A 144,179-nucleotide genomic window follows, 5' to 3' on the forward strand; every position below is an offset into this window, starting at 1 on the left:
CTGTGAGCTATAGGCCAAATAACTCTGACTAGCTGCCTTTAAGCTATACAGCAAACAGGAGGCTTTTTTAAGGACTGTCTATGGACTGTTCTACATTAAGTACAGTTTATAGTCTTAAGACCACTAAGTGCAATTGTGGACATATCAAGTTTGCCCCACTTAAAGCCTTTATTTTTCATTTTGATGCTGATTGTTGGAAATGATCACCTCCGAGCAATTAAAATTATCTTTAATCTTACAATTTGCATCAAAGCACATGCACAACTGTGTACCCTTTTAGGGTAAGGCCACACTGGTAGTTTTGGGGAGATTTGATTTGGTCGCCGCAAAGACGAGGCGATTAGTCGCCAAGTGACCAAATCTCCCCAAAATGCCCAGTGTGGCCTTACCCTTAGGGTCAGGGCACACAGGCAGATTCGGGGAGATTAGTCACCTGGCGACAAATCTCCTCTTCTGGGCGACTAATCTCCCCGAACTGCCTCCTCTGCCTTCCCGCAGGCTAAAATGTAAATCGCCAGTGGGATGTCACTCGGAGTGATTTGTTTTCTGAAGTTACCCGAAGTTGCCTCACGAGGAAACTTTGGGCGACTTCCCAAAATGAATCGCTCTGAGTGCCATCCCACTGACGATTTACATTTTAGCTGGCAGGGAGGCAGTTTGGGGAGATTAGTTGCCCCGAAGAAGAAGAGATTGGACATCGGGCAACTAATCTCCCCAAATCTGCCTGTGTGCCCTGAATCGAACTCATCACCGCTTTGTTTGTGCAGTTATGGTGGAGTTCTGGGGACACTGGGGAAAAACATAACTTGTGTGTGTGCACTTTGCAACCTGCACTTGCACTCGTAAATGAGCCCTTTAAGTATGTTTGCTTTAGAAATATAATTAATGTTAATTATGTTATTAAAATGGAGTCTATGGGAGACTGATGTCCCGTAATTTAGAGCTTTCTGGATAACAGGTTTCTGGATAGCAGATGCTATACATGTACCATTAAACTTTACACTTCTGCCATTGGGGCTGCCATTTTGCTTGCCTCAGCAAAAGTAAACTTTATAGGTATTATTATAACTAAAGAGATATCAGACATTATATGTTTAATGTTGGAAATCTGATGAAACTCAGAGGAGATATTTATTTCGTATTTATTTAAATATTTAGCCTTTGTGCCTTAAACCATGTGTAGTATATATTTATCAAATTAATTTTGTTATGTCAGCGTGGCCGAGTTCTGCCACTATAAAGAATAGTAATTCATTGATATTGACTTAAAACTACTACTACATACTGGATTTTCATTTAGACCCTTCTGCATTGAGTTGCAGAGAAATACTTGGGCCAAGCTGCAGCTTTCACTGGGACCTGAGAAGTTGCAGTTACTCTCTGGGGCTGCAATAGTAGTGTATTAAGTGACGAGTCAGTATATGAAGTTTTCCTGGGACTTCACACATGATGTGCCCCATCCTTTGGGACAATGCAGATGAACTGTAGCTTAGCCTTAAAACAGAAACCTTTATAATGTTATAGGAACCTTCATAATGTGTAGCCATAATTAGGCAAAAATGGCATTTAAATTGATCAAAGTTTTTGGAAAAATAGATTTTAAACAAATTTTTTTACTTGATTAAATAAAAAGCACTTTAACAAAATACATATTAAAGGGTAACTAAAGTCCTGTATCATGTATACCCGTGTCTGCGGTGCCTTTCGGCTACTGTGTTTGAGATATTGGGTAGTGATGGGCGAATAAATTCGCCTGGCACGAATTTGCGTAGTGAAAACCTTCAAATTTCACGATTTTTGAGTGAAATCCTTCAAATTTCACGATTTTTTTGTGAAAATCTTAGAATTTCATGATTTTTTAATGAAAACCGAATTTCACAATTTTTGAGTGAAAACGTCCAAATTTTAAGATTTTTTCGAGAAAACTTTAGAATTGCATGTTTTTTTTTTGGGAACTTTCATATTTCACGATTTTTGCAAATTTTTCGCCGTTTCGTGAATTTTGCGGGAAATCCGCAAATTTTTCGGCAAAACGGGACAAATTCGCCCATCACTAATATTGGGCTTATTTGTTTCCCGGAAATATCAAAAGGTTTATTGCACACCTTTTGTGAGCTAAATAGGACAAATACGTTTTGAATACTAAAGAAGAAAAAAAAAAAGCAAAGATTACCTCATGCGCAAGCCATATCTATATTCATTGTAATAGCAATTACAGACATTGCATATTCAACATTAGCTTTAAAGTATGATATGTTTAATTTACATTTCAACTTGTTTTTTTACTAGCTGAAAAGAGATGCATGATTATATATACTGTATATTTTAGACTAGAAAAATCCAGGACCAAACCAGACAATTCTTATTAAAGGAAAACTTTACCCCCAAAATTAATACTTAAGCAGCAGATGATATTAAAGAATCTTACCAAACGTTAATATATTTAAATAAATATTGCATTTTACATCTTTTTCCTTGAACCACCATTTTGTGATAGTCTGTGTGCATCAGAGATCACCTGACCAGAAATACTGCAGCTTTAACTGTAACAGGAAGAAGTGTGGAAACAAAAGACAGAACTCTGTCTGTTAATTGGCTCATGTGACCTTACATGTATGGTTTGTTTGTGTGCACCTTAAATCGTTTGTGTGCACCATAAATTGTAGGATCCCAGGGCACGGCCCTTACATTTCTATTTATGATTACCCTTTAGCATGTACTTCTAAAAAGTAGATTATTATTAAAATGAATTATTTACGTAAAGCAGGGTTTTTACATATGAGTTCAATATATTATATATATATATATATATATATATATATATATATAATATAGTTTTCCTTTAAGAGCATAGTTTACATTGAATGTGCTGGACTTAATTCAGAATTAAACTGATGCGAGCAATTCTGGAATTTATGTACGTTATGGCTGTTATTATTGATACCTACTCTTATATTATTTGCATTTTTTAATACCTCATCTTTTGAAATCATTGTCTTCACATGACTAATATATTTTATATGAAGCAATATATTATATATAAAAGATATTTTATGTAATTATATATATATATATGTGTATATGTACTGATTTTTTTCTAATTTTTTTAAGCTTACAATGCAGTATTCTTGTGCAAAGTGTCATAAAAATGTAGAACCAAGACCAAAGTCTCTTTTAATTTCAGCAATGGTAAAATGCATCCCTTGAGTGCCACAAGCAAGCCACCTTTTAAAATGACAGAAATGGATACATGTAATTATTAAGGTGATACCTGTGATCATTAATGCAGTCTGTGGTTAGGATGTTGTTTTATGTAGTCCTCAATTTATGAGGTAACAGATGGAGCACCAGGACAATGAAATGTTATCTAGAATAGCTCTGCAAGCTCTATCATTCCTTGTGAACAGTGTGCAATGGCCTATAGGGCAATCTCCGGGTAACACTAAAAGGTACATGGTGGTGCTGGTTAGTTTACAGATCCCTGCGGTCAGCCATGATAACATTTATAACATTTATATCTAAAGTTAATCCAGCTCCACATACTGTAGCGCCTTTGCTGCTTGTATGTAAAATTTCAGTCACAAAACAATGGCCCCAAAGGTGGTGAGACAGTTACTAGTGCTCCCTGGCTAAGCTATATCATATACAGGTATGGGACCTGTTATCCAGAGCAGTGTCAGACTGGGACACAAGGGGCCCACCCAAAGACCTTAGACCAGGGGCCCACTCTCAGTACTATTATTCTTCCTCTCCTCACTCAACCTCAAATCTCTTTTCTTTACATATTATAATCTATTAATCCATCTATTTATCTTCTTTGTTCTCACAGAAATTGGTAATGGCCATGAAATAGGCCAAATGTTTAGAAGCAGGAAGCCCACTGACACCTTGGCCCACCGGCAGTTTCCCTGGTATCCCGGTGGGCCAGTCCGACACTGATCCAGAATGCTGAGGACCTGGATTTTTTGCTAAATAACTTCTCTTTTCGTTATTTGGATCTTCATACCTTAATGGACAGATTTATCAAGGGTTGTATTGCGAAGTACAAAAAACGTCAAAATTCGATCATCGAATTAAAAAACTTTGAATTCGAATATCGAATTCGAAGTTTTTTCAACAAATTTGGCAATCCTGCGGGTCGAATACAAATCGTTTGATCGAACGATTTGAACGATTTTTAGGGATCGATCGAAGGATTTCTATTCAACCAAAAAAAAGTGCTCTGGGAGGTCCCCATAGGCTAACATTGCACTTAGGTAGCTTTAAAGTTTAAAGTTTTTTTTAAAGAGACAGTACTTAGATTATTGAATGGTTGAATAGTTGAACGATTTTTACTTCGAATCGTTCGAATAGAAGTCGAATGGTCGAATATAGCCTATTCGATGGTCAAAGTACCCAAAAATTTACTTCGAAATTCGAACTTTTTCAAATTCGAACCATTCACTCGAGTTTAGTAAATCTGCACCCAAGTGTATAATCTGGGTGCTAATCCAATCAAAAATAGAATAAAGATGCAAAAGCGACAGCACTCCAAGGAATTTAACAAAATATTTGTGAAACAAAAAAAAATGGTTTATTCAAATCCAAATATATATATATATATATAGTAGAAGTCCCTTTGTCCTGAGCCAATCCTCTACTCAGGCATGAAACATGATTTTTGCTGTTTTCTGGACAGGTTTTCCTATTAACACCCTTCTTTTCTCAGCATGCATTGACGCTGTATTACTTGTGAAATGGATTCAGGAGTTATCCTGGACTAGATAGTGTGAATGGTGATAACATTCAAGTCAATATTCATTCAAAATCCTTTTTTATTTTATTTTTATTTTTATTTAAATCTTATTCTATCTATCATATAATACAGGATCAGGTGTTTTCTGAGCTCCATTTCTTATGACATGAAATATGGCTACTTTAATAGTATGGACTCACATACATAGAATTTGGAAAGGGATATTTCCTCCATTATGTTTTACATCATTCTTGTTTAGGTGTTGAATCTGTAACTACACCTTCTGTAAAAAAGGAAGAAGCTAGTTATGGAAACTTAAGAAAATATATCACATTGTGGATTTCACACATATATGTGATTCATTTCAACCAAACCACGTTAGTAACATTTTAAAGAGCATATTGGAAAAATCTCAAAAAATACTGAGACAAGTGAAAAGTCAAGGGATATTATTCTACAACAGTTGATAGCAGTGGAGACCAATCTTTTACCCTCCCACGAGTTTTTTTTTTTTATCTCCCAAGAACCATTTAACAATATAGATGGATAAGTTATAATTTCTCAGCTAGTTTACTTGTGAGGATACTCTAAAAAGTTTCTCTTTATTAGGGTGCCTGAGGGTAGGCTTGGGAACTTTTGCCACAAATTTTGCTGTCCAGTGGAGTATTCTATACAGATTGTATAGACCACAAACTGTTCCATAAGTGTAAGTTATTTAAGATAATGCAGATATGCTGCTATGTTACTGGAAAAAATCTCATAAATAAAACTGTGCTTCACATTATATAAGAACTAAAACTTTTTATGTTGTACAGGCAGTTTCAGACTAGGGTGTCAGTGGGGCTGCCGCCCAGGGGCCCCCAACTCCTAAAACTCCTATCCCCCACCACCACATAATGCTTATCTGTTGTGGCCACAATAGGGGGTGAGGAGAGCAATAGAGCACACAGATCAGAAAGGGGGGCAGGCTGGGTCGGCAGGGGCTGCGGGGCCCACAAGGGCTGGGGCCAACTGGGTTTTTTTCCCAGTCCTGCCCAGTAAATAGTCAGAAATCATTCTATAAATACTTTAAGGCTTGCTGTTGGCACTCATGCAGTTTAATTTACAACTGAAGGGATGCACTTTATGAACATTGCTTTAAACCTCAAGGTTTGATGTATAATTTTCAGTGAATACCACCAAACATGGACCTGGTCCCTGGTGATTGAATGCATTCTGCAAGGCTGAAATAGACACTTGTGTCCTGCATCCAACATAATAATAAAGGTCTCATCAAGCAACCGAATAAATTCACAGGGTTAAACGTATTGGTTGCAGCAGCTTTTAAAAAAAACGACAAATGGCACATCCTCACTGATGCTGCACACAAGGTGTATTAAATAAAACCAAAACAATGCAAACGTAGTACATGCAATATGTCGTTTGAGGGAAAATGTTTACATTGTACAATGTTATCATGTTTTCCTAAATGCTGATTGTCTTTTATATCTATTATTTCTAACTTGAAAAATGCACTTTTTGTCTCATGTAAAATGTTATGGTACATTACCAGTTGCACTTTTTCACAGACAAAATAAACTGAGAAATAAACAAAGGTATTTGTGTTCCTTTATCTGACCTGTTGAAGTCACACATATATCTGTTAAAGTATCTTGTAACCATATGGAATTCTGGATTTGATAAGAAAGAAACATTAAGAACTGCTTCCACTATATGATAAAAATATGGTGATTATTTTCTACAGCAGTGCTCTCCAACTGGAGATTTGTAGGGCTCAAGACTATTTAAACGCTACATTTAGGGGCAGATTTATCAAAGGTCGAATTTCGAAGTAGAAAAAGCTTTGAAATTCGACCATCGAATTGGAATACTTCGACTTCAAATATCGAAGTCGAAGTTTTTTAACATCGAATTAGGCCATTTGCGGTCGAAGAAAAATCGTTCGATCGAACGATGAAATCCTTCGGATCGAACGATTCGAAGTATTCCATCGTTTGATCGAACGATTTTCAAAAAACTTAGAAAACTGCTCTAGAAGGTCCCCATAGGCTAACATAGCACTTCGGCAGGTTTAATTTTAAAGTTTAAGTATTGAAGTCAAAGTTTTTTTAAAGAGACAGTACTTATTCGAACGATTTTACTTCGAATCGAATTCGAAGTCGAAGTCGTAGTATCCTATTCGATGGTCGAAGTATCCAAAAAAATTACTTAGAATTTCACATACTTCACATACTGTAGCTGTAGGCACTATAGTCTTACTGGTCTCACCATGGCTTCAGAGTAACAGTACATTATATTTAAATATATATATATACTGTATATATATTTAGCGCTATAGTAAATTGAGTGCGCCATTTTCTATCTATAAGCTTCACCCCAATATGTTGCTCTGGATGAGACCTTAATTATCAGGGGGCAAGCCCTGGCAAACGGTGTGGAGGCAGGGTGTAGTATAATGTGGGTTGGCTGAATAAATGGCCAGATTTGAGTATCCCCCAGTATTAAAGGATAACACTTTTGCATGCCTTCCATGCCATTGTTGTCGAATAAAGTAACGAAATGTTGCCCCCTCTGATATCACCAGTTTGCATTCCTTATGTTTGGGGGGTAAGTAATGAATTTGTATGTGTATCAGATCTACTGTACCTGCTGGCAGAGGCACATCTTACACAATATAGGTGATGTGTATTATCTGGAACCCAGTATCCAGAATGCTACTGTCAATGTCCTCAGCCAGTACCTCTTGTGTAAAAAGTCAGGTCTTTATTCCTCTGTAATAGTAACACAATTCCTTAACTAATGCTAACTAACCCAGAACGCATACACACTGATGGTGTAACAACTGTATGGGGCCTATTTTAATGACAGTGCAACCCCTCTTCCAGAAACCCCAGGTCCCTGACACCCCAGATAATAGATCCCATACCTGTTCCCATGATCAGGGCTCGGCATACAGTTTAGTGCTTAGAGTTATACTGACAGATCAGTACCAAATGTCTGACTGATACAAAAGTGCCAATATCCTGGGGGTGGCACTAAAGGACACATTTATCATCATCCAAAAATCTTTTTCTCACTGCATTTAGAAAAAGTTCCATTCAGATAGAAGCTGATGTGCTCATTGGTTTGAATGGAGCAGGTTTTTGACTTTTAAGTCTGAAGAATTATGACAAGCAGAAGAAAATAAAAGATTCAATGTACCTTTGCCATTTAATAAATTAAACCTTAGGTTGTATTAAAACTGCTGTATTTTCAAAGTTTGGAGAAATCTAAAATATAGTCCCTGCAAAGCACTTGAGGCAGTCGGTTGCTGGGGGCTCCCATAGGGAACAGAGCATAAAAATGGCTTCCGGTGTTCTGTAACCAGTCTGACCTGTACTCTGGGCTGTCGGAAATTCAACAACTGCATCTGAACTAAATGCCATGCAGGCCTGGAATTGTGTGCAGTGTATGTAATAAAACTTTTTAATGAAAATGTTGTTATGTTTGCTCCAAAAGTTGAGGCCACCTTCAAGGAGCTGTTGAAGCTCCGCAATGCGCATTTAACATTTGCAATGTAATAAAAGTCTAAGAAGGGATATTACATTGCGACATGCACATTTTTATTGTTTTTTGTCTGCAAATTTGTTCTCTTTTGAATGTCAGACTCAGTCTTGCTGATCATTTTCCCCCCCTTTAGACTGTGGATACACCTTGGCCTCTGCTAGAAACTTTTCCTGTTCAAACCTATTATCAACTTGTTTGACATCAAATATAGAAGAAAAAAATCATCTAACAATTACAATACAAGTTCTCAGGAGAAAACCGGTTACAGTGCAGAAAACAAAGATGAAGCCAAAGTTTCTGGATTTTTTTCAAAGCTCTGTTGTTTTAAGAATCAAAACATAAAAGCAAAAAATCAAAAGAAAAGGAACAGATAATTGAGCTCCCCACCCTCTGGTTAGAAGAGGCAAACACTGAAAAGGCAACAAATGGGGAACCTGAAGAAATAATAGAATCCTACAGCAAAGAAGAAATAGCAAAGGATTTGACATCTGACAGCATAAAGGAAGAGAAAAACGAGGCTTCTAGTAAATCAGCATCAAATTCTTGCAAAGTAAAGCAAGATAGTGACAATGATTTCACTCCTTGGGGCAAATTCACTAAAGGACGAAGCATCTAACGCTAGCGTTAATTTGCATTTTCGTTAAGGCAGAGTATGGCACCCCCAAGGACAGGGCCGTGCCAGGACCGATGGGCGCCTCAGGCAACCTGGCCAGCCCTGGCGCCCATCCACCGCTAGTGCAGGAAGAGTGCGCGCATGCGTGCTGACCGGCTGCGTGAACCCCCTTCCGGAACACTCTCCTCCCTCCCCTCATGTGTGCCGCACATGCGCACACGCACAAATAGGTGGAAGCGCGGAACTCACTCACTCGGACTAGGGGTAGGCAGCAGTGACAGATACGTGCCTGGTGCCCCCCAAGCTTTGCGCCCTAGGCACGTGTCTACTCTGCCTACCCCTAGTTCCGGCCCTGCCCAAGGAGCATACGGCAGACAGAGTATGGCACACCCAGGAAGCATAGGGTGGGATAGAGTATGGCACACCCAGGGAGCATGGGGCAGGCAGAACAGAGCAGGAGACAGGGAAAACTCAGGACCACTCTAATATATACTACATACAGTAACACACACGCTTGTGCCCCTTCAGCAGTTTGTATGAGTGTGAACAGGTGGACAATGTGGGCAGATTCAGTCAGGGACTGAAGTGTGAACAGTACAGGGCTTTATGGTGTGAACAATAGAGGTATCAGGTGTGAATACAACAGGAAATTACAGTGATACCTTTTAGGGAGGTGGCAGACAGGGAGATAAATTACCCAGTGACAAATCTCCTCTACTGCAGGGGACTAATCTCCCTGTACTGCCTTGTGAGGCAACTTTGGGTGACTTCAGAAATGCAAAGCGATCCCACCGGCGATTCGTATTCTAGCCAGTGGGAAGGCAGTATGGGGAGATTAGTTGCAGTAAAGGAGAAACAAACCCTTTACCAACAAAACACTTATCCCCCACCCCACGTAGACCCCCTCCCTCCTCCCCCCAGCCTAGCTGGCCCACTGGGGAAATTCCCCTAACATTTGACCTATCAGAGCAGAGTCACACCATCGGAGATCACCGCAGCTATCTTCCGGGTCTTTGTGTCTTCTTCCCGCGCTTCAGCAATTTCCGCATGCGCAGTTGTCACTGAATTGCTCCAACTGAGCGTGCTCGATGGAGTAGAAGCTGGATAGGTCATTGCAACTTTGCTCTTGACACAGTATTCTTCAGTATTATACAAACATATACTGTAAATGACCATACCTAAATGGCAGACATTCTTAAATGGGAATGGTGAGTGATATTCTTTATTGCACTTGCAGAATTCTGCACTGTACCTACCAGAGGGGAAAAAACTGCAAGTAAAAGTATGCATATATCACGCTTTTATTAATTGTAATGTTCAAATGAAAAGAGCACAACTTTAAAAACCACTTGCGCCATCTTTATAGACAACTACAATGTGCATATTGATTGCTAGCAAATATTGAAAGTGACACATCAAGCGAAAACAGAAACATCAATGTGTACATTGAAAAGCAGATATAAAGAAAACAGTGCTCCCTTGTAGGTAAATTAAAGCATAAGCATTCATGTGACAGTGTCTCCTCTGGCTAGTATGCCAGCTCAATGTTGTTTCTGAACTGCACAATATTAGGCCAAATCTCATAGCAACATGTTTTTATATAAGCAAGTCCTCATTATGCATATATGTGTATATATATATATATATATATATATATATATATATATATATATATGGGACCTGTTTTCCAGAATGCTTGGGACTTGGGGCTTTCTGGATAAGGGGTCCTAGCTTAATTCTAAAAAAAATAAACTTAATCCTTAATTAAACCAAATAAGGATTAATTATATATTAGTTCGGGTCATATGCAAGGTGCTAGCTTTTTATTACAGCGACAAAGGAAACAACTTTTAAAAATTTGAATTATTTGATTAAAATAGAGTATATGGGAGATGGCCTCCCGGTAATTCAGAGCTTTCTGGATAATGGGTTTCCAGATAATAGATCCCATATATATATATATGTATATATATATATATATATATATATATATATATATATATATATATATATATATATATATATATATATATTTATATATATCCATGTAGAAAGCTGAAGCACACTGGGATTTGTCAAGATAAAACTTATTTTATTAGATCAATGTTTTGGTCCTCACAGGGACCTTTATCAAGATATATATATATATATATATATATATATAAACACACACATACAGATTCGCGAATTTTGACGCCGGCGTTTCGCGAATTTATTAGCTGGCGGCGAATCGCGCAAATTCACCGCAAATTTGCGCCTGGCGAATAAATTCGCCCATCACTAGTGGTTTCATAATGCAAAACAGATTTAATGTTACTTATAAATATGAGAAGCTGATCTTGGCAAAAATGGTGTAAACTTAATACAAGGTTAAACAGGATTCATCTTGGATTGTACCGGACTGAAAATATTTTCATTTTACCTGCTCTTGAAGTCTGAACACAGGGAAATCTGATATAAAGACAGCAGCTCTAATGCTCTTCTGGTTATATCTAAATTACAGTCTTAAAGTTATTTAGTCTCATTTTACCATTTTATCCACTAGCTATATGAAATACAAACTGTTTTACTTTATGTTTATCTGAAATCCAAGGTTATCCTCCTGCACATAACAACATCAAGAACTGCCTGGGCTTGCCTTGTGTATAATAACAATGTGCCGCTCTTTGAGAAACAATCACTTCATTAGGCAGCTACAGATCACACTATTATTATTACTGCTTGACAACGGCTCAGTGAGTAAACCATACCATTTCCTTCTGCTGAACATGAAACACTGTGTTTGGGTTGATGTTGCAGCAGGTTATAATTCTATCACCATCATGTGAACACAAACAGCTTCTGTTTTGTCTATCAAGCTTTGTTTGAATGATGCCAAGAGTTCTGTCTCTACCTATGCTATATTTGACATATTCATGGAAATACGTTTCATATTCTATATGAAAAATATGTGTCTATTTTTTATAGCACTGCTATGAACGTATCACATTGCATTTGTAGAATACATTAATAGGGGGTCAAACACTGTAATAAATAAAAATAAAGAGGGACAAAGATGAAGTGGTGTTTGTAAAGGGCTCTTACACGCAAACATTTCTTCCTTTGTTAATGCAGGAGCGAACACAACCCTGGATTGCAAGATTGCACACGGTAGTGCTCGTTCTGGGAGCATTTGTACCCCTCTTTGTGCTGCCCTTTGCATTGAGCACCAGATGAAAAATCCAGGGTCGGTAAAGAGAGCAGCATCTGGATGTGCAGTGTCCTACTGCTCCCTACCTTGAGTATTTGAATGAAACACAAGGTAGGGGTTGTGCAAGATGATGCCTCTCTTGGATCCTGCACTCAGGACCTGCAGCACTTGCTTCATAGGCTTGCTTCTGGTCTCTGCTCTCTGAAATGCGTCCATTTGCAGAGAGACAAACGCAGTGTACAATGTGTAAAAAACTGCCCGATTGTGGCCTTATTTTGCACTTTGCATGCTGTGTTCAGCTTTGCTGCTGATGCCTCTGGACTTTGTAACATCAGGGGGTGGCTTCTTGCTTGGGGCAGTAAATAGTTATATCATGACGTATTGTATAACAGTTGTTAGATATTTTTAAGTATATGCATGAGGGATTTCCAATCTGCAGAGATCCAGCTGTTGTCACTCTGCAACTTCTAAGCAACAGCCAAAGGCTAACCGAGAGGTTCTGGCAGATGTAGTTCAGTAATAGCTGGAGTGCTACAGCTCAGACATTCCTGAGATTTCGTCCAATGCCAAAGCCCAATTATTTCCCTAAGTTTGGCCCTGAATTCATCAGTTCCCAAGCCAGTCACATGTACTTAACAATACTGCAAATCACAGGAGAAATTGTGGCACTAAATTATAACCATGGAGGCTGCTGGCTAGACATTAGTTAAAAGGCAAACTGTAGATGCAACTCAACTAAAGGAGTCATATTTTTTATTTAATAATATATGGTGCGGGTTACACTTTGGGTTACAAATATCCCCTGTATCCCCTATAGATCAGCTAGAGTTATTGTCTGTCTTTCAAATGAGGGATGGGCATGATCTAATGGCCCCTGCCATAAACACAGTAGGAGAGGAATAGCCAATCACAGCCCTGCACACAAGTAAAGACAGGCTTTAGTTCCCTATCAAGTCAGCCTAGCTGCTTAGTCCATATTCTACAGTGCTAAGTACAGCCGGCTCCCCTGCACAGCCTGGGAAAGGAGGCAGCAGGAAGTGGAACAGATGAGTGGGACTAGTAGGGTTTTTGCAGAACTTTTCAATAAATCAGACAGAAACCCCACCTTTTTTTTAAACACATTCCTTCTATATTTTAAATAGTATAATGCACTGGTACAGTACATTCTTGTTTTTAATAAAACATGTTATTTAATAGTAAGTGAGGCACAAATATACAAATTGCTTCAAATGAATTCACGCTGCATAGCTTTGCATAATATGTGAAGCTGAAGCAGAAGATCATGCAGATCCTAAGATGCCAATGAACTTGGATAAAGAGACGCTGCGAAACACTGCTTCTAAATACATGAGGAAAACAACCATTAAAGAATGCAGTCTACAGTGTAGTCACAAATCAGTTCATCATCGGCTCAGGTTTTCATTCAACATATATAACAGATAGGGGGCAGTGTGGGACCTTTCAGTTAAGTAGCACCTCCAATATGTCTCTAAAGTTATGTCCTGCAACAATCAAACTTTAGGGGGCAGATTTATCAAGGGTCGAAGTGAATTCGAGGGAATTTTTTTTAAAAAAAATTGAAATTCGAAATAATTTTTTGGATACTTCCAGCGCCGATTCTTACCTAAGGGCCGCCTGAGGCGGTTCCTGCAATGCCGCCCCCCCTCGCTGACTTACCTGTAGGGAGGGGAGGCAGGAACACTAATGCAGAGAGCACAATTGCGCTCTCTCGCATTAGAAAAGCCGGATTTCCGGTTTAAAAACTGGAAATTCAGCTCTTAAAGGTGCAGGAGCCGGCTTTTTGCCGCCCCTGGAAACCTCTCCGGCGTTGCCTCCTGAGGCGAGCGTCTCAGCTCGCCTCATTAGCGGCGCCCCTAGATACTTCGACCATCAAATAGGATACTACAACTTTGAATTTACTTCGAATTCGATTAGAAAAATAGTTTGAATATTCGACCATTCGATAATCGAAGTACTGTCTCTTTAAAAAAACTTCGACTTCAATACTATGTTTGCCTATGGGGACCTTCTACAACCATTTTCTAAGTCTTTACACATCTAAATAAAATCGTTCGATCGTACGCTAATATCGTTCGATGGCCAAATTCGGTAAAAAATATTTTGATATTCAAGTCGAAGTATTTCAATTCGATGGTCGAATTCCGACATATTTTACACTTTGAAATTCGACCCTTGATAAATCTGCCCCTAGATTATTATTATACTGAGAAAGGTCACCCCATCATTTCACCTTTCAAGCTGTAAACCCAGCCCAGACCACCTGCAGTACCATATTATAGAAGATTTAGCACAAATATGCCTGCCTTGCCTTCTATGGAAACCCCTGATTTTACTCCCTTAGCAGATTATTTGACTCCCAAAGAGATATAGGTGTTAAAGGGGTTGTTCACCTTTAAATTAATGTTTAGTATGATGTAGAGAGTGAAATTCGGAGACAATTTGCAATTGGTTTTCATTTTTTATTATGTGTGGTTTTTGAAATTTTATTCAGCAGCTCTCCAGTTTGTAATTTCCGCAATCTGGTTGTTAGGGTTCAAATTGCCCTAGCAACCATGCACTGATTTGAATAAGAGACTGGAATAGGAACAGCAGAGGCCTGCATAGAAAGATGTGTAATAAAAAGTAGCAATAACAATAAATCTCTAGCTTTACAGAGCTTTTGTTTTTATAAGGGGTCAGTGACCCCCATCTGAAAGCTAGAAAGAGTCAAATAATTCAAAAACTATGAAAAAGATAAACAAGGAAGACCAATTGAAAAGTTGCTTTGAATTGGTCGTTCTATAACATACTAAAAGTTAACTTAAAGGTCAATAACCCCTTTAAAGGACTATCTATTCCCAATGTAATAGCATAATTGTAAATATTTGGGGGCCGATTCACTAAGCTCGAGTGAAGGATTCGAATTAAAAAAATTCGAATTTCGAAGTATTTTTTGGGTACTTCGACCATCGAATTGGTTAAATTCGTTCGAATTCGAACGAAATCGAACGATTCGAACGAAAAATCGTTCGACTATTCGACCATTCGATAGTCGAAGTACTTTCCCTTTAAAAAAAACTTCGACCCCCTACTTCGGCAGCTAAAAGCTACCGAAGTCAATGTTAGCCTATGGGGAAGGTCCCCATAGGCTTGCTAACCTTTTTTTGATCGAAGGATTTTCCTTCGATCGTTGGATTAAAATCCTTCGAATCGTTCGATTCGAAGGATTTAATCGTTCGATCGAACGAAAAATCCTTCGATCGATCGAACGTAGGATTAGCGCTAAATCGTTCGACTTCGATATTCGAAGTCGAACGATTTTAGTTCCCAGTCGAATATCGAGGGTTAATTAACCCTCGATATTCGACTATTGATGAATCGGCCCCTTAAAGTGCCTTTCCATCAACCCCCATCCCCTGCATTTTTCTTGTTTGTACTGTACATGTATGTACAGTATGTATGTATTTTCATTTTACTTCATATCCTTGATACTCTGCTGATGATGATGAATGACACTGACCTACAGCCTGTGCTTCCAGACTATAAAACGCACACTTGTCCAAAGAAAGTTACATTTGATTGAAACTTGGTTACAGAGGAGAGCACAGCAGCACCTGTTCCCCCAAAAGCACCAACCTAAACAAACAATGAATCTAATCCAAATAAAAACCCATTCGTCTATGTAACCACACTATAATCGATTTTGCTTGCTATCATTGCACCTTCTACACAGAAACCATTGAGTAAGCAATTCAAAAGTATTCATTCTCCTTCTGCAAATATAAACACAGTAATATCTGAATTCCATTCCATTCAGAGATAAGAAAGATTAATATATATGTTAAAAGTCAGTCGGGAGCTTATTTACAAAACCCCAAATGCAAAAATAAAAATAATTATAAATTTGGACACATAAGTCAATGGGAGAAGTCCCAATGATTGTTTGGTGTGTACTAGGTTTCGTGCAATACCCTGAAGTTTTCGGGGGAAAATTCAGAAAAAATCGTTAAAATCGGATGAAAAATCTGAAAAAATCGTGAAATTCTGATAAAAAATCTGAAAAAATCGTGAAAATCAGATTTTTTCCCACAAAGCAAATTTTAGATAAATTCGGACTTTGATATATAACCCCCTTAGAGTAGTTGTTTTCAAAATGTTTCTGCACAAAATCTAGAGATCATCATTTTATCTGCGCCCGTTAGCTTAAAACAAGTTTGCAGATATATATGTTGTATAAATATATTCTACCCAAACTGTTCTCCAACCGTCTTTTGTACTGGACTTTTTTTAGCAGTATCTTTAGCAGGAACAAACAATCCTTATCCAGGCCTGCATTTGTGGGAAGGCAACAAAGGCCCGGGCCTAGGGGGGCAGCGATTTAGGGGTGGCATGCTACCCATCCACATCTGAAATGGTTTAAACCACTGGAGAAGCACAGGAGATTTGATAATTTTTTGGATATCTTGCCAATTTCCAGTGTTCAGGACCTAACGAGAGAATCTTGTACATGCATGCGTGAAAGGGAAGGTGGTAGGTAGGGTGACGAGTGGTGACTGGAGCGTAGGGGCGCCCACTATATAAATCTATATCCCCATATTCCCCAAATCCCACTGGTCCTGGCTGGTCCCCCACCACTTCTTCAAGCTCCTAATAGGGGGTCATAGAATACATGCAGTGTATGAAGTGGCTCTGAATCGTAACCCTGTAAGTTTTTTGCATGAATTGTTCATATAGATAGATAATTAAATAAAACATACAAAGTGCACCATATATTTCTGTGCTATTTAACTTTAATCAAAAATAAATCATTAAAGGGCATTTCAAGTCTAAAATAGAATAAGGCTGTAAATGCTGTATTTTGTATACTAAATATAAACATGAACTTACTGCACCATAAGCCTAATCAAACAAATAATTTATGCTTTCAAAGTTGGCAACAGGGGGTCACCTTTGTTAAACATCTTTGCAAGACTAAGACTGTGCACATGCTCAGTGTTGTCTGGGCTGCTTAGGGATCGTCATAAACAAAGCTGCTTGAGTTCTGCATGGCTGGGATGTAAGGCGGGGGCTCCCCCTGCTGTTCATAAGTATGATTGTTTCCCTGCTCAGCAGTTAGGGACCGTCTGACAATTCCTATCCACAGCAGTAAATGAAGGGAGAATTTCACTGCATACAGTCAGGTTTCTTATAAAAACGGTACACATTTTTTTAAATAAAGTATATTGGAGATAGGTTTCTTTTTCATTAAAGAAAGTAAAAATGGGATTTTATTTTTTTGCCTTTACATGCCCTTTAATCTATGATGTGGAAAGCTTCTCCGGGCAAGAAGTCTTTGGATCCCCATATATTAAGTTTGCTAAAAAAACTATTATAAATCTAGAAAACACCACTGGATTTTTTGCCACAAACATTTAGGCATTTATTTATACATCTTAACTATCATGAAGTAAAATGTAGTGTTTTATTGTTACAAAGAAAAATGAAATCCTATAAATGTAAGATTTGTTTGCTTAAAGTGAACGTGCACTCTGCACCGAGTGGTGGGTTAAAATTTTGTTTAGCACACTGCGTTCTGGAAGGTAATGGACCCCTTCCGTATTAGGGAACTTTCTTGGAAATGGGTTCCCGGTCCCAGATAAATTAGGTTATGGCAAGCTAAAAACTATACACAGCAGTAATTCTGCATTTGATTCATCAGTTGAACTCCATGAAAGACACTTGACTTAAAAATAACCAGTTGTGCCCTGTATAGCTGCAATGATCACAGTTTGTGGAAAGTTTTGTGGAAAGGAGGAGGACAGGCCAGGATGATCTGATGATAGTTATCCACATGGATGTGGCCAGTGAGGGGGTGTTTATAGCATTACGCCAGGATTAACAAGATATGTGATCAGACCGCTAACATCAGTTTAAGCAGCTGTTTCTGCAGAAGATACCTAATTACAATTCCAAGCCTTTTAATCAATGAAGGCAGCTAAAAATGAGGAGTACCACTTAAATTCTGCTGTGCCGTGCAATGTGCCAACGAAGTAAAAAGTCATCAAGAGCCTGCTGAAAAATATTTAATTAGAATTAGCTTAGAGAACACCTTGAAATCATCAATAGTTGGATATAGAACAATTACTGGTAATAATATGAAAAATGATGCGATAAACATCGGAGCTCACCCAGTATCGCTGTGTCTTCCTGGTCGCGGCCCGTGTGAGACGCCGGCTACTTCCCGCCGGCATTCAATGTAGAGCAGTAGTTAGTCTCATCAAATTCGGCGCTGTCCCAGGACACGAAAAGCAGACTACAGCTTCGGTGCAAAAGGTAGGCTTTATTTCAACACACACATGGTCAGGGTGTACAGCGGTGGGTGTGCAGGGCTGTTAGACTTACGCGTTTCTTGCCGGATCTCCCGGCACTTCCTCAGACTCTGAGGAAGTGCCGGGAGATCCGGCAAGAAACGCGTAAGTCTAACAGCCCTGCACACCCACCGCTGTACACCCTGACCATGTGTGTGTTGAAATAAAGCCTACCTTTTGCACCGAAGCTGTAGTCTGCTTTTCGTGTCCTGGGACAGCGCCGAATTTGATGAGACTAACTACTATAGAACAATTACTATTCACTATTAAAGCTGGTCATCAACAGAAGTGCAGGATCCCATGAGTGTGAGCCTGTTACCAATACCCCAAGTTATTATAACTCCCTCAAATCATGCCTGTATTTCAACCTATCTTGTAAAGTGCTTTTTTATATAAAAGTATAGGTATGGGACCTGCTATCCAGAATGATTGGGACCTGGGGTTTTTTCGAATAACGGATTTTCTTTAATTTGGATATTCATACCTTTTGTCTACAAGAAAATCATGTAAATATTAAATAAACCCAATAAGCTGGTTTTGCTTCCAATAAGAATTAATTATATCTTATTTGGGATCAAGTAAGCATTTATAAAGCAAGTAAGAGGTGCTATTGTCCACCAAAAATTAAATAGAAACAATCATGAGTAAAAGTAAATGAAGCACAAAGCATAAAAAGCAGCGTGTGGTTTTTGAAAAAAAAAGCAGTAATCACTGTTTTATATGCAAATGTACAAATTTTTTTCATGCAAAGCAAGAGTTTTCTTTTCTGATGACAAAAATAGGCAGGAAAATATAGATATTTGTTTTTACCTTATCAGTTTTGTACATTGGCCAGAAGATGTCACTATACAGCTGTTACGCATAACCTGCACCTACCTGCTCTGCATAAAAATTGGCTAGATTTAAAGTGATACTGACACTAAAAAAAATACTTTTTAAGATATGAATGTACATTAAAAGTTACCTATAGGTCATGTTGAGTAAGTAGTTGTTAGTTAAAGTTCCTAAACCTGACTGTTTTGTCAACCTGACTGTCCAATCTTAGCCTGTCAGTTAAAGTTTCGGACTCCTGCTGCACAAATATGGCAGCCCCCTCATAGATCAACACAGGGAGTCAGACGGGTAATGGAAAAGCATCAGACCAATACTTTATAGAAAAATTATAAGTAGCCAATTATTGGTAGATTTATAGCAAGGTTAATTTTATGGTAGATGCAAAAAAGGTTTAATTTCTGGTGTCAGTATCTCTTTATGTAGAAGAATCTGAATATTGGCAAACTGTCTCTAGAGGAAAAAAGAGAAGCAACCCAGAATGGAGGAAATCCAAATAATTCAGAAACATTTAAAAAAATGCAGTTTGGATCCAGATAATAACAGCTGTTTTGTTAGGATTGTGTTCTACTTTGGTAACAAAAGATAGAAGCTACTGGCTTGGTTTCTCACTAACGTTAAGCTTACATAATGAAATTTGTGGGGGCCGCAGTGTGTCAGGAATGCTTGGGGGCCACAGAGTATCATTAAATGCTCTGGGGCTACAGTGAGTCAAGAAATGCTTGATGACCAGCTTATGCCATGAAAATACTATGAAATGCTGGGGGCACAATATGTCATGAAATGTGAGGGTATTTGTTATCTTTACTTCTGATGCCTCCATTCCATCCATGTAAGAAGGGTGTGGCTTTGTGTATTGAGAGAGGTATTTTTGGGCTGTGGCTATTAAATGGGTGTGACCAAATGCTTGTCTTTGGCGTGTTGGGGCATGTTGACCTGATCTGGAGGGGAGAAAAAATATATTTCCCAAATTAATTGTCTCACAGTTCCTCACATGTAAAATCGATTGTCAGTCTACAATCCACTCAGACCTGACATTGTGGACTCCACAAAGGCCCAACTTTATAGACAGCATAGGCCATTAGAAGCTCTGGTAAAGGCTTTTATCAATACTGCGCCACTTCAAGTATCTTAGCTGCTTCCTTAAAGGGGTTGTTCACCTTTTAATTAATGTTTAGTATGATGTAGAGAGTGCTATTCTGAGACAATTTGCAATTGGTTTTCATTTTTTATTATGTGTGGTTTTTGAGTTATTTAGCTTTTTATTCAGCAGCTCTCCAGTTTGCCACAATCTGATTGCTAGGGTCCAAATTACTCTAGCAACCATGCACTGATTTGAATAAGAGACTGGAATAGGAACAGGAGAGGTCTGAATAGAAAGATTATTAATAAAAATTAGCAATGACAATAAATCTGTAGCTTTTCAGAGCTGTTGTTTTTATAAGGGGTCAGTGACCCCCATTTGAAAGCTAGAAAGTGTCAGAAAAAGAAGGCAAATAATTCAAAAACTATAAAATAATAAATAAGGAAGACCAATTGAAAAGTTGCTTTGAATTGGTCAGCCTATAACATACTAAAAGTTAACTTAAAGGTTAACAACCCCTTTAATTCCAACTCTCACCCAAAGTTGGTCAGTGCTGCAAAATATCTAAAAGAGAAAAGAGGAAGGAAGCGCACATAGGGCAATACTGTTTTATGTTGTCTGATAAGGGCAATCCAGCCACAATAGGGTTAAAAGGTGTTCAGAAAAAAAAAAGGTTAATTGGATCTACCCAAGGTGCACACACGAATCAGGCTTCCCTTTTGGGCATGTACTTACAAACAGTCAATGTTCAGCTTGCATGTCATATTTGTTTTGTGTTCCGCAGTTGATTCATTACGTCATACATGAAGTAGAGATAATAATAATAATTTAGTTTAATAAATATTTTAAAAGTAATCACAGAACGACAATTGCCTACTCACAAATAGTTCAGCATCAAAAGCACATCACGTTCCAAGGTAAAAGTCCGGATTCCTCAGAAGGATCTGCTGGTTGGAGATATGGTGGTGTTCAGGGAGTAGCAATTGGTGCCACACTGTCCTTTCCTACGCGTTTCACAGCCTGGACAACATGTAGCCCATGTACAGTATATGATAATCTAAACATTGTACCTTATATAATCAAATTATAAGACAATGGACTTTTCACTTCTTTTATTTATTATTTTATAGGTTATAGGTATGTTGAAAATACTTGCCTGTAGTGATGTGCAGGTTGTGCACGGTGGCAAACTATTGCTGGTTAGGGTTGGGTGCAGGTCAGGCTGGTGATGTACACTCCTCCTCTGCTCCTGAAGATTCAATAACTTGGAACCAATGCCGTACACAGAAGAAGTGTACTAAGCTAGAAGACGTGGATACAGGTTGGACTGGGGTCCTACAATGGTAATGTTTCATGGTTTAGGGTCGGTTGTGGGTTGAGATTTTGCAGATAGGGTCGGTGTGTGTTGAGTTTTTCCTGACCCGCATATTGCTACTTGCTAAAATTGTAACCCCTTGTTGTTCCACCTAAGTCTATCACCACTCCTCTTCTATGCACCCAAGTCATGCCTACACACCAAATCTAATATGCTTTGTCCATTCACAACACACAGCCTTTTCCAATGAACTCACAACTCCACCACTGAAAGTTCACAATCCCACCTCTGCACTGTCATAACTTTGCCCCTTTTTTTGTCCCACTCCAGCCCCCTTACAACATTGGATGGTACAGCCAGAAATAAAAAGCAGCCCTAGGCAGCATAGCGGTGCAGTATTTGCCACTGCTGCTCAGAGGTAATCTTACACATTAATGAAGAATATTTCCTGATAGGATTATACTACGTGGACAAAAATATGCAAACACTCATCTAATTACTAGAATTGTCGACACATGTACCTTATCATACTATTACCTTATTGACAAGTCCATGCTTCCTCTTTGTGACAAGAGTTTGGACAAGTCACTTTCATGTTTCAGCACAATAATGCCGCCATGACTAGGGAAAAGCACCATTTTTTCCCATTATACTTAGTGCAAAGTGCGGCACTTTTGATTCTGACCATTAAAGGTCTTTAGCATATTGTAACTAGAACTATAGGTTAATGTGATTTTACTTCCTTTAGTTAACTGTGACTTTAAAGGGGTAATTCACCTTAAATATAACTTATACTGTGATGCAGATAACTAATTTATTTTCCTTTCTAGCTGTTTTTTATTTGTTTTGCATGTTTGTTTTGTAATATTTTGCCTTTGCATTTCTGCTCTATAGTTTTTTACTGAAATGTAAAATGGTATCTAGTAGAGATGAGCAGGTCAACAAAAAGCCAACCCACACAGCTAACTCTATCCTCCCCTCTCCCAACTCTAAACCAACCCATTCTGGCAAATCACAGTTTATTGAGTACCTGCACCCATCCTGCCCATCTCTGATGTGAAATCAGAGGGAAACCCAGTTTTGAACTACTTTTTGAAATCAACTCCAGGATAATCAAATATAATAAAAGTGGTCCACTTGCTCACCCCCAACAGTAAGCCATGCTTGTGCACATTGATCACCAAACCAACCCTTGGTCCACTCCGAACTAACCCACTATTCAGTACATATGGCATACACAAGAGCCATGTGCCTCTGCTGTCTACTCCTAGTTATGACATGACTTCAGACCCTGATCCAGCATTCCTATTCACTGTAAAATACATAGCCCAGCATAATATTCTATTGACCATTGTGCCATCACCTTCTTTTTTTGTCCAGAGGATCACTTGTAGCTGCCATGTCCTGAAAAGGATTTTACCCTACCAACAGGTGACCATCACATTTAACTATCTTGCAAATGTTCTGTACCTATAAATATTGTGAACAGCAAAAATAAATGTTTACAAGAAAAAGACACAGAACTAGCTGCTCAAAATTGTTGTTACTTTGCATATTTTTTAGCTAGTGAGGTTCCTTGTCAAGTTTAGACCAACACAAACAGAACAGTTTTTAAAGGTGCACTAAAGCAAGTGACTTAAATTAGATGTTATTGTGCCCCACGGCAAGTCCAATTTAGTGCCACTAAACATTCGTAAGTTGACCTACTCTACAAAGATATATTGACATTGATCATTAATTAGGACCTTATTGAGCGCTTTACAATCCAGGGCCCCCCTGCTTCCTTTATAGTTGTGTACATAGTATCATCTACTTAATAACGCAAAGTGTGTACATGGTACAGTAATATACAACAGAAAAGACAATAGTCTAAATGAACAATAATTGGGTAGTGCCTTATTCCCTAAGTCTACCTGCTCATAAAAAGGGAAAAATTGTAAGGTAAAGAGACACCATATTTTACTGTTAGCTATATTCTGACATTTTCAAGATATGGGCTAGGGCAAGAATTTAGTCTGCAAGGTAAATACATTCCATTTTTGCAGTGGTTTGTAAGATACCAATCACCCTAGATTCTACCTATAAATATTTGTATGGGGGAGAAGGCTCAGCTGATAGATCATCACACAAACTGACACTGCCCATACATTTCTGGCCTAGAAGTAGCAATTCATAAGATAATAATTATAATAAAATATTAAACAATAACTGAAGTAAATGTAATATAATTAAAATAATCAAATATAATAAAAGTTCTAATGCCACCTAATTAAAAGGCTATTTAAAGCCTGTTCTTGTTAAATTTCTCATTTGACTCTACAACTATCATTATAAGTATTTTTTAAACAATGAAATCTATGCTAATTTAATTTCCTTACAGTGATCTGATTCAATACACTCATTATCAGCCTAAACTTTGTTAATGATAAATGATTTTATTTTAAATGGGTTTTTTTCAACAATTTTTAATGTGCACTAATATTTTTTTTAAATTAGAAAACAGACAGATGTTTTTATATATAACGTGTGTGCCTGTTGATAGATTGAATTTTAAATGAGCTGGAGTGGGGAAGAACGGTGATAAACGTAATGATGTTGTTTTTCCCTCATTTATGTCTTGCATCTCAGATACAAATATATAAGCCCTCAGGGACTTCAGAGCAGAGGAAAACTAAATACAAAGCGTATGCACAGTAAGTGGCGACACTGAGTCCTCAGCCGACAGATAGGCATCATTCAAAAGAAGGAAAAGAATGGACACAAGGCAGCCTTCTAATTATAGCCACAAAGCCTGAAAGTGACAAAAAAAGCAGGTACCCAAGGCCGGGCTATACAGAAGCTTCAATCTGGGAGAGAATCTCCATAACCTGTAAGGTACTGATCTGACATTCAACACACAAGTACAAATAGGCTTTCTGCTGAGAGAAAGTGTCATCATGAAAGAGGGGGAGGACCGAGCAGCCCTGTGCTGATCAGCTAAACAAGTCACGTCTTTTTTTCCCTTTTGAGGGCAAAGATGGGAGAAAGGAGCACCATGATCAGCCAAACCTGGGAACTAATGGCAGTTTGAGTGAAGATGGCGTATATACAGGTAGGTGCTACCTGCACTTGCACAGGATTAAAATACAGTGTAAATGTGTTCCATCAGCTTTAAAACTTGCACCGGCTGTGTGTATGTGGTCCAGGCACCAGTAGAACGTAGATGAGAGGTGATGCTAGAAAGTGGAAAAAAATGCAATGCGAAGGGTATTTTCCCAAAGGGATAACAAATTTGGTTATTAAATAATGTCTAGAATTTACAATTAAAGGAAAACCCCACTCAGATAAACAGGGCAGGCAAAACTAAGATTGCAGTCATTATTTATGTCTGTTCATACTAGGGTCTGAATGTGCAACAGTTAACCTCAGCTGACAGGTGCAACCAAGTTTTCTAGGGTGAAAACATGTGTAAGAAATATTATAAACGTTTTAATAATAAGGTATAAATAGTTTGTTACTGAACTAGGCTTTTTTTTTCAAACCATTAACCCTTTGGGGTTTCAGTAGCTTTAGACATACAAAGAGTTAAGTCTCTTGACATTTTAGGCAATTACTTGTTAAATATGATCATATCTTAATAAATCTAAGATCTATGCACCCAGCTGTGTTGAGTGTACATTAACAACATAAAACACTTTACTAATTAGACTGATGCAGGCTCAAGGCAAACCTATTACGTCTTATGTCTGACTAAAGCTACTTTAGTTTTAAACTGGGTGGAGCAGAACATTTGATTGGAAGTCATGTTTTGATATCAAGTCAGTTTAGACTGGAGGCAGAGGGGCAGTTACTGTGGAAGGAGGGGTAAGATGTGCCTGTGTCTTCATTATAACTAGATAAACTGTTAGAATAATATACTCTTCATGTAGCACAACTGTTGAACATGAATATTCGTCATGGATATAATTTGATTTTGGAACTCTACGAACTGCATGTGTATGAGGGTGCACATAAATATGAATATAGAAATATGTCATTGGGGCAAGAAGCTCAAGGTTAATGCATGGTCTTTAATTTAGTGGCTACTGGATGGAATAGGCAACAAAAGGCCTCAGTGATTTTAAATTAATGCACAAAACCTCTTGTGCATCAGCACACCTTGGTATCTCCTGTATCTTTAGCTCATCACATATTTGCATTTGGCTGTTCACACATCAGGACATCATCTGTTAGGGACTGGGAATCAGGATAAATACAGCAGATTATTATTATTAGTTATTATTAATATAGTGCTAACACATTTTTGCAGCACTATGCAGAGACTGTTCATCAATCATATCAGTTTCTGCCCAAGTGTCACTAAGGTCAATTACAGGAGCCAGACAAAGGAAAAACACACACACTTACTGCAAATAGTGTGCAGGCAATTCAACTCAGAACCCCAATGATGAAAGGCAAAACTAAGCCATGACATTGCCCTTGGTTAAATCCCTTACCTCAGAGGTAACCTTTTAGCGTGATACAAGTATCAGTTATGCCTGACAATTTGCAATTTACCTTTTGTGTATTTTTTTTCAATGCACCTGCTTTGCTTCACCACTCACAGGCTTGGAATTTCAACTGCTGTCTGGTTGTTAATGTTTATAACCCTAGCAACAAAGCCCAAATGAAGGTCAGCTAGGAGGGCCTAAAAAGAAAGATAATTAAAAATAAGGATTACAATAAAAAATAAAAAGGAAGAGGGTGCACATAAACATGAATATAGAAATATATGTCATTGGGGCAAGAGGCTCAAGGTTTATGAATGGGCATTTGGCTAGTTTTAAAAATTAGTGGTGGGTTTTAAAAGCCCAAACCCGAACCAATGTACGGATTTGGGCTAGTTTTTAAAGTTGCCGTGAGTTTGGACTTTCAAAACCCGCACAATTTTTTACTGCAAATTAAGCATGCAAGCCTATATATATGTGAATAAATATAGAAATCTGTCGCAACTTACAGGGAAATTGTAAAAATGTCCTCTTTAATATAGAAAATTTGATGGAAAATTCCAGACACTTAATTGATTTGATAACCTTATTGTTTTACTTTATACACTAATGCCCTTTTTTCAGTGTACAAATTGGGCTATTTTTGAGCTACTTTAAAAATGGCTTTTGGCTAGTTTTTTATATAACCTTTGGCTGGTTTTGAAATATAAACCTGGCTGCCCAAGGAAATAGCTGCTCTGTTTAGTGTAGCAGTTGTGCTAATTATTTTTTTTTTTTTTAAATATTTGATTTACTGTATTTACTAAGCTTTAGTATTTTAAAATACTTTCCGCCGGTAGCCCGCAAATTCTGTATGTATTACTGTGCACTGTACTTCAGTCTTGTGTAGAAGGCACATCTCTATTGGCTAGGAATGGGTAATATGAAGTGGCCCAGATGCTGTCAATCTGAGGTTGAACAATGTTGTCTTCCATGAACTTCAACAGCTAGCCCACCCACTTAATGTTAAACTAGGACTCCCAGCACCATCTGATATCCTAAATGAATAGGGTAAGGTTTAAGGTGAATAATTAATCGCTCCCCTAGATTGTCCCAGAACCCCATGCTGATCATCAGTTAGGTTGAGACTGGTTCTAAAAGGGAATTTGAACCCACATAGTCTGAAAACCACTGCTGTAAATTAACCATCCATGAGGATGTAAATTAGCCTTCCAGATAAGGGTTACTAAACCTGCTGTTTTCCCCTACTATCTGAATAAGCATGATGGGGGAGGGGGTGAAGGCATACCAGTAATAATGTTAGTGTAGCACGACCATGGGTGGGCATGAGAATATTGTTTATCGTGTGTAACTTGCTGAGAGTGTTCCCCAGATACCCTTAGACTGTGGGCAACACAGGCCCTCTAAGCACCTTGCCCTCAGGTAAATCCTTCTTACCTTCTGGTGCACAGATTTACCAGGTTGAAATGAAATACAGGCGTATCGCTTCTTCAAATAGTGAACTGGTTTATTGAACAGGGCAGTAAATCTTGAACACAGTATTCAGGCAGTATATGTCCTTAAATACATGCAAAGTAAACAGTGGAAATCATTCACACTTTACAATGCTGCAAGTAGATCCCTATTAGGGGGTGGTGCAGACTGTCTTGGTGATTTTCCCCAGCACTAAGGATCCCAGAGGGTATCTTAATCCTTGGCACTGTCCCTGCTCCTGAGCGCCAAAAAATTAACCCCCAACTACTCTTCTTGCAGAGCTGTCAACTCCCTCGTTTTATCTGGAGTTACCAGATTTTTGCCTCTATCCCCATGTCTTCCATCACTCTAATGCATTTCCCCAATCTCTGACAATTTGTAATGATCTATGGCAAAAATACAGTATGCAAATGCACAGAATTTAAGTGACATCAGTGAAGTGTAGTGCGCATGCCCAGCGCAGTTGCGGTGGCTTCAGGAGAGGTTTTGCGCATGAGCATGATGTAACTTCCGTTGACGTCACTTAACTTCCTCTGATGTCACTTCTCCTGATGTCACAAACCCCCAAATGTTTCCTGTCCTGCCACTAACTTTTGATCCTATAGCGACTATAACTAACACTTTTACCACTAAATAAACTTTTCCTAATTTGGGGCCTGACACTGTTCAGACCCAGTCCTGTACCCACCTCCCTGCAAGGTGGGGTCCAAAAAAAAAAAGCCCTGAGCACTCTCCCCTTTATACAAAATGATACTGCCACATACTGGCCAACCCTGAACTAGCTCAAATTACAATAGACCCAGGAAAAAGGACAATAGCTGCCTGGGTTAATTGAAGGTTAAAGAAAATACGGACACACAATAATTTTTCATCTTAAAACAATGTTAAAATATCAGACATCTCTAGAGAATGCATAATCTATACCAGACACATTCAATTTGTAGCTCTCCAGTTGTAGATTAAAACTCCTATCATTCCAGTGAAGGGCTACTGCAGAGTTGTAGCTTGCTAAGGGCTCTTACACATGAGCGTTTTTACCTGCGCTCCCCTGCGTTCCGTTTTTCGGCGTTCAGCCGCAGGGGAGCGCAGGGGAGCGCAGGAATAGACGCATTTAATTATTTCAAATGGGGCTGTACTCACACAGGCGCGTGTAGGCGCCGAACGCAGGAAAAATGCAGCATGTTGCGTCTCAACCTGCGTTCGGCGCCTACACGCGCCTGTGTGAGTACAGCCCCATTTGAAATAATTAAATGCGTCTATTCCTGCGCTCCCCTGCAGCTGAATGCAGAAAAACGGAACGCAGGGGAGCGCAGGTAAAAACGCTCATGTGTAAGAGCCCTAAAGCTGGAGACTGATAGCCTGAAAGTCCTAAATAGTTCTGTAATAATATGCAGTTCCCACACTTGCATGTTAATTCATGGTATGATCTTGGAACAAACCACAGTTAGTCATCAGCATGCAACTCTCTGCCCATAATGTAATGTAATACATCATTATGCCTGCAATATCCGAGCATCTCAGAGAGAATCTGCCTTCTCCTGATTGCCTGACACTATGATTGTAAGTATTCCTTCTCCAGCTGATAAACATGTGTTTAATACTGACACTCTTATTTCTATTATTCCACTTTAATCCTTGTTTTATGAAATTATGTGAATGTGAGTATTTTCTGTTATGTACAGTGCATTACCTGTATAAATGTAAATGTATTTGTGGAACAGCACTGATGGATATTTGACATAACAGAGAAACATTGTTATTGCAGATTTTAATATGACTCCACTGGAAAATAACATTATTTTGACTTGCACAGACTGCTATTTACAGACTGCTTCTTATCATATTGTTGCACTAGGAAGCGGTCTGCTATTTAAACTTAAAGCTAAAATGATGTGGGCGGTTAATAATATGTCCAAGCTACTAAGAATGCTTTAAAGTCGAGTAAGAGAAGGTTATTGATAGGATTTAAAAGGATATCGCCTGGAACTATAACTCCCACTGATCACTGTTGAAGTATGCTATGAACTGTAAATCAGCTACAGTTGTGGATGCCAGGTTGTACATCTGGGATGTGCAACCTGTTGTCGTCCAGCAGCAGTTGAACTACAGCCCCCCAGATTGCCAGCAGATGGTTTTTTGGAGGGAGAGTGGTGGTGATGTTTCAACAACAGCCAGGCAGAGGCATCCTAGATCCACGAAGGGGATTCCAATATATTTTATAATGCTCTGGAGAGATTATTGAGAAAAATAATCTGTTGTTTACCATTATTCCATGTCATGCCTGGCTCTGGCAAATCTTTCTACCCAAATCTAAAGGCAAAAGTATTTGTGTCAATTAGTCTATAGAGCACATTAAAGTAAAGGGTGGCACATTAGTAGACAGTAGTTTTTCTACAACAGTACAACAACATATTAAGGGAACCACACTATATAACATGAAATCAGGGAGTTTACCCTGTTTAATTTGACCACAACTGTCTTACATAATGTTTACTTAAGGACACTGCAACTACTAATTGTATTTGGTGCATTAATAGGACTGAGCTCACTGAGCAATTAATAACCTTACTGGGACTTAGCTCACTATATGCAAACCTAACATTACTGGTTATTAAAGGGATACTGTCATGGGAAAACATGTTTTTTTCAATATGCATCCGTTAATAGTGCTGCTCCAGCAGAATTCTGCACTGAAACCCATTTTTCAAAATAGCAAACAGATTTGTTTTATATTTAATTTTGAAATCTGACATGGGGCTAGACATATTTAGAGGCAAATTCACCAAGGGTCGAATATCGAGGGTTAATTAACCCTCGATATTCGACTGGGAATTAAAATCCTTCGACTTCGAATATCGAAGTCGAAGTATTTTAGCGCAAAAACTGCGATCGAGGAATAATCGTTCGATCGAACGATTAAATCCTTCGAATCGAACGATTCGAAGGATTTTAATCCAACGATCGAAGGATTATCCTTCGACCAAAAAAATTAGGCAAGCCTATGGGGACCTTCCCCATAGGCTAACATTGGGTTCGGTAGGTTTTAGATGGCGAACTAGGGGGTCGAAGTTTTTTCTTAAAGAGACAGTACTTCGACTATCGAATGGTCGAATGATTTTTAGCTCGAATCCTTCAATTCGAAGTCGTAGTCGAAGGTCGAAGTAGCCCATTCGATGGTCGAAGTAGCCCAAAAAACACTTCAAAATTCGAAGTTTTTTTATTTGGAATCCTTCACTCGAGCTTGGTGAATTGGCCCCTTACAGTTTCCCAGCTGACAATATGGGATTTTAATATTGATCTCTGAAAACTAAGTTTTGAAGGTTGCAATTATTATAGTATTGTATTTTGTGAGCTCTGTCCAACAAAGACTAGAGGGGTATATTTATCAAGGAGTGAAGTTAGAGATCGCCACAGTCTGCTAGAGTGAAATTCCACCACTCTCCATTCACTTCTATGGGATTTTGAAAGGCGTATTTATCAAAGGATGAACGTTCACTTTGAACCATTGATAAATACTCTTTTAAAAATCCCATAGAAATGAATGGAGAGTGGAGGAATTTCACTCTAGCAGACTGTGGCGATCTCTTACTTCACTCTTTGATAAATATACCCCTATGTGAATCTAGTCCAACATGTGTTTTTAGTAAGAACATTTCTGCAGTGCAGCATAAATACCAAATGACCACTAAGTAGGAAAATAATACTAAGGGGCAGATGTATGAAGGGTCGAATATCGAGGGTTAATTAACCCTCGATATTCCACTAGGAACTAAAATCGTTCGACTTCGAATATCGAAGTCGAACGATTTAGCGCAAATCCTGCGATCGAACGATCGAAGGATTATTCGTTCGATCGAACGATTAAATCCTTCGAATCGAACGATTCGAAGGATTTTAATACAACGATCGAAGGAATATCCTTCGATCAAAAAATCCCAGGCAAGCCTATGGGGACCTTCCCCATAGGCTAACATTGACTTCGGTAGCTTTTAGCTGCCGAAGTAGGGGGTCGAAGTTTTTCTTAAAGAGACAGTACTTCGATTATCGAATGGTCGAATAGTCGAACGATTTTTAGTTCGAATCGTTCGATTCGAAGTCGAAGTAGTAGTTGAAGGTCGAAGTAGCCCATTCGATGGTCGAAGTAGCCCAAAAAACAGTTTTTTTAATTCGAATCCTTCACTCGAGCTTTGTAAATGTGCCCCTAAGCATTAATACTTTCAGGCATAAATACTGAGCTAGTAGAATGGAGCATAAATAGTGAATATATACAGTTTGGCAGTAATTTTGTAGCCGAACACTGCACACTGATATTTTGCTTTTTCTTTACAGAGACAAATTACAGTAATTACAGTTTTAATCCCACAGTAGTTTAATGGAAACGGAGTAAGTAAGGGGTATCGAGAGAGAGCCATCGGATATGTAAAAAGACTCTCTGAATGTTAAATGATCTGATCAGATGAAATAGTCATGCATAATAGGAAGGATCTGGAAAGCCACTGGTCACAAATAGACTAATTATGTTTCATTGTACCCATTAGTGATGACCTTCATTTCCCCTTAATAATATGTAATTTAACCAGTGCACATTGGCGAATTAGCAGTTTGACCTGGAAGGAGGAATCACAGACCACAACTAGTATGCTGTCTATTCTATTACAGTCTTACTAACCACAGCATTTTCTTTTTAGATATGCCAATGGCCGCTATCTAATAGCACCACTTCCACGCACCCTATATTTTAATAGGAATGCTTTTCGGGAATAGGGATCTTTCTGTGATTTGTTACCTTAAGTCTGCTTAAATAATTTACACAATATGATTGTTTTACCACCAGTATGGATTCATGCAGCTTAGGACAAGAATCAAGTACAAGGTACTGTTTTATTATTACAGAGAAAAGGGAAATAATTATTTGCTTAACATGAACTGCATGGGAGATGGCCTTCCCGTAATTCGGTTTCTGGATAAGGGATCATATACCTGTACTTGTATTCTTATAAATTTTCTATGATTCCCCAGCAGGTCTATATTTTGTTTTTTTACCATGTTTTTTTTATTGTCAAGAACATTTTACTCACATTTTCCTGTTTGGCTGCTTTGAATACATTTCTGCTCAATGGGGTGTTAAGAGCTCAGCAGCAGTTCTGAGCTCTAGAACCCTTCTGAATTACCAGGAGTTCGACATTTCAAAAATGTTTTCATCAAGAAATGCCCAATATAAAAATCAACCCCTTACTGTAGAATAAGTGAGCTTTAAGAAACTAACACTAATTCACTTTACTTTCAGCCAGAATGAATCTTGCTCATGCATAGACATATCAGTGTATGGAATATAAGTTATCCTATACTGAGCACTGTTTTTTGAGATCAAGTCACTTACAAGGATGAGGTTCATTTGCAATTGCTCTTCATTTTTCACCCTTGGAAATTAACTAAGTAGAATTAAATGTTGATGGCTGAGGAATAAACATGAAGCAATGTAAGAGACTGCCTGTGTGTAGGTCAGGCTATGTTGTTACTTGTACAGATACAATGGAGCTTCTCATAAACATTGCCTTCTTTTATGAAATCGGCTTTCCAGCATTCGGCATGTCAAGACTTTCCAACAACCTTGGTAGACAACATGTCATGAATCTTTTTTAGTAGCAGCCAGCAGTAGTTGAGCGAGTGGATTTATAGGACATTAGTTTCATCCCCACCAGCTGTAGGCAAGATTTTATAAAACTCAGTACACAAACACATGCGGAGGAGTGGCCCATTCTACTTGTTGGATGCTGAGGGCACATGGGAAAATTCATCTATTCTGTCTGATTTTTCCATCTCCCAGGAGAGGTGAGAGGGTCTGCAGCCTTACTATCCTTTTCAGATGTTTCTATGGTTACAATTTCCAGGCTAAGGTCTATCCTCTAAAGCTCAGCCTGCACAATACACAAATGCCCCACTCCCTCCCCTCTCCGTCTAATAGTTTACTAGCAAGCCTCGGCTCTCATCAGAAGGGCAAGGGTCACAACGATCATTTCCCCAGACTGCAGGAAACATGGTTTCTCAGACTTTTTTAAAATATATTACATGGCAGTAACTCCTATGTAAACGTTCACCATATGTTCGTTTTATTCGTTTTTGTGCCACTCTCTTGCTTTTCCTAAAGAGCAAAATGACATTGCTTGTGTTCATTGGTTTTGTCAAATTGTAGAATTTCTGAGACACATACATTATACTTAGGGGTACAGTTAATTGGGGGCCGATTCACTAAGGGTCGAATATCGAGGGTTAATTAACCCTCGATATTCGACTAGGAATTAAAATCCTTCAACTTCGAATATCGCAGATAGTTCAATCGAACGATCGATGGATAATTCCTTCGATCGAACGATTAAATCCTTCGAATCGAACGATTCGAAGGATTTAAATCCAACGATCGAAGGAATATCCTTTGATCAAAAAAAGTTAGCCAAGCCTATGGGGACCTTCCCCATAGGCTAACATTGACTTCGGTAGCTTTTAGATGGCGAACTAGGGGGTCGAAGTTTTTTTTAAAGAGACAGTACTTCGACTATCGAATGGTCGAATAGTCGAACGATTTTTAGTTCGAATCCTTCGATTCGTAGGCGTAGTCGAAGGTCGAAGTAGCCCATTCGATGGTTGAAGTATCCCAAAAAAAACTTCGAAATTCGAAGTTTTTTAACTTCGAATCCTTCACTCGAAGTTAGTGAATCGGCACCTAAGGGGCCGATTCATCAATAGTCGAATATCGAGGGTTAATTAACCCTCGATATTCGACTGGGAACTAAAATCGTTCGACTTCGAATATCGAAGTCGAACGATTTTGCGCAAATCCTGAACGATTAAATCCTTCGAATCGAACGATTCGAAGGATTTGAATCCAACGATCGAAGGAAAATCCTTCGAACAAAAAAATCACAGGCAAGCCTATGGGGACCTTCCCCATAGGCTAACATTGACTTCGGTAGGTTTTATCTACCGAAGTAGGTGGTCGAAGTATTTTTTAAAGAGACAGTACTTCGATTATCGAATGGTCGAATAGTCGAACGATTTTTACTTCGAATCGTTCGAATTTGAACGAATTTAACCAGTTCGATGGTCGAAGTACCCAAAAAATACTTCGAAATTCGAAGTTTTTTACATTCGAATTCTTCACTCGAATTTTGTAAATCTGCCCCTATGTGTCGAATATCGAGGGTTAATTAACCCTCGATATTCGACCCTCGAAGTAAAATCCTTTGACTTCGAATATCGAAGTTGAAGGATTTACCGATCGAAGGAAAAATTAAATCCTTCGAATCGAACGATTCGAAGGATTTTAATCCATCGATCGAACGATTTTCCTTTGATCACAAATTGCCTAGAAAGCCTATGGGGACCCTCGATATTCGAACCACAGTAAATGTGCCCCCTAGAGAGATTCTGGCCTTTTCAGAGCTACCACTATAATAAAATGATTCTCTTGCTATGTTATAAAGCACTGTAGGGACACAGCCATCATCCCAAAGGAATGAAAATACAAGGGGAAGAAGAGGAGAGTTTGTGCAGGAGGACTGTGTCACAAGGAAAGGGGATCCTATCTTACAATAAAAGAATGGAGAATATTAATTTATTTAGTTAAGAGAAATGGTTAGTGGAATAGAATGTTCCAGGCAGCAGATTGAAGGACAGAATCTTGGCAGCAACAGCAGACACAATGGCCTGGCATAACAAATGTACTTGCATGTGATTTCTCTTTGTTGGGCATTACACAAAATATTCTCTTGGTAGTACAGGTTTAGGATCACTTATCCAGAAACTCATTATCTAAAAAGCTCCAAATTACCTCACATAGACGCCATTAGCAGCAAATATTTCTAATTTATTCTAATGATTTATTTTAATGGTTTCATTTTTCTCTGTAATAATAAAACAGTACCTTGTACTTGATAGTATCTAAGCTGCATGGATCCACATTGGTGATATAACATACTATTGTTTTTTTTTTAACATTTAAATGTTTTTTTTAACAGACCTAAGGTACAGTAATCCAAAATAAGAAAAGATCCCTTATCTGGAAAACCATAGGTCTCAAGTATTGTGAATAATAGATCCTATCCCTGTACAGAAAGAGCTGAACTGTGGAACATATACAGTACTTTATGTTGTTCTGTATAACTTTATATTGTAAACCTGTGGCATTTACTGTATGTTTGATCTTGGTCACCCAAACTGGGGCTAATTTATAACCCTCTGAAAGCCATTAGAGATTCAACTTCCAGTTCCTGGAGAAATAGTAATAATAACTATACCAATATGGGACCTGTTATCCAGAATGCTCGGGACCTGGGGTTTTCCGGATAATGGATATTTCCGTAATTTGGCTAGAAAATCATCTAAACATTAAATAAACCCTATAGTCTGGTTCTGCTTCTAATAAAGATGAATTATATATTATCTTGGATCAAGAACAAGATACTGTTTTATTATTACAGAGAAAAAGTGAATCCTTTTTGAATTTTTGGATTATTTGATTATAATGGAGTCTCTATGGGAGATGTTCATTCCTTAAGTCAGAATTTTCTGGATAACAGGTTTCTGGATAACTGATCCTATACCTGTATTACAAATCACCTACAGTAAACCCATTTTGGCGTCATACAAAACAGCATGTTATATGATCTATACAATGTAAAGCTGTAATTAAGTGAAACAGGCCCTGACCTACTAAGACCCAATCTCGTCTAAATTAAAGCAGAGTTCAAGATGGCAATCTATGATTTTATTTGGTATGAGTCTCTTTAATGGCACCATGGCAACCGAATCCCCAGACACCCTTGTAACAAGCCTTTGATTTAAAACCCTCACATCTTGGGCTAGCGTAAGACACAATGCAGTTCTTTGGGTGGGTTATTTGAGTAGTTATTTATACTACTTTTGTATACGTATAAGCCGAGTTTATCAGCATCCAAAATGTGCTGAAAAAGTCTACTTCGGCTTATACTCGGGTCAGCGGTACCCGACCCGATTAGCTGAGATTGCGGTCACTTTTAATCATTCCTATACCAACAGTTCACTTGGGTAGAGACTGCAATATCCCACAATGCCCTCTGTTGGTTATATGAAAGAATAACAGTGCGCCCTCTGTTGGTTATATGAAAGAATAACAGTGACTGCAATATCACACAGCGCCATCTGTTGGTTATATGAAACAATAACAGTGACTGCAATATCACACAGCGCCATCTGTTGGTTATATGAAAGAATAACAGTGACTGCAATATCACACAGCGCCATCTGTTGGTTATATGAAAGAATAACAGTGACTGCAATATCACACAGCGCCATCTGTTGGTTATATGAAAGAATAACAGTGCGCCCTCTGTTGGTTATATGAAAGAATAACAGTGACTGCAATATCACACAGCACCCTCTGTTGGTTATATGAAAGAATAACAGTGCGCCCTCTGTTGGTTATATGAAAGAATAACAGTGACTGCAATATCACACAGCGCCATCTGTTGGTTATATGAAACAATAACAGTGACTGCAATATCACACAGCGCCATCTGTTGGTTATATGAAAGAATAACAGTGCGCCCTCTGTTGGTTATATGAAAGATTAACAGTGACTGCAATATCACACAGCACCCTCTGTTGGTTATATTAAAGAATAACAGTGACTGCAATATCACACAGCACCCTTTGTTGGTTATATGAAAGAATAACAGTGCGCTCTCTGTTGGTTATATGAAAGAATAACAGTGACTGCAAAATCACACAGCACCATCTGTTGGTTGTATGAAAGAATAACAGTGCGCCCTCTGTTGGTTATATGAAAGATTAACAGTGACTGCAATATCACACAGCGCCCTCTGTTGGTTATATTAAAGAATAACAGTGACTGCAATATCACACAGCACCCTCTGTTGGTTATATGAAAGAATAACAGTGCGCCCTCTGTTGGTTATATGAAAGATTAACAGTGACTGCAATATCACACAGCGCCCTCTGTTGGTTATATGAAAGATTAACAGTGACTGCAATATCACACAGCGCCCTCTGTTGGTTATATGAAAGATTAACAGTGACTGCAATATCACACAGTGCCCTCTGTTGGTTATATGAAAGAATAACAGTGACTGCAATATCACACAGCGCCCTCTGTTGGTTATACGAAAGATTAACAGTGATGGCAATATCAAACAGCACCCTCTGCACATGGTAGTGGGACAGTGGGACAATGCACACAGTAATCCGTTTGGCAATTCTCTGTCACCATCAACTTTGCAAAGAAGTCCGGTTGATCGCTGGGGGGGTCGCTTTGGCAGAATGTGCGCTGCTGGGAGACAGGGCTGTAGTTGTGTCTAGGCTTATACTAGAGTCAATCAGGGGAATGTAATAAAAGTCACAAAGAGCAAAACAATTCGCACCAATAAGACTAAAAATCCACATCTTGCAATGTAACATTGTTCCTTAAACTGTTATTACATTGCGAATTTTAATTGCGCATTGCGAATTTTAATTGCGCATTGCAAATTTTAATTGCACACTCATAAGAAGTACTTGAAGGTGTCATAATCTTTTGGAGCAAACATAACGACTTTTTCAGTAAGAAGTTTTATTACATTGACTGCGCATTGGCGCAAACTATAAAATTTGCAAACGGTCTTTCACTGTCGGAAGTGGTCGCTAAACAGTTTCTGGGCTCGCAAAAGCTATATTAAATTCGCACAAAGCAAAATTTGTTCGCGCAAAGGCATAACTTTTTGCATTGCGAATAGTTTTTCCGTTAGCGATTTTTATTACATTCCCCCGAATAAGTTTTCCCAGTTTTCGTAGGTAAAATTAGGTACCTCGGCTTATACTCGGGTCGGCTTATACTCGAGTATTGTTACTAGAGGGTGGTACAGTAAGGCAAGTTCTTCTTTGGTGTTGCAAGGGACAGGATACTCTTGCTCATCAAAAAACAGATTTAATATATAAGGGTTCTGTTGTACTACTGCAGAACGTACAGAACAAGGAAATCTTTTCCATAGCCTGCTGAAATATAGCACCAATAATTTCACATCTTTATCAAGTGCTATCAAGCTATGGCATTTGTGTCTATATATTTTGTACATTTTCCATCATTTGATTTATGACCACAAGCTCAGTGTTATATGAGAGTTTATTTAAAGGAGAAGGAAAGTCGTTTACCACTCGGGGGTGCCAAATGTTAGGCACCCCCAAGTGAATGTATTTACTTACGGTGCTCCTATCAGCAGAAAACTTCACCGGTCCGGGGTTGTTTCAGGGAGCACAACGGAGCAATCCTCTTCCAGCTTCTTCTTTCTTCAAATTTCCCGGGGCAGACACGTGCATAGTAGAGCGAAATAGCCAACTTTTGTTGTCAGACTTCGGCTTCTCACTGCATATGGGCAGCCGCGAGAAGAAAGAAGAAGCCGGAAGAGAAGCTATCCATGGTGATCGCTGGAATAACCACGGCCTAGTGCAGTTTTCTGCTGATAGGAGCACCGGCCAGGGTTTCAGGTAATTAAATATATTCACTTGGAGGTGCCTAACATTTGGCACCCCCAAGTGGTACTTCTCCTTTAAGTTAGATGCAATATACATTTTTCTCTCTACACCAGTCATGCTGGGATCTGAGCAGCATGACTAATGTAGGAAATTCTTACAAATCTGCATTCCTAAAATATGCTATATTTTTTACATATTCATTTGTAAATGAACATGTTGTAAATTACCAAGAGACGTTTATTATTAGCAATGACAGCTCTGCTAGCGGCGATGTGAAACTCATTATAGGTCACATTAGCTGGTGTTACCGTTTAGCATTGCTAGTATGCCTCTGAAATCGGTTCTGGTCTTCTACCACTCCATTTAACTCCATTTAAATGAAACGGACCGAAATGCTCAACGAAAGTGGTAGCTAATGGATTTTCTGCACATATGCATCTCACTCTACATATTCCTGGTGATGTATAAAACTCATTTTTTTATGTTTTCTTTCAAAGTTGAGCATGAAGACAGAAATGTTTCAATCCACTGGGCTATACTGCTCACTGCTTAATCTTAATTCAACTTCTCTAGGCCACACCAGGGAGGTAGCGTAGGTTTAATGCTTATAGAAATGTCTTTTTTTTTTTCAACTGTAGTTTTAGCTTACTATTTGTAGGGTAATATTGGAAGAAACTCTATTCTGACCCTGCTATGTGCTTTAAATAGTTGAACTGGAAAGAGAGCAAAAGCAAAGTTTGTAAACTTGCAAAAAGAGTTGTGCGTAAAAAAAAAATGTTCAAAATCAAAAACTATTTTTGGGGAAAATAGTCTTTCTATTTTAAATTTTCGTAATTAGACCCCTAAAGGAGCAGCATACCCTCTTGTTGAATGTGAATTTAATGAACAAGGCTCATGCTGAACATAGTCTTTGGCTAATAGTTTAACCCCCTAAAATCTAAGGTTTGTGTTTTTTTTTAACAAAACTGGACAAACTGGGAAACTAAAACTACTCCATGTTTGGTTCTTGAGAGGCACATAATTATATTCCCAGTGCATGGATAAACATGGATAACAAACTCCTGCTTATCTCTAAACCAAACCAGTCACAACAAAGGGTTGAAGGGATGGTCTTATCTACTGGTAATGTAATTACCAAGGTGAAGTTGTTATAGGCATGAATAAATAGGTGAGCTTTTAAGTGATCCTAAAAATTTAGAGGTTGCAGGAGTGTCATATGGATGTAAAGTAAAGGGCAGTTGGGGAAACTTTGTCCGTTGTGGCGATCCATACTTCAGTATTAATTAGAAAAAAAAGGCTCTGGATATATTAAGATCATGCATAGCAGTTAGTTTGTTACATATTGATCATACATTCCGTAAGGCACATGATATAGGTGCAGGGAGTTGCTGGGATTAGTTAATTTTTGATGAGGTTGTGTATGGGCTTGGATTTTGTGAGATATCCCCTGCTGCCAAGGAGAAGAGATGTGAATAGGATTTAAATGTCTGGGGCTTTTGGTAATGTGGGAGCAGAGAGAAAGTGATTATACAGAAGCATCCAGTGTACCCTCCATCACTGTCCTCTAAGAAACTGGTTATCACTTAACTGAGAGCGCAACAGCTCAGCTACTTTATTAGCGATTTCATTTACAATCCCTGTTGGGTTAATTAATCAAGTAACTGGGTGTCTACTAGACTCCCAAAATATTTAGACACAGTTTCAGGGGACTTCCTATATAGGAAAGAGATTAAACTGGTCCCAGATGTATTCAAGCCACTTCTATTTCTGAGAATACTTTTTTTTGTGAAGTGAAAAATCCATGGGTGTCATTAAGTTTAAAGTTCTCGATAACCACTAGGTTTCATATGCTGTCTTCTTGATGGTTAAGTAGTGTAAAAGGTAGAAAAATATGTATAAATGAGTTAGATTGATACAGTATCTCTGCTGGAATGAGATTCTGGGAGTTGCTAAATAGTAAATGAAAGTATTCAGCTGGCTGAACCCAGAATGTAATAACAGCCTCACGTAGCTAATGTAGGTCCACAAACTGCATTAAACCCCTAAGATATTAGTTATTTACTACAATTTATTGTGCTCTAAATTATCACTAAATTGGTTTTGTCATTTGTCACTTTTTTTTATTTATTTTTTGCTTCATTCTGGATATGAAAAAGGACAGCTGGAACCTATTAATGAGGTGAGTTTATTTGACATTTTGGGTAACCTCAGTGATCATCCTGGTGGCTGAAAATTAAACTGTCTGTGTCTGTAAATTGTATTTATTGTCAGTTAGCCAAATGATTAGCATAATTAGCATGATATAATAGAGTATAAGAAAAAAAATTGACATTCCTCAAAGGCAAGTTAACACCTAAAAATACATCCCAATTTATCATTTTTTTATTAGATCGTTTTTTAGATTCCCAGTGTCTCCTTTAACTTAATGGGGCATATTCACTAAAGGGCGAATTTTCACCAGCAAACGATCCACCAAACTTTGTGCCAGTTCACCAGGCATAAATTTGTTACCACTATGCTAATTCACTAAAATGCGAAGATGCGACTCAACAGCCAAGTATCGATTGTTCGCCTTGAGCGAAAATGCGCCTGGCAATAGGGCGTTAATCTGCGTTAGCGATGGTCTCTTTCACTAGTGAATTGTCGTCTACGACTGTTAGTAAATTGGCAATGTCCCTGTGGATGAGATTTCTGGTGATTTTTCGCTAGGGGCGGCCACTTCATCCATTTTAATCTGCCCCAATGTCTTTTAAACTTGGCATTCATGTTTTTCATAAACTATGATGAGCTGAAAATTCAAAAGAAAACTTACAGTGGTGTGAAAAACTATTTGCCCCCTTCCTGATTTCTTATTCTTTTGCATGTTTGTCACACTTAAATGTTTCTGCTCATCAAAAACCGTTAACTATTAGTCAAAGATAACATAATTGAACACAAAATGCAGTTTTTAAATGAAGGTTTACGTTATTAAGGGAGAAAAAAAACTCCAAATCTACATGGGCCTGTGTGAAAAAGTGATTGCCCCCTTGTTAAAAAATAACTTAACTGTGGTTTATCACACCTGAGTTCAATTTCAAAGGTTATAAAGCCATTTCTAAAGCTTTGGGACTCCAGCGAACCACAGTGAGAGCCATTATCCACAAATGGCAAAAACATGGAACAGTGGTGAACCTTCCCAGGAGTGGCCGGCCGACCAAAATTACCCCAAGAGTGCAGAGACAACTCATCCGAGAGGCCACAAAAGACCCCAGGACAACATCTAAAGAACTGCAGGCCTCACTTGCCTCAATTAAGGTCAGTGTTCACGACTCCACCATAAGAAAGAGACTGGGCAAAAACGGCCTGCATGGCACATTTCCAAGGCGCAAACCACTTTTAAGCAAAAAGAACATTAAGGCTCGTCTCAATTTTGCTAAAAAACATCTCAATGATTGCCAAGACTTTTGGGAAAATACCTTGTGGACCGACGAGACAAAAGTTGAACTTTTTGGAAGGTGCGCGTCCCGTTACATCTGGCGTAAAAGTAACACAGCATTTCAGAAAAAGAACATCATACCAACAGTAAAATATGGTGGTGGTAGTGTGATGGTCTGGGCTTGTTTTGCTGCTTCAGGACCTGGAAGACTTGCTGTGATAGATGGAACCATGAATTCTACTGTCTACCAAAAAATCCTGAAGGAGAATGTCCGGCCATCTGTTCATCAACTCAAGCTGAAGCGATCTTGGGTGCTGCAGCAGGACAATGACCCAAAACACACCAGCAAATCCACCTCTGAATGGCTGAAGAAAAACAAAATGAAGACTTTGGAGTGGCCTAGTCAAAGTCCTGACCTGAATCCTATTGAGATGTTGTGGCATGACCTTAAAAAGGCGGTTCATGCTAGAAAACCCTCAAATAAAGCTGAATTACAACAATTCTGCAAAGATGAGTGGACCAAAATTCCTCCAGAGCACTGTAAAAGACTCGTTGCAAGTTATCGCAAACGCTTGATTGCAGTTATTGCTGCTAAGGGTGGCCCAACCAGTTATTAGGTTCAGGGGGCAATTACTTTTTCACACAGGTTTGGATTTCTTTTCTCCCTAAATAATAAAAACCCTCATTTAAAAACTGCATTTTGTGTTAACTTGTGTTATCTTTGACTAATAGTTAAATGTGTTTGATGATCAGAAACATTTTGTGTGACAAACATGCAAAAGAATAAGAAATCAGGAAGGGGCCAAATAGTTTTTCACACCACTGTAAATGCAAACCCTTTGGCTGAAATTACAAATTTGACTTAATGTGCACTGCCTGAAAGTGCCATACCAGTTACAGGTCTTGTGTGCCAACAGTGTTAGGCTTTGCCCACATTAAAGAGTAACTATTAATTAAGCATACACTAAATCCTGGATTATGTTTAGGATTTTGAATCCGAGCCTTTTTCTGCAGAAATCTGTACACAAAAAAAAAAAATTGCTGTGCATGCTTTTATCCGAACGAGAACTTAATGCACACAATGAGGGGAATGTAATATTGGTCACTAGCGCAAAAATTATTCGCAATTCATTTTCAATGCGAATAAATGTGCCTTTGTGAACACTTTGCCACTCACACAACAGTAAGATAGCGATTGTGAGTCTTATAGTTTGCAGTGAATGTAACATTCGCAGTGTATGTAATAAAATGTTGCAAACCAATTTTTGTGAAAAAATATTTAACAAAACTGCAGAGCAGGTGTTGAAGGCAGGCCTGTAACTAGGGGTAGGCAGAGTAGGAAAGTGCCTAGGGCGCAAAAGCTCAGGGGGTGCCAGGCATGTACCTCCTCTTTCGCCTACCCCATGTCTGGTCCCCTTTCTACCCATCTGTGCTATTGCTCCGTCTATTTATGCTTCCGCGCATGCGTGCTGATTTGCACATGCATGCCGCAAGCAGCATTTACCGCATGCGCACAAGAGCGGCAATTTCGCTGCCTAGGGTGTCTGGCCGGCCTGGCCTGGCCCGGCTCGGCTCTAGTTGAAGGTTCGCATGCTGTATTTAACAAGGGTTTGGATTCAGCCAAATCCTGTGTGAAGGATTCAGACAAATCCCGATTAATTGTTTTTGGTGCATCCCTACTTTTAATATTTTAAAGAATATGGGACTTCCCCACAGTGATAATCATCTAAGCTAGCATCTTTGCCATTGGGCAATTAGTACCTTTATCAAGGCACATACTGTATAGCAAGAATTAAATCCAGGTGAAATTATAGTGCTGGGCAAATTTATATGACTAATAATCTGGGTTGATATACTTATCTTTTAAATTTTAATTTAAAAGTTTTATTTCATTTTATAATTCTTATTTTAGATTAAAAAAAACAATATATTTCTACTAAGTTTATGGAAAAATGATGCTAGCAGTTTTTTTACTTGAGTACAATCAGACTAAAATCAGATCTGGAAATCACAGTACTTCAGTGCTGATGGATTACAGTTCTATATTTTATAAAACATGGCAAGCATGATAGCTAGTCAGTTATGTTGCCCAGCAGGCCTTGAAATAAATGACTTTGCTTCTCCCTGCTTCTGGAACAGGGTTTTCTCTCCAAAATCTCTGATCTGCTGCTGTGCCGATGGACGTGCAGAAATTGCTGTCAAAAGTGCTACGAATGCAGTTGCTGCCAGTCAAGTGAAGATGAAGTGGAAATACTGGGGCCTTTTCCTGCACAGACGCCACCATGGCTGTTAGTATGAAAAAGATGCAACATTCTAATTAACTAACAGAAAAATAGGGTTACATGTGGGGTAGTGAGTCCTGATGATCAGGGTTTCATAATACATTACGGACAGTATGAGGCCTGGAGGAAAATCTCCAGTCGTTAACAGTTACCTAAGGCAAATGACAGGGCCACCCTAGCACTGCTAGAAGAAGAAGGAGTGCAGTGGGGTTAAAGGATTATAGTACAGCACTAGTGTAAACGAAATACAGCAAGTATCTATTACATTTATGTTGTTTGTAGGGTAAAGACACAGTATAAGTAAGGCCAAGCAGTGGTGTAACTACCAGTGGTTCAGGGGGTGATCGCACCGGGCCCCACACCCCCTTGGGGCCCACCGGAGCCGAGATAATGGCTATCGCAGGAGGCTGGGCAGGGGGGATATTACAGCTTGCACGATTCATAGGGGGGAGAGCCCAACAGGGGGGCCCAGGTGCACATGCTGTACCAGGGCCCACCAGTGAGTAGTTAAGCCACTGAGGCCAAGGTTAATTGCTTACTTTATAAAAACAGAGTAATTCAATGAAGTATACACAAATAATGCTATGCAGGTCACAAGTGCTAGTTCCTTAAAAAATTCTGATAAATTATTGTGAATATGCACTTTGTTTTTCGCACTAATTTTTACTGTAAGTAACCCCCCAGTGATATCACATTCTTCATTCAAGGTAAAGAAAACATATAGCCAAATATACAATATGTAATATGCTACAATATGTGATATTAACAAACTATATACCCAGTCTCTCATCAAATATACACATATAACCCATTTACACTGAGTTCACCATTCAAAGGCTCTTGTATGATTTTGGACAGCAGAAAAAAGTTCTTAACTGATCATCCATTGATGTTCACAAGTCAAATGAGGGGAAATTTCCCAGCATTTGACCACCCACCAGCGAACCAGGAATTAAAGTGGATAACAAGATGCTTTGAATCTTTCTTTGGGCCATTGCATTCGACTTTAACAGATCTCTAAAAGTCCTTTTCATCAACAGGGTAAGCAATCGTAGTGAAGACAAGGAAGGTGATTCAGATAATATGACAAGTGAGCCTCCAGCAACCCCACAGGACACTTCGCCAGATAGGAGAAGGTCATCATCTGATACATCAAGATCTACACACAGTCTTACCAGGCGCATTTCAAGTAATATGCTCATCCTTCATATCTACTGTTGTCAAAATTCAAAGCTACAAACACTTGATGCTATAAAGCTTAAAGAACTGATAAACAGTTAAGCTTCTGTACATCATACTATTTAAACTTATAGCTGGGTATTTTTCAATACAATTTTAGTACAAAATACTTTAGCTTGTTAGCTCCGACTAGAGAGCAGACCATGGGATTGGAGAAAACGAGAAAACAGTGATAGCCAATCTTTCACTTTTTAACTCCTGTACTGCTATTTTCTGCTGTGTGAAGGGGGGTAAAAGGCTAAATGGCTAAAAGAAAGGGACTATTAAACATCACAGGACCAGGAATGTATAAAAAGGACTATAGGGTAAATAAACCTGAGAAAGGGCATTTATACAAACATTTTGTGGGTATTTAAATACAACAGACTTACTGTACCCTAGAATTATATAACCACATATCATAAAAGGATATAGGAATTTCGGAATTAATGCTAAATCATCTTAATTATCTTGATGATATTGTAATTAAATCTTACATGTACATATTGTTTACTCCTAGGTTTAGAGTCAAGAAGGCCAAGCTCTCCATTAATTGATATCAAACCCATAGAATTTGGTGCATTAGGAGCTAAAAAAGAAATAGTCCAACCCACAGTACTGCGAAAATCATATACACCAGAGGACTATTTTCGAAAATTTGAACCCCGCCTATACTCTCTTGATTCTAGTAATGATGATGTAGACTCGCTGACTGATGATGAAATTCTAACAAAGTACCAGTTAGGAATGCTGCATTTTAGTACTCAGTATGATCTGCTGCACAACTATCTAAATGTCAGGGTGATAGAAGCCAGAGACTTGCCACCGCCAATATCTTATGATGGTTCAAGACAGGACATGGCTCACTCAAATCCGTATGTAAAGATCTGTCTATTACCAGACCAGAAAAATTCAAAGCAAACAGGCGTCAAACGTAAAACCCAAAACCCAGTATTTGAGGAGAGGTACACTTTTGATATCCCATTTTTAGAAGCCCAAAGAAGAACTCTGCTGTTAACTGTAGTGGATTTTGACAAATTTTCAAGACATTGTGTTACTGGAAAAGTTGCAATGCCACTGAGTGAAGTTGACCTTGTGAAAGGAGGACACTGGTGGAAAGCCATCATTCCAAGCTCTCAGGTAAAATATATCATCATAACTGCTGTTTTTCATACTTGCAAAAAATATATTACCTTGTTATAAATGTATAATGTTACAAAGGGTAAATGCATCATTTTAATTGTACTTGCTAATAATAAATATCTTAATAACATAGTATATAATTTAATACGGCTATGGGATCCGTAATCCGGAAATCTGTTATCCAGAAAACTCTGATTTACGGAAAGGCCATCTCCCATAGACTCCATTTAATCCAAATAATCCACATTTTAAAAATGTACTTTCTTTTTCTCTGAAATAATAATAAAAATAAAACTAAGATATAATTAATCCTTATTGGAAACAAAACCAGCCTATTTGGGTTTATTTAATGTTTACATAATTTTCCAATAGACTTCAAATATGGAGATCCAAATTGTGGAAAGATCTATGGAAACCCCAGGTCCCCAGCATTCTGGATAACAGGTCCCATACCTGTAATGTTATCAGTAGCAATAAAATGCAACGTATTACAAAAATGAGTTTTCACCTCAAATACTTGAAAGTCAGCTTGTGAGACATAAGTGATTAAATATGAATTGAAAAAGAGACAATTTTGATTAGACCATGGATCTTCATGAGTCATCTCTGCAAGCAGTGATATTTGGTAGCAATACCCTACAGGGACTCATAAAGCCTTTAGTCTCTGTCATTGAATTTATGATACTCCTTGTTCCTTCTTTAACAAGAAATAACTAGTTGCTAAAAATATGATTCTAGGGATTTACAATACTCTAGTATGCTATGCTATGTGGGCTGAATGAAGGAATAATTTATAATTTTATTAATCACCTAGGTCAATTCTTCCTCAAACATTTTTTTTTCTTTTTTCTTCCCAAGGTCAATTCTTCCTCAATATTTATCATACAGTAAATGCCTGACAAATGCAAAATGTTTGTAGAATGTTTGTATTTTTTACATATAAATAATCATTTATTTCGTTTTTTTCCCCATTAAGCTTTTGCTCCAAATAATATTCAGCCTGGTCTAGTCTCTGCATAAACTACTCCATTTGCAGGTTTTCTCTGCTAGGGTATAAATATTTTTGCTTCTGCCCTATTGGGTTGATTTTCATTGTTGAGTATTGGCTTTAAATTCCCTTCTTGGTTTGGATGAACTTACACAAACTAAATGTAATCTTTTCCCATTCAAGTAGTGTACACAGTTTGTGTCTTGCTTTATCAAAGTTTAAGTAAAGTTTAGACCAATCAGTGAAGTACATGAGACAGATCATCATGGAGAACTGACTGGGTTGTAAGTCAAGAGGATACAGATTCTCACTAGTGACACAAATTTGCGGCAAATTGAATTTCGTCATAGGCAAATTATTTACGCCCGTCAAAATAATTTTGACTCCCATTGACTTCAATGCGTTTCGCACAGATTCGCCCATCACTAGTTCTCACTACAGAGTCTGTTCAGTAGGCTATAAGGCTGCGTAATATCAGTTGTTTCATCTAGAATGTGGTTTACTGTAAATAACCAGTGTTCGTGAGGACATAGTCTTAAGTATCAACAGCCCTGCTAAGCATTATAATCATTGTGGTGATTCCATATCGGTCAAAAATGGATATAACCAACATGGAAGTATAATATTGTACAGAGACATTGTAATCACATCCTTTTGTCTCTAGAATATTGTGACTACATGGAAAAAAACTTCACAATAACTAAATATAAAATTATAATGTTGGGCCTAATTCAATTCATCTTTGTTTTTTTTATTTCTCACAGTATTATTTGTTTTACTACTCTTATGTGTACAGATGTTCTCTTAATTGGTGCCTTTCAAGGCATGCATTGATTGCAGAGTTTCTAATAGTATAGCAAGGCTAAATATTGCAAGGCTAAACAAAGGGAGAGGGACAGGCCTTTTTACATTTTTAGAACTATTAGTAGCAATACAGTTATCTCATCATGTATAATTTAGGGACTCATGCAAAACTGGGACTAGGGCAAATTCACTAACCGGCGAAAATTCGGCAGCACTGGCTTTGCGCACATCGCAAAACTTCGCCAGGCTTAAATTCGCCTGGACAGCGCTAATTCAGGAAGATCCGAAGTTGCGCACAGGGTACCGAACGCTGACAAAATTACGCTCAGCAGTTCGAAGTTACGCTAGTGTTGGCTGATTAGCATACGGCGTGCAGTTAAAGTACAATGGCCGTATATGCTGCAGCAAATACATTACACTACACAGGCCAGGGAACCTTAACAAATTATATAAAGTTGTTATAATGCCCTACACATGTGCCCACAGGATAGTTTAAGTGCCATATGTTAGGAAATGTAGGGGGGAAGGAGGGTACCCCAAAAAAATTACGATGTTTTTCAGTCTATCACCCTTTAAATAGGAAAAAATGCCAGCGTTTTTTGGGACTTAGAAAAAAAACTTTTTTTAAGGAACTCATAGCTACTCTATCTCCTTGACGAAATTACGCCACCGAATTTACGCCAGCTACCGTTATTAAATCAGCAAAGTGCCGAAATGAATTCACGCTGGCGAGTAAATTTCCCCCTAAAAATCTAGTTTTTATTATACACATTAACGAGAAAACATATACATTAGATACAGTATGTCCCAGCCATAGGGATATTCCTTCTGTCCAAGACTCCAGACAAGGATAAGTTCCTCCTTGCCATTATTCCACCTTTGTTTTACTTTGATCATAATGGTGGCATTGTTCCCATTCTTTGAAAATTCAATTTTCTCATCAGTCTGAATTTTATACAACATGTACAGTATATCAGCTAACAGCATGGAGTTCAGGCAAGTACAATACCATAGAGCTCAGACAAGCACTTATAAAAATGTGTGGTATTTATATAAAAACTTGCTTAGATCTTTTAGCTCAACACATTTTTCACATTTTCTAACTATTACATCGAAAGTAGAATTTTGTTGGCTCTTGTGACAGACATACAGATTTTAACTGATTCTACTCTATCCTTTCTCATGTCAGCAGTTATTAAATGTTTAATTAATTCTTGGAAAATATGTCATTATTATATATAGTATTATATTACATATAATATAATGCAAATATAAGCTGTGGATCTGTGTAAAATAACAATGCAATGCTGTTTTTATCAATTGCTTCTTTAGCTACCCTAACATTTGAGCATTTGTGAAATACCTTGTCATGTTTTTCTGTATTCAGGAAATGAGTGAGATCCCACATATCTCACAGCTGGGGGATGTAGCATTAATATAGTCCTATATTATTTGTTGGTGCAATTAATATGGACTTGATCATTCATTCCTGATGTATAGAGAGTGGTATCTCATGGATGAAAAGGGTTATGCCATTAAAGACGAAAAAGTGCATCCATTTTGCTTATGTGAAACCAGCCTAAATGCAGCCTCTCCAATTTGCCTCATAGGGAGGAAAACATTCCTTCCTGACTCCAAAGAGTCTCTGGATCAACTTTGCACTAGAACTGTTTTTAATATCTTGGTATATCCTTGGCATCCATTTCTTTTGTGTGGTTACTGAAATTAGGGATGCACCGAATCCGAATCCTAATTTGCATATGCAAATTAGGGGCGGGAGGGAAATTGCATGACTTTTTGTCAGAAAACAAGGAAGTAAAAAATGTTTTCCCCTTACCACCCCTAATTTGCATATGCAAATTAGTGTTCGGATTCGGTTCGGTATTCAGCCGAATCTTTCACGAAGGATTCGGGGGTTCGGCCGAATCCAAAAAAGTGGATTCGGTGCATCCCTAACTGAAATATTAGGGTTCAGGATAATGGGGAAGTAGCACCAGCCAAAATTATCTGACAGTGGGACAATGAGAGTTCAAATATTTATTGGTGATATCAAAAATCATAAGAAAGGTAATACTAAAAGACAAATTAAGAAAGAGCTTAGTGAGCCATCTGAGGAATGAATTGTAGAACAGTATGAAGTTAAGCTGTTAAGTATTTGTAATTCTTTTGCTGCATGCATGGTGTCTCAAGGTGGTAAACTGGTGGCTACTCCCAAGCATGTATCTGTTCAGAGTGACCTACACCTGCCTGGCGTCACAGTTTACAATCTTTACTTTCAACCTCTTCACTGCAAGTTTTCTAGATATGTGGCTCACTTCATTTCTAGACTGAAGGTATAGTTTAGTCGATTACAAAACATTTGATTTCATATATCTGATGATCACACATCATTGTAGTTAGTATATTTTTGTTGCTCATGGAGATTAATTCTCTGGAAAGATCTATTAGGGTATCAAATTCATTTGGAGTGATAATCGTATCATATTTCTAACAGATCCACTGGTCTTATCACTGATCCTGAGAGAACATAGAGTTGTAATTACAAACTTAGGCACGAGGAAAGAGATGTACAAGCACCAACCCCATTAATTCTATGGTAGTCCAAGCTTGTTCCAAATCCCATGCCCACCCCCAAGAGAAGGTGCATCCCACAGTTTGGGAACATCTTGTGTAGTGGTATAAAATCCACAATATAAGCATTTCTTTGGTTGTGGAGTCATAACAATGGCTGCAATTGAAGCAGAAAAAAATTGTAAAATGAAGTCTGTGATCCAGCGCTCAAACAGGACATTATTGAATTAAAGAGGTGCAGAGAAGGGAAACTAAGCTGGAAAAGGTATGGGAAAATCTTAGCTATGAGGAAAGACTGGCCAAATTGGGGTTGTTCACACTGGAGAAGAGGCGCTTAAGGGGTGATATGATAACTATGTATAAATATATAAGGGGATCATATAATAATCTCTCTAATGCTTTATTTACCAGTAGGTCTTTCCAGCTGACACAAGGTCACCCATTCCAATAAGAAGAAAGGAGGTTCCGCCTAAATATTTGGAAGGAGTTTTTTACAATGAGAGCTGTGACAATGTGACATTCTCTCCCTGAATCAGTGGTACAGGCTGATACATTAGATAGCTTTAAGAAGGGGTTGGATGGCTTTTTAGCAAGTGAGGGAATACAGGGTTATGGAAGATAGCTCATAGTACAAGTTGATCCAGAGACTAGTCCAATTGTCATTTTGGAGTCAGGAAGGAATTTTTTCCCCATATGAGGCAAATTGGAGAGGCTTCAGATGGGTTTTTTGCCTTCCTCTGGATCAGCTGGCAGTTAGGCAGGTTAAAATAGAGTTAAAAGGTTGAACTTGATGGATGTGTGTCTTTTTTTACACCTAACTTACTATGTTATTATATTACTATGGCTACAGTACTTCTTGAAGTCACACACAAGCTCATAGATTGTATTTACAAATATTAAACTGGTCATTTTACTGTTGATAACAAATGGCAAAATATGGTTTGATCCCCCAAAGACAATGACCTGAAAACTGGGATGAACGTTTAACAGCCCATATATCCACTGGAAGTAACACATAATATCACTGGAAGTTAAAATGGCAAGTACCTGCTTTGCATTGTGGGTTGCCAAAATTTATACTAAAGTGTATTTTCCCATTATAACACCAGTTCTGATTTGGTATTACTTATTGATGTTAATATTAATCAGTGTTAGACTGGCTTGACAGGGGCTCTGGTCCTGCTGGAAACTGTTGGGTTAATCAGAAACAGCAGATTGAGATCTGCTAGCGACTTCTTCCTTGTAAACACTAACATTCTGCTATATTGTAATGAATCAGTTTCCATGACGAGTAATACACCAGCTCCTGTCATGGCTCTCATTCAAACAAATGGATGTTATGGCTAGAACAGCAGGGTTGTATTGCAAGTATGAAAGATCATTCTTGTTGTCTATTGCATGTAGGAGGCCGACACAATAACTAAACATACGAATATTCCTGTGTTTGGTTCTTTTAAATGGATGTGAGTAAATCATTCAATTTCAGTTTGTAATTTACATTAATTTATAGAGAATTATGGAAGTATTGAATGATCTGCGATTTGTTTTCCACCTGTGTTAAAATCCTGCTAGACATTATTATACTGTATCAGCTGCACTTGAAAGATATAAGAACGAAGGGCAACTTTTAGGCTGTCGTTACCAGCAGAGACCCTTTTATTAGCTGAATTCAGCTGCTTAGGATGATTATTATAAACATATATATCTTGTAATTATATAACATGTTTTAGATTGCAAATGTTATTAAACAGGGGCCATTTTACGTCTACCCAAATACTTGTGAAAGAGAATGATTAGTGTATTTTGGACACCGACCTAAACATTAACAAAGGAGTAGTAGTCCTAGCTAGGTTTTTTTTGACCCTCAAGGCATTAACGTAACTAGAGGGGCCCTGGCCCAATCGCACCCCCTGCTCCCCCGGTAGTTACGCCACTGCCTCGAGGCATGTCTCACAGCATTGTTTAAATTTATCCGCAGTTTCTGTTAAATCTATATAAAAATAAGAAGAAGCAGAAATGATGGAGATACTGTAAGCATTCAGGGATTCAATTTAGGGGTCATTATTTTATGACACAGGCCTATTTAGCAGAATTAATTGGATTTATTGTGGCTACACTACCCTTTTCCCAGCACTTTTAGGGATCTTTTCCATAGTGTCATTCCAGCTAATGTACTGGTATCCCAAAACCCAGAACTAACACCAAGGTCCCAGTCACGGCTCATGCTTCTGCCTATAACAGCCGCCTTTCATTTTGGGAGGAGCCCTCCACTACTCAAATGCCACCAGTTCTTATACTGAGAGGACCAAGGGGGGAGTTCTGGGCAGGCAAGGGAACTGAATGTGTACTGGAAGGATTGGGAACAGGAAGCGTAATACGATGGACAGGCCAAGGTCAATACCAATCTAGGAGTGCAATACAGAATCAGTAGCCAGAGGAGTAGTCAAGGGCACAAGATCAGAAACGGAGTACCAAGTCAGGATCCAGAAGAATAGTCAATACAGGCAAAGGTCGGTTCAGGCAGCAATACAGGGATAGTCAAGAAAAGGCAGGGGTTACTGAACAGAGAAACAGACTAGAAACCCACCCAGTAACTATCAGAAATAGACATACATTGGGCAGTGAGTTATTGCCCACAGGCTATTTAAAAATTTTAATTTTGCGCCATGCGCGATGACCACAAATGCGGTGCGCCGAATATAATCGTAGATACACAAGCAAACTCAGAAGCGGCACAGAAGAAGATGCTGTATGAGTCGGCACACAGGAAGAGGAGGTGGCGGGCATCCCCACGCCTCCCAGGTATTATTACAGTAACCCTGTATTGGTTAAAACAGGCTTCACAATTAGTTTAGAAAGAACACATGTAACATTGGACTCTCTCACCCAGAATGGGCCCTCGCTAATTAAAAGAGTGAAGGTGAGGTTGTTGTGCAATTATACCCCAGTTGCTGTTGCAGTGAGGTAGTATTAGACAGATACAGTCATAGGCAGAGCAGGATTCTGTGACACCACTGTGGAAAAAGGTATGCAGGTTTCAATGTTCACCTTAAGGGGTTTCAAAGCCAAGTAGTCTGGATCCCCTACAGCAGAAATAGATCAGGGAATGAAACATAACCTGAATCTTTCTTCAGTATGGCAGTCCCTTCCCCTTTCCAATCACCAAGAACCAATAACCTAGATATGTAAATAAATTAATTTAGATCCATGGGCTTCTGCCTAGTAACTAAGGGTAAAAATACACGCAGGGGATTTAAAGCCATAGGGATTAGTTATCCATATGCTTCCCTACTATAATATCAATAGTCTAATAACATTCAAGCCTATTTCTTAAGATGCATATAAAATAGTTTTTCTACTATTTACTATTTACACTATTACACTGTTTACAATAAATACACAGCAATTTATGAACCTTTCTTTATACCTCCAAAACCTTCTTCAAGCCACATTGTTAAGTTGATTAATGTAGTAAGCATAAATCCTGTGTCACTCTTTCCAGGATATAATGAAAAGATTTTAATGGTATGTCATTTGAACAAATCCTTAGTTCACATTAAATTCCGTTTTACAAAAGCTGGTATTAGTACAAAAAAATGGATGCAAAATTATCAGTGCTTCAAAAAGGGTATTTTACTTCTATAAACTCTCCTTACAACTTACACATAGCATTAGTGTATCAGTTCAGCCTATTCAGATAAATCACATAGTTGCACACAAGGGCAGTAAACATAAGATGGGCCACAACTTGTGCACAATTCGCCCAAGTGGATGCAAATTGTTATCTGTATTGTTGCATCATGAGCTTGTTGCTGTGCAGAAAAAAAACATGAAGATTTACATCTGATGAAGGGTGGGTGTTCCCCCCCGAAACGTTGATGTTTGGTGGCTGAATAAAAGGGGATATTCCCCGACTGCATTAATCGGAGTGTGTGCGGATCCGTTTCTTTTAGACTTTGGTTACATCTGAGTGTGTCACTTTGCCGAGAGCATCATTGTGCTTATCTCCAACTCTTATTAGTCTGCAGTTCCGTACAGGGCAGTGTTTGACCAGCTTTTCTTGGTAAATTCAAAAGCATTGAACTGGTCCTAATGACAACAAACCTTACTCTGCTGTGAGTCACATTTGTAATAACAGCCTTATAATTAAATTGGAACTATTCTATCCATCAAGATCACCAAAGCCTTACTAAGGGATCCAACTATTAGCTTTCCTACAAGATCCTGTGCCCAAAGCAGGTGGTATCTGTAATACTGGTGATCTATAAGCAGGAACCCAATATCATACCACCTCCAACAGGGAAAGTCCAAAAGAAATTACAGTTGCAATTCTGACGGGAAGTGGGACCAGGAGGCAACTACTTCTACATACAAATATTTTTGTCAAGTACTTGATTGCAAAATGCCTCATCAAAAATACTATTTGTTTTCTGTATGGTATAACAGGCATTATTTTGAAGACACCTCAGAGAGGGGATTCGGGGGGTGTTACGGTACTAGTGAAAACTCAACCAACTGCGATTTTAGAATATGCATGAAAATTCTAACTCAAATTGGCAAATTAAATTTCTGAGTGATCCTTTGAGCATTCACATTTGATTTTATTTCTAAGGACTCATTCTGGCTGCATCCATATGTAAGCTGTAGATATTGAGAAGGGATCATGGAGATCAAATTTTCTACTTCTTCCATCCTTCTTGGGCTTCTCTTGCACACTGTAGTTGTGACTTTTGTGTTCCCATCTTCTCAGAAGTCCACTTAACTTCTTGGTAGTTGTGAATCGTCATTTTCTTTACTAAAAACCTGACTGCCAGAATAAAAATTTTCTTTTCCTTAAATAGATTTGACTTTTTGGTATATGCTATCCATAGATTCAGTATGTAGCCCTATCTGGTTTGGCCAACCCTTCCATTTTTGCTTTATTTGTTATAAATGCTTCACGATTTCATTGGGGAAAGAAACTGTGTTGGGATGGCTGACAACCTGGATTGTAAGTGACTTAAAATATTTAAAGTGAATGTAACCATTATAGATTTGGATTGTCTTGGATGTTGCCCTATCTGTGTACTGAATTGGTAAAGAACCCCGGGGGCCAGGGAGTGTTATAGGAGGATTATAAATCTGTAGTTTGGGGTCTGCAAGTTGAAATTGTATTTCTGCTCTGCTCTTACAATGAAGGCTTGAGACAACTCGTTTGCCACCTGTTGTATCTTTCTTGACTTGTCAATGCTTCTTTCTTGACAACATTTTTCCTTTGAAAACTGAAAATTCTTAAAAAAGGCATATTGGGAAAAAAACTATTTTTAATAATGGGTTTATTTTAATACTTTTTTGGGGTACATATATTCTTTAGAAGCCCTTTTCCCAACGGTCCAAAATACTTGCACTACTAATGTCAAAGGCAATCAATTTAACATCTACTCTTATGTGTATAAATGAAACACAGAAGAGATTGAACATTCTACGTTCCCAAATAAGCTATTTACTTGTCATTCAATGTGTTTTGAATTAAAATAGAATAAAATGTTGTATAAAACTTAATAAGAATATAGAATTTATATATTTCTGCATACAGAAAAATGTTTCTTAACATGGCATGCTCTATTTAGGTCACACAAAATAAAGGGATATGATTTAATACAAATATGGACAACTTAATTGTGAATTCATTCTTAGTTGTGGAAAGGACAAGCTCATTTGAGGGTCGGCTTTTACTTTTGTTAACGTCACTCTTTGGAATTATTGGAAACACAGATTATAATACAGCTGGTTGACTCACCAGCAAATAATAATGGACGCTATGTTCTGAATGGATTTTGTTCTCCTTGTGTCAGGCTATGGCAAGCAACAATAGCAGATGTTTCAGTAGTTGCTATCTTTATGGAGCACCTAGAGTTGATAATAATGCTCTATCCAGGGATGTGACCATTGCAGTATCCAGGGAAACTAATGCACAATTCTAATTCTTTTTGCAGCCAGCTGTTTCTCTACAATTAAATTCAATTAGTAATCTAGCCAAACACCACAGCCTTTTACCAGCTTCTTTGATATTATGTAAGGCTGTTATACCTCACTTAAAATTATCTTTAGATACTCATACTCTTCAACTGTTCCATTTAAAGGGACAGTATACCCATTTTTACACTTGACTATAACTTATGCTAAGCATACATTTTACCTATTGTTTTAATTGAATTGAATTGTTCAGTATAAAAATAAAAACCGTGTAAATAGATAGGTTGTGCAAAATAAAAAATGTTTCTAATACAGTTAGTTAGTCAAAAATGTAATGTATAAAGGCTGGAGTGACTGGATGTGTAACATAATAGCCAGAACACTACTTCCTGCTTTGCAGCTCTCTTGGTTTCCACTGAATGGTTACCAGGCAGTAACTAATCAGTGACTTGAGGGGGGCAACATGGGTCATAACTGTTGCTTTTGAATCTGACCTGCAATCAAGGAAAATTGTAAACTCTCTGAACAGTTATGTCCCATGTGGCTCCCCTTAAAGTCACTGACTAACTCAGAGTTATAGAGCTGAAAAGCAGGAAGTAGTGTTCTGTGCTGTTATATTAGACATCCACTCACTCTAGCCTTTATACATTAGTTTATTGGCTAACTAACTAGTGTATATTAGAAACATTTTTTGCCCAGATTTTTTTTATCTTTACATTAAAGGGCACCAATCATAACTATAATCATTTCCTAAGTAAATACACTATGTGAAAGCTCAAGAAATCAGATTTTTAAAGCAGTTAGAATTGTTTTTATAATGTAAAATGATCAGCTCACTATTCCTTCTGCAAGATCTCTGCTATCTCCACTGCAGTTCTAGCTGAAGCAGGCATCTTGGATTTCACTGGCTCCTCCCACCTATATCTTCCCAGCCAACTGTAGCTCTGAAATCTCGCACATGCTCAGTTGAAATTCCTTGTTGCTTATCAACCCTTCTAAGCTATTTTCAAATCAGCCAAACCTCTGTGTTAGCTGCTGTACAGTAGTGCTGCCACCTGCTGGAAGTTAGTGCGTGCTCTTCATTTCCATAATAACATCACCAGCAGGGGACAACATAGGGAAATCTCCTGATACTTCTAGTGGAGGAGTTTACTAAAACAAGGCATTCTGGCTAGAATACTCAAATCAGTGTTACAATCTGAGCATGCTCCTGAAATTTGCATATTATAGTCTCTGTTATAGTCTCAGTATGGCCTCCCTCAGTGAACCCATTTGACAAAGTGATTTTTTCAAACCTGCAGTTTTTTTCAAAAAACTAAATATGTAGTTTGATTAAATGTGTTTATGTTGTACTGGTCAGATTGTAAATATGTGTTTGATTTTGGGTGTGATAGGTGCCCTTTAAACGGTTTCTTTAAGAAACATGTATTTTTTTTATTTCTTGCACTTCACTATTCCCAACTCCAAGATTTGTTCTCTGGACTTTTTTGTTGTTGTAAATGTATCCAGTGTCAGGACACAAAATGTTTTCTGGTATTTATGGCACAGCTAGTCAGCTAATATGGCAATTTGGTGATTTTTAGATGGCTCTTCCAATCTGAGTGATCATTTTAGCCTTTGCTGGGGGGTTACAAAGGTTGTATTGGTTCACCAGTTGAGCTGAAACCACTTGCTGTAACAGAGCAAGACTTTTTTTCAGTAGTTGCCCTGCCAAGTTCTTTCTTCCCTCACTAAATTAACTCACCAAGTATAGGAAGAGGTTCAAGTGCACTGCCCGAACCTTCAGCTAAGGGAGCAGATTCAAACCATAATACAATCAGGCAGGCACTCAAAGCACCAATCCTCCACACAGACGTGTAAAAGAATTATGTTGTTTATTCAGAGATTATGGATATGCCATTTACACGTCTGTGTGGAGGATTTAATCTTTGAGTGCCTGACTGATTGCATTACGGTTTCTTTCATCCCTCAATCTAATCTATGCAGAGGAAGAACTTTGTATAATTAGAATGTCCTAGATCAGGGGCAGTCCCTTGGGGACCAGCCAGAATATTTGCTTGTGAACATACAATATTTTCTTAAACCAGCTCTGAATTCTATGTCCAAATATGGAATAAAAAACCTGAGAAAAAAAAAATCCAAAGTCTAATGTACAATGACTATATACAATCAATGTGAGATGAACTTCCATTTCTGCTCATACACTGTGGGCACAGTTTATGGGGTTGTGCTTTGTTGACAAAGATGGGTTTTTTGGGAGTATTGAAGTACTGGGACAGAGATCACATGGAAGCTATTCATTGAAGTACATCATATGTGATTGCACTTACAAATCTTGTGTTGAACAGTGTTTCTTCAATAGTTGATATGTCCTTCAAAACATAATGAGACAATGACTGCAATGCAGTCAAAATGCACTTAATGTAAGGAAGTCTTACCTGGCGTCCCAAGATGGTGGTGTCTCCCATGCGTTGGATTGGTCGCCAGCACCGAAGCGTCACCGTCGGATTGGACGCCAGCATCGAAACACCAGTGTGAGGACGCCAGCGTCATGACGTCACTGCGTCCGTTTTTGTCCCAAAGGAGGCCTATAAAAGACGTCGGAGCAATGCTGACCTTGCCCTACAATAGGGCAATAATACCTTGTGTGTTCCTGGGTGCGCTATTCTGATTCCTTCTATTGATTCCTGTGTTTGACCCTTGCCTGATTATCGTTATTGAACCTTCGCTGCCTGAATCGACCTTATTGCCTGGACTTGACCATTCTTCTGCCTTATCCCTATCTGTACCGTGTATTGTTGAACTGGTGCTTCCTCCTTGGTCCACTACTCCTGGCTGAGGCTTTGGGCTCAAAAAACACTTAAAAACAAATTATTACTGAAAGCAAAGGCTTAAATCAAGTCATCTGATTATGACCTCTCCCTACAAGGACAACCCCTTAATCTATTCATTTATTCCATCCCAGTTTTCTTGATTTTACCTTATACCCTGGTGTTATTCATGGGCCAGAGAAACTGCTGCAGAAACATAAATTGTCATCAGTTTTACCGCCCAAATGAGAGCAGGATTTAACTCTATTTGGTGGGGCACTGCAGTTTTAAGCAGAGAAATAATAAAAAATCTTAAAATTGCCCAAGCTTGCAGTCCTCGAAAGGGCAATCCTGGCCCCTCCGCCGCCAGTTGCTGCTGCCCCCCTCCCCAGGAAATTCGCTCTTAAAGTACCAGGAGGAGCATTTTTGCTGCCCCTGGTACCTAGTGGGGCGCTGCCGCCTGAGGCGACAGCCTCAACTCGCCTCATTGGCGAAGCACCCCTGAGTCCTCGCTGCCAACTCTGATAACAGATAAGGGCTCTGTTAGGAAGAAAGATTTTGATCTGAAAACCTGTTCCATTTGTCCATATTTTAATAACGATAAAATAAAAACCATATAATGATTATCTGTTACTTTCTATATTTTCAAAAACATCAATTTTAAATGACAACTTTATGATCATAACATAGAACTGTGCAAGGAGGCTGCATTTGTTTGGACCAATTGTTAAGCACTTTGCCATCCTGGCACGTCCCCTCCTCCATTGATGTTCTGGCCGGCAGGTACATTCCAGGGTTCCATGATTGTGTCCCAGACAGTGTCATTACATCACAGTGCGTGTAATGTTATTATGGATGACAACTTTACTGGAAATACAAGAGGGCTAAAATGCAGATCCCCTCAAACCAATTAGTCTGCTCCTTTTTTAAGAAAGCCAATGAGCTCTGAGTGAAGGATCACTGTATTCCTGTAACACAGCACTTTATTTATCGTGCAGTGCATGGCACACAGGTGTACATGGTCACCACAAGCCATAAAATGCTGTTCGGTGGAAATCTATGAGGCATGCAATAAGTACTTACCCATATGAGGAATCTTCTGCACACACAATAAGCAATGTCCTCATTATTTACAGTCTATTTTAGTATGTGAGACATACTGTCTTGATAAATAGGCCATATATTCTCTTTAACAAGGCTCTGTCGCTTCCTGTTGTGTCTTTCCATATATTTATATGCCTTTATTCCCTGCACATTTATCACTAGCAGATTTGCTAGTCATTTCATGGAATGATTTGCATACAGATGTATCTATTGACCTTTAAAAAATTTTTTATTGATTATCAGGTAGCACCATGAGATCACTGTTGGTTAATATGGATTATAAATAAAGGAGTAACATGAAAATAGAATCTATTACCCATTATTAGACCTTTACACATTTTCCTTACAAATATTCATCCTTATCTGGGCTTATCTGATTTAAAACCAAAAAGGCATGAAGTAAAAATAATGGAAATATGCTGTTTGTATAAATATTGAATCACCAAGCTCCAAGAACAAAGATTTGCACCTCACTCCAATGCACTCTATGCATCATTTTATGTCTGCATATAATCTCATTTAATATGGCTTTTTAACTATATGGTTTAATTTGATAGGTTGGATAAATTAATATGTTCCTTATATCCACATATTGTGCCTTTTCTTTCCTATTAGTGCAGTTTATTTTCTTCTCTTTCCAGAATGAAGTCGAGCTGGGAGAGCTGCTTCTGTCTCTTAATTATCTCCCGAGTGCAGGACGATTGAATGTGGATATTATCAGAGCGAAACAACTCCTTCAGACTGATATGAGCCAGGGATCTGGTGGGTCTCATCCTATATATTTGTCAAGTTGCAGACAATTACAATAACAGTGGAGCATAAAAGCATATAATTTATGAATTTTCCTAACTTGAAATGTATATACTTCTTTTTAGAAAAAGATAAAATAAAGCCCCTACACACATTGCCTTCAAAATGCATGTTTAAGGAAAACGATACCCCCAGAATGAATACTTACGTAACAGATAGTTTCTATCCTATTAAGTGACATACTAAAGAATCTTACCAAACTGGTATATATACTGGTATATATATTGTCCTTTTACATCTCTTGCCTTGAACCACCATTTTGTGATGGTCTGTGTGCTGCCTCCGAGATCACCTGACCAGAAATATTACAACTCTAACTGTAACAGGAAGAAGTGTTGAAGCAAAAGACAGAACTTTGTCTGTTAATTGGCTCATGTGACCTATCAGGTATAGTTTGTTTGGGTTGTTTGTGTGCACAGTGAATCATAGGATCCCAGGGGACGGCCCTTATTTTTTAAAATGGAAATTTCCTATTTATGATTACCCAATGGCACATACTGCTATAAAAGTATATTATTATGAAATAAAATTTTGCTATAAAAGTATATTATTATGAAAATGGTTTATTTACATGAAGCAGGGTTTTACATATGAGCTGTTTTATACAATATCTTTTTATAGAGAATGACATTGTTTGGGGGTATAGTTTTCCTTTAAGTAGCTGCAGTACTGATTCCCAGGTACAGTAAAAATGTGCATATAATGTAAATATCTTGCCCCTGTGCAATTACTCACATTTCAAATCCAGCTTGTGTACTCTCCTATTTGTTAACTGTGCTGCCTCGTGCCTCAGGTGTGCATGTGTGTATGCCAATTCTCCATTCGCAGGTATAGGGCACAATACCAGCGGGACCCAGAAGGTAAGCCAATAGGGAGGAAGGAGGCAATGACTTGCACAGGACTGCTATACCTGGGAAAATGTACAGCAACACCATGCATGTATGTATAACATTACATAAGACTACTAGGCTATGGAATAATAATTTTACAAGAATATTATACACAGGGAGGACAAAAATAGAAAGTAGGAAGCCGGTCCTTGCCCTTACAATGTAATTAAGAAATAAAATACGGGAAAAAATAGGAGGGCAGCATTGCACAAAGCTTTGGGCATTCTCCCTTTAGTGCCAAGACTGAACCAGATAATGTTCTTGTGCTCTGAAAGGGAGGATCTGAGTTTCTTTTTGAATAGATTGAGAGACTGTTCTCTGTGAATGAAATAACAATGTAAATCAGTGGTGGGAAGACACATGTGTTGCTTTGTTACCTCGCGATGCAATTACAGGCAGCTTTGGAAAGCGAAAGCAACTCGTTTGTTTTCCCAATGGTGATTTACCGTTGTCATGGGAAAGTTTTTTTGGGCGAGTTGTTGCCCTCGGGAAGTGAAGATTTAATGCATTCATCAACTCTCCCCATGTGCCATCAACCTAAGGAGTAGCAAGACTTAAAGATTTATGATGAGCGATAGCGGTAGATGTGGATGGCGTGAAAAGTTGGTGGCTCTGAGAGGAGTGGAGAAGACACCCATATTTGTACAGAAATATAAGTGAATACATGTAGCATGGAGCAAAGCAATGATGGGCTTTCAATGTTAGCAGAAGACTTTTGAATATTATGTATGCTAAAGATTTTATCAGGGGATGAACAGGTTCCCTCTTTAGGCAGGAAGACTCTATGATCTGAGTTTAAGATGCATTGCAGGAAAGAGAAGCTGAAGTTTGGGAGACCAGTTAGTAGGCGGTTGCAGTATTCGAAGCAGCATAATGTAAGAGCATGTATTTGTAATTTAGAACTTACTTGTGAGAGAAAGGGTGTAAATGTCTGTGGTTAATGAAGGGGTGTATAACTATATCTGAATGTCATCGGCATGTAAGTGGCATATAATGCCAAATGAAGAAAGTGAGAGAACACAGGAAGAACAACATAGGGGCAAGTACAGAACCCTGAGGTACCCCTTCACTATGCTAAACCAAGGACAATAATCTGATGGCAAAATTAGCATAGTAGGAGCAACTAGAACGGTAGGAAGTTAACCCAGAATGCAGCTTTATTACAGATATCTAGAGAACAGAGAATTTTAAATAGAACAAAATGGTCAACAGTATAAAAAATAGACGATAAATCTAGGCGGATGAGAATAGAGTTGTGTCCTTTGGCCTTGACAGTCTGAAAATTGTTTGCAATACTACAAAAGGCCACCTCAGTTATGTGTACAGGTCCACATCAAGGAATCATATGCATCAAATGCAGGAAGGGTTAGGTTTTTGAATGATATCGAGAAAGTGACTTCACCAAGGGAAGTGCGTGGCTGTATCTGTCCACTGTTGGAGATAGAACGGTTAGCAGTATGCCATATTGCATACAAATTAGGGTCAATATGTGAATGATATACTGTATGTTTATGTCAGGACTATATAAATAAAGGATATAAATATCATGCTTTATGTAAACTTTTGCTTGTGTACTGGCGTTGTAGCACAAGCTTGTACAGTATACTGGAATTCATTTTATAGGGTTAACACTGTATACCATGAATGAACTGGTTGCATAAATCTTTCTTGGCGCAACAAAACATTCTCATCTTTCCCACTGTTCTGCCTAGTTATATTTAGGCCTCTCCATTATACATTTGTTTGTAAATAAATCAGATAAGTAGCAGGAAGTTCTCAACCACAGATCTCCATGCCCTGGAAAGTGTCTGCAATGTTTTTCCAAATCAGACATTAGGTCACCAGCACAATAATTTCACATTGTTTACAAATGATAAAAGCTTCTTCATATTTGTGACATTTAAAATGCAAACTGAAAACCAGGAAATATGATAATTGCTGCAGCTTGTCACCCTAAAGGTCTCAATACACAGATGTTTGCAGTGAATCAAGGCTAACTTACATTCCATCTCCAAACTGCCTTCCATGTGAGAAAACTAGAGCAAATAATTCAAGCCTTAAAGGCACCCCTCAAACAATGGGTCACATGAGCCAATTAGACAGAGTTCTGTATTTTGCTTCCACACTTCCTGTTAGTTAGAGTTGTAGTATTTCTGGTCAGGTGATCTCTGAGGAAGCACACAGACCATCATGAAATGTTGATTCAATGCAAGAGATGTAAAAGGCCAATATTTAATTAAATATATATTCCAGTTTGATAAGATTCTTTAATATGCCACTTAATATGATATAAACTATCTGTTGCTCAATTATTCATTTTGGGGTGTAGTTTTCCTTCAAGCTGGAGCAGAGAGGAATTCTTGGTCACCATATTTCCCATATTCTCTTCAACCACTCAATTTAGGTAACAGATATTTTAATATGGGGAAGAAGCGCTTGCAGTATGATGCCCTACACCACCATTTCTCCCAGAGAAACATATTCTATAACTCAGATGGTTATACAGGGAGAACATGTTTATTGTAAACAGTTGGATATTTTCTATTTATACTTTCAATCAATAACGAGGATCAACCACTTTTCTTTTATATGAACCCTATTGATTGAATGTATCTTTAATAAGGGTTGAAATTCCCCCTTCAAATCACATTACTAGCATAATCACAACAAAATCAGATTTTTTTAATGGTGTTATGTTCCTATTTATTCTAGATCCTTTTGTAAAGATCCAGTTGGTTCATGGATTAAAGCTTGCAAAAACAAAGAAGACTTCATGCATGAGGGGAACCATAGATCCATTTTACAATGAGTCCTTCAGCTTCAAAGTTCCACAAGAGGAACTGGAGAACGTCAGCTTGGTATTCACTGGTATGTTTATTAACTACTTTATTTGTCATCAGAGTCCAAACTTGCAACCAGAACCAGCCATGTATTTTATACTTTATGCATTTAAAGTATAAAGCTTTCGACAATCCCTGATAACAACCTAGGTTTTTAGGAAATTAGTCCACAAATCTGCCTTCCATCTCCAATTGTTTAGATGTAAGAATATTTTGTTGATGTGTTCATACATTATCACAGAGTGAAGGCTAAGGACAAGTTTAGGAACCTCTTCTACAGAAAGAAAATGGGTGTGGTTGAGAAATGCAGTGACATGCAGTATAATAATCCCCTCTTACTAACTACATCTGACTGTTGTCCTCTATATGCAAAAAATAGCAAGGATTTGGTGAAAGGATTTGTGTTCCGTCCTGCATAGAAATGGTTGGTGCCTTTCTAGTGGAAAAAATTATATTTAACTGTGATATTAAAATTAAATCTATAATTACTGTACCTTTAAAGTTACCCTGTTTGGAGGAGGAAGCAGCTGGTTTGATAGGATAGTGTTTTCCTTCCCATGGACCAACATGGCAAGGCTGAACCCAATGGACTCATCAATATGTGATATTATGCAAATATGAAAACAAAGAGGAAGGCTTGACAGAACAAACAAATCCTTTATTGGGTGCACAGTCATTTGAAATATCCTTTATCAGATACAGTGCTTTTAGAAAGTATTTCTCACCATGTTGCACATTCATGACCTTTGGAAATATATAAGCATACAAGTAGCATAGTAATAGTGACTGGGGTAAAAATTAGCTGATCTGACATTGAACTACATTATAAACTAGGGATCGCAGCACTGCAGCTGAGCTAGTGTTCCCACAACTCATTAAAGCTCTGTGGGTAAAGCTATTCTTGGAGTTAAAGTTTTGGGAACAGCAAACAGGCAGAGCATCTGCTAGAAAGTCTACGAATAATGGGGACGACTGATTTATAAATATGCCTCAAAAAGATTTTGCAGTGTGACCTACTTATACCTTACTAACATTATAGTTATTATCAGCGGTGCATCTGACTGAGCAAAATGCTTATACAGAATACAGCCGCAGGGGAGTGCAGGAGTAGACACACTCAATTATTGTCAAGGAGGCTGTTCTCACACAGACGCATGTATGCGCTGAACCCAGGCGAAATGCAACATGCTGTGTCCCACCTGCGTTTGTCGCTTACATGCGTCTGTGTGAGTACAGCCCCCTTGACAATAATTGAGTGCGTCTAATCCTGCGCTCCCCTGCGGCTGAACGGAAGAAAGCGCAATGCAGGGGAGCGCAGGTAAAACTGCCTGTGTGTAAGAGCCCTTAGGGCAGGTAAATCTAGGTTATCAAGAGCCATAACTGAGCTGGGGGCATTTAGTCTGCACGCCTGGCTGAGTACACTTATTGTAATTTATTATTATGCTTAAAGCCCTGACACTTTTATATTGCTCTACCCTTTGGTGGATGAATACAATATTCTGATTACTGTGTATTATTTGCTCAGTCAGATGCACCACTGATAATAACTATAATGTTAGTTCTGCTACTAGCAAGACCTTACCTCATGATTAACCTTACTTAGGTGAGACAGTCTCAATTCATGGATTCAAAAGAGGAAGGGCAGGGTAATCCCAGTGGGTGGTATAGGAGTAAGAGGGGTGTTAAAGGACAAGGAAAATAAAATCGAATTTTTACTTTATTTAATGAAACCTATCTCCAATATATTTTAATTAAAAAATGTGTACCGTTTTTATAAGAAACCTGACTGTATGCAGTGAAATTCTCCCTTCATTTACTGCTGTGGATAGGAATTGTCAGATGGTCCCTAACTGCTGAGCAGGGAAACAATCATACTTATGAACAGCAGGGGGAGCCCCCACCTTACTTCCCAGCCATGCAGAACTCAAGCAGCTTTGTTTATGACGATCCCTAAGCAGCCCAGACCACACTGAGCATGTGCAGGGTCAGGGTCAGGCAAAGATGTTTAACAAAGTTACAAGATGACAGCCCCCTGTGGCCAACTTTGAAAGTATAAATCATTTGTTTCATTAGGCTTTGTGGTGCAGTAAGTTCATGCTTATGTTTAGTATACAAAATACAGCATTTCTAGCCTTATTCTATTTGAGACTTTCCTTGTCCTTTAAGGAGCACAGCTGGCCATTCAATGAAAGATCTGCTAATTTGGTGAGGTCAACAACCCGGATGAGATTTTTAAATCAGTTCAATCTAAATCTGGCAGATTTTTGGGCAGATATCAGTCGGGTAAGCACGTCAGAGTGCCCCACTCACAGGCACATAAGACACCAACCCAGACTGTAGGAGACTAAATAGCAGCTAAATCTATGTATTGTCACCTTATCTCTGCACGGTCAGGTCAGGACTCATTGGGAGCATCATTAGGCATATGCCCCACCCTAAATCAGGGAATCTCTACCCTCTGAATGTACAATATTTTAATAGCAACTTGATGATATTCTTCAGAACAATTCTGTAAATTGTAAATCTTTTTCTGCTCTTTTCATTTTGGTTCTCTAAAGAGACACACACATGTACCGATAAACATACATATATATATAATATGTATGTACCAATAACAACACTGATATTCTCGTCTACACAATGGCAAGAGAAAATGTAAAAGGGAGAAGAGGAAACCAAGAACACTGCTGGGCCTCTAAGAATAGTGTACAACATTTCTATAAGATACATTGTCAACAGTGATCTACATAAGATTGTCATATTATCTCCTCACTGACAGGCTCTGTACAAATCTGATGTCCCAGAAACCTGAAACAGTTTGTTAGTTGGTTATATAAAATGGAAAACTGACAGGGGCCCTCCATTCAGATTTACTTCGGTTAAACATAGTGATTCACGTCAGCCATTAAATATGACAGGCAGGAGAGAGCATTGTTTATCCAATTCCTTCAGGTTCTAGACAAGCAGATGTGACAATCAGCTAAGAGAAATCCAAGTTCAGCATAATAATGTGCAGGTGATCAGCAATACAAACATTAACTGTCTCTTTGTGGAATACCAGTTATGGCGGCATCTATCACCAGGGCCAGCATTAGAAATCATGGGGCCCCGTACAACAAAATTTTCGTGACTTTTCACCGCTTCGGGACTTCAATTTCATCTGTTTTCGTGACTTCGGGTCTTTTTAATGCTTCGGGACTTCGGAAGGAGGCGGCACGGTGTTAGAAAAATCTGCCAATGACCATTCAGGGTTCAGAGGAATGTGATAAGTTTTATACTCGCTGCGAGGGGACAAGCAATACAGAAGTAAGCTGCAGGTTGACCAGCTAATACAGAAAGTAGCTGGCTTTTTATAGATACTGTAAAATGTTACAATCTTTCTGCAGCTGATCTGGCCCCACGTTCACGTCATTTATTCAGGGGACAGTTAGCTGCGTACAAATGCACTGTTTCAAATTATCACAAAGACTTGTTATTGTTAAAGAAGCTACAATTATCACAAGGACATGTTATTGGTAAAAGAAGCTACATTTCACATATCATGCGTTTCAAGTATTAACTCAAGAATTTCCTTACATTTCCACCCTTTTTATACTTGTAAATGCATTATGTGTGACAGAAAAACATCAGTGATCAGGACTAGCATAGCTTTTCATCCTTCGCGTCATATATCTGTGTTATAATTATCCACATAGTCATAAGAGCAGAGTGAAGCTGCCGTTTACATGGTTTTAGTAAAGGTAGTATCCATACAAGGGATGCAACAGCACCCACAGCTTACCAAAATAGCTGCAAGTATGGCAGTTGAAATTATCACGCTGGATACAAGTCCGCTCCATTTTCTGAACCAAGTCTGAAGAAAGTCGGTGAAAGGGTTGGCTATCCCAGAGTTTTCCGCCAGTTCATTAGATAACATAGTCAGTCCTTCCAAGGCCTTAGTGATACTCCCATCAGGAGCCTTGTTATTTGGGATGAAGGTGCAACACATGTCACCGAAGATTTTGCACAAGCCACCTCTCTCGGCAAGAAGCATGTCCAAGGCTATATGATTTTGCCAGGCAACCAAGGAGGTGTCTTTTAGTTGACTTGCTATACCTTTAAATCCATCACGGGTAAAGTTGACAAATCTCTGTTGGTTGTAGTTGATCCAAGCGACGTTCTTGTTTATAGTTGCTCACCAGGCCAGGAAGGATTCAAAACCAGCGGTGATTTGATTTCTGGCCTTATATTCATCTGGGACTCCTCAGGGTACTCCTATATCATCAATGTATACATGATTGTCGAAAGACCCTTTAAGTCAGACTTCTCATTTGGAGCGGTGAATCATTTCCAATCTTGGTACCTGCGGAATAGAGGTTACGGGAAATAGAAAGGCAATATCAGTTGTACTAAACAGCAGCTCCCACTCCAGAGACTTGGAAGTAAGGGGTGCAATTTCATGTCTCCACATAACCACCATATATCTGCCCGCACACTACGGTGGTCCTGGAACCATCATTTTTAAATGTGGTGTCGTTCTGTGTCAGAACTATATTTCAGGCACAAAAGGAGGTTGGCAGTGCCAGTAATTTCTGACTATGCCCTTGACTATGGAAACAGATGTGGTTACCTGGATATATTGTAATAGAAGGTGGCAAATCTAGCAGGGCAGAGAAAGGACAGGGTGGTACCGTTTGCGGGTTGCTTTTGAGTATATAACTTAAGCACACACGGCAACCCTTCTAAGTCATTATCAGGGTTTAGCGGGAATGGCTCCGTACAAAGGGCTGGCCGTGCTTTTGCGCAAGCGAAGCAGTTATCATTCCCTGCGCGGGGGCCATGTATGGGACAGATTTTAACCATTTGCTCCCCTCGGGGACACCTGTCTCTATTCCAAAAGCTTTTTTCAAGGGTGAGATTGGGTAAGTAAGTAAGTCACCCTCCCTTCAGAGCCTGGGCTCAGAAAACCAGAGATAGAGATCTTTTCTTTGAGGAATGGGTTTGTGGAATCTCTCTTTATGGTCTTTGCCCTATCTATGGTTACATTAATTAATCCCATGGGGTCTGTTCCTCTGATGGTAATCCCGAGACCAAAAAGTTTTTGGTCTCTGGGATGTGCATTTTTAATGGTTAGGAGCAGTGGGTTACACGGCTTGATCGTGCAGTAAGCAGACGGGGCTTTCTTTATTATGGAAATCCGCTGCTGCATGAATTTCTTTAAGTCTCCTACCCATGGTGCTATCTCCCACCCTTGTGGATCTCTACTCCACCAGACTGTGGACCAATCCAGGCAGGGCTTTAGTCTGGGGTTGGGGTGTGCAATGATGCACATATACTTATTTTCCCAGGCAAAGGACCTAGCAGTCTCTAAGGAATCACTCTGAATTCACTGGCATCAAATTCAACTGTGGTAGTGGTTCTTTCGATAATGGTAATGTCTAGAGGTTTGCTCCACGGTGGATATGAATAATCCTTGGGAGGTAGTCCCCAATCCTGTCTGCCTGTTGTACCTACACTCTGGGGAGTCCTATTTCTTGGGAATGAGGAATGCTCCCCAACAGGTGTATTATTGTGGTTGGTGGCATTATGATATAAGGGGAAGAAAAGCCAAGGGAATAAGATGAAAAACATTATTAGTGCTAACATGCCTGCACAACCCCACCTTGAGAATGGTGTCCAGGTATCATATTGTTCTACTCTTTCCCTACTTCTGCTGCTGCTCCCAAATAGACCCATGGTTCTTCACTGACGTTGAGACGACCCCCTCCCTAGTGGAGAGAACCCCCTTTGTAGTCAGACTGTATCCAAAGGACTATTTGGGTTCCCTAGCCACTTGCCCTAGTTCTTTTACTAGTTTACAATGACTGGAGTGTACCCAGGACACTCTTTCTGCGATTTTACCTGATAATGCCCTTCCCACAATGGAGTCGCCCAATTCTTCCTTTTTATTACCTTTACCCACATGTAGCCTCCTGGCTTCACAAGTTCTATTGGGATGGGCTCTCCGGTATCTGGAAGAGAATTTGGAGTAAGCTCTTGTTTATTTAATATTCTGCACGTGTTCCGACAAACTTTGGTCTGCCTCTTCCTCGATGATCTGAAAAAGGCATCTATAATTACAAGGCAACATTTCTTGTTCTCCCATCTATTGAGTTTGATAAAATCCATGCAGATCTAAAATTTAAAATGAGTATGTTATTTACCATGCCTCCTGTTGAGACATGGCTTTGCCCATGACTCAAAATTGCAGCATAGTGAAAGAGTGTAGTAGGAAGGATTGGTTTTCCTTTTGGGGCAATAATATATGCCCTTTTTAAGTTGGGCCCCTTTAGAAACCCATTTGTGGCGTTCTGCTTCACTGACATTATTTTGTATGTCTTTGAGTAACCCTTGATCTAAAAAGTTTGTGTCTGGTGATGCAGTTAAAGCTTGAATGTAAATGTGCTTTAGCAGCCGCATCAGCTTTGGCATTTCCTAATGAGGCTGCGTCAGTCTTGGAAAACGGCCTGATTTACTGCCTGTAGGTCCTAAACCATGCAACAACTCCCCTCCTGTTTTGCTCATCTGCTAGGGCAGCAGGTCCACCACAGACAATGACCCTCTCTTTAAATCTGGTTGCATACTGGACAACAGACTCTTGAGCATCTTGGTTAAATTTGAAAACTGTTTCCCAATAAACTTCTGGAAATATGGTGCCTTTGGTACCTTCCAGAGCACATAAGCGAACCCCTACTTGGGCTGGGTCAGCAGGATTAGTGTCCCAATTCATTTTGACCAACAAATGTTGGTGAGCCCCTGGACCACACACATGTTTGAGTACAACTAACATCAGTCCAATTAGGGTTGGACAAACATGACTTCCTGTACAAATTTGTGTAGATTGGTGCGGGGATGTGGAACGTCTTGAAAAATTGAAGATCTGATGCTGCCCATGGAATGTACTCTGTGTGTGTAATGTGACGTGTTGAAGCAGCAGCCCCCGCTTCTACCCCTCTTCTCTAGTTTGTATTTACTGACGGGGTAGAACTTGGGTGGGGGGCTGGGAACTGCTTGTACCTCAGCATCAGAGCTGCTATTTTCAGCACTGAAAGATAAATTGTCTCTAAGGTGTTTTTCCTTTTGGTGTTGTTTCTCACTGTTCTCTATTTTCTGACTTAACCCCTTTGCTAGCAGCTTTATCTCTCCCTCTAGCTTTCTAGCTTCCTCATCTTTTGTGATTGTGGAAGAGGTTTGATTGGTATTTGATTCGGGTTGGCTGCTAGTCTATGAAGCGGATGGTCGCCAAAGGCAATTAACCATCCGGGTGGTTATAAGGCACTTTCCTGATCTCACCAACATGTCCCTTCCCAGTAAGTTGAATGGACAATGGGAAGAGAGAATGAACCGATTAAGAATAGTCTGTTGAATGTCAGGGTCAGTTACGGCTAATAGTGATAAGTTTTATACTCGCTGCGAGGGGACAAGCAATACAGAAGTAAGCTGCAGGTTGACCAGCTAATACAGAAAGTAGCTGGCTTTTTATAGATACTGTAAAATGTTACAATCTTTCTGCAGCTGATCTGGCCCCACGTTCACGTCATTTATTCAGGGGACAGTTAGCTGCGTACAAATGCACTGTTTCAAATTATCACAAAGACTTGTTATTGTTAAAGAAGCTACAATTATCACAAGGACATGTTATTGGTAAAAGAAGCTACATTTCACATATCATGCGTTTCAAGTATTAACTCAAGAATTTCCTTACACACGGCTTTGACGCTGTCAAGGGGGGACTGGCTCTTTCAAAAAGTTCAGCACTGACGGGCCCCCCTTCAGGCCCGGGCCCACTACACTTGACAAAGTATCATGTGCAAAACCTTGGAATTTAACATGGGTTGCTTTCCTCTTACCTGAACAGGAATCACCAAAAAATAAAGCAATTGCTGGTTTATATCGCCTAGAAAAGACCTATGATTTTTTAGTCTATTTTTAGGACAATGATAGTCCTGGATTACTTGCAGTGATAACCACTGTAGTTTGTAAATTGCATCCACATCATTAATAGTGAGCCAAGAAACGGCCTTTAACTGCATGTTATTTTACAAAAGCAAAAAAAAACAAACCCCGCAGCATGAGGGATCAGTGCATACATTGTTTAGCATGATATTCATTTTTGATGAGCTGGAGAGGGACTGGTTTACATTTTTAATTTAGATTTCTAAATAAAAAGTAGACCCCATCATTATATGAGTGGTTGCATGTCATCATTACATTTTCCCCATATGTAATAAAAGTTAGTTAGTTTGCCCAGGTGCAGTAACCCATAGCAACCAGTTAAAAATTTGCTTTTAAACTGGTGATCATTAAATGGTACCTGCTGATTGCTATATATATTACTGCACCTAGGCACCTGAGTCTGTTAACCTAGATTTACACACAGGTGGTTTTACCTGTGCTCCCCTGCATTGCGCTTTCTTCCATTCAGCCGCAGGGGAGCACAGGAGTAGACGCACTCAATTATTGTTAAGGGGGCTGTACTCACACAGACGCATGTATGTGCCGAACACAGGTGAAATGCAACATGCTGTGTCCCACCTGCGTTTGGCGCTTACATGCGTCTGTGTGAGTACAGCCCCCTTAACAATAATGAGTGTGTCTACTCCTGTGCTCCCCTGCGGCTGAACCGAAGAAAGCGCAATGCAGGGCAGCGCAGGTAAAACCACCTGTGTGTAAATCTAGGTTATCTAGAGCCATAACTAGGCTGAAGGCATTTAGTCTGCACACCAGGCTGAGTACACTTATTGTAATTTATTATTATGCTTAAAGCCCTGACACTTTTATCTTGCTCTACTCTTTGGTGGATGAATACAATATTCTGATTACTGTGTTTTATTTCCTCAGATGCACCACTGATAATAACTATAATGTTACAGTTGTAAATGCTTATACAGAACCCAACACTTTGATATAAATTGTGGTTTCTCCTGATCATTATTTCCTTTCTTCTGCTTAAACTGAGATATCCTTTTACTGGAATATTGAAAGGAAAAGATAATTCAGAGGAGAGCACCTTTTTGGTCACTGGGGGCCCGAATGTTCTTTAATATAGTTAAAGACTTCAATTGAAAGCTCTCCCCAGCCAGCAGCCCACAAAGAAATCTCTGAAAATAAAAATGCTCTCTTGCTGTGAATGAGGCATCCAATCAATGCCTTGATCATCAGCATGGGTCAGGAGAGAGGAAAAAATGTAGCTCTTTTTAATAAGGATGTTATTGTGCTTATTCCAGTGGGATTAAAGGGTTGTGAGCTCTCTCTATGCATTAAAGCAATGATCTTTTCGGAATGCAAAATGCATTGGGTATTTCTATTAGTCCGCCTTTATACATTCAGATTAAATATTTAACGGCACGCTGAAGCTTATAGTAGGCAAATATGTTATTAAATATTCTAAGCTGTGATTCGCCACAGGGTCCAACAGGCAAACCAGGGAGGTCCAACCTGTGGTTCTCAGGGTGTTGAATGGGATTGTGCTGCTTCCCCCACACAGCTGATGACGGCTTTCTATCTAATAGGATGATAAGGCAATGTAAGATCATTCATCTGTGTCCTAAGAAAGGTCCACCTTTAATAAAATGAATGTTAAATAATAAAGCATGCTATAACATTCATATTTCCATAATGATAAAACATCCCCCAAATTACAATGTCCTGTAGAGTCGGTCGTTGGCTTCATAGCATTTGGCAGTATCAGTAATACTTTTGTAGGGCACTTCACATTGGGTAAAAAGAAGTGACATGTTGGTTTTGTGGAAGTTATGGCAATGGGGAAAGAGTTTGGAGACTATAGTGTTTCAGCTACATATATAGCTACATATACTGTATAGAATTAAGCCCAAATAATAGGAGAAAGTTGCCTAGAAAAAATATTTCTTAGAAGCTTTTCTATACTGGTATGGGACCTGTTATCCAGAATGCTCTTTCTGTAATTTATCTTTATACCTTAAGTCTACTAGAAAATCATGCAAACATTAAGTAAACCCAATAAACTGGATTTGCTTTCAATTAGGATTAATAATACCTTAGTCGGGATGAAGTGCAAGGTATTGTGTTATTATTACAGAGAAAAAGGAAATCATTTTCAAAATTTGGATTATTTGATTATATATGGAAGACAGCTTTCCGTAAATTCAGAGCTTTCCGGATAACGGATCCAATACCTGTATATGTTAATTATATTTTTTCAACTAATTTTATGTAATTGCTATTGAAAGTAGATTGCGCCTTTTAATGTAGTGCAGTGCGCAAGGATAAATGGATCACAATGCTTTGACGCCGAATTCCATGATCGTTACAGGCATCCAAAAATAGCATGCACTGCAAGCTGTGCGGGATTTGCTAACAAATCAATCTTAAGGCCCTTGAAATAAAATTGTCAAAAAAGGCTTGGCAAGTCTGGCAAGGTTTATGGGAATAGTCTTGAACAATTTTATTTATTTATTCTAGTTTTTTAGCCTCATTAAAATGAGTGGAACAATGATTCTTGCTGGCGTTCAACTTTGTTTCTTAAATAAGCTAGCATTCAAGAAAATTTGATTTTGTTGCATTTTCGGGGGTTCTTTTTTGCAGCTTGTGTTTTTTTCCTCGAAAATTAGTAAATAGGCCCCTTAATCTCCTCCAGCTTGAACGATAAAACATCCAAAAGTACACCTGTATTGATGTGAATCTGAATCTAAGAGAAACAGGTGTTGCAGGCTGGCATAGCTAGGTAGGAGTAGGAGATAGGAGTGGGGGGTGGATTAGCCCAGACCAGTCCCAACAAGTGGAATGTTATGTGAGTTTGGTTTAAATGGTTGAAGTAAAGTGATGTATTAATTTACTTTACATCACCTAATAATGGGCCTTATGTTTTGAACTTGTCCACTAATTGGAGGCAGTTGAATAGTGGGACGGTACGGATTCCTTAGGCTTTGGGCACACAAGTGTTGCATACGCTTCTTTCCGTCTTATGAATATTAATGAGGGGAGGGATGCGCATGCACTAAAACTGCCTTTTAAAAACAGTTTCCTCCTGTCGCTTCTCTGCTCCGCCTGAAATACACACGTCTATTTCTCTTACAATCTGAATCTCCTCCATAAAAATATTTGAATCTTATGACTTTGCCTTCTGTCTTCTGTGATGAAAAGAGTTGCCACCTTTTCAATTGTGGGAAAACGAGCTGGGGGGGCGGATAACGTCGGGGGAAGGCCAGTGATGTCGGGGGCGGGGCAGATGACATGGCGATTGACTGATCTCCAAGTCGTTAACTTCAATGTCCTGTCTGGATTTCCTAATTTGAAAATCTGGACAGGCGCTTCTCAGCCAGACAGCCCTTCCAAAAACAGGGCTGTCCAGGTGAAATCCGGACAAGTGGCATCCCTTCAATGAAGGGCAAACTCCCTCCTTCAATGGCCAGCAGATCCCTATTGTTCAGCTGTGCACAAACAACATGAAATGCAGATTTAATATGCAGAGCTAAAACTGGAATTACCCCAAAAACAACCGTGTTATATATTATATTATCACTTGCTTATCTTGCCCACTTCCATCACTCACATACTGTAGGAACTTTAAAAAAAGAATAGGCATAGGGAGACTATAGTGGTGAAAAGTCCAGATAACAAACAGGGATATTATATTTTTAGCAGTTTATTCAGGCAATACAGCATATTACAAGGTTACCAACACAATGGAAAGAACCCCAATATGACCATTCATTCATTAATGGGCAAACCAGTAGCTTGTTAACCATTACAACTGTGTTTCATGAATATCTCCCCACAAGCCATTCTTCTTGTTGATAACATTAAGTGCTTCTGCTACAAATAGATTATCAGCCACAACAGAAAGCTTTAAAAATACCTAGATAGTGAGCTGTCACACTGCTTTACAACCGAGTGCTGTGTACACAGACCCCCTTAGACAAGCTTTAAAGTCACGATAAAGAATATACAGGCGTAATACAAAATGCTGGCCATGTTCAGCTCTTTACAGAGCTCAGTGGGACTTGTTTTCTAACAGGTTCTAATGCACCTGTCCAAAGTTAGTAACAGCCAGAGAGAGCCTCAATCAGATGTCTCGTATTGTACTGGTTTGGTCTTTCTCTATGTCGACGAGTAATGTTTGAATGTATCAGTAACCCAAATTGTAACTCCACGAGTTCCTAATGGGACTGCCTCAATGCTGAATATGATAATTAGGTGGTATATTGATAGTAAAAGGCTGAAGGAGCCTGGTGTAGGCAGCTACCTTCTGATTTCATGGCAGCTGGAATGTTTGACATACAGTAGACATTGCAGTAATGTGCATTCATGAGCAACCGACAGTGCTGGATTACCCATTCCCTTGTGTGCTAGCAATTCCCAACCATTAGTTTTACTGTCGGAACCTGTCAGATTTATGTTGCATCTGATCATGTCGCCCCTGTAGTTTAGCCCTCTGCTGTTGGATATAGGCAGTAAATGGCATATGTACAGGTCTTTTTAAAAGCTGATATAATAGCTATGGGTTCTGCCAGAAGTTGTGGCTCATTTTTGAATGTAAAGACAATGCAGCAGCTACATTTGTTAGGGGGGAGGCTTTGACCTTTTATCCTCCTGTCATGGAAATATTAATTCCCCAAGTAACAATTTTTAAAAGAAAAAAACAGTGCTTCTGAAGAAAATAAAGTGCTGGTTGAAGTTAATGTTTCACACTTGCCAAATATCACATCATATGATCATAACTGCAATTGCGCATTTACTTTCAAACTCAAACTGTATTTACTGTACAAAGCAGCTGCAAAATGCACACACAACCAACCATGTTTTTATTTATCTATAATAGGGCTTTATATCCCATAAGTACTGGTACGGGACCAGTTATCCAGAATGCTCGGGATCTGGGGTTTTCCAGATAACGAATCTTTCTATAATCTTTCTATAATCTTTCTATGATCTTCATACCACAAGTCTACTAGAAAATCATATAAACATTAAATAAACCCAATAGACTGGTTGTGCTTCTAATAACGATTAATTATATCTTAGTTTGGATCAAGTACAAGGTACTGTTTTATTGTTACAGAGAAAAAAATTAATAATTTGAATTACATGGATAAAATGGAGTCTACGGGAGACAGCCATCCTGTAATTCGGGGCATTCTGGATAACCGGTTTCTGGATAACGGATCACATACCTGTACATGTCATTGTATTGTAAAGCATGGACACTGGCAAATTGTGCACATCGTGCTTGTGTCAATAGGTAGAGCAAATTGCATCATTTTCAGTTCAGAAATGCACTTGGCAAAATGGCCAATTCCTTAGGTGCAAGTGAGTTTTGTGAGTTGGTGAGACTCCCAAAAGGATCCATGACAGTATCACTGCCTCATGTGTTTATTCCATGGCTCCGTTGCATCCATGCCCCCTGTACTTTTCACTTCGACCTTTTGCACCAAAGAAGACTCAAAACAATAACTTTAGTGCAAGGCACAAGTATAGAGGAAAGCGCATTGATGCAAGTACCTTTGTGATTAATATGAGATGGAGGCAGTTTTGCATACAGTTTGCTCTTTTCATTTCTAAAGAACTTGTATATTCAGGGTTGGACTGTGGAGGCCCATCTTTGTCTCCCGTCCCAGCTGCAACCCAATTTCAAACCTGTCCTGCCCCCTCGCACATGCGCCAGAAGAGGGAAGTCACGTCTCCATACCTTCTTTTTGGCCACAGCTAGAAAAGGGAGGTCAGCAAGGGCACGGAGTGAGTCTGGGCTGGCAGGGGCCAACAGGAGCCGGGGCCCACCAGTCCGACCCTACGTATATTGGCAATTGTTGTTCACTTCTGGTTGAAAACATACAAATATTATCAGTGGTTCTCCTTCAGTTGGACAGCCAAACACCCTTTGTATAAGAGCATATTTCCATCATTGAAATCTTACTGAGAAGCTAAATGTATTACTGGAAATGGATATTAAATGGATATTAGAGGTCTCCACGGAGTTCCATAACCATTTGCTTTTATCAGTTTAATGATACTATAGGGTGACCAGATATTTATACCGTATTTTCATTTCCCAGAGTAGGGCTGGTTAATATTTATATATATGAAGAAATAGTCCTGTTATTGCAGAGTCTGTATTTAGATTTGATAGTGCTATTGCTACAAGAGAAGAACTATAATGTTTTCGTATAAAATATCTAAACAAGTAATGTATTTCACTCCCTGCATGACTCGTGTATTTTGATAAGAAAAGCAATTTTAATCCATATTTATTCATGTGACTGTTTTTACTAAATCCTGACTGGGATCTTCCATATATTTCATATTAACCACTAATCCTGTTGAGGGCAGCAAAGTTCTTATTGTTCACAATTTCTCAACTTTAACGTTTGGGAATTATAGAGAATCAGGAAAACTTTTTTTTTTTGTTTTGCAATTCTGTATTCACAACATTTCTATCATGTTGTGATGTCAGTCCCTGCAAAATGGCAGTACCACTTACACAGAACTTTCCGTTTTTCAAGAATTCACATACAGTATGTGCAGTCTCCTTAAAACTAAACATAGTAGAGTCATAATTGTAACATGGCCTTGTGTAGTGCCAATTTGTTAAATGCTAACCTAGGACCTGTGCTACCATTCACTGAAAAACAAACTGACCTGGAGAATCTTCTAAGTGAGCACAATGATACAATGAATTTCCCATTGATTCCTTTCAACAATCCAGGGCTGGTGCAAGTGCAGTATAGTAAGGTTAGGCATTGCACTACAGTAAAACCTCAATTTACATCCTCTGTTTTTAAGTTTTTCCTCATTTACACTGTTTGAGGCCCCACCAATATAATAAATAATACATTTCCTTGACTTTACATTTTCCCAAATTTTACACCCAGTAGTGTAAGTACAGTGTGCCTGGCCCCACTGCAATAAATCTTCGGACTTCCCAATGCACTGCAGTTCCCAAAGCCCCTCCCCACCCAGCCCTCCCAGTCCCCACCTCATGTCCGCCCACTCCCCACCCAGGGCTGGAGCCACCTGCACTCTCTTCCCCAGCCAAAGGTAAGACAGTGGCTGAGGAGGGGGTTCCACAAAGCTGTAGAGGAAGCAGACCCTGTGGTCCGGGCCCCATGCTTCCCCGGCCCCCCCTGCAACCATGTAGACTGCTTCCTTCATACTGTAGTTATGCCACTGTTTACACCATTTGTTTCTGGCTCTACAGTATACTACAAGTTTGTCAGTGCTGTCTCATCACGTGCAGACTATGCCTGAGGATTCATGGGAACCAAGTAGTGCACATGTACACCCCAAGGAACTAATGGATACGGATCAAACATGTTGGGATAGTGCTTACATCCCTGGGTCAGTGTGTTTTTCAGCAAAGAAAGGGACTGACCCAGGGTGGATGCCACTGGGAGCAACATCCAAGGGGTTGAAGAGCAACATGTTGCTCGCGAGCTACTGGTTGGGGATCACTGGTCTAAGGGTAGCCATGATATGACTGCAAAATTAAAACCTTCTTATACGTGTAAGGCCAAGTACGTGCAAAACTGCCTGTTCAGCATCTTAATCACTTGATACTGGAGCATTGTTGGTGGGATTTTAGTCCATTCACAACTGAGAGGTTGGACACTGATGATGGGTGATCAGGTTTGCTGGCAGTTGTGTTCCAATTCATCCTACAGGTGTTCTTTTGGGTTGAGGCCAAGGCTCTCTATAGGCCAGTCAGATGTGGACCTCATTTTGAGTTACCATCTTGCTGAACAGAGAAGGCCTTCCCCTTCCCAAAAAGTAGTAAGCATGAAATGTCAACGGTGACATTGTATTGTGTAGTGGCACCTGTCCCAGCCTTGGTGGCTGTGGCTTAAATGACTGAGGGGTCACATACTTTTCACCATCTAGCATACTGTCACATACTGTCACATGAAAAAAAAATCATCATATAAATGTGAACTTACAGGTGAGGATTAATAGGTTCTGTATTAAAAAAAATACAGCGAAAGTCCAGAGCTTAGTGAATCACAATCTAAACCCGAGTGGCTCTATCACTGACTATTAGAACAAAAGAAATGCCCAGGACACCCCGTTCTAGGATTTAGAGGGATAAGCTTAGGGTTAGGTAAATATATGTAAACCGCTCTTCCAGGAAATGCTAAGATATCTCCTAACAAGACAATAATAGGTTCTTTAAAATGAATTGAAAATGTATAAACAAATAATACTAAGGAAAATTCAAATAAATGATTATACCAAAATGTGGTTATGTGACAAAAGAGTTTACTACACTTTAATTCCCAGCAGCCTCCACCAGCCCACAGCTGTGAGGTGTAGCTCAGCAAATGCTGGAGAGGGGCAATTTGTGAATCTTGGCTTTCTGGAAAGGCGGTTGATATATAATACTGAATACATTGTTATGCCCTTCAGCTGTACTTTAATTGCTCACAAAATGGTTACTTCAGGCCCAGTTTTGAACACTAATTACTCATCTGACATATGGTAATGGGTTGCTTTTTCTGATGAGGAATTCTGCGCATAAGCCCACGTGTGTCATTGGAAAATGTCAGGTTTTTGACATTTGGAAAAACTTCCCACTCAACATCTGAGATGGGAGCTTGGCTGTGTCATAATGTGTCCAAGGTTTATAATTAGGTAATAGGTAATTGGTGCAGTGGGACGGATTACTTTTAACCTCGACAACATTTCAGATCAGAAAACCCTAACTTGCATATACAGGTATGGAATTATACAAGATACTTGGGCTGGCCTGGGCTTTTCCAAATAAGGGTTTGTAATTGTTTATTGTTACAGACAAGAAAATCCTTTCAAAATTCCTTATTAATATGTATATCCACATGAGAATAATGGAGCACTCACAGGACTTACGGTATGAATGAGGGAAACGTTGTTCATTCATTCATAAGTCCCATGAGTGCTCCTTTTTTTTCATGTGGATATTAATTTCTCTTGGAATCACCTGAGCCATTTTCCCCAATGTTGGGAGTGTATTACAATCACTTGTTTGAGATTAAAAAAAAAAAACTCCCTGGACTAATGCAGAATTGGAATGTGGATCAATGGGAAAGTTACGGGTGTGGGAGCATTTCAGTCTGTTGGATTTAGTGTTATGCCACTGCTTCAAGTGGTTTTGAGGTTCTGTTTTCATAATTGGTCACTGTTTCTTGTGGTTCTGATGTTCTGGGTTCAAAGTTGGTCACAGGAACATAAAGGATTAGTCTGTACATCTCTGGACATAATTCCTAAGGCAGTGTTATTTCAATTAGTCTTCAGGCTGCAGCTGAAAATACTGGGTGGTGAAGGAGGTCAATGCTAGTGATGGGCGACTCTGTCCTGTTAGCAAAACGGCGAAAAAAATTGGGAAACGCTGATAATTTATTAAAAAATAATTTGAAAGCGAGACAATTTTAATGCAAACGACAAATATTATACGTGTTACTATTTTGTCCAAATGCATTGTCAATGGGCGTCCGAATAATTTTGACGTGCATAAATTTTTATGCGAGCACAAATTTTGATGCTCGACAATTTTTCTTTGTGGCGATGGATCTTTCGCCGGCGAATTCTCGCCACAGTTTTGCAAATTTATTTGTGGGTGGCGAAACGTTAAAAATCACTGCAAGTCCATGCCTGGTGAATTTATTCTCCCATCACTTGTCAATGACCCTGGCAACCATAAAACAGTTTTTTTTTATCATTACTCTTCTTTTTAAATGCTTATCATCCTGGCCCTCTCTATTTTGACTTCCAAACTGATGCCTGGCCATTAGGGTAATTAAGCCTTAGCAACCAGAGTTGTAGAACAAAAACATTTAAATCTTTTCTTTTTTTTTAATATCAATACAGAGAAACCGAATGCTGTTGTCTGGATCACTGAAAAAGTTTGTATTTTAAGTCGAACTACCACTTTAAGTCAGTGGGAAGACTTTTTGGCTCCTTTTCACCCTAATGTACAAAAAAAGAAATGAAAGAAGTATAAAGTATAAAAGTGGTTGTGCCAAAATAAGTATCCGGCTCTGCCATTTATCCTGCCAAGTATGACTCCTATGTTCTTCTCTCCTAGTTTATGGTCACAACATGAAGACCAGCAATGACTTCATTGGCAGGATTGTTATTGGTCAATATACCTCGGGTTCCCCTGAATCCAACCACTGGAGGAGAATGCTGAATTCCCATCGGATGGCCGTAGAGCAGTGGCACAGCCTGAGATCCCGGGCTGAATGCGACAGAGTGTCTCCAGCATCTCTGGAGGTGACGTGAGTGTGACTTGATACATCAGAAGTTCACTACAATGAAATCGCTATGGTTTGAAGCAACTTTTTTAATTGCTGTCATTGAAAGGCAGTATTATCCTCTGTGCCTCGGTAGAAAGAAACCATGTGCTTCAAGTCCATTATTGCACCGCCTATTTGTCAGTGTTCAGCAAGACTCTGGTTATTGTTCATTCATCAAGGCCTGGAAAATCCATTCAAATATTCTCTCCATCTGTCACATGAAACAGACATGGGGATGGTTTCCATTGAATGTGTGACTGATTCACTTTTAGCCTCTAGCAGTTGAACCTGCGTACGGCCGGCTCAGAACACAAAACATGACATGCTCCGGTACGAAGGGGATGTCGGTATTTCTGCTTTAGTTTGTGGCTCTGCTTAAAAGACAAAGAATTCAAAATTTAGAATTCGTGACATGTATGAAATGCTGTTTTTGTCCTTGTACAATTTAAACACTGAACCTTAAAATGTATATGTGTGCGAGGGTGTTAGTGTACATATCTAGATTTATGTTTCTGTTTCTACCAGACTAAATAAAAATCCATATTTACAGATATCACATATATATATATATAAATAATAAGCTTAGACATGGTGCACACGGACAAACAAAAAACAATGCCTGTGTGCTGGTTAAAGGCAACAATAGTAATAATCAAAAAGAAAACCGTACCAAACAGGTCTTTATATGAAATAAACAAAAAGGTTTTATTTGATCAACGTTTCGGCTCAACTGCTGGAGCCGAAACGTTGATCAAATAAAACCTTTTTGTTTATTTCATATAAAGACCTGTTTGGTACGGTTTTCTTTTTGCTTATATATATATATATATATATATATATATATATAGAAATATATATTTATATATATAGAAATATATATATATATATATAGAAATATCTATAGAAATATATTGCTCTATACAAATAAAGATATAAAATAATTTTACGCTGTTATATAAAAGATGTATATGTATGTAAGCTCAGAGGCATGGCTAAGGGATCCATTTCCGTTGAAAGGCTATTTGAAGCCTGCTCAGTGTTCACAGCACGGAAATGCTGCCCTATGGCTCAAAAGGAAACAGTTTGCTCTAAAAAACTGAAAATACTGTAAATGTCATTAAAAATAGTGTAGTCTAACAATGTATATTTATGAAAAATAAATATATATTTATTTGTGCCATCAACATGCTGTACAATGATTTTTTTTCACTTTTTTTTCCAACAAATCACAAATTCTGATGATATTGCAAATCATTTCTAAAGGTATCATTGCTGGTTAGAATGAAGAGAAGCACACTGGTTAGAAGCCATGTCAACAGGCATTCTTTATGAGTTCATGTTAAGGGGGATGCAAACCTTCTCCAAAACTAAATCTTTCGCCTTCGGGCCAAACAATCACATTACAATGAAAGGGATACGAAAAGTAAGAGCCGATGCAGTCCTTGAACCGAAAAATAAAGCCTGTCTCATCAATTTTTGGCCAGATATTGATCAGGAGGCCTGACGTTCCATACACAGGCAATAAAATCAGCCTAAAGGACACTAATTGGCAGCTTTAATCTTCCCATGTATGGCTTTATTCTTTGATACATGTAGTATAAATCAGGGAAACCAATCTGCTTTCTACACGGAAGAAGCAAAAAAGTGGAGAGCACTCACCCACACCTCGCTGTATACCACCCAAGCCGCCTGTGCTGACACGTGTGTGTGCCTCCGGAAGACAACGATGAGAGCTGTATCCAATAAATGTCTGAATCACGGACCACCAGGCAGCCTTAAGGTCCTTTAAAAAGTAAAATTTTATTAGTAATGACATTGTAAAAACAATCTTGAGCAACAGTGTATCTACCCCCATGCTCGACGCGTTTCGTGGCCTCATCTGAGTACTTCTGAGAAAGTGGCGTGAGGCCACGAAACGCGTCGAGCATGGGGGTAGATACACTGTTGCTCAAGATTTTTTTTTTACGATGTCATTACTAATAAAATTTGATACTTTTTAAAGGACCTTAAAACTGCCTGGTGCTCTGTGATTCAGACATTTATTTCTACACGGAGGGGCATATTTATCAAAATCCAAATTTTATTTTAAATTAAAAAAGTCAGACCAAACTGGAATCCACAATTGGAGCTTATTTATTATTTAAAAAGCGTGATTTAATCACAAAAATCCGAACCATACGAGTTTTTTCTGAAAAGCCAGAAATAGTCACATTTTCAGGTCAATTTCAGTGCAGACCACAGAGAATCCCAAATAGGATATGGACCTCTCCCACTGACTTATATACAACCTCGGCAGGTCTGAGATGCCGGATTTTCGGAAACAGACTTTTTCCATCCTCGGGGTATAATAAATCTGTAAAAAAAAAATTCCCACTAAAAATTTGAATTTTATAGTAAAAAAAACTCTATTTTTTTTGAGTTCTTGGCATTTGGACTTTGATAAATAACCCCTTAGGAGTCTGGGATCAGTACAAAATGGGGTGGAGACTAGCAAGACTCTTTTCTGTAAGGTTATTTTTATCTTAAATACTCAGCTAACCTTCCTTTTTGTTTTTTATCACCTCTCTTCTATTACCTATCTATTGTCTCCTCTCTAACGTGATGTATATTGTCCACTAAAATGAAACTTAAAAAAAAATACTAAAGAAAAAAACTATACTTTAAAGAAAAACACAAAAATAAATGGAAAGAAAATAGTTCCTGTGTAGGACAGGATCTTTAAGGAGGTGGGGAGAGAGAAGAGAACAGTAATAGAGAGAGGCTGAGCACTGTAGAACTGTTACTCCCTACTCGCTTTTGTAACTGATTACACGTTACAGCTTCTAAGACTCATTTTCCCTCAGCAGAAAGAGAGCAAGCACCAAAGCAATAATGTTTTCATCATCCTGGGTGAGTTCTGCACAAATAAAAATAGATTGGTTCAGTTCTTCTTTGTGGCCTTACTACACTCTCTAGCACTTCTAGTAGTCAAAAGAAAAAAAGGCAGAGATCAGTACAATATTTTACTGTGTTAAAGGAGAACAAAAAAAAACACTGGTAAAAATGAAACTTAGAAGAAAAAAAGACAAACTTTGACTCTACTGTGCATGTGCACAGCCCAGGGCCAGAGCTGAGATCCCAAGAAGATGGAGGAACCGAGCTCTCTAGTATTTTTAACAAAGAAAAGCACTGGTATGTGGTCTGAAATGATAACCTCAGACTGCTTTAATTACTGAATTTAATGAAAGCAGTAATGTGTACAATATGGCACAGCATGTGTAAGACCCAGATTTGTGGGCTGGTCACAAAGGCATACTTTCCAACAGTCCCGATTTTGACAGCCTGTTCCGCAGCCCGGATTTTTATTAAAACACCCAGAGTTTCTCTTTGATCTCCTGCACTGACGCCAGAAAAAGATACAATTGTAACCCATTTTTGGCCACCCCCCTGGTGCCAAGGTTGTACATCACATAATTCTTACTGATGCAGGTCCTGAGTCCCCTTTGCTAAGTGAAAGGTTCTGGGAAACTCCTCTCTGGCAGTGCCTCCACCTAATGGGATCCTGGAATACACCTGCGTATAGTCCCATTAGGAAAACATTCACACACACACACTTTATTATATAAAAATATAAACTTTATACAAAGAAGTGCAATTTTAAAGGGGAAGTAAACTGTAACATTATACACATAAATGCATTCAAAAGCATGACCCACTACCGTAGGAACCTTTAGCAGTCCAGTCGTGGTAATTCCCTGCCAGGAAAAGTCCCGCAACTCCCTTTTGGCAGCCCAAGAGTCTCCATCCCTTGTCCCCAAAAGAATACCAGTCCTAGGTAGCGCTACCTGCCTAAATACCTTTCCCGGTGAAAAGTATTTGCTTCCACGTGGCACACAAACAGCCTGTTTCTCCAAACAGGAGATTGCTGGATCCTTATACTTTTCTACCCCTTCCCTCAGGTAACACTCATCTCAAGGGAGTCACACAGACGGGTAGTCTCACACAGAGCTGACAGGCATCCACAGTGATGATCTCTTTATAGGCTCCAGACTCTCCAAGTCGAGCACATATCAAGGCTTGAATCCTTCGTGTATTTGCTCCCAACGCTGTCTATAGCGTGAGCTCTCTCGATGTCCATTGCTGGACTGCAGCCCTCAACACTCTCCAGAGTGTGAACATAAAAATCCAGAAATCCAAACTCTAAACCCTCCTTGGTTGAGCTTTCAGGCACTGGAGGAGTCTGCCCAGCCTTGGCAGGCCTATCGAACTCCCTTTTGCCTAGTGCACAGTGAACAAGGTTCTACAGCAATCTGTAATCTGAAACTGTAATGGCTGACTGAGCACATGACATCTCCTTTTATACTGTTGCACAGTGACACCTTATGGCTGCCTTTGGGATCAGCCATGCCATCACAAGGGCTCTGCCCCTTAGGAAACCCTGTATATACCATGAGGCTCTGACTAAAGGGGAAATTAACCCTTAGGGGCCCTTCCACAATGTTTCTGAAATGTAATTAAATGTATTTAAAATCTGCCAAAAACAAAATTACTTTTGTGCAACCAATTGTGGGAGAGACAATTATACCATGTTATTTTAAAACTAAATCGAATAATGAATCCGTCTTATTTCAGCTTTCTTGCCTTGCTGTACTATTTTCTCAACACCTGGTTACTTTTTTTACTCTTGGAATTTATTGTAGTACACTATCCATGATTATTTTTTTTTTTGGTCACCAATTCTCTTGGGATATTTCTGCTGCAGTATCGTGACTCACTAACCTCTCATCTTCATTTTCAAACTGAGAGCACACACATTATTGATGATGAATGCCTAAAATTTGTTATTTTCAAGTGTCTTGAAAAAACTACTGTCTCCAAATATATCCTGAGACATCAGCCCACTGATAAACTGAATGGGCCTTCACTGAATAGGAAGGTAGTTGTGCCAGATGCATGAAAACATGTCAATCTCACACTAAATGCTGAAAATCCGCCACAATTTTTTATGGGTAAAACACGTGTTTTGAACTACAGCTTTTATGAATGCATGGTACAGGTGTGGGATCCATTATCTGGAAACCTGTTATGTGTCTGAATTACACAAAGGCTGTCTCCCATATCCAGTACTCCATTTCATCCAAATAATCCAAATTTTTAAAAAGGCATGCCTATAACTGGGACATCATTCAGAATGTATGAGCCAATAGTGCAAGGAAGGCAAGGCACTAGGGAACCAGCACTTACATTTTTAATCCGACTCAAGTCAAGATACGAGAACAGAGAACCTATGGCTTCTCTATGCAGCTCTATTTTCTGTCCAGTGTCTTCCCTCACTCTCCCACACAGTCCACGGTGAGACTATTCTTTTGTTGCCTTTCCACATATCTGGACTGTTCTTAGGACTCCTGCACCAGTCTAGCCCTTAATAAATGAACCAGTTAAACCTCAGGAAGGCTGCAATGATAGACATTTGTTAATTTTTGAATAACAACTGATTTTGTTTACCTAACAAAATTACAAAAACAGATTTCATTAATGAAGAGACTCAAAATGGCACCTTTAGTGGTGACCATGGCAGTGGCCCTGGACTTTGATTTGTAAGGAGAAAACAATATTTAAAGTTCAATCCTACAATGATGATGAGAGAGAAAAGGGGATGTAAATCAGATCTATAGGATGCGTTATTTAGCTTCCATAGAGACAAAAGTATAATGGGCTTCTACTTATAAGATCAATGTGCTTGGCTGTTTCTGAACTATAATCATTCATAGTAAAAGCAGGAAGCAACTGCCATTTATGCTCAGGCAACTTCAAAAGCAATTCATGAAAAAATCAGTCAATTGGTGGTGATTACCGATGTAATGAATAGCAAGAAACCTGCAGCGATTTTAGCCACATGAACCCTTTAAAAATACTGATGTTGCTGATAGGTTTTTGTCCAAACCATATGATTTGCCTTTTATATTCCAGCAAATCCATTGTAGAAGAATGAAATTGAAACTCATCATCTGTCATCCGCTTGAGTACGAGAAGTGGATTTGGAGTCCTGAGCATCAGACATTATGCCCTGCAACTTCTTTCTGACTTTAACTCATTCTGACAGCATGGAAATTGTATGCAACCTGTTAAGCTATTAACTTACCAGCAATGTAGTTATAGAGTTGCAAGACGGCACAAAGGAATACACTAGTACATACTGTGGAACATGATAGGGAGTGGTCTTCAAAATAAACATGGTGCCCTTCACACGTCCATACCAGACTGTAACAAATAAACTACATATAGGAATTGTGACCTGTAAAGATAATATTTCAGCCCAGATACATAGAAACATGTGAAATGCTACTTGAACCAAATAGAGGTTTTGGGTATTATCTTTCCAACGTAGCAAATTGTATCAAAACTTTGCTATTGCAGTTGAGCCATATAGTCTTCTTATGTCAGATTAATATCTGCAAGTTACAGTACAGAATGGAGCGCTACTACCAGTATATATCTGTTTGGGATCAGGTGCCTCTAGGTGTATGGCCCAAAAACTGCAAAGGGCCCAAAAACAGTATCCAAAAACAAAACATCAAGGGCACTACTAATGCAGTTGAACCAGTGTAGGTTGTTTATTCGCGCATGAAAAAATGTGTTTCGGGCCTATACAAGGCCCTTTGCCAAGCCTTTGTTTTAAGATCTGCAAGTTAGACACGTTTCATTTAGGCAAAATTATTGAACCTCATTAATGTGTGTCTTTTTTCAACTCAAGAATACTATGTAATTTATTTCTGACATTTGTTGATATGACAATTTGTTGCTTGGGGATACATTGGGCAAGGACAGAGCCAAAGGATAGGGGACTATTCTGTCAAACTGAGAGGCTGCGACCCCCACTCCCTTGTCTCACTGTACTTCATGAGAAAATAGGCTCCTTCTCCTTAGTTGCACCTAATGACTTGTAGAAATGGTGGGTTGTGGGCACAGTGGGTGAATGCATGTGTGGGCAGGGCTGATAAAACATTTTGTTACCCCAATTATTTGTAGAACAACAATACTTGCATGGTTAGTGCCCATATACCCTGCTGATGGCAATTCCACCTATGAGTTTTGTAAGCAAGACTTGCAACACAAGATGCCCAAACACACACATTTTAATTAAACAAAAGAGACTTTAATGCACAGGAGACGTAAGGGCTCATTTACGTCCACAAACGCAATAGACAAGTTGCTTTCTTATCCCCAGTGAGTTGCATTTAAAACCACCCTGATTAAAGGTACTTGCATCCAAACGTGTTCTTCATACTGATTATTATTTACTGTATAGTTTCCCACAGCACCTTTCCGTATTTAGCGTCGCTGCAATTATTGATGGACATTGCAGTGCAAACCTTGGCGCAACTGTCATCTTCTGAGGTGCATTGTGAGATGAAAACATGGCAATAGTGTCCGAAATTGCACTTTACTCACTGCTTCAAGGTAAGTGAATAAGTTGAGCTTACCCCAGGTCTGGATGGAGATTTTATAATAGTCCCTGGCATTTCAGGTACACAGTGGCCTAAACAGCCCCCACAGAGCCAATAAACAGTGACTGTCTATAGTAGTGATCCCCGTGGTTCGCGAGCAACATGTTGCTCATCAGCCCCTTGGCTGTTGCTCTCAGTGGCCTCAAAGCAGGAGCTTATTTTTAGTTTCTGATTTGGAGGCAAGTTTTGGTTGCATAAAACCAAATTTACTGCCAGAGACTCCTGTAGGCTGCCAGATCTCATAGGGACTACCAAATAGCCAATCACAGCCATCATTTGGTGCCCAGAAACTTTTTTCATACTTGTGTTCTTCCCAAACTCTTTTTATAACTGAATGTGGCTCATGGGTAAAAAAGGTTGGGGACCCCTGGTCTATAGCATCTTACAGCAGCCCCTGTGAATTACATGCCCAGCTTAAAAATCAGCTAGTGTCAGATTTAGGGTAAAATGTATTTGCAATGCTAGATTTCTAGGCTGAATGAATGACTGGTAAAGCAATATTTTTCTATACCTAGTGATGACCTAACCTGACCAAAGGCTGAACCTTTTAGAAGAACCTTGATCCTAAAGCTGTCAGACACCAGTGCTTTACAATATAGCAGCAGAGAATAGACTTGAGATAAAGCTTGAGATACATGCTCTTCTGCTGCCTCTATACCTTTAAGAAGTCCTACCACCTATCGAAAAGTAAAGCAGTGTAGTGTTTCCAGAAACATTATCAGCAGTCATGTCTCTGCTTTCTCTCACTTGCACTCAAACACGTTTCACAACTGATTAGATGCATTTGGCATATGATGATTCAGCTGCACCAGAAAACTTATTTTTTCACTAACTATAAAGATATATACAAGATATATTTCAGTGATTTCTGTGGTTGCTTGATATAAATTAATTAATTTTAAAAAGTGTAACTTATTTGTCCCATTTAAAGGGTTGCTCGCCTTTAGATTAGCTTTTAGACAGGGTCGGACTGGGCCGACAGGACACTGGGAAAAAAACCGGGAGGCCCGTGGTTCTTGTGGGTCCCGTCAGCCCAGATTCGCACCCTGCTCCTCTTCCTCTCGTCCTCCCTTTGACGGTTGCTGCAAAATCAGTGCGCAAGCTTTCTCAAATGTGCACACGCGCAGCAGGGGGGCCCTGAGGCAGAGCCCCGGTGGGCCCCCGGGCGCCCTAGTCCGACCCTGGACATAGACAGTGATATGCTAAGATAATTTTTTATTGGGTATTAATTTTTTTATTTTTTTCAGTGATCTAGAGTTTGTTCAGCATGTCTCCAGTTTGGAATTTAAGCAGCTATCTGCCTGGTTTACCTTAGCAACCAGGCATTGGTTTGAATGAGAGACTGGAATATTAATAGAAGAGGGACTGAATAGAAAGACAAGTAATAAACAGTAACAGTAATACAATTATGGCCTCACAGAGGCTGCCAGGATCAGTGACCCCTATTTGAAAGCAGGAAGAGAAGGGTGAATAGTGAAAAATTTATAAAAATAAAATCATGATTGCCAATTACAAAGTTGCTAGGAATAGGACATTCTATAACATACGAAAAGTTAACTTAAAGCTGAACCACCTCTTGAAAATGTAAAAGAAAAAATTCTGACATCTTGAGTCATGTTTATCAAAGAGTGAAAATTAGATGAGGTCAGGAGGTAAAGACAGGGCTCGCATGCAACATTGCACTCTGCACCTTGTGTTGGATTATATATATCCTGAGAGAGTGCAGCCATTCATCTGGGCACAGTGCCCGATCCTTCCTGGGACACGGAAGAAGGAACAAATTTGGGCGGTATGGCAGCAGTTGGGGTGGGAGGGCTTGCATCAGGGAGTAGGGGGTGCACCCCAGTCCAACACAGTCTGGACATGAGCACTAAGGGGTACACCCATGTACATCTGCCCAGGGCATAGTAAATGCTACCCAGGATTTCCTCTATGTTGACCCTTTGAATGTACAAGTATGCCCCTGAAAATCCTATACATATTACATGTGTTATATACAATATATACTGTAAAGTCATAATCTCTCTTCCTGATTTCTTCTTCCTTGTTACTTCCAGCCCACGGTCATTTGGGATTTAAATCACCGCTGAAGGGTCAGGATACAGTGAAATCCCCTTTGTCCCAAATGAGTTTGTTAAAGTGAGACTCCAGCATGGATGTGATCAGCGTCAGTGCTGAGAAGTGGTGAAAGAGTGAGGACCTTGGCTAAGCCCAGGCACAGGGCTCTGAGAGTCTGTCCTTAGCAGGGGAGGGTTCTTTCACAGCATTACATCTACATTAGAAAACGTGCTCAGTAAACACATCCGAGACTGACTCAAGCAAGGGGCTGACATCTTTCTGGAGCTGTCATAAACTTCCATCATGAGACCTTGTCTAGCAACTTCCATTCAGTGGGACATATGCACAGTCCTTGCATTGATATTCCTTAATGTTCAGGCATTTCCACAGACAGAGATAAAACTCAGTCAAGGTGAGTGTACTTTGCAAATCCTAATTGCTTCTATACATGCAATCTTATGCTTTTTTCATATGCATATAAAGTATTCTTAAGGCAAGCCATTTAATCTGTCTGCGCTTCAGGATTCAGAGTGGGGTTCACTTTGTCAAAACATTCTCTGTATTATACTACATATGTATTGGCTAAACTGTATAATAAGAATAATAATAGTAATATAGTAATAATAATAGTTCAGAGTGGTTGAACTACAAAACATTTGATTAGGACAAAAGAAAGTCAGAGTTTGACCCTCTCAGCCCCACATATATCCTTGACCCGGAGGGAAGGACTAACGTGTCTAAAGTCCCCATTTAAGCAATAGATATGGGCAGTAGTGAACAATAACGATGGATCATAATTAGGACCAGAACAAAAAAACTATTGAAACTCTGCCACATGTGAATCCCTTAGTGGTATAGTCTATAACTACTGTATATTCTTCAGTTCATTTTCCAGCTTTGGGCACTAAATGCAGCCCCTCCAGGTGGTGTATTCACATCTTATTGCTCCTCTCCCACCCTTTGCACTTACCCCCAAATGCAATAAAAGGCATTTAGTTTGCCCAGGGTCAGTAACCCATGGCAGCCAACAAGATATTTGATTTTTAAACAGGTAACCAGTAAATACATACTGCTGATTAGTTGCTATGGGTTACTGCACCTGGGCAAACTTACTTGGGCTCATTTATCAACATCGGGCAAATTTGCCCAAGGGCAGTTACCCAAATCAATCAGTGACTAGCCTCTTAAAGCCAGCTGCAATGAGAACAACAAATGCAACAAATTGATTGGTTGCCACGGGTTACTGCCCATGGGCAAATTTTACCACTGTTGATAAATGACCCCCCCCAGTACCTTTTATGACCACATTTTGTCGTCATTTTTACCCGTTATACATTATACGCTGGAAACTTTTCAAGGGATAGGCTTTCATGACAATAAATTCATGTAGCCCTAGGAGTTGTAGAGATGTGATACATATATAACAGAAATAGTGTAAGCCATCATGTTTACAAGTGCATCTTGCCTCCTTTAGGGTTACTGGTATTTACTGGAATTTACAATAAGAATCATTCACCAGCCCTTCTTTGTGTTTGTGATTTTTGTCTTACTGGCTTAAGCCGTAGCTTTATCCCACTGTGTAAGAATTACTTGGGCACCATTGCTCTCAGGCGAAATGTAGTTTTCAACTAGTGCAATTATTCTTCACAGTAAAAATCATCCAAATATTTACAAGTCCAGACGGACACGTTTTTATGATCTTTCCATCAGCACTGGAAGCACTATGAATACACTGGCACCTCATACAACCATGGCAGTGACGCAAAGAGATTGGCTGCTTGCAAAATAAGAGTGGTAGCTTTATCCCACTGTGGCTTGGAGTCTGGTATATTCTAGTGAATACGGTTCTAGATCCCAATTATTACCCACCACTACTGTTCACTACTGCCCATATCTTTAGTTTGAAAGGAAGCTTATGGCAGTTGGATAACACACTAATTGTGCCCACTGTAGTGGGAGGACTGTAGGCTGAAAAGTCATTTTTGTTTTCAGCCAGGAATAATTTAAAACGACTGGACACAAGCAGCCAATCTCTTGCCTGACTGCCAAGGTAGTTTTTAGATGTCAGTGTATTCATAGAGCTTCCAATACTGATGGAATGACCATGTCTAGAACAGATGGATATTTGGGTGACTTCCTACTGCAACAATGAATTATACTAGTTTAAAAAAAACCTTTGGGCACAATATCAATATGCTTTTAGCACTGATGCAAGGCTGCAAAGACAGGTTGCATGATATATCATTTATTGCAGGTACCCTTTTATATTTTGAACCATTTAAAACACATGGCTAAACACTTGCACCAGAGCGAGAAGCCACTGAAACCATAGGGCACTGAATACACTTATACGTATGTAAGTACAGGTCCAGTTATCCAGAATGCTTGAGACCTGGGGTTTTCAGGACAAGAGCTATTTTCGTAATTTGGATCTCAATACTTTAAGTCTGCTAAAAATCATTTAAACAATACATAAATCCAATAGGTCTGTTATGTATATAATAAGGATTAATGATATCTCATCTGGGATCAAGTACAAGGTTTTATTATAAATGAAATGTGAATTATTTGATTAAAATTGAGTCTATGGGAGATGGCCTTCCTGTAATATAGAGGTTTCTGGATGATGGGTTGCTGTATAAGGCATCCCAAACCTGTACTAGAGTGTAAAAAGAGCTGCTGTTGAAGGAAATGTTAAAGACATTCTTTCCTCGTGGGTGAGGCACTGAGAGAGAAATATTTGGTATGTGCCCAGTGTTTTAGTGCTGAGCGTTTCATGGTCTGTAAATCATGAAGCATTACATTGGAAAATGCTCATGAACGAGTGGCACAGCAGAAGCAGCTTGCGTGACTCCCAATCAGCTTTAAAAGCCATCCTACTGTGCAATCAAGTGCAAATCAGCAGTGCTCTCTTCTATCTCTGTGGGCATCTGACATACACTGAGAAATTGCACGCTCCTTACCCACACTTTTCTAAAATTGTTACCAATGTTACCTGGAATGTTTGACCTGTAGGACAACATTAATAAGAAGCTATTTGGGTCAGGCTTTCCATTCCAACCCATGTTAAAGATTTTGCCTATTTATTGTGCTGTCTCTAGGGACGAAGGCATCAATCTCTTACTAACTACCCCAGCAGATTGCTTTTTTTTTCTTTTTGGATGTTCATTGTCTTCCTTTCAGATATTATTTAAGAATAATAATTATTTCTGACAGCACAGGTAGATTAGCTATGCATTTGCTAGCAATAGTGGCTTATTGTGCAATTGAAATCTACACTATAATTAACCATAAGTCTAAAATCAAGTGTCAGATTTATTTTAAAGAACATTTATGCATTTATTTATTAACTCACTGTTCTGCCAGGCAAGGGATACATGGATTCCTTCTCTCAACAGCCATACTTAATATGACAAAATTTCCTTAAATATCAACCATCTAGGTGGTCGCCTCGGTGCACATTAGCGTCAGCCATGAGGTCCGCACAAGCGTCACAACCCGTCCCCCTCTCCCCCAAAATTGGGACCTTGTACCTTGTTGTTTGTGGCTTGTTTTCTCTTTTTGCAGCCAGGGCTGAGGGGAGGTTGGGGCAGCACCTAGAGGTTCAGCTAGAGCGGGTCTGGGTTGGCAATGACCATGAGGTTGAGATTGGCAACAGATGAAACAAAGGAAAAATCCAAAGGCACAAAGGACTAATTGCAAGTAAGATTGCCTTGCGTGTTTAATGCGTAGTGCAACGTTTCGGGGTCACAACCCTTTTTCAGGGGGGTGTGACTCAGAAACGTTGCTCTCCACATTAAACACGCAAAGCAATCTTACTTGCAATTAGTCCTGTGTGCCTTTGGATTTTTTCTTTGTGACTATCATATGTGAGGTGGCCGAGCCTCTACCTCAGTGCACCAGGCGTCTCTGACTCTATTTCCTTAGGGTGTGCGAGAGACATGCCTACTTGAAAATACATGGAAAGCAATAGGAGTGAACCAGGGCCTTAGCTGTCTGTTCACATAGCGCAGCGGTAATGCACCAGGTCCATTGATTTACCAATATAGGGCTAAATATGGGCTTGCTCTTTGTTTCATATATAGGTTGGTAAAAGAGGGTGCCACATTTGAACCCATGGCCGTGCCAGCTGTTTGGAGGTAAAAGGAATCCTGAAATAATTATGAGAGAGTGCCAAATCCAATAATGTACCAAGAAATTCTGTAGGGGGGGCCTGTGGTCAAACTCATGTATTGCTTGTCTGACTGTTTGTACTCCAATGTCATGAGGAATAATGGTGTACAAACTACTAACAGAGTATTGGGGGGAAAAACTAATGCCCTTTAGTAAATTAATGTGATGTGTGCTGTCCTGTAAAAATGAATCCATCTGTTGGATTACTGGCTGAAGAAAATAGTCCAATAGTAGACAGATATATCGTCATTGTGTAGATCATTCAATTAATCATGAGCGATATTATTGTTAGTGCTTACATATTCAGCATTCTTGTTGCTTTTCAACTCTACATTGCATGGTTCAAATTATCTGGTGTATGTAATCTCCCGATTCTTTGTTCTTTTCCTAGCATTCACGGATATAAGTCAGCCTTTCACCTGCCCACTGTTTTGGACTGAGTATAATAGCAATTGCTACAGGTTCTTCCCAATGAATAAAACATGGGCAGAAGCAGATTTTTACTGCTCAGAGTTCTCACTTGGAAGGACAACCGCTAAATTAGTTTCTATCCACAGGTAAGTTTATTCTTTGGACCCCACCAAAGTCATGGCCATCAGATACATATACATATAGATACATACTAGATATATATAATATATAAGTAAAAATAAGTAAAGTAAAATCCAGGGTCGTTCTTGCAACTTTGAGTGATCATGGGATGCCTCCATAATGTGTTCTATTGCATTTGCATACGAGGTAGGTGCTACCCTGATAACAGAAATACGCTCACCCATACAATACACTGATTAGCTATTAGTGATTGATTATCTCCATTATGGAGAAGGAGAGAATACCATGGTCTAATACATCATGTTGGAACCAAAGTTCCATATAGAAATAGCAAACAGAAATGTACTTCATTGCTTCATTTAAGAAGCCAGAAGGTACAAAGTGTAAAGAATGGTTATGGGGCAAAACACCAGGGATGTTTCAGGGTCTGCTTACATCATAGCCCCCATTTCACCCCACCACACTCACCCCAATGCTTACCTTGAGGGTACAGAGTAGGATGAAGGGGGCTGCCACTGTAGTGCCTAAAACATAGTTAAAATGTTGCTCCTAAAAGGACAATGAAAGTGGATCCCTGGATAGCATTCCTTTTATTCACAAATATACCAGCCTGGGTGTATTCAGCAGGGTTTATTATGGCAGTGCCGTGCCACAATTTTCATTGAGCTCCCAATGAACCTTCCGTATTAATAACATTGGCTTTAAACACCATTTTTACTGGCCAAGTGAAAGATCCATGGGAAGGTGTGTGTGTTTATGCTAACTCTACATCAGGAAGAAATGTGACTTAAGCTGGCCATAGATGCAAAAATCCAATCGTACGAATCATTGAACGATCGGACTTCCCCATCTCCCGACCTGCCACTAACCATTACGATCAAATATAGTAGAAAAGATCAGATCACACGGTCCGACAATCGTATGAATCCTCAATTCGTACGATCAGATCTTTGCGTCTTTGGCCAGCTTTACAGAACAGAATGGAAAACTTGATATCAGCTTCACTTTATTTTTGCTTTTTTCATCTTTTCCTCTTACCAGTTGGGATGAAAATGTCTTTGTCTTTGACCTTGTCAATAGTCAGGTGACAGGAGTCCCTACAGATATATGGATAGGATTAAGCGACAGAAGGCAGGTAAGTACCAAATCTACATGTATAAAGCATTTTATTCTCATACTGTTTCATGTGCATTTCCTACTGTTTCCCTTTCTTCACGTAAAGGAAGGGGAGTTTGAATGGACAGATGGGACACTCAATGATTATAATTACTGGGATGGAAACCAACCAGATGATGCGACCAACTCCAGTCCTGAAGATGAGGACTGTGTACAGATGTGGTACCGATACTACAGTGGTAAGTACATTATCTGTGTAAAAGGTTGGCATCTCAAGGAACATTTTTCATATGGTGATTTAAAGGGGTTCTTCACCTTGAAATTAACTTTAAGTATATTGTAGAGAGTGATATTCTGAGACAGTTGCCTTTCATTTTTTATTATTTGTTGTTTTTGAGTTGCTGGGTTGCTGGGACCCAAATTACCCTGGCAACCATACATTGATTTTAATAAGAGACTGTGATATGAATCGGAGAGGCCTGAAATGAAAGATGAGTCATAAAAATAGTACATTTGTAGCCTTACAGAGGCCTTAAGCTCCCCATAGGCGCAACGATTCTTCTTGCCGAACGACCGATTTTAGGGAAGTCCGACCAATCCTATGAAATTATCGTGCGGTTAGTGGGATTCGAACGATCGTACATCTTACGATTTTTCGGCCGACATCTGTCAGGAAATTGATCGGCCAGGTTAAAAAATCTTTGTCGGTCCCAGTGCAATCTATCTATGTTTGCAGGGCCAATCAGGCAGCTACCCTTTGTTTTCCTGGCAAATTGGTCTTTTTAGTTGATGGACAATTCGTACGATCGTTCCGATAAAATCGTGGTCTCACGATGAGGATCTTTTAAAAATCTCAACATCTATGGCCAGCTTTAGGCATAGAAGAGGGCAGACAATTACTTTCACTTTCCATTCAGCACTTCCTAGATGTCAGTGCTCTCCACACATTCCCCTTTTCTCTTTACCATTTAATTGTGTAGCCAGGGCATGGGGATGGACATCGGGTCCCCCATTCTGGTGCACAAACAAGATTCTGAGATGATACAAGGCTTGTCTTAATAACACAATGTCCACAAAATGGCTCCTGCCTGCTTGCTATAATTATGAATTCCCAGACTGATGGAAACAAGATTCAAATAATTTACATTGTGTAATTAAAGTTCATTTTTCGTGACTAATGTGATAAAATAGGATTTTGAATAATTCTTTTGGGTGAAGGGTCCCCTTTAAGACATTTATTTCCAAGCACAGAGTGACCTTCAAGTAAAGCCATCCAAGCATATTATATAGGGAATAGTGTACCCCCTATTATAAAATATAAGCAGTTCCATGACTGTATAAAGGCATAACGGCAAAAACTAAGGCATATCCTGGGGCTAATGCCATGGTTAAAAAACATGGTGATTTGTGTCCAAAATTGCACCTCTAGTTTACTAACAGAACAATGAGCTTGGGCAAAAAAATTAGGGCTATTTACCCTGTTGTTTCCCCACAATGCAGGGTTTTTTTCTAGAAATTGTCATGTAATTGCCAACCAAATTTAAGAAAAATGAAATATGATATGGCTGGGTATAAGCTATGTAGGATGCAGGATGCAAGTGGTGCACTGTATGGATGCATCAAATCTAGCTTTTGGTTTGGGTTTGGCTAAATCCCAGTACTTTTTGCAGGATTTCAATTTAAAGTGTTCAAATGAACTAAATATTAATACTTATGCTAACCTAAACACTAAAGCACTAAATTGTACAATTTTTTTCTATAACTGATGGAATTGTTTTGTTTTTTCACTTAAATTTGAATGTGCAAATTAGGCATTTTGGGTGCCATGGTTATATGGTTATATGGCAATACTAATCTATGGTTGCAAACAAAAATTTAACATGCAGACACCATGCACATAAAGAACCTTGAATTTGATGCCTGGTCCCATGTACTAGTGGAGCTACACAAGGCAGAGAAAATTACAAAAAAAACCTTTATTGAATTTTACAAAAACTGAAAATAAAAACACACAGATATATTAAAATAAACCACACAATGTGAGTCACAGTTCATGATTATTTTAGTATGCCTGTGTGTTTTTATCTAGAGTTTTTTGTACCTGTCATTTTCTCTGCCTTGTCCAGGTGTAGCTCCACTAGTAAAGGGGATTCTGTTTTCTTTCTTTTATCATTCATTTTTCTATTACCCCTGGGAAGCTTTTACCCTAATTTGGGTCATTTAGGGACAAGGTTTAGTACACAGAGTGTATCAGTGGTATTGTGTGCTTCTTTGTTTTTTGTACATAAGTACAGACTTGAGCCTCTGCCTGTTGTGCCTTGCACCTAGTTTCTCATTCATATCAATAGGTACAGGGGGTGGCATTGGCTCTAGATGCAAGTAAACTCCTCCTTTGTGTATGTCAGACAGTGAGGATCAAATAGCATCACTCTGTATGTTTCACAGTTTGAAATGAATACTGTTGAATGCTTGAAACTCCTTAAAATATAAGCAAAGCACACAAGCATAAGGGCTAGGAATACAAGATAAGGAGATTGTGCCGAATTTATTTCAGCAGTCATTCACTTTATTGCACGTGGCTTGTACCATGTCCTGAATCAGACTTGTATCACCATACTCCAGCTGCTTAAAAAAAATCCTCCCACCGATCAACATGGAAAAATATGTTAAAGTTTTCCTAGAAATGTCCCAGGAGATTTGCTTGGAACCGGCTCACACGTGTTTATCTGACCTGCACAGTAACATTTTAATCATAGATGACAGGGTATGGTATCACTGTTCCACCAAGTGGGTGAGCCTATATCTCATTAACTGGAGCAGTTTCTGGAGAGTTAGTATTGACGGGACTCCTACTATTAACTGAAGCAATAAATTGTTTGCTAAATTAGCATTAGCTAGTGGTTTCCCAAATACTTTTTAAACCAGCTTTTAAAATCGCAGATGTAAATTTGCTTTTGAGGAAAAATATCCATACAATGTGGCATGGCTTCCCTAATCACTCCCTCCAGCTAGGCTTATGTAGATACGAACAGTATGTACATTTAGGGGCAAATTTACTAAAGGACGAAGTGACTAACGCTGGCGAAAATTAGCCAGCGTGAAGTCAATTCGCAACTTCGCAAATTTACTATCAGTCACCCTGGCGAAAATTCGCCAGCGATGATGACGATGTTGCACTCTTGCGAAGGGGGCGAAAATACGCAAATTTACTAACATTGGTCTTTTTCTGAACGTGACCTCCTTCGCCAGAGTTTACTTCGCCAGGTTAGAGCAGGCGAAGTGCAATAGAGTAGATAGGGGTTTTAAAAGTCCCAAAATAGTTGACATTTTTTCTAAGTCCCAAAAAACGCTGGCTGCAAAAAGATCGAATTTTTTTTTAGGGTGCCCACCTTCCCCCCTACATTTGTGGCACCTTAACTATACTGTGTAGGGCATTAGAACACCTAAATAAACTTTTATTAAGTTTCCCTGCGCTTGTGTAGTGTTCTCTGTATGTGCTGCTGCATACATGTCCATTGAAATTCAAATTTGGCGCCGTATGCAAATTAGCCTTCACTAGCGCAACTTCGGACCGATCATCGTAACTTCGCTAGCGCAACTTTGGAAACGATCGGTAACTTGTGCGGAAATTCGGATCTTCGTGAATTTGCTTTGTCCTGACGCATCTACACCTGGCGAAGTGCGGCGAAGACAACGCATCTACGCAGGTAAGTAAATTTGCCCCTTAGGATTTAGCTGCTCCACTTGGGATGCTTTTCAAGAACAGGCGATGCTTCTTTGCAGTCGTCTATTGGAAAGTCATAAGATCTGCACATGAGAATTCAGTAGTTGGATAGAAAGGAGCTGCTGGACTATAAATCAAGATGAGCAGTGATGGGCAAATTTGTCCCATTTCGATTTGCCAAAATGGCAAACAATTCACGAAACAGGAATTTTGATGCCTGCGTCAATTCTGACTCTCGCGTCCAAGTTGGTGCTAGTGTTAAAATCAATGGGCGTCCGAATAATATCGACGCACGATGGTTTTCATGCAAGTGACTTTTCCGACACATGTCCAAAAATTTTTGCCGCCGGTGAATTTTCGAGACAGTTTCGAAAATGTATTCACCAGTGGCGAAATGCGGAAATTCACCACAAACTTGCGCCTGCCCAATTTATTCACCCATCACTAAAGATGAATATTGGGACTTGTTTGGGAGAGGATTTGTCCAGAACATCTGATGGCAATGCATCTGTTTGATGTATAATTGATACAAGCCACATTCAGAAGTTACTGTAACTGAAGAACACTGAGGGGTAGTTTTGCAGGATCCAGTTCTTGATAAAGCCTTTACCTAGGTTCTGTGGTGCTTCCTGGTCTATTTTTCACCCTTTTGGTCAATCAAAGATCTACATGGCTAGGATGTAATTTAAATGCAAAATATTTAGTCCTGTTACTTAATGAATGCATGCAGATCCTTTAGGGGCCAGTGGGCTAACTATAGACCCCTCAACTTCCACAACTGTGGGATCTACTGCACATAAATCCCCCTTCCAAAGCCCATTTCAAAATGTTAAAATCCCAAGCGAGTGTGTGTCATGGGGGAGGTGGGCATGGATGCAGGGCAGCAACTTCTTAGTTATGCCACCGTTTATGGGTAGAAGTACAGATGAGAGATATGATTACAGATACAAACTGTATGCTTACACAAATTATTTGTCTGTGTGGAAGTCAATATATCAAAAATTGACTGTGAGTAGGGGTCTGTATTTAGGCCATGTTCGCATGTTCATCGGTAATAAAGATGCAGGAGACTCTTGACAGTGTAGCCTGGGTGCCTTTCCAGATTATAGAAACTGGTTCTGTTCAGTAAGATCATCTGAATAGGAAATTGTAGAAATGTGAAGCATTTTTAGTACATAAGCATTGACCAACTGAAAGGAGTTTTTAAATCATGAGTGGGTGTTTAGTTGGTTATATGTATAAATTTGTTTATAACTCCCACATTCATTTTTTTAAATTTATTTGTACTTTTTTATTTATCCCAGAGTGTGAGTAGTCCCAAAAATGAATCAGTCCTACTAATTTGCCCCATCCTCGTGGTTTAAGATTTGCCATTATTGGTGGGTTTTAGGAACATAAGCACAAAACCTGAATTCCTCCCAGACGATTACAGCCATTGTTTCCTAGGCCAGTCTTTCTTGACCTTTATTGTTTGGGACGTATATATTTTAAATCAGGCTAGTCACCCACAAATTAATTTATAGTTATTTACCAATTTATCAATACTACAATCTATTGTAGCAAGAGCTTTGACTGTATGTAAGGGGTCATAGACACACCCAAAAAACAGCTTGGTGACCCATTGCTGGATCCCACCGCATAATTAAACTATGGGGTTGGCCTTTTATATGGGGGGGGGTAAGACTGAAGGTTAGTTTAGGTGAGTTTTGAGGGAGTTTCACTCATAGACAAACCTCAATGCCCAGCTTAAAGTTCCATTTGGATGAGATTTGGGGTAAATACATATTTGCTAGCCTTGTTTGGGAAAAGTTTCTCTTGACCAAGGGACTGATCTCAAAGGGCTTAATCGTACCCTTCCATTAGCTTTTAAAGAAGAGAGGTTGCTAAGTCCAAAATGCTGGTTCCATAGTCTTAGCCCACCCCCACTTTTAAGAGAGAATGCTGGCACCTCCAACTATTTTTAAAGGCATAAGACCACCATTAAAGGAACGGGTGTGGAGGTGCTACAAAAACATATTTCTCCAAGATATGTTTAGAACTATGGCTGAATGATTAAACACCAGTGTCTTTCTAAATCTGTAACCTAATCTTAAATTAATGGATTGAAGTAATCTTAAATTAATGGAGACCCTGAACAAAGGTTGCACCTCCAAGGGAGACTGGCACTGAAAAAGTTCAAATAGGGTGGATAGCCAGGTTAATCAAGCATTCAAAAAAGAGAAAATATTGATCAACGCAGATTCCCTGGTCCCCAGTTTCACAAATTAATTTAGTATCTAAGCCGAAGGATGTATTTTGCAAAACAGGGTTTTTTTTAGTTACAAAATTATGATCAAAAAATTATTAAGCCACAATACCTCGTCAATGTAAACCCCATATGGTTCTCCTAACTACTTACCTCTGGTCAAGTTTTTTCTGGGTTGGCATCTCGCTGCATAACTGCATCTCTCAGGGTCACTGTCTCCAGACCAAGGTATTGGCTTAAATGGGCTTGATCCTCCCCCATGCCAGTAGCATTTTGTAAGGGGAGAGGTTTGCCAGTAGCAAAGCATTGATTATTTACTCAGGCTTGTTCCTTCTTCCCTGCTTAAGTCCTTGGGGTCAGGCACACACTCAGATTCGGGAGTCGCCCGGCAAGAATGTAAATCGATAGCGGGGTGACACTCGTAGAGCTTCGTTTTCTGAAGTTTCCTCACAAAGAAACTTCAGATGACTTCGGAAAACGAAGCGCTCTGAGTGCCATCCCGCTGGCGAATTACATTCTAACCGACGGGAGGCAGTTTGGGGATATTAGTCACCCCGAAGAAGAGGAGATTTGTTGCCGGGCGACTAATCTCCCCAAATCTGAGCATGTGCCCTGACCCTTCAAGGTGCTTCAACAATGTCTACTCAATATTTTAATAACGGAACTCCTGGCATATATTCATATTCTAACTGTATGTTAGAATACGTTATCAGTTTTTTGCCATATTTTTAGCAATAGTAACTAAGATCAGCATATTAATGACTTCTATACGATACCATCTTTATTTGAATGGATGTGAATACAGAATACAAATGTTTAAGCTATTCCTATTAAGGGGTAGTTTACTTCTTAATTAACTTTAAGTATGATGTAGACATCGATCTTCTCAGACAATTTGCAATTGCTCTTTTCTGTTTTTCATTTTCGATGGTTTTTGTTGTTATTTAGCTTTGTTTAGCAGCTCTCCAGTTTGGTATTTCAACAGCTGGTCTTATTTACCCTAGCAACCAGGTAGTGGTTTGAACAAGAGATGGGAATATAAATAGGAGAGGGCATGCAAAGAAAGATCAGTAGTAGAAAGTAACGATAGTTATAGCAATAGTTTTTGGCTGCAGTGACCCCATTTGAAAAAAAGGGAAAAGACAGAAAATTAATTCAAATAATTAGGGCATTCTATAACATACTAAGAGGGGTGAAGTACTCCTTTTAATTTGGCCTGTTTTGTTACTATAGAGTTACTCACTAATCTCACCAAATGTTTTCCATCATAGCGTTGCGCTCCTGGAATGACAACAGCTGCAATCGTGAGTTCCCTTTTGTCTGCAAGATACCTTCCCTGACCAACATGTGATTGTTCTTCTTGCTGTCACAGAATCCAAAAAACCTTTGACTGTTCATGGACGATTGGCAGAAGCACAATATGACCAATATGATTAAAGAAGCACAATATGACCTTGAGTCTATAACCAAAGTTGACCGTCAATAAAAATCTTACATAATGGATGAGCCTGAACTGCACACATAGCAGACTATTGATCTAGTCACAGTGGATGGAATCGCTTTTTGTCAGTACAAGTGCAAGACAATAAAGGACATTCCTAATTTAGCTCAGCTATGTACGTGGACTTATTTTAAAACCCAATTCATTTTGTTAATGTACTTTACTGGCTCCAAATGAATTCAGCCAGTCAAACCGTCCCACATGATATCATGCATTTCTGCTTCTCTATCACTTTCCCATGCTTTTTAAGGAGCACCTATGCCAGCCACCATGATATTATGGGGTTACAATACTGAGTAATGTCCAGACAGACAACTAACAAATACAGTACTAAATGTTCCTGACACGTATGAAGTATTATTGAATAGTGGTTGCAAACAAGACATATTATATTGTTCACTTGTGGACTGGCAGTTTAAAGGAGGCTGTGTGGGTTCCGGCATACATCTGGTTTATGCAACAAAAAAGTGTCTCCAAGCCAAGAATTTAAAAATAAGCACCTGCTTTGAGGCCACTGGGAGCAACACTAGAAGCAACAAGGTATATTATTTACTCTGCACAATGCACTTATACATATACATGGGGGTGCCATACTGCTTGTCTTGGACTGAGCCATACTCCATTAACAGGAAGGAAAATGGTACTCATTTTTATGGAAATCCTTTGTAGACAGACAATGCTCAGGCTGCTTTAGGCAACATGGCTGGTCTAATGCATGTGTTTAAATATAGGTAGTAGAGCTTTTCTGTGAAAGCAGTTATTCATGTAGGGTAGGGGGGGTAGGGTTTTTTTTAATAACGGTTGAATTCTCATTTAAACAGACATGTCCCTAAACAAAACCAGTTTCTTACTCCCTTTATCCACCCAAGTCCAATTATTTAGCCACCCAAGTCCAATCATGTATCCACCCATGTCCAATCATTTGTTAATGGCTGGTTCATGCTACCATTTCTCTACTCCTTCTATCCAGCCATATGCCTCAAATCAATAATTCTATGGGTAACGGCCCTTACCATTTCTTCTACCATTCTACCCATTCTATCCACCAATATCTCTTAACCTAACTAATCTTTTTGTAATGGCCCTGTCATGCTACTATTTCTTTACTCCGACCACTTCTATTCACCATTATCCCTCAACTCAATGATGCTTTGGATAACAGCCCTTACCATTCCTTCAAATCTACCCATTCTATCCACCTATATCTCTTAACCTAATGAAGGTTTTGGCAATTACCCTGTCATGCTGCTATTTCTTTATTCCTACCTCTTTTATCCACCATAAACGTAATGATGGTTTGTGTATTTGCCTTTTCATGCTATCATTTATTTATTCCCAACAACACTTTGGGTAACAGCCCTTTCATACTACAATTTTTTTCTTCTTCTCTAATGAAGCATCTTATTATTTGCTCAAGGGCAGACACTAGCTATCCTCCTGATCAGAGCTATGTGAAGACGGCTTGGGCCTGTTTCAAAGAAATGTTCAAAGAAAAATATTATTTCTTATCATTTCTAACTGAGGAGCAGACGTTCTGTGAAGGCTCTTGTAGTATTGATTCGCTTTTACATCCTCTCTTACAATAATTGCCTTTGTTCAATTGAATACTTCATCCTACTTTTGAAGGCTGGACTGGCTACTGAGCTCTATTTTGTGACATTGTAGTTGGATTTAAAAAGAAAATTTGGCATTAGTACGTTTTTAGAAATTCCTAAAATGTGTGGCTGCTCCCTCCGACCGAGGAAGCCCTATGAAATGTGCTTGAGACAACCTAATTTAATGTTGTCAACAACTATTATAGTAATATTTAATCGATCTCTATACTTGTTTATAGCTAGCCTAAAGCAGGACCTTAACAGATGCTGAGCTACAAAGGGCGATCCTGAAACAAAAATGGCAGATCTCTCTCTATGGCGCTTAGATTCTACTTCTGACCACCATGGTAGTGATTTTTTGAAGTCCAGTACAACTTTTTTAGGCCTCTTTCGTAGCGAGCAAAATGACAGATTCTATTCCCAAATATGCTACAGTATTTTGTATATTCCCCTATAAAAGCAATATTTGCAGTGATTTTTCATCTTACAGCTTTCCTTTCTGACAAAGATTTTCAAATGGGATTCAAGTATTTCTTCTTGCAAATGTCAATAAATGTGCATGGAATAAATGGGTGAATAATGTTCTCTTATTGAGCTACTATGCCTTGCAATATGTCCCATAACACGGGGAAGGCTTGAGACTAAACTATTTGGAATGTGGCATTTTCCCATATACTGTTACAGACATATACACAAAAAATGAGTATATGACATGCGAATGGACAGAGCTATCAATCTAACCTCTTTCCATATGTTTATAATTTCACTTTCTGTCATCAAGCAGCAATGAATGAGATATGAAAAAAATTTATGAGCTTAACCCTTTGTGGTTCGTGCCTCATGGTAAAATATTAACAGTCATGTAAACCTACAAATAAAAGTTTGCATAATAAAAAAAGAAACTGCAATTCTAAGCAACTTTCCAATATAATGTATATTTATCACACATTTTCAGAGGTTTTATTTGTTAATGTATTTGCTATTGAAAAGCAGTATCTGTCTGTTCTGTGATGTAATAAGACAGCACTATATTTTGCCTTGGAATAATGATTTTTTTCCCTGTATGAGGGCAGATTAATCCATACCTTCTCCAGTACTCACAGTGCAGTTCTCTTGGATTACTCTGGTGCACTCTTGTACCTACCATACTTCTGTAATGGGCAGGCAAATTATTATCTGTAGGTTTCTCTGTGAGCACGGGTGCTCCAGACCCAGTTTCTCAAATGCTGAATTAAAGTATCATTTTTTGAGTTGGGGAGCAACACAAGCATGTAAAATCTATGGACTATCTATGGACTATCTATGGACTGGCAGCCTATAGGAGGCTTTTTTGGCAGTACACCTGGTTTTTATTCAACCAAAACTTGCCTCCAAGCCAAAAAATCAAAAAGAAGTACCTGCTTTGAGGCCACTGGGAACCACGTCCAATGGGCTGGTGAGCAACATGTTGTTACTGGTTGGGATCACTGGTCCAAGCTATGAGCCAGGACTGCCATGAAAGAGGCATGCCTTCCTACTAAAGTTGTAGCGCTTGGGCCAACTAATGCATCAGGCCTAATGGTATCTATACCTACTCTTTAGTATAAAAGTTTTATTGTTTATTTAATAGACCCCAGCATATTGTAATAACACTATCTGTTTTTTTCCCATGTCCAAAAATACATGGGTGGGCAGAATGGTAAGTTCCATGGACCTTCTCCCATTCCATATTATCAGTTATATATATAGAACCCGTATTACCCACAGCTACAAATGAAGTTGCACAATCCTTCAGCAGTGCAAGTTAAAGCGTGGAAGGTGAGAATTCTTCAAAGAGGAGAAATACTTGGCGATGAGGAGAAGGCATGTAGCAATATGGCTATTGAAACCTGGTTTAAAGGGATATACAGAGTCTTCACATGTTCTATGATAATTTACGGTACCTGATTATAATTTGGGTTAAAAACAATAACTAGCATTAACATTTACACCTTTTTTGGAGCTCTACATAGATCTGATTTGGTCAGTGTCTGGGTTACAGAAGACCTGTGTGTGTGTCTTAATTCTCTTTTAGCCAGTCAGATTTAATCCAGTTGTTCACACTATAGACTCCCTACCTAAGGGCTTTAAGAGTATTCCCCAGTGTCCACAGTGTATTTGTCCTGGTGTATTGTTCCATTCTTTAATAAGAATGGAGCAACCAAATTTTATCCAATGATTAATAAAAAACCCGTAGAATCAGCACGGAATCCCTGCAGCTGCAAAAAAAAGTCACATTGGATTTTTGACATTTTAATTTTAGTAAATAATGATTTAGCCTGAAACAAGTCAGGATGACCTTGACATTCAACGTTGTTACACTGAAATGCGAACTTTTCTCATTTGTGACTTAGAAGCGATGGTTGTGGGCAGTAATGACTTTATCCTGCATTGCTCTGAATCGTGATGTCGGTCATGAAACAGAGTTTTATGTTTTGCCTTGAACTTTTATAGTAAAGCTGAATAGAGATTTCAACCAAATGATATTCTTGTATATGTATTTTCTGAAAGAATAATCTATGGCTTCTTTCTTGGAAAGCAGATCTCTCTAGAGAGATATGAGTCAGAAGCAATGAGTACTTTCTTAACCAGTGGAAAGATATACTGTGCAGTTATCTAAGCTACAATACGTAGTGTATTAAATCATTGTTTTTGCATGGATTTGAGCTGGAATGATTGGGTCATCCTGTATAAATATTAGATTATATGTTTATTTCGTTTTCTTTCTGTTTATGTTTTGTAAGTATTATAAACTGTGGGTTGCATGTATTATCCCCATGCGATATTAGCTGATTTATAGATGATTTCTCTCCTAGTAGACTCAGAGCATATATAAAATTAGCTAAGGCAACCATCTTTTAATCCACTCAGTATCATGGGATACCAATAGATAAATTAGCATGGCTTACAAAGCACTGAAACTAGCAATGCAGCATGGGTTCTAGTTTGAGACCCATTTTTTTCATGGTCAGGCTTCTAACTGCCAAAAATGAAACAAGTAATTTATCCAGACTGGCACCAGATATTCTTTCAAACAAATCTGAGCTTTTCAGTTAAGCTGGTAGTTGTAGGACACATCAGCAGCAAGGTTGACATTCCAGTTGTAAATAAGGTTGCCACCTGGCCGGAATTTTATCAGCCTGGTCAGTAAAAACGATGGTTGATCCTAATGTTATTAAAGGAGAAGGAAAGGTTAAAACTAAGTAAGCCTTATCAGAAAGGTCCATCTAAATATACCAGTAAACCCCCAAAGTAATGTTGCTGTCAAAAGAAATACTGCATTTCTGTCCTTCTATTGTGTACTCATGGGCTTCTGTATCAGACTTCCTGCCTTCAGCTTAAACCTCATTGCCCTGGGCAAGAGCATGCTCAGTTTGCTCCTCTCCCCCCCCCCTTCCCTTCTCTACTGTAATCTGAGCCCAGAGCAGGGAGAGACTCAGGCAGGACGTGATGTCACACTACATTAATACTGCAGCTCCTATCCTAAACAAACAGAGAGTTTCTAGAGCTTTTTACTTAGGTATGGTAAAACATTCTACAGAATAAATATAGAATTCTAGCTTGTACTATTGCAGCTAATCTATTGGCAATAAAATGCCTCTGTAGCTTTCCTTCTCCTTTAATAGGGAAAAAACATAAATATATAGGCTGGTATTTTTTTTACAGAAAAGGTGGCAACCCTAGTTGTAAAGCATTTTGTTTCCTTTAGATTTTCATATTGGTGCTAGGCTAGATCCTAGTCTAGATGACAATGTTCCCTCTAATTCCTTCTCGGCTATGTGCACAAAAACCTACAATTTATTGTGTGAACTGGCCTCAAAATTTGTGTGTGCACTGTCTAAGGTTCATCTCCTTCTCTCTACAGCCCATTGTTACCTTTCCAGTGCAAGACCCTCATTTTAGTGGCAGTATCAAGCTCAGAAAGACATGTACAATTGACATGCCTGTTAGAAACTTGCATCACCCATTAGGCTTAGTCCACACCATGCGATTCTGGGGGAGATTTAGCGCCCTGGCGACTAATCTCCCCAAACTGCTTCCTCTTCTCCTGCGCCAGCTGTAATGAGAGTCGCCTGCATTATGACACACGCGGCGCTTTGTTTTCCGAAGTTGCTCGAAGTTGCCTCACGAGCCAGCCAGCGCAGGAGAAGAGGAAGCAGTTTGGGGAGATTAGTCGCCTCAAAGAAGATTAGTCGCCAGTCGCTAAATCTCCCGAATCGCCTGGTGTGGACTTAGCCTTAAACCTGAAAAAAAGGCCTGCAGATAGTTCTGAGATAGGAGGACCCTGAGAGCCAATATGTTCTTAACAGCCAAAACAATGTAACCAAAACAATTGTTAAACCGCAATCAATGCAATTTCCCAATGAAAAACTAAATTGGATAATGATTCATGAAAAAGCATTTTTAATATGCAACCACTATAAAGTCTTAAAAACACAATTATATGTAGACCCTAGCCTTATTGTTGTTTAATTTATTGTGACTGGCTTAACACATGTTGTGTAATTATTGATCAGCATGGATTCAAGAGGTGGCAATTATGCCAAGCCAATTGCCACCTATACTTTTCTTACCGTATTACATTTTAGACAATTAAGCCAGGACCTCGAATGAGCCATCTGGACTTGGGTAAGCATTTTTCTTATAATACTTTTCTGAACACCATGGATTCCTATAATGATTAAATGAAGCATTTATTCTGTATTATCTTATGTTTATGGTTACATTATTTTGTTAAGTCTGTATTACCACATTTCTTCAACCCCGCTCTCTTGCCTTATACCCTCTTATCTTTCCCTATCCCTTGCCCCAATCCCTTCTTTCTTTGCCCAAGTGGACTGCTAAATAACCACTTACACAGCAAAAGGCTGTTTTGAATGGGACTAGCAAACTTCCTATATTATGAAGGGAAAAAGTTATGATTGGTAACCCACAATTGCCAAGGTCCCAGTCGCAGCTCACCCTTCTGCCTATAACAACCACCTTTGGCTTTGGGTGGAGCACTCTGCTACTCGGGTGCTGCCAGGTCTTAAAGTGAGAGGAGCAAGGCAAAGGTCCTGGGTAAGCAAGGGAATTAGATCATTGGATGAGGACTGAGGCAACTTACAAGAATCAAAGTCAGGCAGGCCAGGTAAAAACCAGAACAGAAGCAGTACTAAATCAGGATCCAGAAGAGAAGTCCAACAGGCAAAGGAGATGGTCCAGGCAGAGTTCCGTCCAAGTCAGGATACAGGCAGGAGGTCAGGAACAGATAAGCAGAACAGGGAGCACACCCAGAAACTAAGCTAGATAGACCTATACCGGGCGTGGAACTGAGAGGTAGGGATTTATAGGCTGGATAATTGGAGATATAGAACAGATGTGGGTAAACAGAGATCACGTATAGCCATCATTCTTGCCTGGAAAACAGGATATGATTGAAGTGAACCAGCAATTTAGCAAATAGGTGAGAGGTATGGAAACTGTATTGTAAGTAGTGGGTTTCTGATTCAAATCCAGACAGGATGTTACAGAAAATAACAGGTCAGTTTCGCTATAAGGCACTGAATGTTACTGTACAAAATGAGAAATATTATAGCATCCCTCACTACATTTTGATAAAAATGGCTGAATAGAGTGTCCTGTTTCTAGCAACCAATAGCAACCAATTAAACTGTAGCAAGTGATCTAGCAGAACACTACTGCTGATACCCAGAGAACAGAGAAATCATAAGGACTGTGAATGTTGGTTGGCAGTAAATTTGTCGTTTTTCACTTGGCTGAAAAATTTGTCAGACTGCAAAACTTTGCAAACTGCACCATGATTTTAGTTAGAAGTGTAGAACATGTCTGATCTTTTGTTCAACCCCACAGAACACTATCCTGCCCATATGACCATTGATTCAGTTTTGTCCTAATATGAGCCTTTAAATAAAACAAAATCATATTATATACATTGTTTTGTTCTTTCAAAAAATTATTTCTATCAATCAAAGATAACTTCTATCAGAGCAGTAGACAACAGACTAAAATGTAGCAGTAGCGTTTAAATCTTTTGCACATCGCACAAAAATTTGGGAGGTCCAATTCTCATTTGCAGAGCCCTAAGCTTATCCTGTAGAAAGCAAATGGTTGCGTTTGTCTGTAAAAGTGCTTCACGTTTGCTATGGATCAGTTCTGGAACACGCGTGACATTATTAAAAGTGAAAAGCTGTATTTACATTATATTCTCCTATCGGCTACTGTAGACAGCTAAGGGAGTAATAGGAGAACTATGTAGGCAGATCCAATTTTTCGAAAAAATGACATTTGTTAATAAATATAATGCAGTCCTTGTGCTTTGAAAGATTGGATATTTTTTAAAGAGCATCTTGGGAAAACTAAAGTGAAATGGATTTATTTGGAGAGATTTGTATTGCTGCTGACATTAGCTATAAGTATGGAAGCTGAGCTCACAATGTGTCATATGCAGCTGTCTGGTGGAAAGATGATGTGACCACATCTGGAGGCCTGGAAGGCTACACAATGTTATCATTGCCACAAAAGAAATCAGTTTCTGCATGACACAGGGGTCCCTTGATGTTTCCTACTGATTTTGATAAATTCCAGTACTAATGGGAATATAGTTCAGGTACCAGCTTATAAAACTACAAACCACCAGTAGTCACCTCCTGCTAGATGTTTCCAGAAGCCTGCATTTTAGTTTATCATTACAGTTCATTTCGTCCCGGTAAGAACAAAGGGGCAAATTCACTAACCAGCGAAAATGCGCCAGCGCTGGCTTTGTGCACATCACAACACTTCGCCAGGCATAAATTCGCCTGTACAATGCTAATTCACAAAGATCCGAAGTTGCGCACAGGGTACCGAACGCTGGCCAAATTATGCCAGCGAAATTACTCTCATCAGTTCGAAGTTACGCTAGCGTTTGCTAATTAACATACTGCGTGCAGTTAAAGTACAATGGCTGTATATGCTGCAGCAAATACATTACACTACACAAGGCCAGGGAACCTTAATAAAATTATATAAAGTTGTTATAATGGCCTACACATGTGCCCACAGTATAGTTTGGGTCCCATATGTTAGCAAATGTAGGGGGGAAGGAGGGTACCCAAAAAAAAATTTACGATCTTTTCAGTCTATCACCCTTTAAATAGGAAAAAACTCCAGCATTTTTTGGGACTTAGAAAAATTTCTAAGGCTGTTTTGACATTTCCTAGCCAACTTCCTATATTATGTAGGAAATAGAACAGGTCAGTTTCACTGTGAGGCACTAAAAATTACAAATTAACAATGAGAATAATATTGCATCTTCCACAATATTTTATAAAAATGGCTAAATAGAGTGAACATACACTAGTTCTAGCAGCCAATAGAAGCCAAACAACAGGTAGCAAGAAATCTAGAAGACAACTACTGCTTATACCCAATTCAGAGACATCACAAGGATTGTTGGTTAGCAGGATGAACCTCAGAGATTGTGTGTTTAGTCAGAAGGTGTAGCATGTTTCTTATCCTCAGTTCTGTTACTAATCTTAGTAGGAGTGATCACTAGACCCCACGGAACAATTTTCTCTATATCCTGACCACAAGGGCGTTGATTCAGTTTTGTCCAAATCTTTCTGAATTTAAGATGCAGTGCAATGACATTGTTTTATATACTTTACAGTTTTGGTTTATTATAAACTGTATTCTTTTAACAACAAAAAAATACATCACAAGGACCACAAATATTGATTGGCAAGGAGCGATTCTAGGGTTGCCACCAGTCCAGTTTTGACCTGGACAGCCTGGTTTTCAGAAGATTTTCCTTATTTGGAAAACGGGATGAATCCCCCTTGATTGACATGGCAATCAGCCAGTCAATGATTGCCACGTCATAGCCCTGCCCCCGTGACGTTTCCCGCCCCGCCTGCAACATCACTGGCCTACCCTGTTGCATCACTGACTTGCCCCTGTGATGTCACCATCCCACCCCTGCCCAGATCATGATCCACAGAAAGATGGCAACCCTAAGTTATTCTCTAGACTCCATATAGCTCACAAGACCCCTCAGTTTTGTCCAAATATTGCCGCCCTAAGGGATGACAGGACTACAATAATATATTAGTGATAATGTAAATGGTTAGCAGCAAAGAGGTAAAGGGGAAAGGCTCAATACAGCAGCCAGGGTACACACAAAATCAGGCAAGAGACAATTTTTGGGGTCACATATCAACACTTGGCAAATATGTACCTGGGAAGTAACACATAAAGGTAACCAACCATTCATTCTAGGTCTAGTATTCCACATCAACCAATGAGATATTTGCATTTCAACAGATGTCCAGTAAATGCTACCCATCAATTGGTTGCTATGGGCTGTTAGAACAAAGGTAAACTTTGTTACTTATTTTACATTTCTCCATTTATTTATTTTTTATGTTACCATTACATTTTTTGCTGGCATCATTTCAGTTTCCCAAAATAACACCTACTGCATTGGTAAAAGAGGCATTATAGGCATTTTTCGCTGATGTACGGGCATATTTCACTGAACTGTCAGATCCCATTTCAAGTAAACTTAGAATGGCAAAGTGTCTGGGTGTGACATTTAGAAACTGAACATTACATTTCTTAGTTTCCATGGCACTTTCTGGAAACATCTGGAGTTTGGCTCTGACTGTAATAGGAATTTCCAGGTCACTATAATAAAGGTTTTCTAGGCACCCTCCCATTCCTCAAATGCAAGAAATGTCCATTTTTTTTTTCATTGGGGATAAAATGCATCTCTTTCTGCCGACTAACTAAATGTTCCCTCGATTCTCCCTTGACATTTCAGCAATGAATCCTATTAGAAATTCTAAGAATCCAGTTACAATAAATGTTTCCTTTATGAGAAAATTCCTTTACAGTGAAATGTACTTCTTGTAATGTGGCTGTTACATTTACTGAGCTCAGCTTATCTGCTGTTTGTAACTTGTCACTGATTTCAATGAGCTTTCACAATAAATGTGGGTTGTATTGCTACAAATGGAGTGCAAAGCATTGCAAATGGTATTGCAGTTCAAGCTCAACTTTGCCATGTTGCACACGTTACATTGTAATTACATAGCATAGAGCATTAGCAGTCCATTGCAACTCCCTATTTTTGAATCATTTTCAAAAACAAAAATATTGGTTGCTATGGTTAACAGCACAGGTGCAATTGAGCACTTATGTCAGTAAATAAGCCCCTCTGTTTGTTTCCTATTTTTACTAGTACTGCCATTTTGTGAAATCTCTATAGTTAATACTCATTATAGACAAACAGAAGTCACTGATGACTGGGCTTGATAGGTATCAGAAAGTTTAGTGTGATTTATGCACTTCAGGGAAATATTGTAACCTCAAGCTTTTGCTTTTGTGTAGCGTATAGGATGTGTTTATGTATGCTGCATTAAAATATCCATACTCTCCCTGCTGAATTGTGCTCACTATTGGGGATTACCTATGCTAATACACATATATGGCACCTCTCTGTACAGGCAGCTATATAAAGCTGATTTTCTTTTCCCTACTGAGTTTAAAGTTTTAATCCTTTCACCAAACTTTAAGGGTAAGGCCAGACGAGGAGATTCGGGGAGATTTTGTCGCCTGCCGACTTATCGCCACGTCTTTTGCGCAACTATCTCCCCGAACTGCCTCAGCGTTTTTTCCCCATAGGCTACAGCGCAAAATCGCCTGCGCTAATGCAGACGCAGCAATGCGTTTTCAAAAGTTGCCTCAGGTATAGCATGTGTTGGAAGGAATGAAGAAAGGTCAATTACATGAAAAGAGACATTTTAAAAGAAAGCGGGGACATGCACCTGAAGATTGAATGAACAGATGAAAAGGGAATGTGTAAAGTAAAATCAGAAAAGGGATGGAGTTTTAAGAGAAAATGTGAGAAAGATTAAGAAAATTACAGGAAAAACAAGGGAAAAGAGAGCCTAGAAAAGGAAAGAGGCAAACAATAAGTAGGGGAAGAAAAAGGAAAAACAGAAAAGTACAGAATAGAAAAGGAATCAGGAACAGAGGAATGAAATAGGGAGGAGATGAAAAATAAACATGGGTTTTTGGGTAGAGAAAGGGAAAATAGAAGAGTAATGGGGATATCAGGAAAGGAGAAAGATCAATTATGAAAAAAAAAACAGAAAAGGAGGGGCAAACAAGAAATGTGATGTTGGGCAGAAGATTAAAGGGAAAGGGGCAGATCAAAAAGGGAAATGGGTTGAAAAAGTTACAGAGTTTACAGTTAGGATCATTAACTAAGGATTAAGAGAGAGAAGCAGAACAAGAGGAGGGAAAAGAAAATGAAGAAAACAACTTACACTCGCACACTCTGTTGCTCCGAAGACATAAATCCCGGTGCACAGTTAAGAGGTGTCGGACACCTCACAACCAACATGGGAAAGGGAGCAAAATCACCAGCACACAGGGATAATGCTAGCAGGGTGAGCCCCTTATTGTGGGATGCAGCGTTTCGGGGCAAAAACAAAAGTGCTTGACAAAGGGGTTTTCGCCCGAAACATTGAATCCAGCAATAAACCTTGCAAGACCTTGCTCTGCTAGCATTATCCCTGTGTGCCGGTGCAATAAATGAAGGAAATATCAGGCAATGGCAGGTGGAATGTGTCTTGGTTAAAAATGGAAGGCAAAGGGAGAGCAGGAGGATAAAACATTATCCAACCTGTATGTTTTGTCAAGCAAGAAAGTGGATCAATTTACTCCTTCTGGGCACATTGTATTGTTCCGTGTAAAGGCACCACAAATGCCCACTCTAAGGGGTATTCAGTTTCCAACACATAAGTAGGATAGGTAAAACAGTGTCCAGTAAGCCCTGTTGTGTGCCCCAGCCTCATTGTACAGGGCTTTGCTTGGAGCACGCACGTTCCACACAGTATGTTCCCTTGGAAACTGCACATCAGAAACATGTGGAGCTAATGATTTCCTACTGAAACCTTTTGCTGACATCCTAAGAGCGCAGTTCATAAATGTTCCCAAAACAGGACTTCTTGTTTACCACAAATAAATTACTTCACTCCTATCAACCATCCTATCAACCTCACAAGTTTATTTTCTATCTGCTACCAACATGACTCATGGCTTGATCTCATTTCAGCAGATTCCATTATTGGAGTAAAAATGTTAAGCTTTGTGTTGTTTTGAATCTTTATAAACACTGTTCTTGGCTCACGATTTCTAACATTGAATAATGTGCTTTCTGGCCTTGAATAATTGGCTTTTTATGGAATCAAAATAAATAAAACAGCTTGGGAATTGAAGAACTGGAGGATTGCTGCATACATTAACCTCACAATATACAATGCCTGCTATGAACATAAACATGCTTTTATTAGTAATCCATGAACATACCACTTTCACCTTCATTGAAGTGTTTCTTTACATTTTGTAGTATTGTGAGAGGGAAATAAGTGTTTTCCAATAAACGTAGGACAACAGGAATGTGAATGGAAACACTGTGATGAAACACTTGGCGATTTTAGTTTGACTTTTGGTACAGAAATCTACTGTGCTTGGTTTTATAGTCATTAGGGGTCGTTTGCAAAATGCTAAGTGCAATTCTGGATTTTTTTTACCCACAATGGATTGATTTTCCTCCAAGTTGCATCTCCTGCAGTTTCAACCCATACACCAAAACAGACACAACTGAGCTGGCATTTTCATGCAAACTTGCTGAAGTCTAGCATTTTCAGAATGGAGATTGTGTCGCTTCCCAAGTGGCTTCTAAACAGCATTTGCATCAGATTCACTGCCCTCTAGTCTGGTGCTCCTATTGACACAACCAGCTGTGGGAACCATTCTGCTACCACCAAGTCTCTGGTGATGGCAGCTCCAGGGTCCGCCAGCATCAGTAGATGTAGTTGGCCACTATTCATCATAAGAGCCAGGATGGATGCATTGGCAACAATGTGGAAGTGCAGCAGCATGTATAAAGAATATTTATGGCACTATCCACAGCTGGGATGGATAGTGCCACAAATGTAGTAGGTAGATTTAGCAGACAACAGGCAGGTATTACATATTTGGTGGTCTCTAGTCCAAAAGTAGGATGATTACGCCACTCCAATATTCCAAATGGTCATTCCAAACATTATTTTATCTATGTTGTCTATTTTATCTATGTAAGAAACCAAACTTAAAGGAGCACTAAAGCTTTACTAAAGAACTAGCTAGAAATGTTGTACATTATGTTTTTGGCTTCTGTACCAGCCCAAGCTTTTTAGCAGGGAGGATCTGTGCCTCCAAAGATGCCCCAGTAGCTCCCCATCTTCTTTTCTTTTCTGCTGATTCACTGCACGTGCTCTGTGCTGCTGTCACTTACTGAACATAGGGACCAACGCACAATATACAGAATATAAATCGTTTACATTTCATTATACACGGCTGATTGGTAAATAATTCAGATTATTGGTACATGGAAGTTAATAAACCAGCACAATTAGCATCAAAATTTAATAATCAGCCTTGTAGCATCATCTCAAATTACAGACCAACCTCATTTTCTGCTTGTAAATTAGCAATGACCCCTAAGCTTAGCTTCTCAACAGCTGCTCAGAGCCCATTGAGCATGTGAGTTTCGCAGACACTTTCCAAGATGGTGACCCCCTGTGACAAGTTTGAAGTCCTGGATCATTGCTGCTATTGACAAGCTGAAACTTTAGGCTGGTGCAATAAGTTCAGTATGTTAAATATAGAATCTAGCAGAATTAAGTCAAAAGCAACTGGACATTTAGAGTTTTTCTTGAAAAAGTTTCACCACTCGGATGACTGGCGAAAGGTTTTCAAGAAAAACTCTAAATGTCAAGTTGCCTTTGACTTAATTCTACTAGATACTGTATATCATGACCTGGATAAATGAGAATCTTCATAGACATATGTTAAATATGGTATTTTTAACCATATTCATTTTAGGGTTTTGGTCTTCTTTAACTCATACTAAAACAATATTCACCAAAAGAGATGGATCTGAGAACCTCGCTGTAACGTTCTGTTACCTGGGATCCCGTAGGAAGATGGCTGGTCCACGGAGGACTGGTGGCAACGGGAACTCCTTTACGGCTCCGGTCTTCACCGATGCCCTTTTGGGGCCCCGGGTTTTCTGCGGCGGAGACAGCAAAGGAGCCAAGCGTGTTACCAAAGTGTAGTACAAGGGATCAGGCAAGGACATAGTCAGGTTCAGGCAAGTTCAGTTCCAGAAGTCAGAGAAGCGAGGTACCAAAGGATCAGACGAAATCGTAGTCAAGTTTCAGGCAAAGGTCGGTTTCAGGCAGCGAAGGTTCGAAGGTCCAGGAAAAAAAGCAGAGGGTCAAACTGAAGCCAGCTTGGGCAAGGAGAGGAGGAAGAGGAAGGTATTTAAGGGAGCAGGAACCAATCAGGAGCAGGCTGAGGAAGAACAGGCACATCAACAGCCAATAGAAGACTGGGCGCACCATTATGAGGTAATTACACCTAAGTGTTTTGGCGGGAGCGTCCGTTTTGATGCACGCCGGCGTTTATGCGCTGGCACACGGTGGATGTTACACTCCAACCACTGTAAACAGAAAAAACGACCACTAAACAAGTGTGTGCATAAAAATTGTGAACCACATATGGTTTGTTCACAATTTTTATGTACACACTTGTTTACATTAGTTATTTATTTTAGCCAGATAGTCATGGAACTGAATCATAAAACCCATTGTCCTGTCTCCAATATATCACTTCTCAGGTTATGGGTGTCAAGGCCGCCGGGAGCATGGAGAGACGCGTCTGCTCCCGGCGGCGAAGGATCCAAAATGGCGGCGCCCAGATGACCCACGTGGACGCTGGGACGCCAGCGCCGCAATGCCGACGCATGCGTAAACACGCATGCGCAAACACGCCGGCGCAAGCACGCCAGTGACGTCACTATGGCGCCAAATTCAACTATAAAAGGGCGCCCAGGACGCCAGAAGGGCGCCCAAGAATAGGTTCTGCTACCCTGAACCTGGGTTTCCTGTTATCCTGTTATCCTGATTCCTGCTCCTGCCTTGGTTTTGACCCCTTGCCTGGACTCTTGTTATTTGATCCTGATCTGCCTGCCATTGAACTCTTGCCTGGACTTTGACCTTGTATTTTGCTTAACCCTTTGGATACCACAACCTTGCACCCTCAAGAGGGCTTCCTCCTTGATCCTGACTACCTCCCTGGAGGGAGCTCCCGGCTCCCTGACAATGGGATTGCAGCTGTTATAATTGAAAAAAGGGTCAATAAAATCTACATAGATACAAAAAAGACATAGAACACGTTTTACTATTGCTAAACATAAATGTTTGTCCAGTAAGATGTCAAGTAAATCATATTTGCACATGCTGAAGGTGCTGTACTAATTACAAGGCCAGCAATCGGCATTAGTCCTAAAGTTGATGTTTTACAGCTGTTTTGGATAAACATTGTCAAATACAAGAGTCCTCTGCACTCAACCCATTATCAATATATTTTGACATTTTGTGCATACTGCTACTGAAAAATGCCTTACCCTTTAAACATAACAGGGATTGTTTGTCCATATATTGCAATATATTTAAGCTGGCCAACTACGTCAAAGTCATCCCATATCTGGCCAGTCCTATGCTCAATTTTATCTGATTCATTAAGAATCTAGGTTTTACCTGCAACTTACTTGCTGCTTTCAAAGTAAAACTCCCAAACTTGGCTGCCCTTTTATTAGACACCAGTGGGATCACCTGACTATAGCTGGGAAGGGTGGGAGCTACAACATGGAGCTGGTCACTGCTTTTGGATAAACATTGGGCTCACAACAATTTTTAAAAAATCTGCTTTGTAATGACGTAATGCAGGATTTATTCTATTAAAACAGTTTTTTCCATAGCTCTAGGGGTAGTAAAGGTATTGAATAGGCTGCATTTGTTGAGGTGTCCTATGTCTCTTGACCACCTCAGGCCCTTGTCCAGTGTATTGGTAATACTGTCTACAGATACATCACTTATCGACTCCTAAACTGCCAGTCACCACACTTTCTTTCAAGAACAGAATGCATTTCAAAATCCCTACCTTAACTTATAAATCCCTAAACATTGGCGTACCTTGTTATAGATTCACTAATTATGAATGGCAACTAGTGATGGGCGAATTAATTTGGCAGGCAAGAATTTGCAAAGAATTTTCGTGTTTCGCAGCCATCAAAGAAATTCACGAAACTGCAGTCAAAACTTTCAGCCGTCAAATAATTTTGGACGCGCGTTGGAAAAGCCGCTCGCGTCAAAACCGTTGCGCATCAACATTATACAGATGCCTATTGACTTTGATGCCAGAGTCTAAATTGCGGCTGGTGTCAAAATTTACGTGGGTGTCAAAATTTACGTGGGTGCCAAAATTCGCCCATTTCGCAAATTTCAATGGAAATTCACAAACAGATTCGCCCATCACTAATGGCAACTTTCATCCTAACTCTTCCTTCATGTCTTGCCACCCTGTTTTGTCCCTCACTAACCCATTCAATACTCTTCCAAATGCCCCAGGCATTAAAAGAGTCTTTAAGTCACATGGCATAAGTACAGATGGCTCCTAAAAACTCAGTCTTCCAGTAAGAATATAATCTGACAACCTGACAGTTGAGAACCTTTCCCACCTACTGTACAATGTATACCCCTCACTATTTTCTGAATGGTTTCCTACTTATGCTTCCATTTCCATTCTTGCACTACAAGCATATTGGCACGTCAGCTATATATAATAAAACACATGAACAAGAAACAAGATTTAACATATTGCACACACAGTCTTGCCCTTTTTTTAAAATGAATGGTGTGACTTGTAAAACATATGAAAATAACATTTGCTCAGGCTCAGCATGGATTCACAAAAGCATGAGAAACAAGAGGGCAGTCATTAGAAGAATCATTGAAGAAGCATGCAAAAAAGGAGCAGAATTCACAATGTTTTTTGCACTTTGTAGCCTGTTCTGTAGATAGAATTGGCACAGGTTCTCTGCACTCCTAAATAGATGACAGAGACTGGTGTATGCCCCATGTATACAGAGGTGGCTATGTGCAGCAGAGCTGTATTTATACAAGGTTGGCGAGGTGAGGCATATAGGCATCATTCAGATGCACAAATTAAGGAGTTCAAGAGAATACAGGCCACAACAGAGAACTTGAACTTGCACTATGGCAGTGGGAAGGACTGCCCTGCCCTGCACCCATTGGCACTGTGCTCTACATCTATCCCTGGATTTCCAATCAAGTGCTGGGGCAGAGCACAGCCAGACTCCCAATCTAAATGAGCTACAAGGGGTGTGCTTTTGTGCCCTGTAATACTCTAGCACAGGGGTCCCCAACCTTTTTTTTACCCGTGAGCCACATTTAAATGTAAAAAAAAGTTGAGGAGCAATATAAGCATAAAAAAGTTCCAGGGGGTGCCAAATATGGGCTGTGGTTGGCTATTGGTAGCCCCTATTTGGGCTGACAGCCTAGAGGAGGCTCTTTTTGGCAGTACAGTTGTTTTTTTATGCAACTAAAGCTTTCCTTCAGACCAGGAATTGAAAAATAAGCACCTGCTTTGAGGCCACTGGAGCAACATCCAAGGGGATGGAGAGCAACATGTTGCTCATGAGCCACTGGTTGGGGATCACTGGTCTAGCACTTGAATCTGTGGCTAAAGTAAATGAACACCTATGAACCTATGAATACCTTTCCTTTGCAAGGCACAACATGCCGTCCCCAAAATCATTGTGCTCTACCATGGTTTCCAGTTAAGAAGAATAGCCCTTTTTGCCTGTTATGTTTCCTGTTATTCACATTCAAATGGTGCAGCCATGTAAGACTAGTTGGCCCTGTACTGACAGCTGGATCAGACTCAATACTGACTTGTGCTACAGGCTAGCTAAAGCATGTCACAGTGAGGTTTTTAGATCTTGAGACAATGAGCTCACCCTCGCAGCTTTGTTTAGTAGTTCATTTATCCTAAGCCCCTCGAGAAAGAAGGAGAACATAAATTGAAGCACAATGGCCATCATTAAAATGTATAGCAGGATAACAGCCTTTCATTAATGTCTACACCATAGATAACGTTTTAATTGCTGCAATCATCTTATTATCTACATTTGACCAAATCGAATATTTTCGACTTAAAAATAACTGAAATCTATTGAGAAACTACTGATCATTTTCCAGAGAACACGTTGCCAGCAACAGCTGAGGATCCCAGCTGCATCCATTCTTCTGCACAATGACATTTCTGCATTGCTCTTTTATTTCTTGGTTACAAATGTCAACACTAAAATACATCTTCAATGAAAAAGAGAAAAAGTTAAATGCATGCAGTAAGGAGTAAACGTTAAATACTAAAGCAAGTGTAGGATGGTAGTTCTTAATAGCTGGTTTCATTCTACAGCTGGAAACCTCCTTGAGATGCCTACAGCATCAGACAACACAGACATCCAGATTCAAACATATGAAAGTTTACCTTCTCTGTAAAAGGATGCAAACCTTTCCAATAAATAGCCAAACGAGTACTGATTAGATACAGGTCAGCTCAATAAATCACAGTGCCCAATTTGGATTTTAGATTAGAGGAGGAACCAGGCACAGCAGGATTTGCCAGGGGAGGAGACTGCATCTTTTGTCTGGAGGCTTTTCCTTGGAAAAAAACTCCATCCTGCCCATTTATAAAAACTGCAAAGGCTCCCATTCAAATATAATTGGGCCAAGTCAGTACCTTCCTGCTTATATCTGGGACCAAAAAGTGGTAGCAATGGAAGAGGCCAGAGGCGGCTTATTTTGGGTGCAAAAAACAAAAGAAAATATTTATCAATGTCTAAAAATTTACCTCGTATATAAATCGTAAATGTTGGTGAAGGGCACACTGGTAGACTCACGTATTGATCAGTTGCCTTTAAATTTGTGTGATGTGATGTCATTTTCCCTTTTCTCCTCCCCCTCCTTTTTGATTGGTGGTTCAGCCTTTAAATACTGATCCATGTTTGTAAATGCTCAAACCTATGATTAAGTGTCCCAGTGACACGAAACGCGTCAGGCGAGAGGAAACTATATAAAATAAAGTTTTCATTTTTTATCTACTGCTTTATCTGATCAGTACGTGAGTCCCTGCACAAACATTTACGCTTTATATACGGATTGTCTGCTCCCCTGAGCTGAGGGCCTGGAGCTGGAGCACCTGGGCCACATTTCTACTTTGGTGAGTGACTCCACAAGTCTGCATTTGCTTTATGCTTAAAATTTTTTTGGTCCTAAGAATTTACCTCCCCTAGTAGCCCCCAAAAAGGGACAAACCATATCGCAAGCATAAAGAAATTGCATGTTTATTAAAATCAACAAGAACTATCATTGTGTGTCATGTCACTAGAACTCTATGAAGTGGAACGCAGGCTGATGTGGGGTTTCAAGTCTCCTGAAGGTGTATCTTTCATATAACACCCACATACAGCAGAATTCTGTTTTCAGATAGAGGGTTTTGTATTTGCCTCTTTCTTTGCATGACATGCTGTATTTATGAAATTACATATAAAGTCAATTGGTGAATTTAACAACAAAAAATCTCAACGGGACACCTCTTAATCACATTGGTTAACCAGAAACAGATGAGGACCTGTAGGACCTCTTCTGCTCTGCACCCCCCAGAGTGAAAAATGTTCCTCAATAAATTTCAAAGAATCTGATAAGGAAACCAATTACCAGCCTCCTGCTGAGAGGAGCAGAATATGAATTTTCCTGTCTAAAATGTAGGCCTGAGCATCTGTAGAAGATAAATTGCAGAGTTGTTTAAAAGTTCCACAAGAGTGAATCATAACAATAGCGGAAATGTAACAAACATTTCTTTCTGACAGTTTGCCTTTACTTAAATAAGAATTCACTGAAGCCAGAAAACTAAATTCCATTTCTTGCCTAAAGAAGCAGCTTCTTAGTTCCCTTTGTGACATGTTCCGTAGATGAAGACTTTAAAAAGTATCCCAAACTAAGTCATTTACCTTAGTGACAAGTGTCTGCTGATTACTTATCCTAAATTGTGCACAACTACTAGTTCCATTCAAAATGGTGTTGCTTTGTAGCTGAAAATGGAAAATCAGACAGCTAACTGTCAGATAATGGTCAGTGTTGATAAATGCAAGTTTTTGCACATGGGTATAAATAACAAGGGGGGGTAAGCTTAATTGAGACGTATTTTACTCAGTGGCTACTAAAGCAAATAAAGTTCTGTCTTGTATAAAAACGAAACTTGAAGAATTAAATTTAAATGTTGACTCTTATAGATCCCTGGTAAGGCCTCACCTGGAGCATGCATTGCAGTTTTTGGGCTCCAGTCCTTAAAAGAGAATTTAATCCCCCCCAACTAATAAAAACCCCTACCCCCTAGCCTCCATAGTCCCCCCTGCCTGCCCCCCCCCCGTACAGGTGTTAACACCTGTAATTGCCCTGAAGTCTGTAATTACCCCTTGTTGCAGAGTCAGTGCAGCGGAGCTCACAGGCGCGTCTTCCTCCGGCGCTTCGGTAATTTTTGACACTTTTGTCGCATGCACAGTTATCACAAACCGGAAGACTGCTCCAACTGCGCATGCGCCAATACGGCGCTTACTTTCCAGAGATTGCCGAAGCGCTGAAGATGTCGCCCGTGAGCTCCACTGCGCTGACTCTGCAACAAGGGGTAATTACAGGCTTAGGGGCCTTAACACCTGTGAGGGGGAGCAAGGAGGGGGGCTATGGAGGGTAGGGAGTATTTTTATTAGTTGGGGGGTTTGAATTCTCCTTTAAAGAAGATATTAATTATTAAATATTAATTATTATTAATTAATTATCATGTTAGTCAAGCAAAATGAACTTTAATTACACTATATAAATTATTTGAATCTTGTTTCAATCAGTCTGGGAATTCATTATTATAGCAAGCAGCCAGGAGCCATTTTGTGGAAACATCATCTCAGAATCTTGTTTGTGCACCAGAATGGGGGACCCAATGTCCATCACCAAGCACTGGTTACACAATTAAATGGTTAAGAGAACAGGGGAATGTGTGGAGAGCAGTGACATCTAGGAAGTGCTGAATGGAAAGTGAAAGTAATTGCTTGGCCCGCCTCTATGCCTAAGGCATACAGGAAGGCAGGCAATATGTGATTGACAGCTGAAAATTTTAAATGAGTTTACAACAGCTATGAATGCTTTAAGAAAAAAAAGAAAAAAAAAGAAAAGTGGATTCATGTTTAATTTGAAAAGGACTTTTATTATACAGCTTTTTACGTCTGGGTGACGGGTCCACTTTAATACAAATAAATAGAGATTTGCCTAAGAAAAGTCGCTTGCCTCCTATGATATTTTTTAAGAATCTTTTCCATACATGTGAATTGCTAATTTTCTATAATTCTACAGTTATTTGTAAATGGAATTGCTTTTGAAAGGTGCAGCTATCTCTCACTATCTATTATCTGAACTATTCGTTTTGATTACAAAGACTGTAGCAGGAGTATGCTCTCCTCCATCCATCTTCAATCCCTACTACAGTATGAGATATTTATGGGGCAAGGTCTGTTGGCGTCCCAAGTAGGGTTGCCACCTGGCCGGTATTTTACCGGCCTAGCCGGTAAAACACCTGCCAAGGCTGGGTAAATTTGTAAAACATCTAACAAAAGCCCATGGCCTGCCCCCAAACTCACCTTTTTTGCCAGCTTTTTGTCAATCGCAGCGCAGAGGCTCCGCCCCCTTGATGTCACGATCCTCGCCAGCCAATCACATGGTGTGGCTCCGCCCCTTCTGATGTCACGGCCCATCCCTTTGAAGTCGCAAAACCCGCCCCTTTGTTTCCACCCCCTCCACCGGCGGGTGGAACTTTTATTAAAAGGTGGCAACCCTAGTCCCAAGCCTGGAACCCAGCCATGAATCCTCCTTACTTGCTTAACCCCTACATTCCACCCTCCTCTGTCGTTTACTCGTTAGCAACCCTCTGCTGCCATGTACCTCCTTCCCTGCCAGTCACTTGCTTTTTAACCTCCTCTGACTCGTCGCTTGCTCATAGTCACAAGACACTGCAGAAACTGGAGTCTTGGTTGGAAGAAATTTGACTACTGCTATATCCTATTAATGGAACATGTAGACAGGAAAAAGCAGTGCAGACAAAGGAACAGAAAAATACTTTTAATAGAAAATACAGTTACAAATAATTTTTAAATATTTCAAATATATATAATGAATGCATATTGGAACATTTCTTAAAAGTACATTTTCTTTCATACTTTGGTGCCATACCCCTTTAAGCCATTTACAATTTGACACATTAGTTGCTGACAAAATCTTAAAGGAATTGTTTAGTGTAAAAATAAAATTGGGTAAATGGATAGGCTGTGAAAAATATAAAATCTTTCTTATATAGTTAGTTAGCCAAAAATGTAATGTATAAAGGCTGGAGTGACTGGATGTGTAACATAATAGCCAGGACACTACTTCCTGCTTTGCAGCTCTCTTGGTTTCCACTGATTGGTTACCAGGCAGTAACCAATCAGTGACTTGAGGGGGGTCCACATGGGGCATAACTGTTTGCTTTTGAATCTGAGCTGAATGCTAAGGATCAATTGCAAACTCACTGAACAGTTATGACCCATGTGGTCCCCCATACCCCCATAAAGTTGCTGACCAACTCAGAGTTAGAGAGATGAAAATCAGGACATTGGGTTCAGGCTATTATATTGATATCAGCTCACTCCAGCCTTTATACTTTACATTTTTGCCCAACTATCTATATTAGAAAAGTTTTTTTATTTTGCACAGCCTATCTTTTTACCCAGTTTTTATTTTTACACTGAATTGTTCATTTAAGGAACATGTGCAGACAGGGCAGCCATCAGGGGGGGACGGGGGGGGGGAGAGTTGTAGGGGGCCCGAGGGTAAGGGGGGCCTGGCCACGCCACACTTACTTGATTAGCCGTGCCCCCCAACTTTCTGAGAGCTGCTGACTTCGGAAAGGCATGGACGTTTAACGGGCCCTGGCCACCAATTTTCTCATAATTTGGGGGGGGCGCCTGGTCACCAATTTTTTTTTCTCATGTGGGGTCCTAGCCACCAATATTTTTTAATGGAGGGGCCCTGGCCACAAATGTTTTTTTATGGGGGGCCCTGCGATTTCTGATGGCGGTCCAGAAAAGACTGAAGCTGCAGTTGAGAAATTCCAGCAACTAATGTACAAAATTGTTACAGATTAGAATTGCATTGCTACTGTTAAACATGAGATGGGAAAACAAAGCCAGGGGTGCATTAATTGCACTTCAACCCTGGAAAATACTACCCTAGTTGGGATCAAGTGCAAGGTACTGTTTAATTATGGAAACATAAAATATGGAACAAAAATGGAAATCATTTTTATACATTAGAAATAGTTAATAATTCAGTGTTTTCTGGATAAGGCATCCCATATATGTATTTTTAAACCCATAAAAGTATTTTGCTTCATCTGCCAGAAGATTGCACATTTTTAGTGATTATGCCAGGACACAGAATAAGTAAGTAAGCAATAACATGCTACGTACTATTAACATTTGCAGTGTAATAAATGTGTAATGTACAATATTACACTGCCTAATGCAGCTTTTTGTTCTTAATTTTTAGAATATTTGCTTTTATTACATTCCCCCAAGAGAGAGATTTTTTCCACCCATTCTGAAATCAGTCCAAATGGGAAAGCACTGCAACATGCAGCAATCATCTAACAGCTCAGAGATTAAATAAACATCTCTAATGTCTGGCTCCCACTAACAGCGTTTCATATGTTGAGCAAAGACTCCTTACATCACACTTACTCAATCAATTGTTTTGCTTAGCTTACTTATGTAATATAATATTTTTTAAAAACGACAATGTGCCTAGATAGATTCCTTTAAAATATGAAGCAAACATTTTAAGAGTTGTTTAGAAAGCAAACAGCAGAGATACACCCAAGAATCTTGTTTCTTGGGGGCCCTCTTGTGGCTACTGCCCAAAAGAAAGATACATGCATTTTATATATATGTATAGATTTCTCAACAACATCATGAAATGACCAAAATTTAGTAAATAGATTAATACCCAAGGCATACCCCCTTCTTACCACTCTCCAACTTAATTGGTGCCTTCACAGTTCAGTCTGTGGGTACCCCGCTCAGCTCTGCCACTAGATTTTGCAGCAACTGTGCAATGGCAGGCTGGTGATATTTATATATATATATATATATATATATATATATATATATATATATATATATATATATATATAATACACAAAAGCCATGAATATCTTGTAAATTATATCCTTATAAACGGTGAGTAGTGATGTCATCCGTTATAAACGGTGAGTAATGATGTAATTTCTGTCACATGACTCACTAAAATTTGTGTATTATAATAAATAAAGTACCCCCAGTTGTAAAATATGAGGATATTAGGTCATGAAACTCCTCGGTAACTTATAATATCCTTATATTTTACAAGAGGGGCTACTTTATTCACTATATATATATATATATATATATATATATATATATATATATATATATAGTAGTCTGGAAGCCAGCACTCCACGTCTAAAGTTCAAAGTTGCCTGGGTGCAAAAAGCCCAAGAATTAAGTAGAGAGATGAAGAAGCTCGCACTCACAGGACTTATAAGGTCAAAAAAGGTGTTTATTTGGATCAAAAATCGACTAACGTTTCGGCTTGCACTCAAGCCTTTCTCAAAGTGAATATACAAACACTCACCAAACATTTAAACCCAAAAGTGGCGGGAATCAGTGTGGTGTGACGTCATAATGACGTTAATTGGGGATTTTCCATTAAAAAACGGGTAAGTACATAAACAAAACAAATATAAAGTGTAACAAATACATATGTAGAACGATATGATCAAAAGAGCATAGTTGCAATAGCAGCGTAACATTAGTAACAGGTTTGCAACAATGTATAGCAATATACACAGAAAAATCATTAACCCGGGTACGTTATTAGTATAACTCCGGATGTGCGTCCAAGCAGTACAGTCATATAACAACAGTTCAAATAGGCTAAAATCATTTTAGCAGCGGTGTCAGATAAGAAGATAATGGTTACCGGCCTGCTGGAGTGGTTTCCCGCTGGCGGCTCCATGTACCTCAAAGTGTGCAGCCGCAGCCCGAATTCCCAATGGTCCCCTGTCCTATTGGAGAGACTGCGCTTGTTTTTGCGCTTAGTCTCACATTGCCGATGGCTGCAGTGGCAGTAGGTGCGGCCGCTCACCGGTTGTCAGTCTCACACAGGGCCAGTGGGGTTGCTGTGAGATCTTCTCCTAGCGATCCGCACGCATGTGTCAGCATTCCGGACCACTATATTCACTTTGAGAAAGGCTTGAGTGCAAGCCGAAATGTTAGTCGATTTTTGATCCAAATAAACACCTTTTTTGACCTTATAAGTCCTGTGAGTGCGAGCTTCTTCATCTCTCTCTATATATACAGTATATATATATATATATATATATATATATATATATATATATATATATATATATATATATATATATATATATACACTGTATAAGCACCTAGGGGCTACCACCCTTGGCATGTGCTTTGGGTGCCTATATACACAAAACAGCCCTGGTGCCTATATACACAAAATAAAGCCTGGTCAGAGTAGTCAGTCAACTAATTGGGAGACTCACTTGAGCACCCATAGTCAATTATACTAAGTTGCTCTCCAACACTCCTCAAAAATATCCTTATTCTACTCTGTATTTTTTCATACAGAAAAATATTGCATGAGTTCTAGCATTGCAAATTCTCTAAACCAGGATAGAAGTCAGATGATTTTAATCAGGGGTGGCCCCGTTCTTCTAAAGGGCTCAGTAGACTTCTTTGTACAACATCAAATAATGCTGTGGAGCCTTTTAATATACTTTGGCCTCTGATATTGTGGTATGAGAATAACTGTCCCACTACACACCATCATTTAAATAGCAGTTTTAGATGACCAGAGATTTTTATTTTTACCGGTAGTTCTGTACTGTTTCTGAGATAAATGTGGAGTACTCTGACAGCTATACAGTTGCTGCAGGAAACTTTAAACTTATTCCACCAACCTAGCCAATCCTCTTGAGGCTGTACTGGGACTTGCATTTTTTCCCTTCTCTTAAATCTTTAGTATTAGCCAGGTTTGGGAAGGCTTAGTGAAAATCCGCCCATGCCTCTGTCCCGGTGGGCTCTAGACATTTGCCAATTTATTTAAAATTCCTTATTAGGGTAGCAGTAGCAGCTACCTTCAACAAGGTTCTGTTAATGCAGCAGTAAGATTATACATAAAAGTGGAAAAAAGGTTTTCGCCGCTCTAGACTTACCCCCTGTATGTTCAATTTAGTGCAGCTCAATTTTGTTGTACTGGGTGCTCAGCCACCAGCGTTCCCACTGTAATCAGATTTGCAAAAGGATGGAAAGGCGGCACTCTGGTTTAAAAGAAGGTGGTTTATTGCAACAGGTCACAAACCAACATCACCTGACGCATTTCAAGAGCAACTCCGTTAATCATAGGCTTCAATTAAGGATTAAGGGAGTTGCTCCCGAAACGCGTCAGGTGATGTTGGTTTGTGACCTGTTGCAGTATTTTTTGCTTACTGGATAAGACAGATCTAGTTTCCTTTTAGCCATCAAAATATACACACCAAATCTCAAAGCTCAAACCAGGAGAAGAAAGAAAGGTGTGAGAGCGCAGAGGTAATAATGTCTTATTGCCCAGGGACAGTTCTTACATCATCAAACAGTCGACCCCCGTTTCTAACACTTTTGGCCAAATAATCAGCTCAAAAGAGAAATTCTAGAAGTCTTAGAAGTCTATGGGCCCAGATCATAAAAACTAAGGATACCATTTTTAACTGTATTCCAGCTACTGTGGCAATAGTGTTGACCCTATAAATGGAAGTATTTTTCTTCACACTGTATGCTCACTGTACTTCTGTCAATAGACCCAACAGCTGCCGTGATTTGTGCTGATTAACAGCACTGGAAGAGAATTGAGGTCTGGTACATTGCTTCTAGAGTAAGAACACAAAGGGTTAAACAAACACTTTTTTTCATTGTCAATTACAATAAAAATGTGTAGTTAATATATGTTGTAATCATTATGATATATTTGGGTGGAGACCCTTTTTAATTTTAATCTGATTTTGGGGCATCTTATTTTGACTAATGAGAGCAATTGGTTATTACACCATGTGCAATATGCTAAAAAGCTCCTGGCAAGACTTTAGGATTTCTATTTTTTTTAACGATTTCATGAAATATTATTTAAAAACGCCCTCTTCCGCTCACTAAATGATGAACTAAGAAATCTCCCTTTGACTAACCTCCTGGGACTTCATTGTATGAAACCATTATCATAACAAGAGCAGACATGCGTAGGACTCAATCAATACCTCCAGAAATGCATAGAAAGCAATACAACTGTGTTATTCTTTTTAGCGTGTGTGTTTTTTTACTATAAAATCCAAATTTTAGGATGGAAAAAGTCCGAATTTGAAAATCCGTTATCTCAGACCTGCCAAGTTTGTATATATGTCAGTGGGAGAGGTCCCTATTTGGAAGTTTCTGTGGTCTGTGCTGGAATTAGCCCAAAAATTCTACTATTTTGGGCTTTTCAGGCCAAAAAATCTGACTTTTTGGTAATAAGCTTGAAAAAAATTGAGCGATTGGGGGGAAAAATTGCAAAAAAAAACGTACAATTTTTACCATTTCATCCTTTTTTTTTAATTAAATCAAGCTTTTTTAATAATAAATAAGGTCAAATCGTGGATTTTAGTTTGGTCAGACTTTTTCGATAAAAGAATCAGAAAAATTTGGATTTTGGTAAATAACCCCCTTAAATTTCTCCCCTAAAAAATATATATATTTTTATTTCTGTAAAATTCCAAAAATTTGAAAGATATGAAGTGTAAACCCCGCAAAAAACTCTAATAGAAAACTTTGGCAAGTAAAAGCAGTCAAGGTCCTAAAAAGGTTCCATAAGAAGTGTATGGGATCAGCACTGATCCTATTGGATCTTTTCTTAGTCATTCGGGCTTTTAGAGGTTTTTCTGGATTTTTTTTGCTAGTAATTGTCTGAAAAACTGGAATTTTTAGATTTTTTTTATTTAGTACATTGATCAATGTTTTTTTTTGTTCTTACTTTTCATATTCAGAGCTTTTAATAAATTACAAGGCATTTGTTATTTTGGAGAAATAAAGTTTAATCATGGTTTTAAAAACTCTGAAACCACAAAATCTAGAATGTTGATAAATGGGCCTTCCCATGATAACAGGGTGATCTGTGGTACAGCATTAAATGGAGGGGAAGGGCAACAAATATAACACCTCCGGTTTTACACCATCAGGGTTAGTTCACACGAGGAGATTCGGGGAGATTTTGTCGCCTGACGCTGCGTTTTCCGAAGTAACCCGAAGTTTCCAGGTGAGGCGACTTCTGAAAAAGCAGCACCACATGTGCTTTAGCGCAGGCGACTTTTCATCATAGCGGATGGGAATACACGAGGAGGCAGTTCAGGGAGATTGTCGCCCAGAAGAAGAGGCGATTAGTCGCCTGGCGATAAAATCTCCCCGAATCATCTCGTGTGAACTTACCCTTAGGCTGGTCACACACGCTAAGATTCCTGGGAGATTAGTTGCTCAGCAACAAATCTCCTCTTCTTCGTGCGACTAATCTCCCCGAAAAGCCTTCCCGCAAGCACTCGGAGCACTTTGTTTTCTAAAATTGCCCGAAGTTTCCTCATGAGGCAAGTTTGGGTAATTTCGGAAAACGAAGCGCTCCGAGTGCCATCCCCGCTGGGACTCAACATTATAGCCAGCGGGAAGGCTTTTCAGGGAGATTAGTTGCCCGAAGAAGAGGAGATTTGTCGCTGGGCGACTAATCTCCCAGAAATCTTAGCGTGTGTCACCACTCTATGGGGCACATTTACTAATGGTCGATTAATTAACCCTCGATATTGAAGTAAAATGCTTCGACTTTGAATATCGAAGTCGAAGGATTTACCGCTATTCGTTTGTTCGAAAGATCGTAGGAAAAATCGTTCGATCGATTCGAAGGATTTTAATCCATCAACCGAACGATTTTGCTTCAATCAGAAATTTGTTAGAAAACCTATGGGGACCTTCCCCATAGGCTTACTTTGATGCTCAGTAGGTTTTAGGTGGCGAAGTAGTTGACCAAAGTTTTTTTTAAAGAGACAGTACTTCGACTATCGAATGGTCGAATAGTCGAGCGATTTTTAGTTCGAATCGTTCCATTCAAAGTCGAAGTCGTAGTCGAAGGTCGAAGTAGCCCATTCGATGGTTGAAGTAGCCAAAAAAAACATTCGAAATTTGAAAGTATTTTTTATTCTATTCCTTCACCCGAGCTAAGTAAATGTGCCCCTAAATGTAATTAACATTGGCAGTAACATCCTACAAAAGTTATAAGAAATGTTGTCAATATGAGTACATGCTGTACACTTTCACTGATTGCTTCATAGAAAATATATTTTGCTGGAACAATACTATCTAAGAATCGTGATATGCCGCATTATTTTTACTTTGGAAAAAAAATACAAATCATTTGAACAATTTCATTAACATATCGCTATCAACAAAGAAAGGTGCAAAACACATTGTAGCGACACTTGGCACTTGGGAGACAAAAGAAAAGAATGCTGTGTTTCTCTACCAAAGAATATGAGCATAAATGTCTTTATTCATATTCCCTGAAGGCACTAATTAATATCATTGCTATGAAATAAACACAGCCCCTTATATTCTTCGTGTGCTTCTCTGCCTATTCAAACAAAAGAAGCTCAAAACAAACTCGAGTTGCAGACAAATGTGAGGTCATGGAGTTTCCATAGCTACTCCAGATGAAAATGAAGAGTGATCACATGAATTAAGGTCGTGTATGTGAGGCTAGCAGAGAAAGAGTAGAACTATAGTCTGTAGGACACAGGAGTCTCCTTCAGAAACATTGGTGTGCCTTTCATTAAATGAGATGAAGAATATGGTCATTTGTTTAAAATCTGCAAGTAGGGATGTAGCGAACGGCGGAAAAAATGTTCGCGAACATATTCGCGAACTTGCATCAAAAATGCGAACGGTTCGCGAACCCCATAGACTTCAATGGGAAGGCGAATTTTAAAAGCTAGAAAAGACATTTCTGGCCAGAAAAATGATTTTAAAGTTGTTTAAAGGGTGCAACGACCTGGACAGTGGCATGCCAGAGGGGGATCAAGGGCAAAAATGTATCTGAAAAATACATTGTTGACACAGCGCTGCGTTTTGTGCTGTAAAGGGCAGAAATCACACTACGTCACTCAGGTGATGTTTCTGGACATGGAATGTGAAAAAGCTCACACAGCTAGGTGGCACTTGGTTAAAGACTGGGCAAACAATGCCTGCAAGGGCAACGTATACAGTAGTGGAAAGGCACACCAATATATTATTGCTGCTGTAAAAACATCACTCAGGTGATGTTTATGGACACGGAATTATTATTGTTATTTAGACAGAATGTGAAAAAGCTCACACAGCTAAGTGGCACTTGCATACCTCTCAACTGTCCCTCTTTTGACCACTCAACCCCCTGTCCCTCTTTTGTACTGTAAAGTCCCTCTTTTCTCTGCACTGAACAGCCAGAAAAAAAACAGTTTCTAACTTAATTAGCTTTTGGCAGAGAGCTCAGAACAGCTAACAGGTGCAAATAAGATACTTTGTAACAATTTTGACTCTGGTTGGTGCTGGTAGTGGTGAACTGCTAGGAGGAGCAGCACCACCAGTCCCTCTTTTCTCTGAACTGAACAGCCAGAAAAAAAACAGTTTCTAACTTTATTAGCTTTTGGCAGAGCTCAGAACAGCTAACAGGTGCAAATAAGATACTTTGTAACAATTTTGACTCTGGTTGGTGCTGGTGGTGGTGAACTACTAGGAGGAGCAGCACACCAGTCCCACTCCCCAACACAGCTAGACTAATAGCACTGGGCTCTTACAGTAGCAAAGTAAAAAAAACAAAAAAGAAAATAAAAGCAGTCCTTACAAGGACTATTGGGTTACAGGCAGCAGTCAGCAGATGAGAGATCAGCAGCAGGACAGCTGCCCACAGCAGCTACATACAGAGCACTGCAGTAGAAGGTAGATTACTAGCCAGCAAAGCTACCTAACCTAAAATGTCCCTCAAATCCCTGCAGAGTTCTGTCCCTACAATACAGAGCAGTATCAAGTAGATTACTAGCCAGCAAAGTTACTATCAACTGTCCCTCAAATCACTAAACAGCTCTCTCCCTACACTAGCTATTCCAAGCACACACAGGCAGAATGAAAAAACGCTGCAGGGCTTCAGTTTATATATGGAAGGGGAGTGGTCCAGGGGGTGTGGGGGTGGTCCAGGAGGGAGAGCTTCCTGATTGGCTGCCATGTATCTGCTGGTCTGGGGTGAGAGGTCAAAAATAAGCGCCAGCTAAGGCGAACCCAAATTGGCGAACGTCGCGCGACGTTCGCGAACATTCGGCGGACGCGAACAGCCGATGTTCGCGCGAATTAGTTCGCGGGCGAACAGTCCGCAACATCCCTATCTGCAAGACACAGAACAGAAGTGTGGTGCCTTTCTGTATAATACACGTGTACAGCCACCCTGTCTGAATGGTAGAATGAATTATTCAATGGTAGAATGAATTATTTGCGATGTACACAGTGTAAACTTGTCATAAAAACTACACCATAAAAATGACAGAATCCATTTAACCCATTTATTTTATAAGAAAACAACATATTTGCACTTTAGCATCTTCATACAATATTAGAACCTCCACAACTTTTACACCCCCCAAAAGAGTTATGTTTATGTATCATGCGAGTAGTCTCACGATTGTCCGTAACCTCTCTAATCTTTTAACCCAGGAAGGTCAGTCAATACGTCATTCAGTAATGTAAATGAGGGAATGACTGCTGGGTAATCTGGTGCTAGGTGTACAGAGCAGCCAGACCCTGGATACAAGCGGTTTTTAATAATGTTTTTAATAAATGTGTCGGGTTATTTGGAAACTTGTGAAGCCCCATGTTAAGTATATTTCACAAACAAAACGTTTTCTGCCTTTTAAGTGGATTTGTGCTACTCAAGTGGGACAAGAGTTGGTTTAAATATAATGGTGAGAAACTATTTTAACTTTTCTTGTTGTGCATTTTGGGGCTCCCACATAACCCATGTGGCATCACTGAAGCCAGACCTTCGGAATAGATAGGAGGTCTGTGCAAGCTTCCATCATAGAGCTCTCCAAATTAGGGGTAACCAGCAAAAGCAGGTCTTATGTAAGCCAATACAGCAGAGATATCTATTTCCAAGAACAGCATCAGAGAGACTTATATGTGTTCACATTGATTTTTAATGGTTATAAAATAACTGTTTTTTTTGTTTTTTATTGGAAACCATTCCATCAAATTGATATTGATTTTAGTGATGAAGGCAAATAAATGTCTGGAAGACAGTTCAGTTACATAACAGCAATTCATTTGCATTAAACATTCCCAGTACCTATAGAGCACACCCATTCCCTATGGTTAATAGGGGGAAGGTAAAACGTTTTTGTATTATAACACAGATATTCTTTAAAATAATAGTCCTGCCCAACTGGGACCAATAGAACCATCATTTATTGTCCAACTTAAGTACAGACATATGATGTGCCTACCTAATAAACGTTAGTCATGTGTGTGCTATTACGTCTTTAAAGCCATAGTTGAAAATAATCTCCATGACCACTTCATTTCTGGACTAATGCTTTACTTAAGTCTAAAATAGAGTCCAGTACACACCACATACAGTATGCCACATGGGTATAGTTACCACAATTAGTTTTTCCTTAAGCACCATTTTTCATTAGCTATAGATTACTGAGAGGGCAGACATATGGAATTGCTTTTAGGTAAATGGGGCTCTGAAATCCATAATTTAGTTTTAAAAACATACGACATTGCAGGAACAAATGTTTCATGGTACAGAGGGATATATCAGGGATAGGAGTTTGCTCATCACCTGAGATTGAGGTTATCCCAGTTTTGCGGGACACTTACATCATTGGTGTCTCTGAGTCCAGTGGCCAAGGAAGGCCTATAAGGCTACATCATACATTGTTTTCTCTGCCAGCACAAATAAACTGTCAGCTTCCTTGCAGAGCGACTTTAGTATAAACTGAATTGTGCACAAATGGGGACAATCCCAGTGTGGTAATGCATATTTTTACATTTTTATGCTGACATCAATCCCACTAATGAACTGTGTCTGTGAGGGTTATACTGAATTCAGAATAGATGATACAAAGTTGTTGTTTTCTCTGCTGGCTTATTTATACGAGTAAGGAAAACACAACATAGGACATAGATAGCCCTTAGAGGCACAGACTTCTCTGTCCTATACAGTCACTGGGCTCTGGAGCAATGGAATTCCATGCTTCCTACTTTGTGTTAACAGTTTTGGGAAGACCGTTTCCTGTTTCAGCAGGATAATAACGGAGCAAGGTCTGCCCAGATTTAGTTTGCTGTGATGGACAATGAAGAACTTGAATTACATCCACAGAATACATGACCTCAACTCATCTGACCACATGAAGGTTAAACTAGAATGCCAATAGCTACGGTAATTGAAACCAAAAGTAGAGGTTATTACAGCAAACAAAGGAAAATCAACCTCATATAAATACCTGTGGTTTCAGATTAAGATGCTGGGCAGGTCAGCAGCAGAACATTCAGGCACCAGACCTATGAGCGCCCCTGTGTGATGTCAGACATTATGCGGATGTGACATCATGGTGCAAAATTAGGGTTGCCACCTTTTCTGGAAAAAAATACCGGCCTTCCTATAGATTTATGTTTATTCCCTATTAATCAGTAATGTACAATATATCCTCTTTCCCCAGTCTTCTCCAATATAGGAATGGCCTGTGTTTGGTTTGGAGGGGTCGGCGCATCTCCCAATATGCCTCAAATAGAAAAGATACCAAACAACAAATGCCAGTGTAGCGGGGAGAACCCTGCACGTTTATTCGGTCACTGAGATGTAACGTGCAGGGGCATGCCCCTTCGTCAGATCAAGGGGCACGCCCCCGAAACGTTACATCTCAGTGACCGAATAAATGTGCAGGGGTTCTCCCCGCTACACTGGCTTTTGTTGTTTGGTATATTTTCTATTCCCTATTAATAACATTGGGATCAGCCATTATTTTTACCGGCCAGGTCGGTAAAATACAGGCCAGGTGGCAACCCTATGCAAAATGCATGCATGTGATGTTACTTCTGCTGCTTGTCGATAAATGGACCCCCCACTTCTGCTACCGGATTTAAGGGAGTTAGCCATGGGCAGATTCGGGGAGATTTAGTTGCCTGGCGACTAATCGCCTCTTCTGCAGGGTGACAATTACCCCTGCCTTCCGCCTGCTATAATGAGAAAACGCCTATGCCAATGCATCTGCCCGTGTGCTAGCTACCTAAAGGAACAGTAACACCAAAAAATTACTCTTATGTACTGTTGCCCTGCACTCGTAAAACTGGTGTGTTTGTTTCAGAAAGACAACTACAGTTGATATAAACAAGCTGCTGTGTAGCCATGGGGGCAGCCATTCAAGCACAGGATACACAGTAGATAACAGATAAGTTAAGATAATTGAAGAATCCTATTGTATACTACAGAGCTTATCTGTTATCTACTGTGTATCCTGTTTTTTTTCCTTTTTTCCAGCTTGAATGACTGCCCCCATGACTACACAGCAGTAGTACAAACTGTAGTAGTGTATTTGAAGCAAACACACCAGTTTTACCAGTATAATGCAACACTACATTATATTTTCAGTACATTAAAATACTTTAATTTTTTTCGGTGTTACTGTTTCTTTCATAGGAAAGTACCTGACAGCAGGGGAAGATGGTTTTTTCTGCAAAGTTTTTTTAAATATAGGCATCCAAGGTGCCACCACCTTAAAGTTTCCGCCCAAGGCACAGGCCCTCGAGGGCCCATATGGTAAATACGTCCCTGCTGGACAGCAGTATTGTAGTAATACAGTATAAATACCAATATAATTATTTATTTTAAATTTTGATTTATTTGGGAGTAAAATGTTCACTGTCTCTGCTGTTGTGGCAGCTCTATAATTACACAATCCACAACTGCTTGTGCTCGAGAAAGGAAAACAAAGCAAATTTTATCATTACAAACTAGTAGCTGTAAATAATGAAATACATTGGCTTCTAAACTTCCCCAGCATTAAAACCAGCTGTTGTAGGAATATTAAGTAGGTATGCTAGATTAATATCCTATGAGTTAAAGAGACATTTGCAGTTGTGTCCTGAAGAGCAACATTCATATTCGCTAGAGATGGGTGAAAGGGACATCTGGTTTTAGTAAATGTTTAACCTTTGGCTTAATCCACAAACTATTTACTTTCTACCCACCATGGATTATATATGGAATGTTTATTACTGTGCTGAAACAGAGCTAATGAATAGTGATTAAAGACACCCACACATTCCTAATTTAGTAATGATATACATATGTAAAAGGCACAGTAATGGCTGCTTCTTACTACAGATCTGAAATGAACTTATCTGTTGTTTCAATATATATTATATAACCTCTCCAGGTATTTTAACTTGGCAGCAAGACAGAGCAGATGAGAATAATTAGTGTGATTATGGGCGCCATTTTCCAATACTGCATTTGTTACAAATAGTGAAAACATTATTCTGCACCCCCACTAGCAAATTTTCATTCGAGTTTAGTTCTTCTTAGAGTACCAGGAAAAAGTATAAAATAAGGAGATATAAAGATAGTTAAAAAGTATTCATTTCATATCATTGCAATATCCTGACATGTTTCATGCCTTCTGGTACATAATCATAACTGTACAAGCTGTCGTCGTATGTGTCTGTTTAATGATTGGTTCAAAAGCCAAAACACCAATGGCACTACTGATGCAGTTGAACCAGTATAGGTTGTTTATTAGCTCATGAAAAAAAATGCACAGTTTTGGATCTATACAGGGCCCTTTGTCGAGGCTTGACAAAGGCCCGAAACGCTGCCATTTTTTTAATGATCTAATAAACAACCTACACTGGTTTAACTGCATCAGTAGTGCCATTGGTGTTTTGTCTTTGGATACAAAGACGGGCCCTTGGCCATTTTTGGGCAGGTATATATCAAAAATAAATATTGGTTGGTTTGTTTGTTGGGCAGCTTTGTAAATTCCATCTGCCAGTGCCCCGTATCAGCTACGGACACTTTAAAGGAAAACTATACCCCCCAAACAATGTAGGTCTCTATAAAAAGATATTGCATAAAACAGCTCATATGTAAAACCCTGCTTCATGTAAATAAACCATTTTCATAATAATACACTTTTCTAGTAGTATGTGCCATTGGGTAATCATAAATAGAAAATTGCCATTTTAAAAAATAAGGGCCGCCCCCTGGGATCATAGGATTCACTGTACTCACGAACAAACCAAACAAACCATACATGTTAGGTCACATGAGCCAATTAACAG

General features: G+C 39.2%; 3 protein-coding genes across 5 annotated transcripts in view; all 3 read left to right on the forward strand.

Moving 5' to 3' along the window:
• Nucleotides 1-348, forward strand: part of itpripl2.S (ITPRIP like 2 S homeolog) — a 4,282-nt gene extending 3,934 nt beyond the window's left edge. The window contains exon 1 of the mRNA XM_018239113.2: nt 1-348. This exon is cut by the window's left edge and continues 3,934 nt beyond it. The gene's annotated coding sequence lies outside the window, so the exon portion shown is untranslated.
• A 23,946-nt stretch (nt 349-24,294) lies between these two features.
• On the forward strand, nt 24,295-84,187 carry LOC108702303 (synaptotagmin-17). 3 transcript variants are annotated; one of them, XM_041578478.1, is made up of 9 exons: nt 24,295-24,535; nt 24,671-24,752; nt 41,264-41,281; nt 44,657-44,805; nt 45,840-45,988; nt 46,538-47,157; nt 62,034-62,154; nt 65,805-65,960; nt 83,982-84,187. In XM_041578478.1, exons 2-9 carry the CDS (start codon nt 24,738-24,740, stop codon nt 84,176-84,178), a joined length of 1,425 nt encoding a protein of 474 aa, XP_041434412.1. In that variant the 5' UTR covers nt 24,295-24,535; nt 24,671-24,737; the 3' UTR covers nt 84,179-84,187. The 3 variants fall into 3 exon arrangements, with proteins under 3 accessions (XP_041434412.1, XP_041434411.1, XP_041434413.1); XM_041578477.1 differs by having other exon boundaries at nt 24,295-24,752; XM_041578479.1 differs by lacking the exons at nt 24,295-24,535; nt 24,671-24,752 and adding an exon at nt 29,072-29,160.
• Nucleotides 84,188-93,742: 9,555 nt separating this feature from the next.
• On the forward strand, nt 93,743-107,153 carry clec19a.S (C-type lectin domain family 19 member A S homeolog). The gene is made up of 5 exons (XM_018239115.2): nt 93,743-94,149; nt 98,302-98,467; nt 99,504-99,597; nt 99,685-99,817; nt 106,819-107,153. The coding sequence occupies exons 1-5, from the start codon at nt 94,041-94,043 to the stop codon at nt 106,896-106,898; spliced, it is 582 nt and encodes a 193-aa protein (XP_018094604.1). The 5' UTR covers nt 93,743-94,040; the 3' UTR covers nt 106,899-107,153.
• Nucleotides 107,154-144,179: the final 37,026 nt, after the last annotated feature.

The sequence above is a fragment of the Xenopus laevis genome, chromosome 9_10S (assembly GCF_017654675.1).
Source record: "Xenopus laevis strain J_2021 chromosome 9_10S, Xenopus_laevis_v10.1, whole genome shotgun sequence".
Lineage (NCBI taxonomy): Eukaryota > Metazoa > Chordata > Amphibia > Anura > Pipidae > Xenopus > Xenopus laevis.

Coding starts and splice junctions, on each gene's coding strand:
- LOC108702303 (XM_041578477.1), top strand. Junction 47,158..62,033: donor CCATCATTCCAAGCTCTCAG/GTAAAATATATC, acceptor TTCTCTTTCCAG/AATGAAGTCGAGCTGGGAGA. Junction 62,155..65,804: donor TGATATGAGCCAGGGATCTG/GTGGGTCTCATC, acceptor TATTTATTCTAG/ATCCTTTTGTAAAGATCCAG.
- clec19a.S (XM_018239115.2), top strand. CDS start 94,041: ATGAGACCTTGTCTAGCAACTTCCATTCAGTGGGACATATGCACAGTC. Junction 94,150..98,301: donor AGAGATAAAACTCAGTCAAG/GTGAGTGTACTT, acceptor TTCTTTTCCTAG/CATTCACGGATATAAGTCAG. Junction 99,818..106,818: donor GTGGTACCGATACTACAGTG/GTAAGTACATTA, acceptor TTTCCATCATAG/CGTTGCGCTCCTGGAATGAC.